General features: G+C 34.1%; 12 protein-coding genes and 1 long non-coding RNA gene across 20 annotated transcripts; 8 read left to right on the forward strand and 5 right to left on the reverse strand.

Annotated features, from left to right (window-relative positions):
- The first annotated feature begins 8,397 nt into the window (after positions 1–8,397).
- LOC129321073 (histone H3.2) lies at positions 8,398–8,994 on the forward strand. Its single transcript, XM_054966801.1, has one exon. The coding sequence runs from the start codon at positions 8,463–8,465 to the stop codon at positions 8,871–8,873; it is 411 nt and encodes a 136-aa protein (XP_054822776.1). The 5' UTR covers positions 8,398–8,462; the 3' UTR covers positions 8,874–8,994.
- An 11,833-nt stretch (positions 8,995–20,827) lies between these two features.
- Positions 20,828–23,192, forward strand: LOC129320783 (trihelix transcription factor DF1-like). The gene is made up of 2 exons (XM_054966381.1): positions 20,828–21,350; positions 21,633–23,192. Exons 1-2 carry the CDS (start codon positions 21,094–21,096, stop codon positions 22,852–22,854), a joined length of 1,479 nt encoding a protein of 492 aa, XP_054822356.1. The 5' UTR covers positions 20,828–21,093; the 3' UTR covers positions 22,855–23,192.
- Positions 23,193–26,882: 3,690 nt separating this feature from the next.
- On the forward strand, positions 26,883–27,752 carry LOC129320326 (uncharacterized). The gene has a single exon (XM_054965725.1). It carries the CDS (start codon positions 27,035–27,037, stop codon positions 27,605–27,607), a length of 573 nt encoding a protein of 190 aa, XP_054821700.1. The 5' UTR covers positions 26,883–27,034; the 3' UTR covers positions 27,608–27,752.
- A 313-nt stretch (positions 27,753–28,065) lies between these two features.
- On the reverse strand, positions 28,066–32,739 carry LOC129320325 (uncharacterized). 4 transcript variants are annotated; one of them, XM_054965724.1, is made up of 8 exons: positions 32,509–32,609; positions 31,803–31,832; positions 30,992–31,210; positions 30,810–30,908; positions 30,060–30,189; positions 29,440–29,773; positions 29,284–29,338; positions 28,066–28,494 (listed from the first exon to the last, which is right to left on the reverse strand). In XM_054965724.1, the coding sequence occupies exons 3-8, from the start codon at positions 31,037–31,039 to the stop codon at positions 28,420–28,422; spliced, it is 741 nt and encodes a 246-aa protein (XP_054821699.1). In that variant the 5' UTR covers positions 31,040–31,210; positions 31,803–31,832; positions 32,509–32,609; the 3' UTR covers positions 28,066–28,419. The 4 variants fall into 4 exon arrangements, with proteins under 4 accessions (XP_054821699.1, XP_054821696.1, XP_054821697.1 ...); XM_054965721.1 differs by lacking the exon at positions 30,992–31,210 and having other exon boundaries at positions 32,509–32,738; XM_054965722.1 differs by lacking the exon at positions 30,992–31,210 and having other exon boundaries at positions 29,440–29,758; positions 32,509–32,735.
- A 5,499-nt stretch (positions 32,740–38,238) lies between these two features.
- Positions 38,239–40,688, forward strand: LOC129320391 (uncharacterized). Its single transcript, XM_054965819.1, has 2 exons — positions 38,239–38,541; positions 39,414–40,688. Exons 1-2 carry the CDS (start codon positions 38,362–38,364, stop codon positions 40,476–40,478), a joined length of 1,245 nt encoding a protein of 414 aa, XP_054821794.1. The 5' UTR covers positions 38,239–38,361; the 3' UTR covers positions 40,479–40,688.
- A 612-nt stretch (positions 40,689–41,300) lies between these two features.
- Positions 41,301–45,934, reverse strand: LOC129320392 (WAT1-related protein At5g64700-like). The gene is made up of 8 exons (XM_054965820.1): positions 45,508–45,934; positions 45,330–45,392; positions 44,995–45,111; positions 42,905–43,154; positions 42,614–42,772; positions 42,358–42,509; positions 42,092–42,249; positions 41,301–41,650 (listed from the first exon to the last, which is right to left on the reverse strand). The coding sequence occupies exons 1-7, from the start codon at positions 45,678–45,680 to the stop codon at positions 42,138–42,140; spliced, it is 1,026 nt and encodes a 341-aa protein (XP_054821795.1). The 5' UTR covers positions 45,681–45,934; the 3' UTR covers positions 41,301–41,650; positions 42,092–42,137.
- Positions 45,935–51,556: 5,622 nt separating this feature from the next.
- On the reverse strand, positions 51,557–55,636 carry LOC129321057 (WAT1-related protein At5g64700-like). Of its 4 annotated transcripts, XM_054966782.1 has the most exons (8): positions 55,344–55,627; positions 55,158–55,220; positions 54,958–55,074; positions 54,493–54,745; positions 54,156–54,314; positions 53,874–54,025; positions 53,392–53,538; positions 51,557–52,913 (listed from the first exon to the last, which is right to left on the reverse strand). In XM_054966782.1, coding segments are annotated over exons 1-8 (1,065 nt in total). In that variant the 5' UTR covers positions 55,517–55,627; the 3' UTR covers positions 51,557–52,912. The 4 variants fall into 4 exon arrangements, with proteins under 4 accessions (XP_054822757.1, XP_054822758.1, XP_054822759.1 ...); XM_054966783.1 differs by lacking the exon at positions 53,392–53,538 and having other exon boundaries at positions 55,344–55,636; XM_054966784.1 differs by lacking the exon at positions 51,557–52,913 and having other exon boundaries at positions 52,974–53,435; positions 55,344–55,635.
- An 8,590-nt stretch (positions 55,637–64,226) lies between these two features.
- LOC129320867 (probable mediator of RNA polymerase II transcription subunit 26c) lies at positions 64,227–67,053 on the reverse strand. 2 transcript variants are annotated; one of them, XM_054966524.1, is made up of 9 exons: positions 66,119–67,049; positions 65,938–66,006; positions 65,772–65,854; positions 65,569–65,636; positions 65,421–65,473; positions 65,287–65,320; positions 65,070–65,197; positions 64,690–64,783; positions 64,227–64,577 (listed from the first exon to the last, which is right to left on the reverse strand). In XM_054966524.1, exons 1-9 carry the CDS (start codon positions 66,518–66,520, stop codon positions 64,459–64,461), a joined length of 1,050 nt encoding a protein of 349 aa, XP_054822499.1. In that variant the 5' UTR covers positions 66,521–67,049; the 3' UTR covers positions 64,227–64,458. The 2 variants fall into 2 exon arrangements, with proteins under 2 accessions (XP_054822499.1, XP_054822500.1); XM_054966525.1 differs by lacking the exon at positions 64,227–64,577 and having other exon boundaries at positions 64,690–64,869; positions 66,119–67,053.
- Positions 67,054–77,776: 10,723 nt separating this feature from the next.
- On the forward strand, positions 77,777–82,302 carry LOC129320582 (probable mannitol dehydrogenase). The gene is given in 6 exon segments (XM_054966105.1): positions 77,777–77,828; positions 77,831–77,888; positions 78,452–78,565; positions 80,338–80,851; positions 81,331–81,484; positions 81,861–82,302. Coding segments are annotated over 6 exon segments (1,086 nt in total). The 5' UTR covers positions 77,777–77,791; the 3' UTR covers positions 82,070–82,302.
- Positions 82,303–90,003: 7,701 nt separating this feature from the next.
- On the forward strand, positions 90,004–97,057 carry LOC129319947 (cellulose synthase A catalytic subunit 6 [UDP-forming]-like). The gene is made up of 14 exons (XM_054965059.1): positions 90,004–90,804; positions 91,670–91,865; positions 91,948–92,171; positions 92,268–92,370; positions 92,462–92,642; positions 92,987–93,253; positions 93,402–93,747; positions 93,857–93,994; positions 94,368–94,493; positions 94,583–94,795; positions 94,884–95,157; positions 95,248–95,444; positions 95,532–95,882; positions 96,021–97,057. Exons 1-14 carry the CDS (start codon positions 90,724–90,726, stop codon positions 96,606–96,608), a joined length of 3,285 nt encoding a protein of 1,094 aa, XP_054821034.1. The 5' UTR covers positions 90,004–90,723; the 3' UTR covers positions 96,609–97,057.
- Positions 97,058–97,727: 670 nt separating this feature from the next.
- On the forward strand, positions 97,728–100,966 carry LOC129319948 (uncharacterized). The gene is made up of 8 exons (XM_054965060.1): positions 97,728–98,068; positions 98,551–98,653; positions 98,751–98,858; positions 98,973–99,082; positions 99,254–99,361; positions 99,438–99,483; positions 99,793–99,924; positions 100,482–100,966. Exons 1-8 carry the CDS (start codon positions 97,860–97,862, stop codon positions 100,563–100,565), a joined length of 900 nt encoding a protein of 299 aa, XP_054821035.1. The 5' UTR covers positions 97,728–97,859; the 3' UTR covers positions 100,566–100,966.
- A 5,854-nt stretch (positions 100,967–106,820) lies between these two features.
- LOC129319951 (uncharacterized) lies at positions 106,821–107,270 on the reverse strand. The gene is made up of 2 exons (XR_008595566.1): positions 107,130–107,270; positions 106,821–107,014 (listed from the first exon to the last, which is right to left on the reverse strand). It is a non-coding gene; the product is annotated as an uncharacterized LOC129319951 (long non-coding RNA).
- Positions 107,271–107,546: 276 nt separating this feature from the next.
- LOC129319950 (cellulose synthase A catalytic subunit 6 [UDP-forming]-like) lies at positions 107,547–114,715 on the forward strand. The gene is given in 15 exon segments (XM_054965061.1): positions 107,547–108,150; positions 108,941–109,136; positions 109,218–109,349; positions 109,352–109,428; positions 109,543–109,645; positions 109,742–109,922; positions 110,707–110,973; positions 111,125–111,470; positions 111,581–111,718; positions 112,036–112,161; positions 112,247–112,459; positions 112,548–112,824; positions 112,922–113,121; positions 113,210–113,560; positions 113,694–114,715. Coding segments are annotated over 15 exon segments (3,276 nt in total). The 5' UTR covers positions 107,547–108,069; the 3' UTR covers positions 114,282–114,715.
- The last annotated feature ends 9,367 nt before the right edge of the window (positions 114,716–124,082 follow it).

Consider the following 124,082-nt stretch of genomic DNA (forward strand, 5'->3'; position numbering starts at 1 on the left):
GAACAAATTACCCCCACCATTTATGTATAAAATGTTGACTATTATATAATCAAATTATCCTCAACATGGTTCGCTGTGGTGAATACATCGTTGGTCGTAGTGGACAACCAATAAATTTGTAAAATGATATTTTTTGCCCCTTGTTTTGTAATGTTTTTCAAACGATTAGTATCTGATACTTCCGTAAACTTTATAACTTTAATTTAATATTATTTTGAATAATATTGTTTTATTTAATGGTAAAAACTTGAGATCCTATTTGAAATTAAGTTTAAATATTTGATAAATTTGATTAGCCAATTAATTTAAGTTTTAAATTCATTAATGAAACCATCGACTTTTGCATCCATTTTCTGTAAAATTCGATGATACTTAAACTTCTTCTCAAATGGGATTCCAAATTTTCAATATTAAATAAATAAATATTATTTAAAATAAGGCTAAATTAGAATTATAAAGTATACAGAAGCATGAGATACCAATTATTTGAAAAACATTGTAAAAAAAGAGGCAAAAAATGTCATTTCACAAAATTATAGGTCATTCATTACGGCCAATGATAATTCATCACAGCGAACTATGTTGAGGCTAATTTAATTTACATAATAGTCAACATTCTGTATATAGATGGTGGGGATAATTTACCTAAAATTTTAAAGTTTAGATTCTAAAACACTGCTAACATAATAGTTCAGGGTTCATAATGCTACTAACATAATAGTTTAGGATCTATGGCACTAATTCATAATGACATATCAACATTAACCAAGGCCCACGTGAGCAGTGCCCTACATGAACAGTAATATTGTTAAAAAAGTTAACGGTTAGGATTTATTTTGTTACGAATTTAAAAGTTGATGGTTTATTTTGTACATTTTAAAAGTTTAAGGTTTATGATGATGTATGAGCAAAAATTCAGAATCCTATTCATTCATTAATCCTATTCATAATTTATGTATTTTTATAAACATTACTTATTCAAAATATAAAAACTTTAGTAGTTCTAATTGTTTTCTTTAACTATATCCTTACTTTATTTATTTTCACTTTAAAAAAATTATTAAAAAAAATATAAAGCATTTAATAAGGGTGATAAAATTAAAAAATATATACAATTTCTTAAGATATTACATCCTCAACTAACTTTATGTTTAAAATCATGAATTTGAAATAATTATCAATATCCTATAAGTGTCGGAGGGGGTGTAAAATAAGTTATTTAAAAAACCTTGAATAAGTTTATTTTTTATTATTTAAATTGCTTATAGTATTGATCAATGTATTTTTAAGTATAATAAAATTTAAATTAATGTTTTATAATATTTTTTTAAATGATTAATTTACAAAAAAATATAAAAATACACTATATAAATATAAATTGCTCATATATTATTTATATTTTTAAAGCTAATATGTTACTTGCTCCCTTAGCTAAGATATTGAAGGGTTAAAGGTCAAAAGATGTAAGACATTTTTAGTATTTTAATGTATAATTAATTTTATTTTTCTATTTTTAAAATATTTTAATTTTTTAATATTTAATTGAGCTTAATTTAAATTATAATACTTTAATTGAGTCTTTGGCCATTTTGTGAAAAAAACTATAATCGTACGAAAAAATTAACTTGAAGATATTTTATGAGATATAAGATTTATTTTGGACATAATCTATATTAATGGGTGCATTTTTTTTTTTTTTTTTGAGGATTTGAAAATCAAATTAATGAAACTCAATGGTAAAAATTAAATTTTAATAATTTAAAGAGCATCAAAGGGTTGTGAAGAAACAATACAAGGAAGGAATTATTAATATTTATTAAGGGTATAATGAATTTTTTTAACCAAAAAAATTAAAAGAACTTTCACACCTTTCTCGTTTTCTTATTAACTCTTTTTAAATTTAATGGTTGAGATTTTTCTTAAATTTTCTAGGGGCTTTAGAAAATTTAGCCAACATCATATGGCTAAATAAAACTAATAACTCTCTTTTTTTAAATTAAAATAATGGTCGTTTTCTAATTTACCTTTAATGTAAAAAACAAAACTATTCTTAAATATCACAATACTCTGATTCTTTTTTTTTACATTGGTTTTGCTTTCACCCACCCGGAGATGTGGAGATGACACTGCACTCTCAATCACAACAGTGAATAAACCAACAGTAGATAGTGAAACAGCTCACGCTGATAGATAAATGGAGTTAGAAATTCAGCCAGGAGATCACAAAAACGCGAGGTGAGGTAGACTAGAAGCTACAGATTCAGGTTGAAAAATCATGAATGTGAGGTGAGGAAGTTCAAAATTACAGTTTCTACACAAAGCCACACTAAAGCTACTGATTCAAGGTGAAGAATTTCAGTCAGACTCTATTACAAGAACCAGAGTTCAAGCGAGGATTTTCTGAGATTTTGTCTGATTTGTTTTGGAAAAATAATTATGTATTTTTTGTATTACTGATATGTGATACTATATCATTAATATACGACTGTATATCAATTTTAAACAAGTTTATATCTGATTATTTAATTATGTTGATCTACGATATTATATCAGTAATATATTATTATATATCACTCATATATAAGTCATATCAGTGAAAACTTATCAATTTATTTATCATTGATATATAGTCATATATTAATGATATAGTATCGCAGATTAGTAATGGAGTTTCTTTTTCAATGTTAAATGTTCTCTTCGTAATGTCTGGGAAAAACAGAGAGGGAGAAAGAGAAAAAGCTTTGTGATAAAAATGATGATCCAGGCAAATGAGGTTAAAAATTCTAATGAAGAAAAATACTATATGAGAGATAAATATGATGATCCAAGAAAATCAAATCTAAAAATTTGATGAAGAAAATATTCAAAAATGATAAATCAAAGAGGGAGCACACACAATATAATTTTTAATAATAAAAATAAAAGATCCAATCAGTTAAAGATTAGTTAAATCAAATATATTCTATTTTAATAATAAATATATTCTAAGGATAAAAAAAACATATTTAATTGATTTTATGAATGAGCTATATTCCAAAATATTTAAAAACTTCATCCATAATTTTTAAGAGTTGTATTTTTTGAGGCCATTGAGTTAATTTTCTCAATTTTCTATCCTTTTTTTAATTATTAAATTATAAATTTTTAATTCTTCACTCTCAGCCACCACCTGCATTTTGCTGGGGGCTCTCTGGTTTTTTTGATTTCGGCGGAAGCTTCATGTCCAGTATCACCATCTCCAGCGTCTCTCTTTCTCCAATTTCAATCAGCGTCACATCTACGCTTTCTTCTCCATCCAACTCAGCCGCACACAAACGGCCGTTTCCTCATTTAACTTTTAACTAATTCCAACATCTCATCTCTCCTCTTTCTCCAGGGATTGAGATTGCAGGGGCTGTCTTCTCGTTCATTCTCCTTTCCATTTTCACATGCCAACCCCACCTCTTCATCACCCAGCAACTACTCTCCATATCCATTAATTATTTACCATGGTCGTGATTTGATTGGAGTTTGGAGGAAGAGCTTCGTCCATGAGAACTTGAGTTAATTTGAGAGACAATTTAGAACAAACATGGAAAATTAAAGCTTAAAATTTACACTTAAAGATTATAAGGAAGTAATTATTTATTTATTTTTTAATTCAAAAGCTTAAAATTATTTAATTTTAAATGATTTTAAGTTGTAATATTTAAGTGCAATCTAATTTTAGATTATAGATATTTTAAATTTTGGGTTTGATTGATATGTGGAATGATTTTGTGTTGCGTGAATTTATAAAATTTATGTTTATATGCCCTTGTTTCGTCAATTAAATTAACAATTGAATTCTCACTATTAATTTAACTGTTATTGTGGTGTTTCTTGTAAATTTGGGTAATTCCTTTTACTTCTTAATTGTTTAATTGAGTTGGTAACCTATCTAGTTGTTCAATTAGATAATTTAAACATATTTTTTAAAATTATTTTGAATTAACCATCATTGATTTTAATGAATTTAATTTGCCCAATCCATAGTTGTAGCATTTGGTTCACTTTGAGTTATTTATGAATTAAGTATTAGACTTTATGCCTATAGGGTTCCTTTGCTTTAATTAAGTAATTGAATTTATTAATTTTACTCTTCTTTCATTTCCCTTTGGTCTAGCTGATTGAATCAAGTTAAAAAAGTTAAATTCATGTAAAGTCTTAAGTTGTCTCATTTACTGAAATTGAATCAAACTTTTTTTAATTTTTGGCGAATAAATCCTTTTTGCCATTTAATTAATTTCTTTAGTTTACATGGCATTCTTCTTGTCTCAAAACCCTCCCGATCATAATTTAAGACACATGTATTGCATAATAGCATTTTAGGCGATGCAAGCATTAAGATCCATTTAGGTAGCTTTAGTTGCATAAATTACATTTTCTCATTTACATTTTAGTTTAAAAATCTAACATTTAGTTTTAGATCCTTTTATATTAGTTTTTAAATAGCTAAAAAATTTAAGATAATATCTAAATTGTTCCTTGAAAATAATGACATAGGGTTGACCTATAATATATTAAGTTAATTTTAAATTAATTGAGTGCCAATATGATTAAGGCATCCATCAGTATTCTTGTTAATAAGTAACTATTTGAAAAATAGTAAGTCTCAATTATATTTTAACAAGCAACAATTCCATTATGACAATACTCACATATTTATTTATTTCGGACAAAATGATAACAACAATTGTGAGTGGCAAGTTTTGTTGGGAAAAAAAAGGAAGAAATTAACTTGTCAAATTCCACATGTGTGTTAACCACAACACTTAAGCAGGACGACATGCATCTATATTGAATACTTCTACATGTGCATCCATTATTGTTTAAGTTAAAATATGAAACATCACTCAAATAGGTCACAGGGCTAGTTGAGCTAAGTAACTGAAAAGTTGGCCTCAATGGGAATAAAAGGGCTGGCCTCAAAACTCAATAAAGGCCACGATAAAGTAAACATACCGGAATTTTACCAGTTACAAAAAATGGACCGTTGGCACATAAAGACACGATCCTGAGTAATTTCAAAATTCATGGACATCGTGCTCAAGTATCTCGGTGAGACATGCTGATTACAAAAAAAAAATACAGAATAAAGACCATGCCATGAGTTTCACATGATCCCTGATTCTTTAGCAAAATGTTCTATATCTTAAGGAAGAGGCTACTACTACTATGACACTATAAATAAAAGATGAAGACACGAAAGAAAGACAATCAATATTCAATCAAAAACTCACATTTTGCACCTTTAACCTTTAGTTTTATTAGTTTAGTTTTACTTTCAATCTAAACTTATAACACTTCGTATTTCAATAAAAATCAAACACTTATTTTATCAAAGCCTTGTGTATTTTTTACATCCAAAAGGACTAAGATAAGGGAGCTCAGGACCTTTTTTGTTGTCAATTGAAATTTAATATCTCTAATACGCCTGGTATTTGTTGTTCGTACCATGAAAAATTAAATTTGTAAATTTATTGTTTACATTGACTTGTTGACAAATGTCATTATCCATTGAACCAGTCATAATTTAAAAAGGGGGAGTCACTATTCCATTTTAGCAAACATCTACCTCGTGATTATGAGGTCTATAAAATAATTACCTTATTTGAGAAAAACAAGTGTTGTGATATATTATTTTATGAATTTGTTAATTATAGAATCGATGCTCGTTCAGGTTGAGATTGGAGACAAGTATTTCTGAGAATCAATTTGGTTTTATGCCAGGTAGATCAACTACAGAGGCGATTTATCTACTAAGGGGATTAATGGAAAAGTATCGTTGTAAAGATAAAGATCTACACATGGTTTTTATTGATTTGGAAAAAGCTTATGACCGTATACCAAGAGAAGTGCTTTGGAAAGCGTTGGAAAAAAAGGGAGTACGGATTGCTTATATTAAAGCCATACAAGATATGTATGAGGGGGTAAAAACTAGTATAAGAACGCCTAGTGGTCAAACAAAGGATTTTCCTATAAAGATTGGGCTACATCAGGGATCATCTCTGAGTCCTTATTTGTTCAACTTGATTTTAAATGTTTTGACGGAACATATTCAAGAGGAAATCCCGAAATGTATGCTCTTCGCGGATGATATAGTTCTTATAGCAGAGACAAGAGAAGAGGTTAATTGCAAACTTGAGTTATGGAGGAGGACATTGGAGTCGAAAGGTTTTCGTCTGAGTAGAAGTAAGACGGAATATTTATATTGTAAATTTGATAAAGGACTATTCGAAAATAATTTGGAAGTGAAATTGGGAGATCAAATTATACCACAAGTGGAAAAGTTTAGATATTTGGGAGCCATTATCCAAAATGATGGCGAAATCAGTGGAGATATTTCACATAGAATTCAAGCTGGGTGGTTTAATTGGAGAAAAGCTAAAAGAGTTATTTGTGACCGTAAGGTGCCTAATAAACTTAAAGGAAAGTTTTATCGTACTGCTATCAGACCGGCAATGTTATATAGTAGTGAATGCTGGGCTCTAACGGGACAGCAAGAGCATAAAGTTGGAGTAGCAGAGATGAGAATGTTACGATGGATGTGCGGACATACACGTAAAGATAAAATTCGAAATGAGCACATACGTGAAAAAGTGAGGGTGGCACCTATTGAGGAAAAAATGGTAGAAAATCGGTTGAGATGGTTTGGGCATGTACAAAGAAGACCAAGGGAGGCACCAGTGAGAAGAGTGGAACATATAACTTTGAGTCCGATTAAGAGAGGTAGAGGAAGGCCTAAGAGAACACTCTTGGAAGTTGTTGAACGTGATCTCTTAATTAATAATATTTCTAAAAGCTTAATAAATGATAGAGCACAATGACGTCTTGCAATCCATGTAGCCGACCCCACCTAGTGGGATAAAGGCTTGTTGTTGTTGTTGTTGTATAGAATCGATGCTCGTTAAAATGGAATGGGGAACTTGCCTTTTTCCAAACGATGGCACCTTCACCAAATTTTATCACTAGTTTATCTCAAGCAAAATTATAATTTTATAAACTTGTTAATTATAAAATTGATACTTGTTATTTGCTAAAATGAAACGAGGATCCCTTAATGATGACTTATTCATCAAGTTTATTTTATGGACTTATTATTAATTATGAAATTGATGCTTATTAAAATTAAATGATGGTTTATTTTTTTTCTTCAAACAATAACTTGTTCTTTAGAACACGTCACATGTAATTGACCTATTATTAAATCTATTACACACACCATTTTTTGGCACACTATAATTAAAGTATATTGATGGCTCAAAAGTCATTATTTTGTTGGGTGGCCAAGGGGTATAGGATTCAAACCCCCCGACCACCTTTAATGATTTAATTGATCATTAGAGCTCTAGTACCTGATGAATAGATATAATTTTAACACCAATTGTATACACTTATTATATAAGTAATCTATAATTATAATTTTATATATTTAATAGTTAAATTGATTATGCATTATTAGCAAACTCAACACAAAATTGTTTACAACTAGCCCATTAATAATTTAAAATTATCATTACAATTTTTTATAATTGTAGTGTCACAGATTTAATAGTTAAACTGATAATGTATTTTTAATAATTATAGGATCACTCAAGCATTAGATATGTGATCAGTTTGTTATAAAATAATCAATATTGAACTTTTTAAATAACACATGATTGATTTAACTATTATATATATAAAGTTATAATTGTAAGATATTGAAATGATAGTTGTGAATTACTAATGAGATTGTCGTAAATAATTAGTGATAAATTTTACTAATAACACACTAAATGCATGTAAAGTTATAACTATAAAATGTTAAAGTGATCATTCTAATTTTTTTATAAAATAGTTATATATATTTAATATTAAACTTGTATTGTACTTTAATTTTAACTATTGAATATATAAAATTATAATTGTAAAACATTAAATTGACAATTATAAATTATTGACAAAATGGTTATGAATTATTTAATTAATATAATATATTTTTTAATAAAGATATTATTATTTTTATATCTTAATTTTAAATTACACTTAAATTTCAATAAACTTGTGATATTTAAATTTTAAAATTTATTTATAAATAAAATTTTTTGGGCGGAAATTTGTAAATAAGTCTACCGTGTAAAACTGTATCCAATTTTTTCAAGGAAAAAAGAGTTAGCGGTGCTGCCGGGGGGCACGGCTCCTCGGGCAGCCCGTAGAGCTCGAAAGGGCAAAGTTAAGAAAGCTGCAATCCGCGTGCTCCTGTCACAATCGAATCCTGGCCGTCCATCTAGTCCTAATCCGTGGCTCTTATTCAAATTTCGAAAACCCAAGTCGTCGCTACCGCCAAACTTTCAATCTCCAGGCCCTCTAAAACCTCAACCATAAAAACGCCGACTCAACCCCCCATTCTCGCTACCAATCAGTTCTAGCATCTCCTATCTGATTTTCAAATTTCAACAATGGCACGAACTAAGCAAACTGCCCGCAAGTCTACTGGTGGCAAGGCCCCCCGCAAGCAGCTGGCCACCAAAGCTGCTCGGAAGTCGGCTCCAGCCACCGGCGGCGTCAAGAAACCCCACCGATTCAGGCCTGGAACCGTGGCTTTGAGAGAGATTCGAAAGTACCAAAAGAGCACTGAGCTCTTGATCCGCAAGCTCCCATTTCAGCGTTTGGTTCGAGAAATTGCTCAGGATTTTAAGACCGATCTAAGGTTCCAGAGCAGTGCCGTGGCCGCGCTTCAGGAGGCTGCCGAAGCCTACCTCGTGGGGTTGTTTGAAGACACCAATTTGTGTGCGATCCATGCCAAGAGGGTGACCATTATGCCTAAGGACATTCAACTCGCTCGGAGAATTAGAGGCGAGCGGGCTTAGAGGACGCTGTCATCTGACCGTCTTTCTCATTTTATTTGTATATTTCCGTATCCTAAGGTGATTGTTGTCTTATGTACTTGTTAGGTTTTTCTGAATCAATTAGTTCGGCATTCAAGTTTGACATCTGTGTTTTAAAGGGTACCAACCCCTGACTGTCATTGGATTGAGTGCCAGATTGCAAAGATTAGATTTAGATATTCGATGCTATTTCATGATTTCACTATTTTTTAAAGAAAATCAGAAAGACTGATCTAAATACGAAATTGTACTGCTGGGACAATGGAGGGAAACTTTACTTTCTGTCATTTCAATTGTTGATGATGTGGAGGATGTCTAATTTCTTCAATTTTGAACTTTTTTTTGGTTGGAAAAGGCCATGTTTTTGCAATTTAAGGGCTTATCGGGAAGTATCTTTTTTATAAGCTCATTTCTTCCCGATAAGAGTCTCCAATTCAAGTTCATTTTTGATTAAGGACCCTGTACGTGTGTCATGTGGGCTGGAAGGTAGGGGAGGGGGAACAAATATTATTGGTTCGATAAATGGTGTTCCTTTCTTGAATTCCTTATAAAGTATGCATTTTCTAAGGTAGATTTTATTTCATATGCGAAAGTTTTTGATTTTTGCTTTGAGACAAGAAAATAGAATATTGATCAATTGTGTAGATATTTGTATCTGAATGTTATTAACTATATCATTGTTGTTCAACTTCCAAAATCTAATGTAGATGACGATATTTTATGTTGGAGGTTTTGTAATGATGGCAGCTTTATCATTAAATTTACATATAAGACTATTGAAAATCATTGCGACAGTAACAACTTTAAGATATAGTCTAAGATATGAAAATAGCCTATTTAGGAGAAAGTTAAATCCTTCTTCGAGAAAGCGGCTTGGGATTATCTTTAATCCAAATTCACATGTTCTAATAAGGGCAATGTTTGTATCAAGATATGCCCATTTGGATATAACTCTTTAAATTTTACCATTCATATATTAAGAGATTGTAAAAAATTTAGAGAGGTTTGGGTAAAAATAGTTGTACAATCTAAACTTAATACTTTCTTTTTTCTTCCTTTATGAGATTGAATAATTTGAAATATGGAGAATGATGTGTGCAATGTATGTGCAAGGAAAACCTCTCAATAGAGACTCTATGTTCATGTGTGTTGGAACATATGAAAGGAAAAGTGGAAAAATATATAGGGAGAATTATAGTTAGGTCCCATACAATAAAATTAATTATTGTAAGGTCCATTGACAATTGACTAAATTGCATTGACAACTGGTTGTGTTGTGTTGTCAATGCAGTTTAGTCCAATTGTCAATGGATCTTGCAGTAATTAATTTCTTTGTGCGAGACTTTAACATCATTTTCCCAAATATATATTCTAGAGAAGACATTGAAGACAAAAACATTACTTTCACTAACATTCAAAATATACTCAAAGACTAATACCTTCAAACTAAAATTAACTTCTTATCCCAAAAGAGCGATAGAACAATAGTTAGATGGTTTACCCTTGAAGAAGGATGGGTTAGGCTGGATACTGATAACTTTAATAACATTCATGATGCAGTTAATTGTAGAGGTTTTATCTGGAACTAGAGTTGGGAAATGAGTTTCCCATTTTTTACTCCTTTTTTTAAACCCGACCTTTATTTGAAAGGCTTAAAGTTAAGACCACAGCTCCTATTTTAAAAAAAATTAAAATAAAATTAAGTATTATAAATTAATTAAAATATTTTGAAATTAAAAAAATTTAAAATCCTCATAATCTTTTAGAAATTAAATAACACACATTTAGAAGTCTTATAATAAAATTTAAATCTTAGTTAAAAATAGTTCATTTTTTATAAACACACAAACACAATAATTATAGAAAAATAAAAAATATTAAAAAATTTATACCATACACTATTATTTCTTAAATTATATTAAAAATGATAAATGAAAATTTTATATATCTTTATCCTTTTAATTTATACTTTTAAATATTTATTTGAGGTTAATTGAATTTAATTAAATATTATTTAATTTTATTAGCCAATATTCAGTTTTAAAATTTTAACTATCTAAATCTTTAATTTTAAAATATAAATAATATCCTTAATAGTTCTGCACAATTGCTATTTAATTTTATTCCATTTGTGCTCTAGATTCAATTTAAAAGATATTGATGAAGATTATTTTAGATAAGAAAAATATAGATATACTTGAAGATCAAATCAATAATTAAATTTTTAAAATTTTGTTTAAATTTATTTTAAGTTATTTAGTGTAGTTTTTAGTTGGGATTATCTAAAATAGTTTTATTATTTTATTAAATTATTAGCAATTTTGCTTTAAAAGCACATACAGGGCGCATCATTCTTTTTATTTAAAAAGAAAAGCCTCACACGCTGTGATTTGAATTGAAAGAGAGACACAGAACAGTATGCAAAATCATCACTCATATATATAGCAAACACACAGCACGAAGGAGGAGGACTTGGACAAAAAAAAAATAATGAGAGGCGACTTTGCTGTTTTATTTTTAATTTTATGGAGAGCTACTTTTTTTTAATATGATTAGTCACAAACTATAATCCTAAATTTTAATTACAGTCTTTAATATTCAGAAAAAATTTTATTTTAGCTTTATTCTAATTTTCTTGTCTTCTCTCTACCTTTGATTTTATGTTTTAACTGCTATTGTTATTAGAGTAACTTTATTATATAATTTTTGGGTTATAAATTTTATTTAAAGTTTTATTTGCTATAATCAATTGATATATTAATTTAAGAGTAATTTGACTTGACTTGAGTGATTGCTCATACTTTATTTTTAGTGTGACTAATATGAAACAGTTGTTAGGTTGTGGGTTAAAGGAGATTTCAATTAATCTATAACTTAATTTCTTATTTAATTCTTGAATGATAATTTAAAAAATATATAATAAAATTAAAATAATAAAGTTAAATAAAATTAATTTAATTTGTGGATGAGTAAGATTAAGTTTAAGTGATTGAGTTGTGATTGATTGTGCTACTTATTCTTGATAATTTTTTCAGTTAAATTTTCTTTATTTATCTAATTTTAATTTAGATTTTTTAATTAATTTTATTATAAAAAACCCCATCATTTACCTTTTCATAACCATAATTTAAATAGTTACTCTATTGACTCTTAAGGAAACGACTTAGGTTGCGTTTTACTGCAAAATTTAATTTTTATTAATTTTGGTACTATTTGACAGTAGTGTCAAAATTTTGGCGCCATTGTCGGAGAGTCAGAGGTGTTAATTGTTTGAGTTTGATTGTTAATTTTTATTTTAATTTTTTTTCTCATTCATTAGAATTTTCTATGTGATTTTTTTTGTGCTCTTTCTATTTTTTTTTCTTCAAATTTTAAGTTATTTTTCATTTTTTTTTCTAGATTTAATTTTTTCATTTTTTTCCTTACTTTCATTCTAGGGAGTTTCTTTTATTTTATTTTTTTATTTTAGTGAGGACAGGGTCTACCTAAATTTTTTTTATTATTTTGATCATATACTTGAGAGGATTTTATATTTCTTTTTTTTTTAATTTGAGTGATTCTATTTTGGCTGTAGAGATAGCTTGGAATGATTATCACCTTGATACTGATTTTTCTCCATCTATGCTTTATCATGATATTCATAGTTTTAAAAGAAAAATTGATGAGTTGACCTATATTGTCAAACAAATACTTGCTGAATAGGTAATGATACAACCATTTGAATTGGCCCCTTATCATTCTCACTATTACCCCTTTGGAAGTTCCCCGACATATAATAAGCAATGATCACACTACCATCCACCCCATCACTTCCACACCTATTCTTATGAGAGTACCCTAGCTCTTATCCAAAAATATCCTTATATGCAGGTTAATGATTTGCTTGAGATTGCAAAGCCTCTATAACTTGTAAGTCAACCCATCCTAACAATTGAGTCTAGTAAGGGGAGTAGTTTCGAAGTTATGAAGAAGCAGATATTGGAAAGTAACATACAATTTCAGCATCCTCAACAAAGCAGTCAACAATTTCAACATCAATCAACTTTTAAAAAAATTAAAATCAATACTAATATAATGTGTGTAGAATTAGGGCTTCAGGCGAGCAAATCCTTAACTTTAAATGCGTGTTTTACAAAAAAAAAAGATTAATAATAATATAACAAGACTTGAAGGGCTGTCCAGGTCTGAATCTTTTTTTACAGGGCTTATCGAGACTAGGCCTTCAATCCCAATTACTTTAAAAAAATTATTTTTAAAGCTTGAACCTTTATTTAAATAGGGCTTCTAGGCTCAGTCATTATTCCCACCTCTACAAGTAGAGCTGAGAAAGGGGCGACCTTGGCCCATAAGGGCTTGAGCTCTTAAGCTTGATTTTTAATTTTTCACTATTTTTTTAAAACTCGACCCTTATTTGAAGGGTTTAAGATTGGGCTCGCAAGTCTTGTTCTGAAAAAAAATAAAATTAAGCATTACAAATTAATTAAAATATTTTGAAATTAAAAAATTAAAATTCTCATAATTTTTTAGAAATTAAACTACACACATTTAGAAGTCTAGTAATGAAATTTAAATCTTGATTAAAAAATCATTTATTTTTTATAAATATACAAACATAATAATTATAAAAAAATAAAAAATATCAAAAATTTTATATTATACACTGATATTTATTAAATTATATTAAATTAATTTTAAAATAAATTAAAATTAATAATAATATAACGGGTGTATGATTAGGGTTTCAAACGAACAAGTTCTTGATTTCAAACATATGTTTCACTAAAGAAAAAAGATTAATAATAATATAACTTGGTTTAAAAGACCCTTTGGGCTGGAGGCCTTTTTTACAAAATTTATCAGGACGAAACCTTTAAGCTCAGTTACATTTTAAAAAAATTATTTTTAAAATTTAAATTCTTATTTAAATAGGGCATTTAAATCCTATCTTTTAGATTCAATCCTTATTCCCTACTCCACTAGCAAGGTCCTTCACTTACGAGATCAAATCTGCAGATGTGAAGGAGCCGTTATTTCCACCTCATTGAAATGTTCTCACGGCCTTAAACGCTCGTACATGTGAAGTAGTTCTTCATCTACTGGAACTGTCAGTGCTTCCATATTGCCTTAATCTGCGTGTGATTGCTCGGGTCAACTTCGTCTCTTCCATCAGGAAGTAACCCCAAAGTCAGAAGGAAAACATGAAGTTATGAACATAGCAAGGCTCTTCTCAAAATAACTCATGCATTGCTACACAAGAAAACCTTCAAATTCTCATATTATTGACAAGAGAGGGATAGTAATTATCCGGTATGCCAAGTGAAGCTCAACCAACGAAAACTGTTTCCAGGGCACCAGAATGTAAACCTGATGCTCGAACATCTAATTAGTTGGCAAGCAGAGAAGCATTGTGCTGATTCTTCGTCATCTTGCAGGTGGTGCATCAAACAGTATTTAAACGGATTTCTAGGACCAAGCGCTTCAGGGAATTAGGATACCGACATTTTTTTTTTTTTTTTTACCAAGGGATACCAACATTTCAGCATAACCGAAATTAAGGCGCGTATTGCCAGCATGTGGATCTGTAAGTGTTCCTCCAACCTTGCACATCATCATTTTCATTCAATGCGAGCCAAAAGGTGAGGAGTCCTTCGGAAACAAGGCCAAAGAATCTCATCCGCTCCATGATGAATGAATTAAACACAACTCGGGTTTCAGGGGCAGCGCCAAATGACTGCTTTCCAAAATGAACCATCTTGTAGTACGAGCATAGCATTTTAATTTTTCCATGCCCTTTCTTCCTTGCAGCCTTACCTTACCTGTGTTGATGTTCCCCGAGGTTCTATCAACCTTTTTCATTCCTTTTTTTTTTTTTGCTTGTCCTTTTGTTTTTTCTTTCTATCTTCTGATACTTTATTTAATCAATAATCAATTAATCATACATTCCCCCCAAAAGAAAAAGAATCAATATGCAGGCACATCCATCTATTTAAAACCTTTATTGTTTAAGATAAACTGTGCTAAATGTATTTTTCCTTAAAAAAAAAACCTCCCAAGATATTGCTTGTTCTATATTAGGACGGAATTTAAAGAGACTTGAAGTTAAGTTTGGCATTATCTGTATTTTTTTTTTTTTTTTTGTGTTTGACGTTTGAACTTTGAACCTTAAGCTCCTATCATATTTCATTCAACTTAATTAATTACGCTAGTCATAGATAATATACGTTTCCATATGTTTTGATATACTTATTGAATATTATCGAACTTCTCTATTTTATATCATAAGGTATTTTTACCTGATGCACATCTACGAATAAAAATAATTAGTTAAAAGCCTTTTTTTAACTTTGTTCTTTTTAATATCAATCATTAATTATGTTTTTTTGGTTATAATCATCATGTCTCTAACGACTACTTTTTTTAAGACAAGTAATTTTGACATTCTTCTAAAAATATTTTGGATAAAAATTTCTTAATTATTTGAAATGTTTTACAAATTAAAATGCAAATTATTTAAAAATGTCTTGCAAATTCAATCTTCACTCTTCATCTGAAGTTGGGCTGATGACCGATTAGCTTGATAAACTGATAAGGGATGTTGACAAAAGACAAAAACCCAAAAACAAAAGAAGGACTGATGAGAGATGACCAGATTCGAAGCTTGCAAAGCCCATATCCAATTTCAGCAAATATAACCAATGGGTATTGGATCTAATTGAGAGGGTTAGTCTCTTATAATATAGTAAATCAACATGTGAATTCACGTTAATAAAAATGTATACATTTGTGTTTAACAAAAATTTAAATAAGACTACTTTCAAATATATTTAAGAAACCAAAAAGAAAAAAAAATTCTGCTCATGTCTCTCTCTCTCTCACGCACACACATATTTATTCCGCATGCACATCTATTTTCTCTCATTCAAGTTAAATTTAAATTGTTTTGACCTTATTATGTTATCTTCATATCTTTAAGTTAAAATATTAATTTTTTAATAAATTAAGCGCTGTAAAATTAATATTATGTTACATTATACGCAATTTAAGATAAAAAATAAAAAATGTTATAAAAATTCAATCGACAAAGCAATGAAATTGACACTTCAAAATTCAAATGTTTGCCGGAACGCACGCCAAATTGGCAATGGGAACTAGCTAAGCCACCTCTCGAGCAACGAAGTCAAAGGAAATTGGAATATTTTTTCCCCGAGAAAGAGGAAACTAGAATGTTGAATAACCCGAAACTAATTTCGATTACAAGTAGCATGTGACATTATGCATTGGGTGAAATTGAAAAATTGAGTCTCTACACATTTGATATATAAAAACAGTAAGAAAAAATTGGCAAAAAAGACCTACTTAGAAACAAAATTGGTTCTAGGGACCAAATATACTTGAAAGATCGGGGCTAATATTTTATTTATTAAATAATTTAAACAAATAACTGAAATATCCCTTTGTGTCAATTATTTTTTTTTAAGGCACAAAATTCAATTGCCAGGAGCTCCGACAAGTGACAGTGTTCCTATCAGAGCTTTGGTCAGTAGGTGAAATGTTGTTAAAAAAAATCAATACCTCTTGATTACATGTAATCAATAAGGAGTACGTGTAAACTCAACAATTAAAAGGTACAAGAATTTTAACTTAAGGTGTAAGGGATTTAGCTTGGGTGTATGGTTTCTGACTTGAGATACAAGAGTTATGACTTAGATGTAAGACTTCTGACTTGAGGTGCAAGGCTTCTAGTTTGAGGTGTAAGTGTTATAGTATGGGTGTAAGGCTCTCTGACTTGGGTGTAAGGGATCTAGCTTGGGTGCAAGGCTTCTGACTTGAATTATTACATGTAATATCTTGTGGATGATATATAAATCAAATACACAAAAAGCACACTCCTGTCAATTCTCCAAATTTACATGAAAATGACTTTGGATTGCATGTAAGTCAAGATAGGAAAAAATTGTGAGTATGCCTGAGAAATAATTTATATATAATCTTTAATGGATTACATGAAAAGTAAACATACAGAGACCACACTCTTGTGAATCCCCCAAAATTACATGAAAATTACTATGGATTGCATGTAAATCAATATGGAAAAAAATTCACGAGCATGCTTGATGTAACATCCTAAAAATCTAAACTTGGTTAATCAAGCTTAATGAGGGTAATTAAGTGAATTAATGTGATATGTGGCTAGAGGGGTTTAATAAGTGTGTTTGATTATGATTTCAACCCTAAATGTGGGTTCAAAGTGAAGTCAAGCCAACCAAACATCAAAAGTGGAGGAAAAAGTGAAGAAGAGTTCTTTATACCACATGCCATGGTATGAGAAATGTCCGCCATGGCTCACAGAGGTAATGCAATGAAGGAATGACTTCTTTGTGCCATGCACCGCAGCATGTGCTATATGGCCAACTTTTTTATACACTGGTCGTGAAACAAATGAAAAAATATAGGAGAGAAAAAGGAGACAATGAAAAGCAAGATATTGCTCTACTCATAATGCCTAAACAAGAAGGATCAACAAAGAATATTCACTTAAAATGAAGTCATATTTTAAAGAAAAGCTTACTTAGTTCAAGGATCAAAATCATAATTCATATCACATCTAAATTGGTAATTTCATTTGAATTCATAAATGAACTAAAAAGGAATGCAACAATTGAGGTGAATATTATATATATGACAAAACAATTTAAAAACCTACCTGATTGATTTTCAACAATCCCACCTCAAGAAGATGAGCATCTATTAGTATTATATCTTCAAGTTTAATATTGATTATATTACTTAAAACTAGGATTGAGGCATCTTGCTCATTCCACCTACCATCTCGAAGAACCATAACACCATAGAAATTAGAAATGCAACTGTGAGGAAACTGATTTCATGGAGAAAAGAAAAGCAAATTAGAAAGGGAAAACTAGACTGCGTTGATAATTAAGCTAAATTAGAGCTAGCAGCCATTAATGTGAAACGAATTAAATGCTAAATATGACACCTTTGCTTTTAGAGCATGACGAGTTATGAGATCTGCTGCAACATTACTTGCATTATTTTCCTCGATGAAACTAATTATTAAATTGATGAGAAGCAAAGTGATGATACCCATAAAGCATTGCCAATTAAGGGGCTTCCCTTATATACAAAAGTTTAAGGAACAATTAAAATCCTCAATAACAAAAGTATCAAAGCCTTGAAGAAGTTTTTCTAAAAAGTTTAGCAACAAGAACTTTAAAAGCTGAACATACGAGCACAATTGCTATTATAGCAACAGCCTCCATAACCTATAATAAAGGATTTCATATGAAACCCAAAAACTTCAAAAATTTTCTCTCCTAAAATATAATTTACAAAACAAATACTTTTTTATTTTTTTTACTTGGCTTTAATTAAAAAACAACACCAAGAGAAGGGAAAGGTATAGGATAAGACGAGTTTTGAACATTTTTCTCTTCAAGCTTGTTATGCTCGAAAATGGTAAGGCTCTCCTTTGCTTTACATTCAGGGGAAGACGATAGTTGAAAACCAAATGAAACGAAAACAAAAGCAATGGAATTGAAAGAAGAGGAATAGGAGAACAAAATTGATGGTGAGAGTTGTGGGAATCACTCGGTAGTGAGAAAGTGAAAAAATATTTTGCCAGCGTCGGAGCTGCCTCGTTGAAGCTTAGCTTAATGGAGGGGCACAACTATAGGGAGACACAGAAACAGTGAAAATGGATAGGGCACAAGGGTTATTTAGTCAGATGAGGAAGTAGTAAGTGAATAAAATAATAACCATGGTCCTCCAATGATTTTTGGTCCTTGAGACCAATTTTCATTTCAACTAAGTTATTTTTACTAATTTTCCCAAATAGTGAAGCTAGTCAAAGATATTTAGATCTAACTGGTTTCTGTTCCTTTTTTTAAGATCTTTTTTTGTAATATAATTTTTAGAATTGTTTTCAAAACAAAAAAAAATAAAAATTCATTTGGCTATATTAATTAAAAAATAATTTTTGAATTAAAAAATAGAATGATGGTAATGATTACAAGCGGTTAATGGTAATGATTTATCATAGAATTTGATCAAGATGACAGTAATTTCTAATAGTTAAATGCATGCATTTAGAAAATAGGAAAAATAAAACAAAAAACTTGAAGTTGTTTATATTTTTTTAAAAAATAATTTTTTTAAAATAATTAAATTGAAAACAATTATCTAAATAAGTTTTTATTTCTTTGTTTTAAAAAATAAAAAATAGTTTTTAAAAACATAAAATAAATAAGTCCTTATATTCTATGAAGGTGAATGTGAATGCAAATCTAAAGTAAAATTATAAGCATGTGGTTGATATTTCTTGAAAGTGAAACTTAATTAGCAGGCTTTAGGAACGGGAGCACATCCTGTGCTTATCACAGCACTTGGTGCTTATCACCTATGATATAATATAGGCTGTCTAGATTTTAGATTTAAATATTTTTTATTTAGTAAACTAAGAATTTTGGAATATATAAACATGTTCTTCATTATTAATCTGGATTGTTTAGATTGTCTAAATTTAATATTAATTTTTTTATAAATTTTATAATTTTTTGTTTTATTAAACACAATATTAAAAATAAAGATAATATGCTAACTGAATCTTCCCAATTTTTTTTAAAATCATAATTTAAAAGTTTTGATTTTGAATAGAATCTTTATGGTTAATTTATAAAACCTATAAAAATTAATATTAAATTTGGAATAACTTATTAAATATGAACTACACAGATCAATAATTAATAGATTTATTAAAAATTTTACAAAATTTTATTTTAATAAAAATAAAATAAAAAATTAAAAAGAAAAGTATTCAAATCCGGATCATTCACTCTTGATAAGCAATGAATGTACTCGCCTCCAGGAAAGAGTGAGCGTGGCTCTCCAACAGGTCCAATTAATCGGCCTATGTGTGGGGCGTACTCTTAAATTAACATCGACATTGGCAGAAACTCAAAGTTGTAATTAGAAAAAAAAAAAAAACTATTTTTATTTTTCACTGTGGAAAACGACTTCCATAATATGATACTCATCTATCTACGCCGATCTCAGTTACGTGAACCATTCTTCTAAATCTAACACCTGTCAAGCCCGCTTCACTCTTGTCCTTTTCCTTCAGCACGCCCGTCTTTCATCTCTTCTCTTTCTTTACCTGTTTTAATCATTCTTTGTTTTCATCTCCGGCCCCCTGAAAGCTACTTGTCGCTTTATTATAAAATAAAATTGACTTCAATTTTTGAGATATTTGCCCCGTGGCTGCCCAACTTGTTAGAATCGTTGTTGTATTGTTAATTAGGGTGACGTCCTGATTGCCATAATTTGCGCAATAAAATTACTCACAGCCGAGGATGACATGTATCCATGGCGTCGGAGACACGTGGCTAAATCGCGTTAGGCTGGCACAACTTGCAACTAAAGGGCTGAGGCGGTGCACGATGTGAGCTCTGTGGGGCTGACACTTCACTTTTTCATTCGCTTCCACACGTTCGTCTCCTTATCTTTCACGCCTCTTCTTCCCCCCATTTGTTTACTCATAAATAATCTTCATACTTTTAAATACAATTCTTTTAACTTTTTTAAATGTCAGTATAATTGAAGTGTTAAGTTTTGTGATTCAGTAAGCGATGGCTACATGGTTTAACATTTTTAAAATATTTTATATTAATTTTCTGGTGTAATGTAGAAACATGACCGTTAATCCTGATTATTTAAGATTCCCCATTTTTGCTTCCGTCTTCTTGTTTCTTTTCGTTTCGTTTCGTTTTTCTTTTTTTTTTTTTTTTCCTTCTTTGATGAAAATTTTGCCTTCCTTCTCAAATTCCCACCAAGCAACGAAAGCCCGCTAAGATTGACCCAAAGTCAAATTTGTTATCTCAAATTTGGCTCCACTCTCACTTAACTTTAAGGTCAAAAAATTAACGATCTAATGTTAATCCTCCACGATTCAATCACGCGCCTCCGTCTGCACAGATGTTGCCAGATGGGGTCTATATGATCATTCTTTTCGGAATTTTCTTTTTCAACCTAAATTCACCTTTCTTTTCACATTGTAACTCGTTCCCTTACCTTCATATATTCGTACTAATTATTGAAGAATAGAGAACTCTTCTCTATTCTCAACATCGAATTTACCACTTTCCATTTTTACATATTTCACCGTTCTTTTTGCACCCCCCACGCCATGCTGGAAAACTCTTCATCGGCTAATACTGCGGATCCCGTTCAGAACCGCCCAGTTGAGGACGGAGACGGGAGCGGGCCTGACTCCAATGGCCTCCAAGACCAAAGAGGGCTCGCAGGCCCGGCAGCTGACCTGAATTCCGCCGGTCAGCGGTGGCCTCGGGAAGAGACGCTGGCTTTGCTCAAAATAAGGTCTGAGATGGACATTGCTTTCAGGGACATAAGCCCCAAAGGTCCTCTCTGGCAACAGGTTTCGAGGTCAGTTCATTCTCTCAGTGATGCGAAATTAATTTCTGGCATGTTTTCTTTTTTTTTAGCCAACAACCTCAACCTTATTCCGGTTTAAACATTACTGAGAGCTGTGCTGTTTACATGATTCCGTAGAGTGATTTCCCTTTTTTGGGTCATCTTGTCCATGAAAAAGCGGGGTCCAATTCGGGTAAAGGGGGAAGATAGGGTGGGTATATTTGGTTAGTACTAGTCTTATCAAATTAGTACATACAGTGAGAAGTGTGATGATTGAATTTGGGAACTGTGCAGGAGGTTGGAAGAGCTAGGATACCACAGGAGTGCAAAGAAATGTAAGGAGAAGTTCGAGAACGTTTACAAGTACCACAGAAGGACCAAGGAAGGCCGTTATGGCCAACCCAGCCGCAAGACTTATCGTTTCTTTGAGCAGCTAGAAGCTCTTGATGCCCACCTGCTCCTTCCACCTCCAAGTTCAACAGAAAAGGATCACATGCCACATACGACGACCCCACTGGATGTTGTTCACCATGCCGTGCCCTGCTCTACTCGATTCCCTGGTGCAAATAGCAATTCCATCACTTCCTCTTCCAATGAAGAATGTGGGGAAGCTACGCCCAGAAAGAAGAGTAGGCTGACCAAGTTTTTCCGGGGCTTGATGAAGGAAGTAATAGAGAAGCAGGAGACTCTACAGATGAAATTGATGAAGGTGTTGGAAAAATGTGAGCAGGATCGAATAGCGAGGGAGGAAGCGTGGAGGACGCAAGAATTAGCTCGGCTTAACAGAGAGCACGAGCTTTTGGCTCAAGAAAGATCTGTAGCGGCAGCCAAGGATGCCGCCTTGCTTGCGTTTCTCAAGAAGATAACAGAACAATCAGCATGCCCGGTGCAACTGCCGGAGGATATTCCGTTTGATCGGATCCTGATTCCAGACGATGTGGACAACGACAAACAAGAAATTGTCAATGGAGGTTGTACTGTTAGCTTCACGGATAAGCAAGAATTGGCGAGTGTTGGGAATTTCATACAGATGAGCTCCTCCCGCTGGCCCAAAGAAGAAGTGGAAGCTCTGATTAGATTGAGGACAAACCTGGATGTGGAATATGAAGGAAATAATGGGCCTAAGGGACCCCTGTGGGAAGAAATATCCGTGGAAATGAAAAGGCTCGGGTACGATCGCAGTGCCAAGAGATGCAAAGAGAAATGGGAGAACATAAACAAATACTTTAAGAGGATGAAGCAGAAAAATAAGAGAAAGCCTGAGGATTCAAAGACGTGCCCATATTTTCACCAGCTAGATGCTCTATATAGTAAGAAACCTAGGAAGGCCCAAGGATCAGCTGCTTCTGGGAACGAGTCGAGGCCGGAGGAGCTATTGATGCATATTATGAGCAGTCAAGAAGAGCGACAATCATCTGAAGATGCCGACAGCAAGAAGACGAATCAGATTGAAGGAGATAAGGAACGTGTGGATCAGATGGTAGACAATAGTACTTCAACCGCAATCATGGGTTGAAAAGGCCCTCTGCATAATTTTAAACCAATTCTCCTGTCAGGGCCATCGTGGGTTCTTATAGATTTCAAGTGATTATCAGACGTGGGTCATCATGATCATGAACTAGGCTAACTAGACCTGAACAAGGGTTATATTCTGGCTTCAGAGCGTCCTCCGTCTAGATATACGTCATCTTTTTGTTAGAGTATATACGAGTCAATCTCATCGGTGCTGCCTAGGCTCGTCAAATTTTCTTCGTCATTTTTGTTCCATGAATACAGTGCACATAACACATACATGCAGAGAGTTTTGTCTAAGCGCCCAAAATTAAAAAAAAAAAAAATCATCGGGTTTGTTAATTTATTATAGTTTAATGGTTTTTTTGTCCCTTTGAAGTTTGTTAACCCCATGTGAGCTATAAAGTAGGAAAACGGTTGGATCTGTTTGTTCGTGACAATAAACAAAGGCATAGTGAAATGTAATGATAATGATAGTGCATTTTTTTGAAAAAGTAGGGAAAATGATGATCGCATCACGCGTTTTACTATCAATTTCCCGCATGTAATCAGTAGCCAGGGCATTGTTACATTTCAAGGCATAGAAATACGAAGCTTGCCAACCAGTACAAAATTCAAATGACGTATGATATGCCTATCGCAGAATTAATCATTCCAAACCCAAACGAAAACTAAGAGAAGTCAAAGTTCAGGTGGTTGTTTAACGATTCCGAGTCAGTGAGCCTCTCTGAATCATAGATTGCTGTATGGCCTCCAATAGCTATCAAATAAGAAATATTTGATTAGCCTATGAGCTTGCTGATGCTCTCATCAAATTACTTTTGTTTTGCCGTTGATCTATCACCTGTTCAATGTTTTTTTTTTTTTGACAAGCAAAATTCAAGACTGAAATCTTTCATAATATATATGTTATATTGTTTTGGCTGTTAAACTGGATCATAATTTGAGACTGAGTTTTTACTGCTTACATCAATATGAGTTTGTCTAAGAATAATTACTCCATAGTCATTTATATTGCACATGCATTTTCTTTATTTCAATTTTTGGACCAGTTTAATTTCATAAACCATTGCCTTTGGGATCAGTATCTTGTTAATAGAGAACAGCCTTCAATTCTTCACTCGATGGAAACTCATGCGTTGGCGCAGATTCGGGGCCGAATAGCTAGTCCTTCTCAAAAGAAACTTGGCCACATTCCCAATGATGTGAGACTGTCATTTGATGAAATTGAAAGGGGATGGAGAAAATTAAAAAAAGAAAAAAAGAGAGAGAGAAAGTGAAAGTAAAAGCAATAACGCGTGGATTCAATTATTATTGCATACTTGCTTAGCATCTTGCTTGATCGATAAACCAAAGACAATAATTTAAGTTGGGTTGGTGGCCAATTATCAAGGATCTAGAATTGTTCAGTAGGGCCTCCCCGTTCATTGTTGTGCAAATTAGTCAGTAATCAAATCATGTGAGTTGATGAGGACAAAACAAGGTCCCAGTACTTGCCTCAAAAATAATATCTAACATTAATGCTCATCTATGTTGTTTTGTTTTCTTATGAGTTCTTAGCTTCCTCTGAAAGGTAAGACACGGATACGTCTAAGCTGTGATAAGATGTGAATCATTTAAATTTTAATTTAAATTGCCTAGATTTAATGAATTATCTTACATTTATTAAAATAAAAAATTATAAAAACAAATTGTAACAAACCCTTTTATCATCAATTGGGTTTAGATTTAATTTAAAAGATCCAATTTAATATTAAAATTTTTATATATTAACTACCTGGATGTAATATGCATAGTTTAAATTTAAAAATTTTAACTTGTAATTTTCTTAAAATATATTTTTAAAAATATTTTATATTTTTAGTAAATCTAAACTATGTAGAGTACATCTGAATAATTAAAATATAAAATTATAAAAATATTAATATTAAATTAAATTTAAACCTAATTGATGAAAAAAATATTTACTTTACAATTTTTATTAAATCTGGATTATCTAGCTACATCTGATTACCTTGTAAGCACAACCGGACGAGATTCGCACCTGCGCGTACTTTTTGTTTACTCCTACTCATCTTCCTCGGGTCTATAATCTACATTTTAGTTAGTTAAGACATAAATTTATTCAGCACATATTTTCTCATGTATTGCATGGAATTTGGAACAATGCATACACGTAGTGTTTTTAAAAAATTGCACTATTTAAAACGTAATAAAATATGAAGTTAAACTAAACGTGCCGGATTGAGAGGCAAAAGTATTTCGTCAAGGAGATGATGGAGCCTGACTGTGGTCAATTTTTTGTCAATGAAGAAGAAATTTCCATTTTTTTGGGTTAAAAATGGCTTATGTCTTCTTGAAATGACTTACTTATAGATTGAATTCAATGAACTTTAAAAGGCAATTGCTGAGTTGTTTTTGTCCTTTCCATGCTCACTTCTAGACTCTAGTTCATTGTAATCCAAAAATGGATTTCCCAACCTTTTATTTATTTCTCCTTTGTCCAAAAAAAAAACCTTTTATTTATTTCTCTGATCGAGAAGGAAAATATTCAAAAATGAGCAGGAAAAAATTATTTTTGAAGGATGATAAAACTTTTCATTTCTTGAAATTTGACTCACTTATTAATTTGATTGCTTAAATTTAATTTTTATCAATTTAATCTCTTATGATTTTTAAATTATCATACTAGTCTTTTATGTTTTGAAACACAAAATTGATTCTCAAATTAATTTAACATGTAAAATATGTTAATGATTTGACATATATAATTATATAAAGAAAAATTAATTTAATTTTTATCAATCTAGTCCTTTATGCTTGATTTTATTCTTTTATTTTTTTAAAATTTTTAGTATAATTTTCTTATCTAAATAATTATACATCTGTTTATTAATCTACGTGTCTATAATCAATATCTTTTTCTACACATGTCAGCATATTTTAAATGCGTCACCTTTTCTTCTAAACAATAAAAATTAAATCAATAACAAAGGAATACTTTAGGGATCTGATTAAAAAATAAATTTTAGGGATCGAATTAATAACTAACATAAATGGACTAAAAATTTCATTATTTTTTTAACAGTAGTTTAAAGTCATGGTTGAATGATTGTGATTGTGTGGATTCATTTGGTTGGTCCTCGCTCTTTATAGCCTTAATTGCGTTGCCCCAAACGGAAAAGCTCCCCAGAAGAGTCCAATTTTAGCTCAGGCTCATTCTATGCTGCAGTTCTGATCACCAATTTTTTCTTAATATCTTATTTCAAATTTGAATTTCAGTTTACAACTAGATATTAAATAAATACATCATTAATATATGATTAATGATTCCATTATCTGTTTCCCCCTGGCCATTACTTGCTTTGGCTATCTATGGTAATTTTTTTTACTAATCACCACTTTATTGTTAGGCTTGCAACTTTGAAACGGACGTTCTCCTTCACTAATTCTAGCCTCTCCATAACTTAAACCGAAAGCACATTGAAATTTGAGCAGGGAGAAATATAAAGATTCAAGAGTAAATATGCTTTTTTTATTTTCTTTCGCACCCGATATCTTGAAATGTTTGGGTATGTTGGGTTCGTTGCTCACTTAACTCACTTCAGACTAATCCGAACCTCTGCTAAGTTGGCCTTTTTTGAGGTGATACTTGCAGGTACCACTAGCAAAACATGCTTTGTATACTTAGCTACACTGTTGTATATCTTGAAATTCAAATTTGAGACCTTAAGTTAAACTATCCAAATCCCTATCATTAGGAAAGGCGTCTTTGGTAGAGTAAATTAGCTTTGTTGACTCTCTAGATGATCAATTATTCAATTTTTGCGTGTTATATTTGACCCCTCACTAGTTAATTTGTAGAACATGCTACCTGCCACTTTTTCTAACAAGAGATTTAAAAAAATGTTTAATGATGAAATGGCATTGGTGAAGTAATTCGTCAGTAGCAAATTGTACGATAATGAGACATCAAAGATTAACTTCTAGTTTAAAGCTCATGTTTTGTTTAAAATTGGAGTCATATTATTATTGATTTATGAACAGGAAAACTGAGTCGAAGCCTAACAGTACGTATATTTCATTTGTCACTACCAGCATCTCAAAGCCCAGTGGGGCTTGGCAGAACTAACTCAGTAAGGCTCTTTCTCGTGGCTGGGAGGAGCAAAGCGCTTGTGTTGTCCATGGCGGACTACGGCACTCAGCAGCAACAGCGTCAATACCAGGCAGGGCCAGGCGTCCCCAAAGAGACGGCTCTGCGAGCACTGAACACCATAATCCAGCTCCATTTCGAGAAGACCCTTGAGAAGAAGCGAGCCATCGACCTTCAAAAGAGGCAGCTTCACAAACTCTTTCAGATATTCTTCATCTTATTGACACTGGTGCTCCTGGTCCACACTCTGTCCACTCGTCTCCAATGCCGCCATTGCTGGATCCCCATCACCCTCCTCTCCCTGGCCCACCTCATCTTCTACGTCTCCGTGGCCCAGACCCTGAGATGCATCAATGGCTTCAAGTACCAGAGGCGCTGCCACAAGCTCACTCTCGGATTGGCCACGGATAAGCTCAGGGAGATCAAGACCAAGATGAGCGCTGCGGACGCTGATGAGTGCGAGGATGAGCTTGAGATTCAGTACCAGGAACCCCCGGAAAGTTATTTCGGTAAGTTCAAGAGGAATTGGGCTCTTCATTTCGGCTTTTTAATCTTCACCTACGCCTTCATGGTTTCTTCCTGTGTTGTTCTCCTGTGTTTTTGAGAATTCCATGGAGACATTTCAAATTATCGGGTATCAGGCATCTAATTCTGTTGTTAGGTGTAAACATAAATACACTGTAAGATTCCACTAACGAACTCTGGAATCAATCCGATGATGATGATGATGATTATTATTATTATTATTATTCCCAGTTCTTGGTGATGTTCTCTCCCTTCCCCCCCACCTTTCTTCATGGGAGGAATCATACGTGTCACTGATTTTTCAAACAGCTTAAAGTATAAGCGAATCCCGTAATCATGGGAGTGCATGTTCCTGTATCATTTTCTCAAGCGCATGCTAATCTCTTGCTCCCTTGTCTTCAAATTAAACACCACCTTTTCCATGTAAGTGAAAATTCAGTATAGACTACGGGAAATAACTTGGTTCATGTTCATGCATTGACCAGGCATTTTCAAGACATGGTCATGTGAAGTGAGAATTCCATGACACCCTTGTACTCAATTCAATTGCAAGTACCATAAACTGAAATAACCAAAATGTAACATACTGGACATATTAAACATTACACGTGAGTGGCTCAGAGGCTCCAAATGGTCAATTATAGGCCTTGAATCTGCAGTAACCAGAATGATTATAACTTTGTCTATGAAAATAAAAATTTCTCCCTTCATTTTTCTCGCACATCACGGAGACACTCAATTCTTCCTTCAGCAATTCGAATTTAAGATCTTGATTTAATTATCAACAAAAAACAAAATGTAAATAATTAAATATGTTCGTCCACCTCTGACGGACATCATTATTGAATTGGAAACTGTCAGTTTCAGAACCAGAACGTGCCCAACTGCCACTTAAGCTGGGGAAAGGGCACGGCATAATGACTTGTAAGCATTGAGACAGAGTTTGAATTTTTCTTCCGCCACTGCCTGCAATCATCAAAAGTTAATGAGCCAGAATGTGATCAGATGCCGCAGGTTTCCATACCAAAGAAACGGATAAACAGAACAAAAGGTTGAAAAGAACAAAATTAAATTAACTCGTCACATGGGTGGGTGACAATTGTTCAATCATGATTTAGATGGTTCATAGTTCATATCTTGCGATGCCAACCAAACATCCTTTTCCCATCTGATGATAGTATAACTCGAAATTTTTTTTTAAGACCATCCTTCTAACATTAATATAAAATATAAACGATAAAATAAGCCACAGAATGTGATTCGCATAAGACTACGTACAAATACGCGAGATCTACTCTAATTTAAACTTTATCGAAATATCTGGATAGATATTGAAGGAATAAAAACAAATTATCACGAAAACCAATAAATGTGCAGAAAAAGATTGGAAAATAAAAATAAAAATAAAAATTTACACAGCTTTAAAAGAGCGAATCCTTCCTGCACTTCGTATAAATTTCATATTTATATTAATTAATAATATTGAAATATTGATTGATTTCAAGTAGTTGGCAACGATTGATTCCTACACGAATGGCAGCTCAGAATGCCATACAAAATTTCAACTGCTCCCATAATTGACAGTTTTAGGCTATAATACCAGTTTAACCCAGGTGGTCTCACACTAGCTAAACTAACAACCTAACACATCACTGTATGCTAGTGTCGTAACCTAGCACATGTTATCAGATACAACAGGTTGAGTGTCTTGAAGAGTCTATCAAACAGATATGCTTGAAAATACTCCAAACTCACCTGAGAAGGGCCTTGATGCTTATCAGGATGCCATTTCAAAGCTGATAGCCGGAAACTGCAAGGCCAAAAAATGATATCAGATATTTGTAGCACACATGTGTTGCATGACCTAGCCTCTAGTTTAATTTCATCGGGACAAAACATTAGACCACTTACGCATTTTTAACATTCTCAAGCTTTAGAGGACCTGTTGAAGGCAGACCAAGAACTGTTCTCTCTGACAGTGATCCTACATAACACAAATCGTCGTCGTTGTCGTCAGACTCAGCATCACTTGTGCGTTTCCAATTTCTAGTTCTACCATTTGTCCAATTTGTATGTTCCCTCCATTCAAAGCCAGATGTTGAATACTCACTGGACGACCCCTGCCAGTTTCTAAAGGACCATGTGTAGCATCGGTTACCAAATGTAGCTTGGAAAGTTGTCTCAGAATCATAATCAGACTCCTCAGAGAAAGTCTCTCTTCTGATTTTTCCTGAATATGTAATGGCTATCAACCGTGATGTAAGTGAACAGACGTTAAATTTTAAGAACAAGATATCTTTTTGGGGCCTTTGGGAGAATTACTCCCATCAAAGGCCCAATACTTAAATATGACCTGGTAGTACCAAATATCAGATACTTTATCAAAAAGAAAAAAGGATTTTTTTTCCAAAGGCCACATTGTTTACTTGTGTGTAATCTACTTGTTATTTGTTTGTAGTAATTACGTAACAAAACTTCAGAAAAGTTGCAGCTATGCGGACTAATCTCTGAATGGACACAAAAGAACTCACGCTTTACTTTCTTTTTTGGTTTTCCAGACTGCTGATGAGACGTTGCTTGGCGTTTATTGTAACAGCTTTCTGAATCATCATCTTTATCTCCATAGAAATTGCGGTCCCCAAACTTCCAAGTTTCTTGACTCTTGGTAGAAGTGCAAAACAACACATGTAAAAGACATGTATAATTTATAGTACATATAAGTGTGAAGACATGTAAGGCAATAAGATCCTTCATAAGACAATATTCAAATGAATGAAAAAGAAGACACATGCATTTCAACATCAGAGAATGGAGAGATCGCTAACATCTGTACGTGGCCAGTGAAAAAAGACGATTTCACAGCAACTGTTTATGGCTTATCAGGAAGAAAGGTCTTACTCTATTGCTAAATCAGATGTGCTTTGATTAATGAGCCTTGCTCAGCATAAAGCTGGTATACAAAGCAATTATCAATTATAAATTTTAGTCTCACGATCTACTCTTGGCAAAAAGATTCAATATACAACGCAAGCATCGCATTTATATTCCTATCTTTTCTTATTTTCCATCCTATGAACCACTAGTCATGATTAAGAATTAAGATTCGAAGTTCCACCTAATTTAAAATGTTTTCTTCAAATCAGCTCTTCCTTGCATTTGTACACCATTCCTCTTCCATCAAGGATGGCCGACGGCATAACAAAAGGAAACAATATAAGAGAAGGTTTTCTGAACATTGAATGGCAAGGGCTCTATCCATAACTAATATATGAACAACATACCTCAAATGAAAATTTAGAAGACCCACTTCTATAAAGGAGATCTTTCAAAGCTTTCTTTGCATCAGCCCGCTTTTGGCGTATGACATATTTGACATAACTCTGAAGTCAACATTTGAAGCATCATAAATAGCTTGCATAAATATATATCATGGTCAAACCTTTAAAAAGCCACAAAGTTATGCCTGTCGATAAATTAGCGACAAGATCAAATGGAGCCTATATCCAATCATTGCTGCACTTGTTAGTGACTAATGCCAGAACTCAATGATCACAGGGAAGTCAGAAGAAGAAGAAGAAGAAGAAGAAGAAGTTTTCCCGATAGACAGATGCATGGGTGACAACACCATATCAGCACAAAGAGAGACGTTTTTTTTTTTTCTCCTCTCTCTTAAGTACTGACCCTGCATGATCGCAAGAAAAAGCAAACAAGGAGAAATTAGAGCTTGGAACCCTTCAACTGTAAATGCTGCACTCTGTGAACTCGTTCGTACCTCAGTGATGAAAAAAACCATATACTTTCACTAATTTTCTACAAAAATCTCAATGACTACTGAGAGGATTTTAAAAAAGGTACAAAGGAAAGCTGGAAAAGCACAGCTATGGGGACAGAGTAACTACCAGAACCATAACATCTGGAATGAGGTAAGGGATATATATCATTATATCAATTGATTGAATCTGGTTTAGTACTAAGAACAATGAATTGGTTTTACATAATTTTGTGTGTTCCATTGTTGTAGAAATCATAAAAAGGTACACCTTCTAGAATGGGATTTCATGGTAAATGGTATATATAAAAAGTTATCATAACAGCATCATACAATTCATGTAATCCGCAAACAAGGTTTGTTGTTGTTATTGTTGATAAAGCTAAAATAATTAAGCAAGGACACCCTCCAATAACAGATACATAAAACCACAGCTCGCAACAAGAAATGTAAAAATGAATAAATAATCATGAGGATTCCCAAAGGTATATGCTGAAAAGCATACCTTGGATGGTTGTGGTCCCCCTCTTAATGCCTGCAGAAACTTTGTAATTGTCAAACTTTCTCATAACTGGTAAAGGGTTGAAGCTATTCATAAACAATTTCCAACAATATATTTACAGGAAGTGGAAAAACAAGACGAAAACAATGAAGCCAGTGGGTTCAATTACAGAAGCCAGCCCTAGCAGCAAGCCGTTGTCCAAGAATATATGAGCAGCTAAACAATACAGACTATAAAAGCAGGATGGACAGACAATCATTTTCAAAGTTGAAATTAACTTTTAGTCTTTTGAGAACACAAAGGTTGCATTCTAAAGCGAAAGCCAGTACCTGGTGGCTTATGAACTAGTTTACTATAGCTCATACGAAGGACCTCGGCCTACTTCAAGTTCAATACACATCTCAATCCCCTTTGAGATGATCAGGGAAACCGAGAATACGTATTTTATATGAAAGTACTCCCATTTTAGCATTTTTATTGTGATGATCTACTCCAACTCTACCTACATCTCAATCCCCTTTGGCTCTAGCTGGAGAAGCAAAAAGATGCATCGCAGACAAGGGGACAGGCCATCGACACTATCGAGAATAAGACCAGTTGGCCTTAACAAATAGAATCAAAGAAAGTTCCCTTGTAAAATGAAGATCCACAATACGGACATTCGAGGAAAGGATTCCCTTTAGCGTGGGCAAAAGAGATAGAAACTCACGGTGTTCCATTTATTTTTCCACTTCTCATAGGAACAAGAGGTGGAGTGGAATGGAGCGAGATGGGTAGATGCAGTGATTGACGGAACCGCATATGTCTTCCGGCACAAGACATTGCGCCAACGGGAGATTTGCATATCGGAGGATACGCGGGGCCTTTCTTCGGGGAAACCTTGTCATGTGCACAACAATACCGCACATCGGTTCAGGCAAGTGATCGAGCATTTGACGACGTCGTTTATGGAAGATACATGGCTGTCCGGCGTAGTGACTTAAATTAGTTGTTAGATTGAATTGTATCGTGTTAAAATTTAAAAATTCCTTACAATTGAATTAAAAATATAATGATGTTAACTTTTTTTATTTTTTAAAAAATAGAAGCATGCAAGTTGCAACTTGAAACGATGTGGTTAATGGAAGATAATATAAGTCAATTTTTTATAACTCGTTGTTGAAGTTATTGAGCCGATTAAGTTTTTTTTTCCCCATAAAAATTACGATGCTATTTAAATTTTAAAAATAATTAGAATATGAACCATAAAGGATTTTTAATTATATTTTGAAACTAATTTGAACAATTCCTGGCAATAAATAATAAAAAATGTTAATAAAAATATGAAAGGCTGAAACTACACGAGCATGTGTTAATTTTAAAACTCATGAAACCATGAATGAATTTTAAAATATATAAATAATAATTTTTTTGGTTATAATCAGACCTAAAATATTTGTGATTTTTATAAAATTCAAGCTAATAAATGCTCTAAAAACTATTCATATTTTAAATTTAAATCAAGACAAATGATATTTAAAATCTTTTCAAGAAAATTTATCATGATGATAACTTATCAATTTTGCATGGAATATTATCTTGTGAAAATACATATATGTTGTTGTTAAAAGTTAAATCTTAACTTGTTAAAGTTTTCTTTGAAGTTTAATAAATTAAGATTCAATTTTTAATAATAATATATATATATGCATATAATTAATGAGTTCTTATTATAATAAATTTATTTTGAGAGGCCTTTTTTTTTTAAATGAGAAGTGATATAATGAAATCAAAACAATTTACATTGAAACAAGATTCAGAGAAGACTTTCTTTCATCATCCACCACCTTAATATAGCAAGGTGAGGGTTGATTAAAAATACTCCAAACATTTAGATGATATTGGGCATCACCAACTGCGTAATGTACACAAAAATTGACCTCCATAAACATAAAATTAACAAAAACAAACCAATATCTGCATAACATCATATTAATCTCGTTAATAACATCCTAAAATGGGTGTTGAATAGTACTTCTATGATGAGGGAGGTCAAAAGGCTCAGCAAAATCAGTGAAAACTTAAATGTTGTGGTGCCTTTTATCCCAACATAGCAGTTCGGGTGTTAAATGTTTTCCTCCCTTTAAAAAAGTTTTCGGGGTGTACAAGGTGAAAACTCGAAAGCCAAGGCCAACATGAGAAAACGGGCTCTGGATTAAGTTCTGGGCCATCAACACCCGACGCCGAACCCTCTAGTTTTGAGTGGGACGGACGCATGGCATGGAGCACGCGTGAAAAGACATTGACTGGACCATGATGTTCGGGTCATGAAGAAATCTCGGATGAGAGGAGGATAATTTTTTGTTTCTCGATTTCTTTATCATTCTAACCCAGCCGAGATGAGCTTAAGTAATGCATATTTCAAATCAGATTTTTCATAAAAGACTAATGTGTGTAGGGCAGTTTCTATTTGGGTTGGGTTAATTCCAACTGTATATCCAAACTTATTAAAAAACTTATATATTCAAATCTAACTCAAATACCTTCAATTTATTTAAAGCGACTGAATATTCACAACTTTTTAAACTCATTTTTTTAATATTTTTTACTATTTTTAATTTTAAATTTTTCAAGCAGTATAAGTACAACAAAACATTCTAAAATACAAATCATAAAAAATTACATTTTCATCATTACTTTTTCCAGGCCATTTGAAAACTTATCAGCGTCCTCAGCTATGACGGCAGGTAGCCAATACTGGAACAATTTTCACCATCTTCCTCTTCTTCCTTCATTTAAACTCATCACCACCATAATAATGTTATTCTTTCTCATATACCCTTACGTTTCTAGTTTCTTCGCCACCACAACAGTATTATTCTTTCACAAACTTCTCTTCCCATCTCTTCTCATCAATTCACCAAACAAGACCTTCAATTTGGAGATGGCATCACGTTTAATTCACTGCAGCCTTTAAGAACATCAGAGAGCAACAAAAAATAATCAGGATTTATTGCCAATAGCAAAAATTGTTAATTTCCTTAATCAACAGATCTAAGATCGAGGGAAAGAAGAACGAAGCTGAGCAAAGAACCATGCTGGATTTGAATCTGAATCTTGCTTCTTTATCAGATCTGAAGTCTGAACCAAGCTGGGCTGCATTGATTATATTGAAGAAGAAAGAAGAAGAACGAAGCTGAGCTAAGAAGATCAGTCTTGAGCTCTCCGGTTTGTCGAGCGAAGAACGTTGCCATCGGCCGAGCAAAGAAGAACGAAGGTCGCCGTTTGTCGATTAGAGATGGTCGTCGTTTGCTCGGCTACTTGCTGTTGCTGAAGAACGGAGAAGCTGCTGAACATGGTCGCCATTTCCTTTTGCTGGGTGCTTGCTCGCTACCGCAGTTCTGCTGGTAAATTCATTTTCCCCAAAAAAAAAAAAAAAAAATTTTCCGGGCGTTGGCGCTCGAAATTTCTTGGTTTTATTTAGGCAAATTTTTAAAGAGAAAAAATTAATCATTTAATCCTTTCACTTTTAATTTATTTATTATTCATTTTTTTAACCATAATTCGGTGTGATTCAGTTTCTCAACTTTTGATTCACTTATAATTCAGTCTTTATTTTTTATTTTTTTTAATTTTTTATCAAATAAGAGAGATAAAAAAATGTTCATATGTTATTTCAAAATACCCTCCTCTTGCTCATTAATGTGAAATATAAGCTAACATAAAAAAAATTAACAAAAGTTAAAAGACTAATTTGTAAATGATTCAAAAATTGATGGATTGAGTTATGGGCGAGTTATAATTGAGGGATTAAGTCACAGCGAGTCATAGTTAAAGGATTGAATTACAAATGACTTAAAAGTTAAAAAATTAAAAGATTAATTTTTTTTAAAAAATTGCTAAACTCAATTTTAAAATTTTTCAAACTTAATTGAGCTGATTTGAATTACTTGCTATACTAATGTGAAATGTCTAACATCATATTACTCTCTTCCAGCCACAACATTAATTAGTCACTTTTTAAAAGCATCTCTGTTTTAAAATATATTATATTGAGTAAATTTTATTTTTTTATTTATACTTTTGTCTTTTTTAATTTCTTGTTTTTAGATGTTTCATATTTAAAAATTATGCACATGGTATTAAAAAATTTAATAACATAAATGAAAAGATGTGAATATTTTTTAAAAAACAAGACTTCAATTGACATTTTTTATAAATTGTAAGTTGGTTAACAATGACAAATACTTTGATCTAGAAAGAGTAACAAACAGTGTAATTCAAGGAGAAAAAATAAAAATAATCTTTCAATGACAATTAAAAAAGAAACCACCCTGATAAATATATATATATATATATATTGATTTTAAAATTTCAATGTGCCATTTATTCATGGTCCAACCATGCGGTGTTGTGTTTAAAGTAGCGTTCAGATTACAGCTGGAGAGCTGGAGAACAGGTAATGACCCCAAAGCATGACATTCAATTAGTATATATGATTAAAGAAAAATCATTCACCGTCTGTGAGTTGTGATGACTTTTAGTTAGATAATGAATGTGTGATGTAATAATTAATATTGAAGTTATGCAGTACATGAGAAAATGTTTTGGTTAAGAGAAGCAGGGGATGAGAAGCGAAGTGTTGAAGCTGAGAGGAAGTAATAGGTAATTGAACCATGAAAACTGGGTTCGGATCCTCTCATCATCCCTTCTGTCCTTTTCTTCTCCTCATCCTCATCTCCACGTTTAAACAACAAAATAAATGGTTCATATTTATTTATTTATAAAATAATTATCATATAAAAATAAAAATAAATTTTAACTGTTAAAATTTAACCTGGACAGTTTACAATTGTATACTGTTATTAAAAAAATTTTATTTATTTTATTACAGTTACAAACCATGCAAATTAAATTTTAACAATTCAAAATTATTTATTTTATTTTTAATATAATATTATGATTATTGTTTTATAAAATAATTAAATCTGGGCCATCCATTTTTTAATCAAAGGTGGAGATGGGAATGAGGAGAAGAAAAGGAGAGGAAGGACGAGGAGAGGGATCTACTTCCTAATCAGCATGTACAGGGGCACGCAAATAAAACTAAATTCACAGACCAATGAATGAGTTGATAAATGATAATGGTTGGTTTTTAATAGCGATGATAGGAATATTCTGTACGAGGGTCAGCGAAAACCTTACACAAGTGACCGAAATAATTGAGCGGGATCGACCGCAAGGGAGCCTCTTCAATTAGCTAAAGTGAACAAGCTGGGTTTTGTTCTGTTGATGTTGAATATTATGATGATGGGAGCACCTAAGTCGTACCCGCCACACACATGAATAGACGGCCTACTCTCCGTGGCAGGTGGCCACAATGATGGTCCACATGTATTTATCAACGAGTACAAGTACTCTCCATGAAATCGTATTGTTGATAAATGGGTGGACGTGCAGAATGTTGTTGAAAAATGAACGAAATACAGGAAGGAATCGTATATGGATCAGTATTGCATACAAGATAATGGGGAACACGTCGTGAGAATAAGCACGGTACGGCTGGGAAGGCGGGGATTGCTGGCCTTTCCTCGTCTTGAGACGACTCTCGCGACCTCATTCGCTCTTCCTCCTTTTGCACTTGTCGTTTTAGTGTTGCCCGTTCAAGTCTAATTTATGGGGAACTTCAAAATTCGATGAAATCTGGGGACAAATATCCCATCACTCGGCCATGAAATTCCGTAATTTGCGGACATAAAAGCTTTAAGTCAGTTCCATTTTTTTTTTAAAAAAAAAAAAGTGGTGCCAGAGCACTGATGGACTGTTACATTCACTTGTTTCTTTCTCTCTTTCTTTCTTTCTTTTTTGTTTAGATTCCCTCTCTGAATTCATGAGAATGACTAATGAAGTGAAAATTGTGTAAATCTCGCGTGAATACAAATAATCGATTGATAATAAGTCCACATGTATTATGGAAGATCTCGGGAGAGAGGGGGCCGTGTCTTTTTTATTGTCGTCCCTGCGAGGCTGCCGTCCTGGCTCCCTACTTGCCACCGTGTAATCATCGAATCTGCGAGCTAATCCCGCACGCAGGGTCCCACCTCCACCCTGTATCCTCAGCCCCCCATGTCTTCCCCGCTCAGCTCTACTAGGATTCTATTTCTTTTTCTTTTTCTTTTTCGCTAGACTTTCATTTAGTTAAGAAACTAGAGAAGTATTACTCTGTGAGGGATGACCGAATGATCGCCTCAGTGCTCGGACGGATCCATCTTTTTCCTTCTACAAACAGGAAAAAAAATATTATTATATCATCAATAACGACTAACGAGTGGGTATGTGTGGCCCAGGGAGAGTGAGAGGCACGCGCACTGGCACAAAAACACGCGCTGCAGGAACCCCAAAACGGAAAGCACATTAACTAATTAATTAATTATTTTAAAGAGAGTGATCGATCGAGACTGCTCTGTTATGTTCACCCCCACAAACAGCGCAAGTAGCGGGAGGAGCTTCAACTGTTGATGTAAATTCTCTCTTCTCCTATCACCCTTTCTCTTGTTCCCTGTTGGAGAATTCCGAGAAGCAGATGGGAGGCTGTGCCACCAAGCCCAGGGTGCTGAAGGGTGATGATGCTGCGGCAAAAGCACCCGAACCTCCCCAGGACGAGTCACTCCTCGACAAAGCTCAACAACTCCAGCTTCCCCACTTTGCAGGCGACGATTCTTCCAACAAACGCCATTCTCTCAGCTCCCTGTTCACCCAGCAGGTCTTTTATCCTTTTTCTTTCGCCATTACTTACTTTTCTCTTTTCTTCTCCCTTTGTACAACTCAGGCAGATCATCAAACTGGGATCCAGATCCCTTCCTAAACTCTGCATGAATCCCAAAGCCGAAACATTCTCTTGTTCTACTGCTTTTTGGTTTTTCACATCTTTTCCTAGAAAAAGAGTTATGCCATCCTAGATGAACAAGGTACTGTGTTCCTCACTTTTTTTTTTTTAAATAACTCTCTCTCTCTCTCTCTCTCTCTCTCTGTTTTGTTTTTTTTTTACAAAAAAGGACTGATCAGTCCGAGGCACAATTAGGCGCGCGTATATATAGTTATATTAATCCAGGCATCTTAAGTTGAAAACTCTGCTGCGTTGTGTGTTTTTAAAGCCGAAAGTTTTGCGTGTGCGGTTCATTCTTCTGTCGGAGTGGGAATAAATCGATGAGAGCTCAGGTGTGACGGTGGGAGAAGATTCCGTGGGAGGCATCATGAGCATTACGTCAAAGGCGAAACAGGCCATTGATGAGAAACCAGAGCCTGTGATTATTGGGAGGGCCCCTTACGTTATCACACCGTCTTTCCCGTTTAAATTTCAAGCGCATGTGCTTCATGAATGAGCTTTTTCGCGCGTTTTCTCCGAATCAGTGTGTCGACTCGTAGAGCTAGCAACATTCATGATGATGGCATCCAAAAGGTCGTCAAACGGAGGTCTCAGATCACGACACCGTGTCCGGCTTTTTATTACTTTCTTGCAACATGTTTTGGGATGGGGTCACATTAATCATGGAAACCACGCTTACGAGGTTGATCCGTCTCGATTTCTGATTCTTTTTTTAATCCTTTTACATGGGTTGGTGTTTAATGTGTCAGAATGAAGACGGAACGGCGGCTGCAGAAAATGGGAAGGTCGCTGTCTCGGCGGAAGAGACAGCCACACAGGAAAAGCCGGGAGCTGAGAAGCCTTCATCAGAAGACAGTGAATGCCACGAGACCCTAACACGAGAGTTTGCAGAGAAAGCTTCAGAGGAACTTAAGAGCAAAGAGGAGTCTCGAGAGGTAGAGGAGGAGAAACCTTCAGGGGAATGTCAGAGTCAGAGCACCGAGGAAATCCAAGGAGAATCAGCAGACGTGGCGGCGGAGAAAACTTCAGAGGAAACTGGTAGCAATGAGGTCGTTATAGGAGAATGCGCCGAGGCGATGGTCCAGAAAATTTCAGGGGAAACTGAAACTGAAACCGAAAGAAACAACATTGTAATCAAAGGAGAATCCACGGACGTGGCAGTGGAGAAAATCTCAGATGAAACTGAGACTGAAAACAATAAGGTAATCCAAGGAGAATCTGCAGACGTGGCGATGGAGAAACCTTCAGAGGAAACTGAAAGCAATGAAGTAATTAAACAAGAATGCGCAGAGGGGATGGGGGAGAAAATTGGAGGGGAGACAGAAACTGAAAGCAATAAAGTAATTAAACAAGAAACGGCAGAGGTGATGGTGGAGAAAATCTCAGGGGAGACAGAAACTGAAAGCAATGAAGTAATTAAACAAGAATCCGCTGAGGTGATGGGGGAGAAAATTGCAGGGGAAACTAAAACTGAAAGCAATGAAGTAATTAAACAAGAAACGGCAGAGGTAATGGTGGAGAAAATCTCAGGGGAGACAGAAACTGAAAGCAATGAAATAATTAATGAAGAATCCGCAGAGGTGACGGGGGAGAAAATTTCAGGGGAAACTAAAACTGAAAGCAAGGAGGCAATGAAAGGAGAATGTTCAGAAGAAGAGAGAAAACAAGAAATATTGGAAGCTGAGGATCCTAGGAAGGAGGAGGTGGAGGAAAGCAAAGAGAAACGTGAAAGCAACGGGACAGGGAAACAAGAAGATGCGGGGATGGAGGTGGAGGAAACCGCTGGGAGCGTAGATGGAGTTGTGTTGAACTGACGGCCAAGGCGGACTAGAAGAGTTGGGGCCATGACTTTCAGCCAGGCCCACCATCCGCAAAAGCCTCCAGAATCCTAAGCTTCATGGGCCCCCCCTCTCTGCTCATTTGTTTCACCATTCCTTTGAACCCCCCCCCACCCCTTCATTTCCCCATTTTGGTTCTGTTTGAATTTCGTTTTTTTAAAGAAATAAATAAAACTTTGGTCGTGCTTTCGCGATTGGATTGGATTGTTAGGTCAGAAATCAAAAGGATTCAATCTATATCGATATTTTATAGGGCCTTGTTACGTATGTGTATGCCCATGTATTTTAGTATTTATTATAACATCACTGAAATTATAGCGAAAATCATTGAGGAATAGGGAATATGAATGAGTGTACCAAGTTAGTTAGCAGGATATTGTTTTTAAGGTTAGGGATCAATATGATAAAATATTTACAAAACGCATGACGTAGAACAAAAATCTAGAATTGACCGTTCGCTTGTGGTTGAGTGATGAGCCGGCCGGTGTTTGTATCTATTAGTTTATGATAATTGATATCGGGGAAAGCCAAGCCGGCGACTCGCGAGCACCCAATGCTGTGGCTGTAATATTCTGTGATATGAAGGGTCTAAATTCAACGTTACTTTGACCTCAGTGGTATGCTATAATGTTTCATGACATGTGCTTGTGGCGATGTCTCCATCATTGCTTTTTTATGAGAAGCTAGGTCGGGGCTTTGATTTCCATTTCATCTATTAATTCTGTGATTGCTCAGTCTTCCTACATTCTCAATACGTACACGAATTACAATTTATATATATGACATGCATAACCCGTGCTTCTTTTTTTTTTTTTGGAAGGAAACAAATAAAAGGATATATTAATAACCAAAATGTTTAAAAGTACAACGGAAATACTATCAGATAAACAAGGAGAAAAACCATGCCTTGAAAAGTAAAGATTACCCTCTAAGACAACAAGCTGAGTAAAAGTATTACAATATAGGGAGAGTTATGTCTTTTGATAAAAACATCGCACGAAGCTCTGAAAGCAGTGTAGATTCAGTTTTTGATTACTAAGTTCATGATCTTCTTGGCAACAAAGTGTCCACCATAATGCGAAGTCTGAGACAATTTCGACAACATGGACCAATTCCGCAATTCGACACCCCTTGATTTTCATTCACACCTGTATATAGAAGTACTTAAATATTTGGCAAAGCTGAACCATCTCGTCGCGCGCGCGCGCGTATATATATATATATATATATATTCTGTACATATTTGCTTATAATCCGATTAAGTTTTCCCGACCCTTTCAATCCACATACAACCAGAATGAAACAAAAAACATTAAGAATTCAACGACAAATTAACTATAAAGTATTATACAAATTAATTAAGGAGGAGAATTTGGAAGGCTTTCCGATCTTAAGATATGAATGCCTCAACACAAATGACTGCAAAATTAACGTTACTTTAATTTGCCTATACTTATACACTGACAGAACTTTGAAAATATTCCAAATTCGCACCATATACTTTTTCAATATATATATATGTATATGTATATGTATATATTCCGAATTTGCCTGTACTTTAATTTGCCAAAGTAGGGTTTTCAATTTACCTATATGTATATACACAGGTCCGGATGCCCCACCGTTCTAGCACGATCACACTCCTGATGCCACCTCTAAGTCACGTGAGGCTTTGGGCATTTGCTCTCTGCTCTTTCCCCACAGCACACTGTATAGTCCTATCACCAAGATCAATCCTCCTAATAGGCTACAAGAACAAAAGCAACCATCGTTATTGGCATATATATATATATATCTGCATTTCAAGAATTAAAAAAAAAACAAAGGAAAAAATCGTTACTTGGTTAATAATTACCTTCCTAAACTAATGATCTCGCCTAGCAGAATTGCTGATGAGAAGATGGTTATGATGAGAGCCAGTGGAGTCGACATGGCCAGAAACACCGGCCCTTTCTTCTCTATAACCCATGTTTGCAAGTAGAATGTCACCCCCGTTACCATTATTCCCTGTTGCACCAATGTGGATCAATATATAAAGATCAGTCACGATCGAGCAAAACAGATTAAGAGTTTAATTAGTGAGAGCACATAGAGAGGGGGAGGATAATTACGCAGTAAGCCACGGCAAGGAGTCTGACATTCCAACCCAACTTCCATTGCTGAATGTCCCTTTCCACGGCAAAGGCGATGGCAAAAGACTGAATAGAGCTTAAGAAACACTGTAGAGTTGTGAGAAGCAACTTTGAAGGGTACCCTTTTATGACAAAGGCCTGCTTTTGCCACCAAAAACCCCATTACAAAAGGTGATCTATATATCTTAATTTGTCATGTGTGAAATATGAGAAGATCAATCATTTATCACACAGGTAAAGTTAAAAGGAAAATAAATAATTAAAGATGACCTGCAGTACGAGCCATAGCCCCCAACAGGTGTTGGAGAGGAGCATGAAGAAGCAACCCTTTATCCAGGTGCCAGATGGAACACTATGAGCTCGTGCATTGGAATGAGAATACCCCAAAATGTGATGATGCCCCAAAAGTTGCCAGTGAGGTCCTTTGTAAAAGGCGAGGGTTGCCGCACCGCCCAAGCATGCCACTATTCCTACCATCTTTGCAATCCCAGGTGCTGTTTTCGCTTTCAGACTTTCAATCCTGTGCAAATAAAAAGAAAAGCAATTCAGCATTTCTCTTCAACAAATTAAACACAAGACATTCATACAATGTGTTCTCTTTTTAAGCAATTCCCGGACACGTGACCACAAATAATGTGTGGTGCCTGAGTGCTTCTTTTATTTGGGAAGACTTGCCGATTTTTACTTTATTAAGGATGCTAAATAATATATAAAATATATATTCACAACACGAACAAAACTCGATATTTTTTAAGATCTCGTATTGAGCGTATTGTCCAAAAGTACGTGACTGCTAATTTCAAAGAACATGGGTAACCTGAAATGAGCTAGGTTTTGTTTTATTCAGATGTACACATGAACCATGTTGGAGCGGATCGTACTGGTCCAAGCTGGAGGTCACCGGACACGGGATAAAACAATGTTGTGCCCTGGAGAGAATTTTTTACCTTATCGATCGGAAACAACATACCGGATTAGCTTTCCTCCCAGGCTAACATGAAATCTTGCTCTAATTAACTTACTTTAGAAATATTATTTTCCAAATTTGATTAAAATATAGATGCTTTTTGTTTGTTTGTTTGTTTGTTCCATATACACGTGTTCATATGAAATGTCACACAGCTAGAAAGCCAGTACATATGTGGAGTTGTTTTAGTTTCTTTCTTCAAAAAACAGAAAATTTGATTAAAAAAATAGTCGTTAGGGTAGCGACTTGTACATGGAAAATTAATGTTTCATTATGTGCAACCATGCATACGTACACACACACACACGGATCCAATCCGTTGTGGGAGATTAAAGAGTAGTTCGAACTAATGTTGCATTTTTTAGGTTTGGAAAGTCTAATTGCATGCATGCTTAATTATCGGAGTCTTATTAGAGTTGGCACAGGAATCTCAATTTATAAAAAAACACTTGCACAAATATTTAACAAAATTTTTCAGAATTCAACTCACGCTCTTGTAAAATATGAGTAGGATTCTTACTGATCAGACTAACATTCATTAGCTAATGTAATCTCCCTTTGAACATAATTTGTGCAAGAAACTGTCTCTAGTGTTTAGAATCTGACTGTACTCTAATGTAAGCTTAACGATTAACAAGCATGTTTTAATTGCAGCTGGCCGAGTATTTGGACGTTCGATTTTGTTGTGATTTACGTACTAGGTGATGAGAAGTCACGTCCCGAAATATTCATGAAAACCTCTACCGGTAGCTAGAATTACCAAGATATATAACTATATACGCGCGCCAGCATATATCCCCGTGCCTTTAAATTTCGCAACCCTTCGTTTATGATCTTATGAAGCACGGATATTTTAAAAAGTAAATGTATCCGTATTCGTTACATATCTTATGTGATATTTGTAGAATATTTCTGTATATATATATTCTAGCAGTTGCAATATAATTTTTTTAATAATTTTTTATTATATCACTTAAAACTTAATAAAACACTTAATATTTTGGTTGATTGTTATAAATATCCTTATATTACTTTAAAAATACTTGTTTAAAAATCAAAATACATATACCTATGTCATAAAATGTTGAAATACATATTATAAATGTCCTCGTACTTACATCCTAAAATTTTAAAAATTTATTGTATCGCCGTATCATGTTGTATCATATCAGATACTCATACTCGTATTTATACAACCTAATTACGATCCCTTATAATTGATCGGGGGATCGAGATATGGTCCTCAAGTCGAATTTGTTGGGGACATGACTTGTGAATGAATTGTCATGTAAGGAAAAGAGAGAAGATTAAATAAATATAATTTCATGAGATGGATGCCTGTGGAAGATATGTGTGTTAAGAAATGCGATCAAGTTTGAGGCAGGCGATGTACCTGAGCAGAAGGGCAAAGAAAAAAGTGATGACGGGAAGGCAGTTAGTAGTAGCAGCAGCCAAAGTTGCAGACGTGTAAACAAGCGCAATCCCATAAATGTCCAGGCTCATGGTTATCCTGAAATTGATCGGGATCACCGACACGGATTTGGAAACAAACAAAAACCTTGAATGAATAATGGCAATCAAATCACAGCAATAAATCAAGAATGTCACGAAAGACTCCGAAACCTATCTTCATCCATATGTCATATGAACAGCCCACCCTTAATAGTTTCAAAAATCAGACAGGCAAACCATCAATCGCACCAGAAATTAACACGAACGGGACATTACCCCAAGAAGGAAAGAAAGAATATCTTGCAGAAGGTCGCGAATGGCAAGGGCGGTGCATTTTTCCTGCAACCGAAGAAATAATTTGCATTGATTGCATAGAAATATACAAGCCGAACTCCATGACTGGCGAGGAATGAAAAGGAGGTGAAGTGATACAGTGGTGGAGAAAGACACGAACCGTTCGAAAAAGAAAGCGAGAGGGGCGAGGAAAATGGTGGCAGCGGCCTGTCGATAGAAGACGAAGATGAAATTGTTCATGCCGTGGTCGAAGGCAGCTTTAGAGAGCAGGAACATGGCAGCATAAATTGTTTGAACTATGAGGACGACCAGATAGGGCTTGTTTGGTTCCATGGATATGGGCTGTGAGGGTTCGAGTGATGGATGAGTGAGATATAGGGATAGAAGGGAGGGAGGTGTGGGATGGAGTGTTAAGAGAGCACACAAGTTCCGGCTTTTATGGGCAATCAAAGGGACAAGTTGGAGAAGGACATACGGTGGCGTGTGTGTGTGGTGATGAAGATGATGACCTGCTTTTCATGTTGGGGACCACCCTCACCTTCCTCTGAGCGCGTCTTCTTCATCTTCCCTTCTCTAATTACATATTTTTTCGTCTCTAACTCTCGGTTCCGGAACTCCCACTCATAATCAATCTGCAATTATGTATTTATGGGTGCGACATGATATGATTTGTGTCCACTCTGTTTAAAGACTCCTGGATATTTTCCTCTTCTTTCATGGAATTTCTTGCACTTCAATTTATATCTAATTAATTAATATCTAACTAACTAAAGTAATCTTTAAAGAGAGTCAAATATTACCCCTTGCTGCTTGCAGTGCATATCTTCGCTTGTGCTCCTACTTCCTCTAACTAATTAATTTAATTTCTTTTGCCCACGTTGTCCTTTGCTTTCCATCACGTGTCCCTCCGCTTCCTTCCAATTATTAATCTCTGGCCACGTGCAGGTCAAAGGGCCAAAAACAAGTCTTTATGGCCAGCACCGAAAATACTTTTTTTCCATCTCTGTTTATACTTGTAGTCTTACTTTATTTAAATGATTAAATTATATTTTTAATCCTTTTAATTTTATATAAAATTTTAATTTAATTTTTTAATTTTGTAAATTTTTTTGCTCCTTTATTCCTATTATTATCAATTTCAAATGATTATTTTTTTATTTCAATCATTATTATTTTAAAAAATTCAACTTAATATGTCAACATTTGAAAATATTTTATCAACATTTAAAAGTTTAATATAAAAATTTATTGAGATAAAACTAATAATATTAAAATTAAAAAAAATTAAAAATATACTTTATAAAATTAAAAGATTAAAATAAAATATTATATAAAATTAAAGATTAAATATATATTTTAGTCTATTTAAGTTTGTTTTTTTAATTTCATTTCAAAATTCTATAACCTCGAATTTGAAATAAAATTAACTTCTATATTTATTTTTTGATACGTTCAAGTTTTAGTTAAATTTTACCTCTTAATTTCGTGACCTCAAACTTTAATTTTTTTTCATTCCTTAATTTTATTTTTGATATTGTCGGACTTATTAATTTTATCTCATGTTAATTTTCGTCTCGTCTATGAATTCTACTTTAATTTGAATATATATAATTACTCTTCATTAAATTAATTTCAGATCTTATTAATCTGCACTCGTTAAGAAAAAAATCAAGAAACATACTAAAATTTCAAATAAAAAGTAGGGGGAACGTACTTTTATCATATCCTTTAATTTCATCAGAAGGCGACAAAAATCTTCACATTTGTTTATTATACTCTACTGTAATATTCCATCCATCTCAAATTATAAAATATTTATAAATAAAATTTGCCATTCTAAAATATAAGATATTTTAAAAAAATGAGTTTTATTAAATATACTTATTGATACTACTGTCGAATAGCATCAAAATTAATAAAAATTAAATTTTGCAGTAAAGTATAACCTATGTCGTCTTCCTAAAAGTTAATAGAGTAACTATTAATAATGGGAGGGGATTTTTTATGATGGAATTAATTTAATAAAACTAAATTAAAATTAAATAAATAAAAATAAATTCAACTGAAAAATTATCAAACAAAAATAGCGTAATCAATTACAACTCAATCACCTAAATTTAATCTTTCTTGTCTACAAAATAAATTAATTTTATTTAATTTTATTATTCTATTTTTATTATATATTTATCAAATTATCATTTAAGAATTAAATAATAAATTAAGTTATAGATTAATTAAAATCTCTCTTAACCCACAACCTAACAACTATTCTAAGTTAGTCACATCAAAAATAACGTATGAATAATCACTCAAGTCAAGCTAAATTACTTTTATGATGCTTTATTAATTGATTATAGAAAGTTAAACCTCAGATAAAATTTATAACTTAAAAATCGTGGAATAAAACTACTATAATCAACAATAGCAATTAAAGTATAAAATTCAGAAATAGAGAAGATAAAAGCAAATTGAAATAAAACTAAAATAAAATCTTTTTAAATATCAAAAACTCTGATTAAAATTTAGAATCATGGTTTATGATTGATCACACCAATAATTTAGCTCTCTATAAAATTAAAAATCAGACTGCACAGCATAAGAAATTTGAGGAGCCATCGATCAACGAAATTGAAAGAAAGAAGACGAAGGACGACCCGCGCCACCACTCTGTTTTCCAATTCTTCAGTAAAAGAGACAAAACTACCTAAATAATCCTGGTTGAAAATGACACTAAAAATCCTAAAATAAATATAAACAAAGTTTTAAAATTTAATTATTGATTTGACCTCCAAGCGGTCCTTATTTTTTTATCCAAAATACTTTCATCAATATTTTCAAATTAAATCTAGAAATCTTCACAAATAAAATAAAATTAAATAGTAACTGTATAAAAATATTAAAGATATCATTTACTCCCTCCGTTTAAAAATGTAAGGCATTTTTAATAAGTTTTACCCTCCAATGAAGTAGTTACTTACTTTTAAAAATCATATCTTTTTATATTTATCCTATTAAAGACCTTACAATAAATATAAAGTTATTATCAATAGGAGCACTTGTAAAAAAAAAAGATAATAATTACATCTCAAAAGACTAAAAATGTCTTATATTTTTCAACTTCCAACTTTTCAAAAAATGTTTTACATTTTTGAATGGAGGGAGTATATCTTAAAATTAAAGATTTAGATAGTTAAAATTCAAAAGTTGAAGATTGGCTAATGAAATCAATTAATATTAATTGAACTCAATTAGCCTCAAATAAACATTCAAAAGTCTAAATTAAAAGGATAAAAATATATAAAATTAACATTTATCACTTATCTTAATATTATCCTTTCTCTCTCTTTAGATTTAAGGTTAATAAATGAAAGATATTTTTAAAAGTTTATCTTTTTATTTTGAAAAAATAAGGTTATTAAGTATATTTAATAGGTTTATTGGTACTCACACAGTTTAAAGAGAAAAATACTGTATCACACAATTTGAGAAAGTTGGTTAATTATAATAATTATATTTAAAAATAAAAAATTAGACTAAAATGTCCTATGTTAATCAACATAAGCTTGTATTAATTATTTCTCATTAATATAAATTATGAGGAATGATTTAAAAAATATGTAATAAATGCTTATTAGAATAGGTGATTTTGCTTATATAAAAAAACAAGTAAAAAGTGATAGTTTTTTTTACGAATAAAAATGGAGAGAATATGTAAAATTTTGTTTAAAAATATTTTATAATTTAAAATGAAAGGAGTAGTATATAATAGGACAGGAGCACGGGGACTTCAATTCAACCAATTAATGAAGAAGCATTCGTTGAAAAGGATTATGGTCCTATTGAAACGATTCTGGTGCCTTCCCTGCCCACTGATTGCTTGCCAATTTTGGCTCCCCTGTTTTTTTCCTTTTCTTTGTTCAAGCCTAGCTTGCCTTTGTATCTCAGGAAAAAAAAAATCGTTGAAAAGGACAAAATGAAGAACACGTACAATAGAGGCTAAACAGCACATGCAATATTAAAGACATGCCCTTGGTTGGAACTTGGAAGCTTAATAATAAGGGAATAGATGGCTAGGAAGCCGCAAGGCGTACTCTCTCCATGAAACGTATAAATAATTTTTAAGATAAATTCGTATGTCATTAAAGTCATCATTTTTATAAAAATATATATTATTTATTTTTAGCCTTAATTTTCAATGCACTTCATAATAAATGAAAAAATAACTTTACAAAAGAATATATGTTAATGAATATAAGAGATAAAATGAAGAAAAAATTATTAAATATACTAGATTGTTTATATTTTAAACTAAAATTAATTAAAAAAATATTTATATTTTGAATCAAAGAGAGTATGTAGTTTTACTCATCGGTATTCTCACACACATCCCATGTTCTCGTATTCACCGGTCACTACGCTAGCTCCATGCATACGATAAACTAGACTATATAAAGAGACGTTTTCCGTCTAGTTCCCGGTTAAAATAATGTATTTTGCTGCTATAAAAGTCCTCCTTCATTTAATAATTTGATTGCTCAAGGCTTTGTTCATTTAATTTGTTGACCAATAACCATAACTTGTATAATAGGCGCTCATGTGTCTTTCATTATGTGATCGAAATACATTTATCTTTTGTTCAGGCCACCCTCTACACATATTACACACGTAGTATTTATCTTTATAATTAGGGTTAAATGGAAATTTAATTAAACCCTAAAAAATTCAGGGGTGATTTATATTTTTAACTTGAACATTAAATTTAAAGCAACTTCACTCATACTATTGATGTAAAATAAATGCCTGTTACGTTTTAAATTGTGTTTTAAATTGTGGGGCTGTCATTATCGTCTCTCTCCTTCCCTCTTCTCCACTCTCTCATTGTCTCTCCTGCCCTCGCTCTCTCTCCTGCTCTCGTGGTCCATCCACTCTCCAGTCATGGTCGGAATTCCATAACCCATCTGTACGTATTGTGGTGTACACAATATATATACAAACACACGTGAGGATTCAAGAAGAAGAAGAAGAAGAAGAAACTGTGTGTGTACATATATGCATGCGTGTGTAGCCAGAGATGATTGGTGGGGGTGATTTTGATGACAAGTCCAGGAAAAACATCATCAAGATCATGAACATGGGGTTTTTGTTCTACGGTGAACGGCATGCAGACTATGGGGTTTTAATTCTATTTAAGACCCTAAATATAAAAGGACAATCTGTGTAATTGGTACTATATTAAATGAATGCTAACTCAGGCATCTTGCGCCTTAAGCAAGTAAACGTACCTATTTAAGTTCGATGATACTTTCATATTCGAAGCAATTTAGTTAGAAAATATTTACTTTTTGCCCCCATGGCCCATACTCTAAGAGAGATTAATATAGAACTCTTAGTCCTATAAAAAAAAAACAACATATTAGAGTCATTAAATGACGTGATAATTATTTAAAAAATCAATTGCTATGATTTTGCTTTTTTATAAATCTTTTCTACAATGTGATGATGGTAAAATTATATTGAACAAAACAGGCCATATGATACTATAAAACCTTAATTATTCTGCATTTTGTTGAGAGACTGTTTCTGCAGCCCCATGACCACAAAGTCATCACTAAAATTCTAAGGGAACTAATCTAATTCATTCACATTACTTTTTGTTTGGTTTTTTTTTTTTTTTCCAATGTGGGATCCACTCTGATGATTTGCGCTTTATCATTTCTAAATATTTAGGTATTAGGTAATCGCTTGGGATGGGTTTGCTTTAACTTTTTGCCTCCATTTTGTCATATACTGGTATACTATAATATTAATGGGGCATCCCCAGAAACAAATTAAACACCTTTAAACTGTGGAATACGGATCAGTCAAGCGGTCATCCTTTTTAGGTAAGCATTCTTAATCTTTTAGCAAACCCGTCCACGTCCCTAAAACTTCCGAGAAATCATCATATGCTTAGCAATCATGCATGCGACGACTTTTTTTTTATGCATGAAAAGGTTTTTGCCCTCAATATCTGGACCGATCCTTTTGGACCAAAAAATAAATGGATGGATCATTTACCTTCTCCGTCCAAGTGCCAGTCTTTCTATAAGGAATCATCAACATAAAAATTGTGCTGAAAATTAGGGATGGAGCTAGAATTTAAGAATAAAAGAGTCGAGAATAAAAAAACATATATTATAAAATTTTTATAAATTTTAATGAGGTCGAAAGTATGTAATATTTATATAATATAAAAAAAATAAAAAAAATTGAAAAGGCCGCGACTCCTATTGGCCCCCTCCCTTCGCCACTGTTTGTGAAAATAATGTTATGATCATTGTCTTCTTTTCTTGCTTTCTGCCCAGTCTAATTTGGAGTGCTTTAGTCATTTTCTCATGATTACGATATGGCCTTCGCCCTTGAAAGCAAACCCAAAGAGAAGAGATGGCTGTGTCAAAAAGGCAATGCCCAGTTGCTTTCCATGCAGATTAGCCTCAAGATTATTGATTTCCCAATCCTTCAATCCAATGGGAGACGTTTTGAAGCAGAATTACCGTCAAACGAATCGCTGCCCTGGACCATGTCTCTTTCCGCGAACTTGGAAGTTCATTTTATTTCCCCTACTGCTCGTAATTAAAGCATGCATATCGCTATTTTGTTCCATCTACATGCATTGAAATAGTGTGTTTTGACCCCTAGAGGAAATTTAATTGTGTTCCTGCCTGGGGAGGGCACTTTTTCAAACTTGAAAATATTCGTCAAAAGGTTTCAGTTCATTGCATCCTATCATAATAATGATATAGCTGGGTTATATCCATAACTATTTCCTAGTCAAATGACGTTGAAAACCAGAACGGGGAATCCTTAACACATTTAAGGAATTTGTGTTCTCGAAAAGAATATCACAATGACACAAAAATGGCACTCTGAGCACATGACGGATCATGTGTCCACATTAGGAAGAAAACACCCCCTTAAAATCTTTCTTGTTTTAATTCTTCTACGGAAGTGCCTCTCAAACTATTGGTTTATAAAAATTGTTCACTGTTGCAGTATCACGAGTTCTCATACTTCGATGAAGCTGTCTATATCAACATTAACCAAGGATGAAAGAAAAAAGTAACAGGGAAGCTGCAATAATGATTTAATGAAGTGGGATGGCCAGTCACGTGTTGACATCGTATTGCAAAACTCTCTTATCTTGAGCAACGACAAAGCGCGTGATTAGAAAGCAAGAAATTCCATTAAGGCATTCTCAATCGACAATGCCCACTAACCATAACCTGATTATTTAATGCAAAGTTCACCCACCCTCCTCTGCTTATCCTTTTCATAAAAGCAGAGACAATACCTCATCTAGCAGAGACGAGATTTTGTCTTCAAGTTTACCTTTTTATATTTCCATGTGCAAATCAAGAAAATTATGTGATGGATCTGAATTTGAAGCCTCCAGGATGTACAAGAGAGAGGGACCCATCTTTCGTAATGGACCCCAAACGTAACCCGATCCAAAGATACTAAAACTTCCCCCGGTTGGCTATTACAGTTGCAGACAGATAGCTAATTCCAAACTCCCTCCAAAGGTATCTATCATAGAAGCCAATAATGCAAATATTAATATTAATATTAATAATAAAGAACGAGGCAAGGGAGAATTGTTCTTTTGTAGTTCATTATCTGCATAGCTCCTGATGCGCTCTTTACTAACATTACGTAGAATGTTGATATCTAATTAAGGTCGAGGTTTTCCTTCTTTCCATTTGTGGAAATTGGATGGGAAATTATCAAATTGCTCCCCCCCCCCTTCTATCTTACATATAAATATACATTTAGGTAAATACAGATCCTCTTAGAGTCCTGTTGTCAGAGCAGATAGTAAGAGAAATTAGATTAACCTCTACTGTATCAAAAGTTTCTCTCTTTCAGACTTGTTTTGTTAGTGCAACAGGTCTTCTGATTGATATAATTTGTTTCTGGCTCCACCAAGTGATTCGTGGTAGAATCCAAAGAAAGAAAAATCAGCGATTGGAATTTAAAAAAAGAGGTGGGGGAGATGGCGGCTCACTAAGGATTGCCAATGCTTCTTTCACCTTGATTTTCGCATTCTACCTGTGCTTGAATTGGTAAACAAAAGTCATCACTTATCCCTTCTTTGTTCTTTGCCCACAGAACACTGTACAGACTCAGAAGCAACAGAATCCCACCAAGAAAGCTGTAAAATAAAAGGCGTCACAGTAAAATAAATAGCAGACAGAGATCTCGTCGACTCATCCTATGCCTTTCCTAAGCCAATAATATCAATGACATCAAGGAATCATTCAACTAGTTGGAGGTCTAGGTGGATATTTAAATTTTTTAATCCCAAGCAGGCTTTCTTAAAGAATTAGTTGATTAAAACAGGATTACCTTAGCCGCCTCCATTTTCTTTAGGGCTTTGTTAAATTATACCTGATTCATCTTTTAAATTTACTTTTTCTCAATAATTCAGCTATAAATAAAATTTAATAGTGTTCCAACTGGACCTTTGAGATAAGTTGAGCAACATACCTTCCTAAATTGATCGACTCATTCAGCAGAAACATGGAACCAATAATTGTAATCATAAAATTGAGTGGGTTCCACAGTGCAGGGAAAAGTGGCCCTTTCTTCTCAATTGCCCAGGCTTGTAAATAGTAAGTAATCCCGGTCACCATTGTTCCCTATTACACCATTCATATATAATCAACTTATTCCATTACTGTAACAAATGCATGCCCTATTAACATTTTTTTTTATTTCTCAAAATCAAATCATGAGTAGTGGTTAGGAAAACATTGCTTTGATGCTTACACAGTAAAGAACAGCAAGTAGTCTCATGTTCCAACCTAGCTTCCACTCCTTCATGTCTCTTTCCGAAGCTATAGCAATACCAAATGACTGGACTGCACTCAGTAGGCACTGTAGGCTTGTGAATTTTAGTTTTGAAGGGTAGCTTATGAGGAATCGAGCCTGTTTAATGGATCGTTAGCTTCATCATCATGATAACATTTACATACACATGTAACTCATTGTAACAAGCGAAAAATCTAGAATGTATGCAGTCACACAGTATGCTGGATGTTCCTATATGTCATATTAGCTCAACATGGAATAACACAATGATGAGAGATCGATAAAGTAGGTCTACCTGAAGAACAAGCCAAATGCTCCAGGTGATGATGGCACAGAACAAGAGTAAAGAACCCAAATACCATCTTTTGGGAGAGGATGAATGATCATGATGAGGATGTTGAGTGCTGTGATCTGCAGACAGAACGGTGTGGAAGGGCCATACCTGGGGTCCCTTGTACAAAGCAAGGGTAGCTACCCCACACAAGCACACTACAAGACCTGCTATCTTTATAACTCCTAGTTTTGTCCTTACCTTCACCTTCTCCATCCTGCAGCGTCACTGGTCTCAGAGATATCTTTCATTTGTAAACATATATACATATATATATGTATATATATGCAAGGCAATTCAAATGACTAGGGATAACAAGAAGTTTTCTGTTTCTCTTTTCAGAATGCTTCATTTCTTTTTTTTCTTTTTTTCTTTTTTCTTTTTTTGTGTACTGATGTTGAAGAATGACAGTAATTTTGCATGAATTACCTGAGGAGCACAGCAAAGAAGAAAGTGAAAACAGGGAGGCTGCTAACAACTGCAGCACCCAATGTGGCAGATGTGTAAACAAGTGCAATGGCATACACATTCAGACACAGAGCAACCCTGAAAATCAAAATGCTTAATTCAGTACAAGTTTCGCTGAATTAGTTGTTGAGAAATGACGTGAATTAAAATAAGTTGCATACCCAAAAAATGAAAGTAAGAAGATCTTGCAGGAGATCGCAAAAGAGAGTGGCACTGCACTTTTTCTGGAATCCGCAATATAATATATTTCAATTCAATTCAATTATGTTATTAAAGACAGATTTAGAAGATTAAGAAAGCAAAAAAGTGAAGGCAAAAGAGGGGGGAGGGGGTAGATACGTGGTTACCGTTCAAATATGAAGGCTAAAGGGACCAAAATAATAGTTCCAACCAGTTGCCTATAAAAGATGAACACACTGCTATTCATGCCTTCATTGAATACTGCCTTGGATAACAATATCATCCCGGAATATATCAGTTGTATCAGAACCATTGCCAAATATGGCTTATATTCACCCATTTTCAGTGAAGATGATAAACGGGTGATTGCACCTTATGGTGAGTAATTATGAAGTTAAAACTCTACATATATATAGACATTATTGTCGAGTCTGGGGAAGGATCCCAAACAGAAAATGATGCATGGGAAATGAGGGGAAAATCTTGATGCCAATGCCTTCCGTAATGAACACTCCAATCCTATGGGGTTGGATTTTCAGTGTCAGTGGTGTATTTATTCTGTAAGCACTTGTATTTTTTAAATGAAGCATAATTAATAGCATCTCGTCTTTAGGCCTTTCTTCCCAATAAATTATCGTTAGCAGCTGGGCCTTGGTGATGTCGTTTAACATAACAATCTCCCCGTGTAAATTGAATATTTACTTCTTCTTTTTCTTTACCAGGGTGTAAAATGAATATTTAAACTACTAGCATATTTTTCTATGATATATACTTGACTCCTGTAAAAGCCAATTTATGTAGACAAGTTAAATGACTTTGTACAGGTTTTATAAATTTCTAGATATAGATACATATTGGGATAACAAAACTTTCAATCCTTCAATTTTGATTTAGTTATTGATTTGGTCCCTTGCATTTAATTTTAATCAATTTAATCATTTATATTTTCATAAATTATTATATCAGTCCTATAAGTTTTAAAACACAAATTAACTATTAAAGTAATCTAACTTGTAAAGTATATTGATGATTTGACATATATATATATATATGTATTTAAATGAGAATAAATTAGCTCTTAAATCAATTTATTTTTTTATCAATCTAATCCCTTATGTTGCGTTTTGTTCTTTTATTTTTTAAAATTTTTGAGTCTATTTTTTTCCTATAAAAATATTTACACTTCTTTTTATTAATATATATGGCTACCATTAATATTTTCTTATTCATGTTGGTAAATTTTAACTGTATTATCTCTTTTTAAAACAATAAAGACTAAATTGATAATTAAGATAAATTTAACAGATGAAATTGATAAAAATTAAATTTCAAGAACTGAATCAATAAATAAGCTAACTTGAAGGATTAAAAATTTCATTATCCTATACACACATACATACTTAATTACACAAATATTGTTAGATGGTATTTCATTTCTGACTAACGATATTTGCAAAATCAGGCACTCGAGTATTGCTTGCTTAATTCGAACAATTAACTTGTGAGTCCTTGAAATTTCACTTGTATTTTAATTAGGTATTTGTTGTTTTTTTAAAAAAATACAATAATAAATCTACATATTTTAATTACGTTTTATTTTTAACCCCTGTAATTTTATTTTGTTGTTCCCAGTTTAATTTGATTCGACTGTAACGACTGGTTTTTATGTATAATTTAAAAGATGCAATAAATTAATTCTGTTAATGTCATGTCATGATTTTTAATTGCAGACCAAAAAAGACCTAGGTCTCGGAGGTCAATAAAATCTGATTGGAAAATGACTAAATTGCGAGACAGTTACTTTGTTCAGCTAGATTAGATCTCAACTACTTGTATTTGCAATCGGCCTTTTGTGTGTGCATACATCAACATGGCAAGTGCAAATTTCTCATGTGCGTGCAACACTCCCTCGAACATATGCAAAACACAGTATCAGTTGCAGGTTTCTTCCATGGACACACTTTGAAATTTAGTATAGTGTATGCATGTTCTTCTGATCTATAAAAGACGGTTATTTTCTTTTCGTTTCCCTTTAATAGAGTATTTGGTACGGCTATATAAATAAAAATATAGTATAGTATTCCATCCAAAATACAATAAACTAAATAAAAAGTTAAATTATATTTATTTCTAAAAGCACTACTCGTGATTATAATAAAAACAATAACAATTGCATGGTCATTTTTATCATCCTTTCCATTATTTTCTCTTCCTTTAAGATTTCTTTTGATGTTGATATAAGACATACAATATTTTCTTATCATGCATTTTATTCAAAAGTTATAAAGATTACTTTTTATTTATAAAAAGCATATTTGCATTATCTTATTCTAATCAAGAGTCACACCACACCCTGAGACAAATTCCTTTACAGTTTAAAGTGATGCCATGAAATGAAATAAATATTAGTATCTTAAAAGTAGTGATCCTGCTGGTTCTGCAATGGTAATTTAATATTATTACTTTAATCGATCACTTGAATATTTTCACTGATGGGGTGACGTTTCAGTCAACTAAGCAGAGTACGAATATTATTTATACTTGTTTAGAAAAAATGAAAAGGGCAAAGAAATCATTTCACGTTGGGGTCTCGTTGGTTCCAGTTTGAGGATAGGAATAATGAAGATCCAAATCTCACTGGACGGAGAGAAGAGACGACATTCGTTAATCGCTATCAATTATCATGTCGACGGAATAAGTCTCAGCCTTTTTCTTAAAATAAGATGAGGAAGACTCGCATCTTCAAGTTCTTTTTCCGTTTCTTGGCACATCTTTGGTGTTCGGTTTTACTCGGTTAGAAGTTTAAGCTTTAAAACGACGAATTATCTGGTATTACTATTAAAAAATTGAATGATTTTTTTGAATTAAAATATTCCCCCAACAACCCCCCAATCACATCATCGTTTATGATTCCGGGAGAAAAACAAGTGACAGCACAACAACTCAAGAAAGAAATGAAGTTCTTATTTCTTCGTGTTTCTCTGAGAAGATGTTTTTTTAACATGTGATAACATAAAGTAATAAAACATGTTCAAATAATTTTCTCGAATTTGAATAAATAACAACTTTTCAGGATATTTTGCCTATATATATATATATATATAACTTAAGATTATAGACCAGAGAGTTCTCCCCGGCCCCATGTGTTGGATATCACCTATTTGAATTTGTTGCCTCCAATGTTCTTTCAGATCAATTTACCACAGTATATTGATTAGGCTAAAAATTATTGAATCATTTCTGGGATTCATGTAATAATTTTTTATGTTCGTGTGTAATTCGAAAGCGTCATTAAGTTTAATGATGTTTCATTTTTAGGTTGCATTTTGTATAACTTGCGTGCATGGTATAATTTTGTGAGTTGGTTGACCAGCTTCTCTGCAGATATGTCGTTTACATAATTGTTGATAAAAATAACGTTGCAGCTAAGGATTTTTTCCATTTGATCATTAATAGTTATGATTGAATAATCATTTGAAAAGGAAGTTCGCATATCACATCATTAGTGAAATTATTTTAAAAGAATGACAGTTAAATCTTAAAGGATAGAAAAAAGTTTAAAATATTGATCGATACATGCAATCTTCAATTTAGAAATTTCAATTTTTAATAAGATATTTAAGTTTTAAATGTAACTTTCATATTTAAAAATTATCTTTTTAAAAAACAATCCTTAAGAACCTAACCTAATTATCATTCTTGATTATTTTTTGAACTATCCTCACTGTATGGTGTTATGTTTTTTTTTTTTTGAAATATAGAGAGAGGGGGGGTCTCATAATATGTTAAATAAATTATTATGCTGTCATATTCGTTATCAATTCAACTCAATTTTGTGATATTTAATTAATAAGAGTGTTCGATTATGTCTAGTTAGAAGTACTAGGAACATGTTAAGTTTTGGTGAGCTTCCAAAATTTAACTCACCTAAATTTTAATAATAATAATAATAATAATAATAATAATAATAATAATAAAAGAAGTACCAATAATATGGAGGTACTGATTGACAAGTCATTGGGATAAAGAACACATTTTAAATCACTAAACTTCAGCAATAAATATTTTTTTCAAAATATTTTATATCATGAAATATCAAATTATCCAAAAAAAAAATACCTTACGGATCATTATAGGGTGGATAGAATATTTCTTTATTTGATAAAGGAGGGTTTTGATGAACCAAGTTTTTTGCCGATGTACAACTGTAGATTACAAATATTTGATTTAGTCACATGCATGATCATTATAGTCCTACGGATCATTAAACTGGGGATTTTTTTTTTTTTTTAAGCTGGCTCTACATTTATGAAGTGAGTTCTCACTTTTTTATGACATTGTTTGGAGAGGTTTGGATCATCTTTCAGGAAAGGCTTTTTATGTTGATTATTTTAAATTTTTTACATTCATTATTGAGAAGAAATAAAAAAGTTTAAAGTAATAAGTTGACTTTTCATATAGGTCATACAACCAATGCGGAAGGTAATAAACCTATTATTTACATTACTTTTGGGCCATTTAAACTTAAATATGCTAATTAATTATGATAAATTGAAGGAAAAATAATGTACGTAGCCTCACCAAAGTATTAGTCCTTCCATCCTCATATATAAGATATTTTTAATTAAATTATATAAATTAATAAAGTTACTTATCTAATTAAAAGCATAATAATATTTTAATTTTGCCCCTAATTATTATAAGTAAAAATGAATCTATTTTTTTAAAGTAAATTAATAAGGATACTTATATTTTTTTTGTTTTCAATTTAATAAAAGCATAATGATCCATTTATTAAAAAAATGTTAACAATCCCCCATAGCTAGGGATTAAAAAAGATTCTAAAAGACTTACTATATATGAAGATGAAGAGAGTATTTTTCAAAATGCAAGAAAGAAAGAAAAAAGATTCAAAATAAAGTTAAAATAGGAGATTTCATATCAAAGCCCATAAATAGGCCCAAAACCCTCCAACCAGAGGTGAATTGGATGAACCACCTAAAGACTCAACCATGACCAATAGGAGTTACTTTGAATGGTAAGCGACTTGATTTCATTTAAACAAAGTCTCAAGTTTGAGCCTTGTATATGCAAAAAATTTTCGTTGAGAGACTCAACCATCAAAGCTAGGCACGCAATGCAAGTTGAATTGGGATGTAATTGGGGCAAAAATCCGATGAATCAAGTAGGCAACTAAAAAAAAAAAGACTCAACCATGGATGAATGAGCAAAGAATTCAAATAAATCTCTCACCTTAGTTACACCCACGCCTCAACTCACGACCACAGTGCATTACTCACAACCATGCGTTGACGGAGGATTTGCACACATGGAAAGCCCTAATCTTCATAAAATAAATTGGACCGTTGGATTTAACTAAAATGAGACATAAAGCACAACGTTTAGGGTCCTTTAGGATGCAAAAATTTATAAATAAATACTAGAAACACATGAGAAGGACATTCATTAACCAAGAGGCAATTTTGAAGGCTGAGTGTGGAGCAGGAGGCCAATCTACTTCATGTAAGAGTGATTTTCTATGCTCATTTCTTCTTCCATGCTTATTAGTCTGATGGGTTTAGGGATTGTTATGGCTGAAATTATGTTTGGTTTCTAAATTCTAGTCAAGGTGGGAAGTAGCTTGATGGAGATGTTTATTCTATTTTCTTACTTTGATTTTATATCCTATTATGCTAGATTTATTGTTCTGTGACTCTGTGAGAGTACTTATTCAATATTATTTATTTTTTCCTTATTCTTCAATTTTAATTTTATATCTAGCCAATATATTATTCGTTTATCGACTTGCTTGATGAATTGAAATGAGAAGAGTGAACCAAAACCTGAGAAAGTAATCATAAATAACTAGATTAGGAATGATTTTGGAATTTATGGCAGTTGTAATTGTATCTTAATGGTTTAAGTAGAGGTGGAGCAAGCAAAAGCTAATTCAACTTTAACTAAATACAACATAATCCATTGAAAGGTAACTAAGTCAACTTCATAATGGTGATTGCTTTAATTGAACATGAATTTTCTGTAAATAAGAGTAGGACATCCCGATAGATAAATCTGATCCTTGGTGCTTTATCATTGAGTGAATTACCAGTTAATTAGTTTTATTGAATTATTTTCTTTAATTCTATTTTGTTTAAATTTACTTAATTTAATATTCTCTTTCAAAAAATCATTAATGGTTTTTATTGATGATAGAAGTTATTGCTTTTTTTTAAGCATGACCTGAATACTATGGACATTAAGCTACAATCGAACTCGCACACACTTCTGAGGCTGATAAAAAGCACTTTCCATGTTAGTTTTCTACAAAACCAATGTGCAAACTCCTTTCAACACCACTTTTCATAACCAAAGTTGCAAAGTGTATTTTTTTAAAAAACTGTTTTATTTGTTTTTCTCTATATCTAGAATGTATATCAATTAACTAGACATATATATATATATATATATAGCAAGTAAAATCAGCAAGCCAGCATGATCATTAATCAACGACTATACGATAAATTTAAAATATTTTTACAGTTTTATATTAGTTAAAAAATATATTGATTTTTAAAAAGCATAGTTTAGCGTGTTTTTCCTTTAGAGAATATTGAGGGAGGGGCCTTCTAAAAAAAAGAAAAGAAAAATGAAAAGGTGCACACGGGGTAAAGAAGGGAGGAGGCATGCATCTGGACTACATATTGTGGTGGGTGGGCAGAGATGAGATTACATTTTTTTAAAAAAATAATCATAAAAAAAAAAAGTTGAAAGAAGGCAACGCGGGGGTTCTTAATCTGACAACCCACATCACAATTCATTGTCTTCTTTTCCCATAATCTTGCCTCTGTTCCCTTGCTTTCTCAAATTTCATTTTTTTTTTAATGTCTCCGCGTTTGTTCAAAAACATTTTTCCCATTTCTTTATAACATTTCAAAATATTGTCTTGCTAAAAGGTAATAAACCATTAAATTCATTTATCTACTTGCACGACACGGCCATTGCTCTGTAACCTACATGAGATAGCCAAGTCCATTTCGCTGAGGAGCATGATATTAAAAAGCCGGAACACTGAGTGCTTGTCATTTGGTTGCGAAAAAACCATAATCACGTTAAATTAATGATGAAATCAAGTGGGGGAAACCCATAACGGTTCAATATCACTTGTTTTTTTTAATGTCGTGTTGTATTCAAATATCAAAACAAAGTCTCTAATCTTTCTCGGACTGTCTAACAGAAATAAGATAATGTCGCTGCAGACCTGGACTCGAAAGAGACGCGGGCTTTTGTTGGTGACCCGGTCAAACGAGAACAAATAGTTGGAACCGGCATATTTACTTAGATATCAGAAACTCGTTTAAGTTAAAGAACCCTATTAAAATTAGTTTAAATAATAAAATTATCCTTAATGAAATTCATTAAATAAAGGAGTTTGCATGGTTGGTCAAAAGTTGATTGATTAATTAAAAAAAAATATCGAAACAAAGTACATTTTGGGGAAGGGGGCAGTGCTTAACACAAAAAGCTTGTATCAGGAACGAGAGAATTTATTTTGATTAATGGGGACAGAAGGAGGGGTTCATTTTTTATGGGAAACTGGTTTTAATCAATTTGACTTTTTAAGGACAGGGAATCGGGGATTTGCCGACTTGGATGTATACATGGCCCTTGTGCTTGCAGATTGTCTGGTTGATTTGTTCGAGTCGTTCACCTGGTTTTAAAACGAATGGGTCAACATACTAGTCGACACGATAGTCAAATAAAAATAAATAAAATAAACTGATTTTTCTTCAATAGGATTCATATTTACTTATCATAAAAATAAAATAAAGCACATTATTCATAATTTATAAATTATACAAGTTTTATTAATTTTATATTATACATAAATATGAATGTGGAAAGAAAAAATTAATCTTTTAGTCCTTCAACTTTTAACTCACTTGTAACTCAGTCCCTCAACTATAACTCGCTGCGACTCAATCCTTCAACTGTAACTCGCTGCAACTCAATCTCTCAACTTTTGATTTACCTATGACTCGGTCCTTATTTTTTATTTTTTTTTAAATTTTTTATTAAATAAGAGGGATAAAAAAATGCTCATATATTATTTTAAAATATCCTCTTCTTATTCATTAATGTGATATAGAAGTTAACATGAAAAAAAAAATTAACAAAAGTTAAAGGACTAATTTGTAAGTGATTTAAAAGTTGAGGGATTGAGTCATAGGTAAATTATAGTTGAGAGACTGAATCACAACGAATCATAGTTGAAGGATTGAATTACAAGTGATTTAAAAGTTGGAGAACTAAAAGATTAATTTTTCCATGTGAAAATGTAGATTTAAAAAAAAAAAACCATTTTTCCATTTTTTCTAGCCATGATTAAAATACATATGCTAAAAGTACTACTAAAAAAGTAGTGCATAGAGAGATGCGAATTACACCGTCGCCAACTCTTTAACTAGTTTTGGTCATACTCTAATAGATAATTTTTATATCTTTAATCATAAGCCAACTTTCATTGAAGATGGAGAGTGATGAAAGAGTCTATTTTTTTCACTTGTCTTTGTATTTGCCCTGTTTTGGTAGTTTTCCTTGCTGTAGGGCTTCTAAGAAAATAAGGAAATATCAGGGTTAATAAAAAAACATGCTGACATTCTTTTTTTCATTTCTTACATTTCACATTTTTTTTAATTATTCTTCGTCACATTTCAGAAGTTATGAACCTATGATCAGAGGATCAAAGAATTCATTGCATTGCAAATATAAGCCCTCTTAACATTTGCATTTTTATTTTGATAATTGGGCCAACCTGGGATTCAGAAATTCCAGCCCAAGAAAAATAAGAGAGGAACGAGTAAGGCCTGACAACGACACACATCACAAGCGTGATCAGCCCAACACTCGAGGAAAGAAAGAGCATTCCTTTGTTGGGAAAACGCAGCCCTTGGCGCGACCACCACTTGGCGCGCGCACGACCAACAATAAATAACAACCGAACTGCCTCCCCGCCGCCTACTTCCATTTTACCCTCCAAATATTTCATGGAATTAAAAAAATAATAATTCATCTGAAATTAGACCTCTCTTGAAAAGAAGAGGAATATGGTGCTCGGAAAACTCATATCTAGTTTCTATGGTGCTTTTCGTTATTAATTAAATAAAAATCATAAAGAGGAAAACGAAAAGTTTTTGGCGACCAACTGAAAAGGTTTCAAGCCGGTTTGGTATTTTCCGGAATCACCCACGAAGCTGTTTACACGTAAGTCGTCAACTACATATATCACCAGTGCCTTCCCTGAGAACCGCCCGCGCCTTTGTTCTTCGCAAAGAAGGCATTCTTGGCTTTTGGTTTTGGGAGCTCGTGGATGTCCATCACCTGAATGGTTCTTTGCTTTTTGGCTATATACCACCGCACAAACACACAAAATTCACCCTGTCAGCATATAACTTACCAGAGGCATTCAATTGAGCTAGCAACATGAACAAAAACTGAAATATTAAAACGGTCCACCATTTTCCGCTTCCTTGTAGTTCTCTTGAAGCCGCCTTCTTGCCGAAGCAAGTCTCTCCGCGTCAAAACTGCTCTCCCTCTGTTCTCTCTGTCTCTGCAATCATTCAAGCACAATTGTCAGCACCACTTGCACTAGGCATGTTTAACTACAAGATCCTGCTCGCTGTTTTACTTCAGCTTCTGCATTTCCAAAAACTCTAATAAATAAATAAGCTCCACTCAACTGAGATAAACTCAACAGCTCGGCCATTTTTGTTCTTAAGTTCCTATATTTTGAGCGCATAAACCTCTCCAGATTTCTATTTTCATCCTCCGTACGTTTTTGAAGCCAAGATTTAGAATCAGACTCCAAAATGGTTACAATTTAATTTATATCGTACGTTTTGAGGCGGAGCAGAAGCGGATACAGAGACAGATGGCGCTGGTTTTGGTGGGGCTTCTTTCCGAGGAATTGGTTTTGGTTTTAGTTCTGCTTCTGAATTGTTCCAGTCCGACCCAGAACTACCATCTGTATGAGTAAGAAACACATCAAACCAACGGAACCAGCGGCATACAGAAGAAAAATGAGACAAACTTTGAATCAGATACTATACTCACTATGTGGATTTGGCGAGTATGCAAAATCAGGAATCTGCAAAAGGAATGGAATATTAAAAAGCCAAAGAAAGCATAATTTTCCATCGTCTTTCCCAGGTAAAAGCCCTGGATGGGACCTAAAAAGATTATTTCACCTGATGATAGCCGTTTTGGGCGGTGGTTTTGGGCTGAGGCGAGTCTCCATCAGCTGCTTACAACATGTCATCAATTACCATCTTAATTTAGCAACATCTCTCTAATTTCCAGTAACTATGAAATTTTGTGAAGGAAGCTTAAGATTACCCATGAGAGAGGCGTGCTCTGCCGGTGGATTTAACTTCACCCATTCATCGACAATATCTTTCCATTTCCTGGACACAAGCAGCTGCCGTAAAGACTCACGAAAACTAAAAGCATGTGCAGCGTTGACGAACTTAAGTTATGCACAGACAGATATCAACATATGTACATAATTTGTTTTCAATATTTTTTTCCTCTTCCAAAACCTGACAAGGAGCTTCACCAATCGCCGAACATCATTGGATGAATGCTTTCGCAAACGATTCACATGCCTCCCAATGTCAGTGTCCTGCAGAAGTCAGACCAGCTTGGTAAATCTATCGTTGAACTTCAAATCATACAAGAGGAAAATTATTGGCGAGAAGAAGCTACCTTCAGCGCTTGGAATGTGATATCCATGTCCGCGAGATTTTGCAGCAAGTCCACCAATGATTCTTCAGACTGATGAAACAAGACAAAAGAATCGACGCAACAAGAGAGGTTAGAGAATTGTCAAACAAAAAAATGAATATTTGAGAGCACGAATGGGACAAGAGAACGGACTAATGAAGACCTGGTTAGGGTCTTCAAGTTGCTCCTTAATCTCAAGAATCTTCTTGGGCTCATCATCGAACAAACCTCCGTAAGGATCTATCTCCTCGTCGTCTTCGTTGTCGTCTTTACCGGGGGATTGCGGCGTTGCAGGAGAGGCACGACTTCTGTCGGGGAGAGGACTGCTTTGCTTCTTGATTGGGGGGCTAATTCCGCGGCCGTTAGACGTGAGATGATTGGGCTCGCAATTCCGACAGGACGCGGGAGCGGAAGTAGCCCCGTAGAGGCGCTCAACGATTCCGTCCCGGCGATACTTCAAGTCATTGCCGTAATCCAAGGAAGCGACGGTAATTGCGGTGTCGATAAAAGTCCAAACGTCAACGCCCGCAGTCTCCAAGATGGATCGGAAATCGTCCAAATCCATGTCTAACAAAAGAAAAAAAAATCCAACCACCAATAATGAAACAGAGCGCGTGGAATACCGAGATCAAAAATCCGAGAGAAGTCGGTCCCCTGAAATGGCAAGGACGGGAACAATGATACCGACAATCATCAGAGGCCAAAGAAGAGAGAGAGGACAAGAAATCCAAATGGGAGGGGGGGGATAGATCTGGGAAATGGAGAGAGAGGCAGGAAAACACGCGCAGCGATCAGATTGGGAAGCGCAGAGAACATGAAAATTCACCGGAAAACAGTGGGGAAACAGGTGAGAGGAGGAGAAGGTTCGGGGAGGATAAGAACGAAGGTAAAAAAAGAAAAAAGAAAAAGGAAAATAAAATTTTATGGGGAATGTTGAGATCAGATTAGAGTTAAAAGGGATGACGCGTGGGGGAGCAGCGTGGTAAGGGGTTAGCAGAATAGAGATGGAGACGACCTATCTCTCTCGCTGTCTGTAGCTATCTGTGGCAGCGAGTGGGGTTTGATGGTTTTGATTGAAGGATTGCTGTGGGCAGAGGTGGGGGGGGGGGGGGGGGAGAGGAAGACGAATGGGAATAGAGGAGAGACGAGAAGCATATCCAGGTAGGATTTCGGGGTGTCCAATGGCACGTAAAACATGTCATTAACCATTTTAAGTATAACATATTCCTTTATTATAAATTGTAAATGGAATCACACCCTGTCCTCCACCTTCTCGGACCATTCCCTGCGCCTCCACCTCCCTTCTAAGTTCTAATCTTATACGCCCCTTTATTTCTACTGTTACTTTGTCTTCAAAGCTCCGTTTCTAGTTCTACCGCCACACTCACTGTATTTTGCCTTTGTGAATGTAACATTTAAAAACTAGAGCAAATTATTTATGTAATTAATGAAATAAATTTATCTAATAAAAATAAATATTGACCTTATGAGAAATAATTTGGGAAAAACATAATAAATATTTATTAAAATTTGTATTTCTTCTTATAACTAAAAACAAACAAAAATATAATAATTTCTCTTATACTTGAAAACGAAATAGTATTTCTTAAAATCTCATATTAAAAGATGTAAAGTATTTTAAATTTTTTAAGGTATTGATAATAATAATTTTTTTAATTACTTAATCATGGTTGCAATAAATAAGAATTTTTAATTGACACTTCTTATTAAATAAAAATAAATATGAAAAGAGTGTGTAATTTTAAAAATAATAAATTAACTCACAATTTGATTAAAAGTGCTTTATAAGGTAAGAGAAGGGATCGTATAAAACTAATAAAAATGTATATAGATATAAATATAAAGATTATTTTAGTTTGCTGTAACAAAAAAACGTATTATTCTAGTTTGCCATGTCCGCATTTCACTTCCTTTATTGTTGCTTTATTTTTAATTACGGCTAAATATTTGCTAATAAAGAAATTATATTTTACCTGAGATTTGAAATGAGTTGTGCTATTGAGATGTATGAATGTTTTATTATAAATCCTAGGTAATGTACGGAATATGGATTATAATGTGTCACTAATCTTGTGCATGCTTGAAAAATTACTGAAACTAATCTTGTATTATGAATTGTATAGATACATGAACACACACACATATTCTCTATCTGACTATAAGACTGAAATCTTCATTTTTGAGGAATTTGATTTAGTTTGGAAAATGATAATATGGTGAGTTCTTAATCGATTATTGTCTTGCATGTACCTGTAAATCTAATTAGCTGATTAAGCGCGAATCTGACTTGGACGAAGTCAATTGAATTGTCTAAATTGAGTTCTACATGTCTGCGTGGCGGGGTGCGCCCATGTCACTTCTTACCTTGCAAGTTCTATCCTGGAGTGTTCGTTCTAGGAAACCTATAAGAACATAAATTCATCGTGAGCGACAATGCAAAGTTGTGATTAAATTGGAAGATCTAAAACTAGAAAGTGCTTATGAATTACTATATCATCAGTCCATCAGTCCATCAAGAGACCAAAATGGCCCCAAGGCCGCAAGGTGAATGGATTTATTCTTACATCATAATTTACTGTAAATATTATAATTATGCTAGTGCATAAAGAAATTTTTGGTCAAGTCCAGTGCACCATGTCATATATGCTTCGTCCAACAAAATTGCAAAATTGCATTAATTTAAACCAATGAAATCCTATAAGTCATTATTTTTAATGATTTTATTTTTAGAATAAATTAAATACCTATTTAATTTCATATATGTTTTTTCTATATTATCATTAATATCATAATTAATTTATATTTACAATAATTTGAATGATATGTCTTTATTGAATTGAGTATGAATGATATAATGTATTATGTTCATGCAAAATTCTCTCTAATGTACGTGATCAAGGATGTTTATGAGCCATAGTGTTTGGTCCATAACATCTCCTTGGTCGAGTTTTTTTAATCAATGGCCGATCTTAAAATGGAATGTCCTATGAATTAAACTCAAAACTACTATTTTGATTAAGATATACTTATATATATTACCTCTCCTCAACTGCATGAAGTTGTAATTCATAAGAGAGGAAAATTACTCCAATCATTGATTTAATGAATGATGAAATTAGAAAGTAAAAAAAAAAAAAGTTCGAGGGCATTAGTTATCATTTCTTTTATGCCACAGTTAACTTTCATTTCTTATGAATCACAAAGTTACTTAATTTTATCATTTAATTGTGATAGGAGGGGATTTACTCTCCTCGTTTTAAATTTTGAGATTAAAAAAAGACAATTAACATCATTAAAAATGATATAACATTTTTAAACTAATTAAATAAATTTAAGATATTTAATTTTGAAATATAAAAATTGTGCCATACACACTCCCCTAATTGTAACACCATGGCAAAAAAAAAAATGCACCTCTTATTGATAAAGGTTAGTTCAATTGATAAAAACTTGACCCACAACTCACAAAGTTATAGAATCAAGTCTCGTTATTAATGTGATGACTTTATTGATAGGTGATCTGTAAGTATTTTTGTAAGTATACTTTGAGATTGAAGGCGTGCCTTAACTCTAACAAGCTTCGAAACCCATCTCACATAAACTTTCTCATAAAAAAAATGTACTCCCTAATGGCAATTAATTAACTTGTTTTAAAAAATAGCACTATAGTAAACACGTGCATAAAAAAAAAAAAGGATTATGCTTGTACGCTTAATTACAAGACAAAAAAAAATGGTAATTGATTTCGTTGAATCGCTTTCATGACCAAAAAAGATTACGTCGAATTGTTTATGGATACTAATTAATGATTTTTATTTTAAAGATCGCAATACATGGAGGGTAAATCAGTCTATCGTAATTTTAAATATAATCAAATACTTTTAAGTGCACCTCTTAAATTATGTGCTTCCCCCTACTTTTTGAACATATTTTAGTAAAATGTCGTTACAGTATTTTTTTTTTTTTTAACTTATGAAATGTAAGTTCTGTTAATAGCAGAGAATATATTTCATAAAATACTAAAAAAAATTAGTGAATCTTTTTTAATTAAATTATTACATACATAAGGATTGAGGTTTGAATTACTAGCTATTTGTTTGAATGGTAAAAGCTTCTATCATTCACTACAATATATCTTAATCTATCTTTTTAAAATATATATGAATGAATATTTATAGCGAAAAATATAAAGTTTGAAGATTTTAAAGTTTTATTCTTTACCACTGTTTGAACCAAACGTGTTACATGTGTAAGGCTTTGGAAATGGGCAAAATAATCAAAAAGACTAACATTTTAATTAAATTTGCTAGGGTTCATGGTCCTTATACGGAAGCAGAACCAGCTTGAAATTTCAAGAGAGGTTAAGGTTGGGTTGCACTATCCTGAACGAGTGACCGTATATATATTACGATGAACACAGAATCATAAAACTAGTGAGGACATAATTATAAAAATTTTAAAACAATAAAAATAATTTAATATATATAATTAATATTAAGTTTTATAATAATATTAGAAAAGACAAATTAAAATAATGCCTTTATACCAAAAATCTAAATCTAATGCATTTAAAATATAAAATCAACTAAGCTTAAGTAAAATATAAAAGACCCAACTTATTTTGAATTCAAATATATTCTAGTTTGGGTCTAGTGCATTCAAAATTATTGGGGCAATGAGGTAAAATTTTACTTACTTCTTGTAAATTTTTTCAATTTGAATGGGAGCACTTGTCCACCCTAATCACTGCTCGGGTCCATCACTATGCATGTATACACTTTGTCCATCTTATTTATAAAGCATATTTAACATGTTTTATTTGAATAAAAAAATTAAAACTCATTAACTTTTCATAAATGCTCCTTTTGCTTTTATTTATATGAAAAAATGTCACTTTTTGTTTTCTTTTTTAAATAAATAAAATCACATTCATTAATGAGCATTCATTACAAATTTTTTAAAGTATCCTTCATAATTTTATCATCCACAATCAAAAGAAATAATTAATGAAAAGTTGATAAATGCAATTAATAAAGAGTATTTTAGCCCAATTTTTTTTATTTTCAAACACAGTTGATATAGTTAATTAATTTTCTTAAACAATGTGTACTTTTTTCTCTTACAAATATAAATGAAGAGAATACTTAATGAGTTGTCCAACTTTACCTTTATTTAATATGCATGTTTTATTAATATATTTTCTCTCACCAACGTTTATCTTTAGTTTGGATGATAAGAAAAATATGAAGGAAACAAAACTATGAGAGAAAGCTTTAAAATTTTATAACTTCTGTAACACCCTAAATAATACTTTCAAGTTGACTAGCTTAATTGTGATAGAAAAGAGTTTATCATGTTAGACAAAAGATAATATGTCCTTCTTTAAAATAATTATTAGACTTGAAAGCACTACCACAGTAGAAAAAAGTGAAACATAAATTATATAATGTAATCTACCTTTTTAAAAATGACTACCACAATAAATAGAACTTAGCTTGTTAAACATACACTTTCAAAAGTTAGGATCCCAATTATTTATAAATAAAAATAAGCGTGAAGGGCTCGTATCAACTTGTACAATCTAAAACTTTATAAAACAAAATAAAACAAGAATTTAAAAGCTTTTATGCATTTTGAAAATCTTTGGAACATTTCATAAACATTTTTGACTCTAAATATGAATATAGATCGTGATATCCTGACATACAATGAACTATGGTTGGATTATAATTATCCAACACAATTTATATCAAGTACATTAATATAAAAATATCTAATATTTGGATTAAAACACAACATCTCAATAAAATTTATCCTCTCACGTGCTATTAGGCTAAAATAATATTTTACAACTTTTTACTCCCAACAAGTGTAAAACAAAAACAACAACCCAGATTAAACAAACTAATTACTTTCAAAATAAGCAGACATATGGCCCCGCAATTATACCATTTCGAACCTCCCAAAACAAATCCATGTTCACAGTTTATAGTCATCTTGCAAAATACTATGATTAATAACAATTTGAAGGGCACGATCACATGACAAACTCATATAACAATTAATAACAAAAGCTCTAACATTAACAATATTATATCATTAAAAATTATAAATTAAAATACCTAAAAAAAAGGCATTAGATCACACCACTAAAACCTAGAGGCTTCTTTTCATGCCTCTTCAGGCTCTTCTCTTGAAAATTAGTAACTACATTAATGAGACTCTAAAACCCCTATAACTAAATGCTTATTTGCAATAACGTATGCAAACAATTATATATAAGCTTGATAATAGGAGACAATTTAATAATAATTGTTTTAGACATATTATATTGATGTTATTTTACATGACAAACAATCACCTTCATCTCCTTCCAGTAATCCCGAGTCAAGGCCCTCATCTGGTGCTAAATTTCTTAATCAAAGATGAACTAGCTTGAGCCCTTATAGACCATTTATTGAGCCTTCAATTCAAGTGTATCACGTGGCACAAAATACAATAACAACAAGTCTCTTGACATTTTCCACGATTGTAAAGTAATTAACCATAACATTAAACAATCATGCAACATCACAATATTAATAGTTTTTCTCATTTTCAAAATAACATCCCACTTAATAGAAATATTTTAAAATACATATTAACAATTGCACCATTCCACAACAAACATACCAAAACAATTCCTCTATGGTATCTCAACAAATTTTTATAATAATCACACAAGTAACAATAGGCAACACTAATTGTAAATTAAAATATAATTATCTTATAACTTTAATAATAATTTACCCTTCACAACTTTTCTTCTATCCCAATCTTTACCGATAGTGCAATCTATTTATGGCATAGTACTATAATTTATTAATTCTAGTTATTGAAATTAATAAAACAAATCTATTATAGAGTCAGAGGATATAATTACACTTTGAATTTTATTATTCATATCACTTTTAATGTTAATATGACTAACCAAAATTATAACCTTCTTCTAATACATTGTGATCATCAACAAGCTATAATTAACATTTAATTGATTTTTAGTATCACTATTTTCTTTTTTTCTATTCCATAAATTCGCACAAAAATGCCCCATGAATAGTAAATTTAGTCTCATGCCATAAATAATCATTTTAGCACCTCACAATCATGTTTATAAACTCAAATAAATTCTTAATCATTATAGAAAAATCTCAATTTTCTCAAAACTTTATTTTTCTTTAAAATCTTAGTTCACTATCAGGAATTTCTCCATCCCAATTTTATTTTTATAATTCAATAACCTCATTTCATTATATTTATTAAATAACAATAATTTTCTAAAATCATCCTTATTCTCAAAATTCCAACATTCACAATACCCACAGAAATCACTAATATTCACATTCAATAATAAATCATAATTAATCTATTTAATCATCAACATATATAACCTTCATTAAACCAAAACAGATTATAAAATTTGAAAAGGATGACTCCCAAAATCATAAATTACAAATTTTTCATTAAACTCCAACCTCAACTCCTCAAATCAGTTATTTGAGAAAATATAAAATAATAAAATTTAAGTATTAATTTATCTCTAAAATCTTATACTTTCCATTGTAAAAACTCAATATTTAATCCAAGCCCTGATATTCAAATTTTCTCTGCTCGTTAAAATAATAGTTAACATTAAAAAGCTCCAAGCAAGTCAAAAGGCGTTTATAAATGGAATGAAGAAAAGAAGGGCCCTGCGTTTTAAATTGATTGTGGGAGCCATCTCCTTCCTTTATTTATTTAGTTTTTTAGTTTTACCCATTACATCTCCTCACCCCCCCTCCTCCTGCTACTATTAGTCTATTTCCATTTTCTTAAAAAAATCTAAACTTAAAATCATATCCTAACTTAAGCCCAGAAATCATCTCCCAATTAAATTAATCATTATGAAAAGTTTTTTTCCCTAATTTTTATTAACTCTATTTGACTTTTAAAATTTAATTGGGATGTTACAACTTCTCATAGTTTTCTCTTATTCTTATTTTCTTCTTATTTTTTCCTCCATCTTAGCAGGGGTGCAAGAGAAAATGTGATTAAAAATTAATGACAAGCCATACAAATAATACTAAAAGCGCCATTCTATTATCTACATTATCCTCATGGCTTCTTTTATACCAATTTGCTCTCTCTCTCTCTCTCTATATATATATATATTGATAATTTGTTGATGCCATCATTTTCTCTTTCACCTCCCTCTCTACATTCTTAAATCCAGATTTAGACGAAACATTCTCTTTTTAGAACTGAATTCATCTTCTCAAAGCTTTGCTGAACCCGCCAAACCCGCAAAAATCGTTGCAAAAACATCCAAAAATGTTTTCACCTAAACCCAAAAACCTTCTTGAATGGAGTCATGATTGAGAGATGGGCAAATCATAATTTTATATATTTTATCACAGCTTTTACATGAATTTTAATAATAGTTTTGGGTTAATTTGTTAAAATTTTATTTTTATTTTTAACATAGTTTAAATTTATCAATATTTAATTGAACTTAATTTAAATTTGTACATTATTCAAATTTTTTAACATTTTGTGAGAAAATTGTAATTGTTAAAAAAATAATTTTGAAATATTTCATGAAAAATGAGATTTATTTTAAACATATTCAAAATTTGAAAGACATTGTTGAAGTTTATTAAATATATTGTAAGTAAATCACAGCAAGAAAGAATTAAGAAAATTTATTTTTTCCTTTTTATCTTTTTATTATTGGCCCTTTTAGCTTGAGAGACAAATTGAATGGACATAGAAGAAATTAGAGCTTAGGATTCACACTTGAAAACTATGAGGTGATCTTCCATTTAATTTATTAGTGAAAGAGCTTAGAATTATTTAATTTTAAGTGATTATGAGTTGTAATCTAATTTTAGGTTGAAATACTTTGAATCTTAGATTGAATTGATATTTGGATTAAATTCTTGTGCAATGAGTTTTTAAAATTTATGTTTATATAACCCTACATTGCCAATTAGATTGAATTATTATCAATAATTTATTGTCACTGTGAAGTGCTGCTGCAAATTTGGTTTTTTTTTTTTTACATCTTGATTGTTTAATTGAGTTGTTAATTTATTTAATTGTTTAGTTAGATAATCTAAATATATTTTTTACATTTATTTTGAATTAATTATCTGGTATATTTAGTTGGCCTAATTCATAGTGATATCACTTACTTTACTACAAGTTATCTGGTAGATTAAGTGTTAGAGTTTTGTGCTTAAAGGTTCCTTTAACTCTAATTAGATGATTACATTCATTAATTCTGTTCTCTTATAATTTCCCTTTGATCTAATTAATTAAATTATGCTATGAAAATTAACTTCATATGAAGTTTTAAGTTGTTCTATTTACCACTTTTCAAATCACACCTTTCTTAATTTGTTTTTAGTTATTTAACTTACTTTGTCACTTTATTAATTTTTTAGTTAGCATTTTAATTCTCTTGAAACAAAGCCCCCAGTCATAATTTAGAATTCATAAATTGCATAATAGCATTTAGGTAACATAAGCATTAACATCTATTTAAATAGTTTTAATCGCATAATTTGCATTTTTTTCATTTATAGTCTAGTGTAGAAATCTTGCATTTGGTTTTAGACTTTTTTTTTTGCATTAGTAATTTAATACCTATAATTAATTTAAGATAACTCTTAATTTGTTCTTTGGAGAGAATAACTTAGAATTGACCTCTATTATATTAAGTAAATTTTAATTTAATTGAATGCCTAAATGACTAAAATATCATTGAGACACATGCTATAAATATGGAACCAATGACTCCTTGGAAAAAATATAAAAGTTGGGGTCCCTGCACGTATGGCCTCCGCCATCTTCTGTCTTTAGAGGAATATTTATTTTCATTAAAAGGCTAAACTGTCATTAATACTAGTCCTAAGACAAGAAAAACTTGAGAACGTGCCGGAAAGATCATGGCATGAGAAATTTGGCCTTCAAAGAGATTTGAAACTTTATTTTGAAAATACGACCAAGGTTATATGAATTTTTAGAGTCGGACATTAAGTCTTTAAGAAGAAAGTAACAACATTGAGCATTGAAGAAAATTGAAAATTGCTGAAGATTCAAAAATGTTAAAGATTATTGAAGAAATTTCGAATACAATTAAGGTAGCATTTATATTGATGAATTTGGATTTAATTTTCAGATTTAAAATCTTGCATTTTAAATCTTATATTCAAAACTCATATATTTAAAATTTTTTTCAGGGTAATTTAAAAAAAAAGATTCAAATGAAAAATATAGATGAGTTGAGACTTTAAATAAAAAAAGAAAATTAAAAATGATGAATTTATCTTTATTTTTTAGTTGATTAGAGACAACAATGAAAGATAAGAAAAAATAAAAGAGTCATAAAAGTATTAATAATAAAATATGAAGAACTAAATGTTCAAAGTAATTAAAATTTTAAATAATTAGAGCGTGTAAAAAATTTAAAATTATAATAAAAAATAAATTTAGATTTAAATCAAATTCAAATCTAAATTTTCATTAATTTAGATGCAGCATAAAGGCAGTTGCAAATAATTTCCGTCCTCTATTCCAACGATTTTCAAGACACATAAAAGGCTTTTGAAGATTTGTGTATACTCTTGAAACTGGAGACTTTCAAAATCTGTTGAAGATGCATGTGGAATGTTAAAGTTGTGTTTTGGAAATTATTGAAGAAAATGGAAAACATTTGAAGTTGAATGCAATTATATTCCCTCCGTCAACTCCCAGTCTCCTCCAAAGTCCAAACCCCTTCAAGCACTTCTTCAAGGCTTAGAAAAGTTGCAAAGTTTCGAAGCAGTTTGGATGCTTTTTGAAGATTCATGGTATATTCTTTGATCCAACACTTGGTTCAGTTTCTCGAACAAAAGAGTCGTATTTTCTTGGAACATTTTTGTTTATTCTATCCTGAACGTTCGTGTCACCAAGGTTGGATTTTCAAATAAGTGATAGGAATTGTGTGGTTTTGTTATATATATTTTTTAAATTACTATGTAAAACAATTTTTAAAAATAAAATAAAATAAAAATTTGTTTGATTATATTAATTTAAAAATAATCGTCAGATTAGAAAAATGCCAATAATAGTGATCTCCAATAATTAATAATAATATCTTATGATAGTAGTGACTAATGGCCATAACTAAATGTAATTTATAATGGTCAAAATTTAAATATAGTGTGTTTTAAAAATAAGAAAATAAAATGAAAATAGCTCTAAAGTGTCTTTATTTTATTTTTTTTGAAAAAATAGAATAGTTTTAAAAGATATTTAAACCTAACATACTTATTCAAACAATTTTTTATTTTTAAAAATAGTAGATAATTTTTAAAAGTACAGAAATCGGAGATGCGCTTAAATTTTCTTGAAAACTAGCGCGCCACACTCTTTTTGTTATACTCCTATCCATGTCTCACTATTTTCTTCTTCTTCTTCTTTTTTATTAAAGGCATTTTAGTCTTTTTATTGCAATATACATATTTCCCCTCCGAGATCACAATCCGAGGAATGATTACAAGTTGGACGATTGTACTTTTATCAAATATTTGGGTCCTTTTGGCCAATTTCTCTTAAAAATTTGGGATCTGAACCATTAAATGTGCCGTTGAATGCCTCCCCACCCATTAAGCAAAAAATAAATGCACTTGCTTTTTCGATCTATGGTCATTGCCTTTGGTTACTTACTCGAGGTCGGTGGAACTATTTCATTTAAACTTGATAAAATAGAAATTAAAGGGAGCCAGAAAGCAGAGTGTAGAGAAAAGTGAGGATGGCGAAATCACTTGAATGTGAGTATCCGCAGAAGGCATTGGTTGGGCTGCCAGGGATAATTCTGGCCATCTTTCTCCCTTTACCTTCTCGAGAAGGTCAATCCTCCCCTTCATTTTCTGTTTTGCCTTGCTCTCTCAGTCTCTTTTCGATCTTGTTCTATCTTAGAGATAACAATCGGGAAATTCAGCACCTATCTTATTCACTATCTCTTAGCAAAGAATTTCGATCATTCAGTTCTTTTTTTAAAAAAAAAAAATTAGACGACAACGGTGTTTTCCATTCTTGCCTGGCATTTTTTTCAAAACAGTTTTGCCTCAGCACGCCAATGGCAATTTGATTAATCGTTGATAAGCATTATATGTTTTAGCTTAACACCATCCCGCCTTAGTTTCTTTCTTCCCCGGGGATTTTGAGCATTCTGATTATTCTATAAGTAGATATCGTTGCAACCCGATTTCAAGCGCATAGAGTATTGTGTTCTAGTGGGTGCTGGCTTCTTCATTGAAACCTTGCCATTTCTTTTTAATCGTCGGCGTAACAAGCCCCCATGGTTGGAGTGGAGAACTTGAGAACGAAACTTCGATTGAGTACTCTTCTTGGATTCCTCTACTGAGTTGCTCGAGCAATCTTTAACATAATTGCATTTGTATTTTGGCAGGGAAGTTGGGGACGATGATGTTGCTTTGAAAATTTTGTTTTGTGGGGTTTGCCATTCGGATCTGCATACTGTTAAGAACGAGTGGGGTTTCACAACGTACCCCGTTGTTCCTGGGTATGATCCCTTTTCTTGTACTTCCTGATTGAAGTCCCTGCTCTGGCCAACAAATGAAGGCTTTTAAGTTTTAATATAGCAATCTCAAATTATTGGTAGGGGGGGACACATTGCTATTGTCTCCAACTTTTCACGCAGACGTGTATTTCTAATGTGGCCGAGGGCTGAACTTATTGGTATTCGATCTCGATATGTTATAGATATACTTTCTAAGTCATGCGATTCTTTCATTGAGCAGAGGTTATTATTTTTTAATGCAAAAGGTGCCAGTCTTAGAGCTGTCAACTCCTTGCATTTTTTAATCAAAGATAATAGGAGACAAAGTTAAAACATCCCTACAGGTCCATATAAGATCACGGAAAAAATGTGTGAAGGAGTATCAAAATCAAGTTACGTTAGATTTTATAAAAGACTGATATTTAGCATAATAATCTCTTAAAGTTTAAATACTATTTCATTGATCAAAGTTTGAATTCAACTTCACAAAAGATCCTTTCTTAATTCTACTAGCGCAAACTGCCGCCCTTAGCAATATTTGATAAAAACATTAACTTGGCTGCATTTTTTTTTTTTTTGCTTGCAAATCTGTCTCTTTGAACAGTTGACCAAAAAAAGGAACGAACAATCCAATTGCCCAAGAGACATTAATACAATGAGCTTAGAGGAAGGGGCCTTTTAACTATAAATTGTCTAACAATAAGATCCAAGGATTCTGTTGTCCGCTTGTCAACTTCTTGCCATTGGGAGTGTATTTTATACTTCTAGAGTTGCCAGCTGATGTATTTATACTAAAAGGAACAAGCGGGATTTCCTCGTTCATGTTCACTTGTGAATTTTGAAATTATCATAGGGAAGATCTCATGTCTTTAGATGAAATCTTTGGCCTCCTATTTATTAATTTTATCGAAGTTTTTTTTTTGTTATTCTTTTCTTCTTATATCACCATATATTTCCCAGGACTCATAAGTTCCGTAGCATTTTAGTTTTGCCATGTGATATGGTCCGTTGAAATGCACTGTGAAGTATTGTACATTGATTAACTTCAAGGGCCTGCTGAACCTTGGTTTTCTGGTTTGAGGCTACAATTTGTATAACGCGGTATCCATCTCTGGTTGTCTTGACTGCAGGAACATTTTTTTCTTTTTTCTTTTTTTTTTAAGTGAATTGAGGGTGTATGACCATGAAATACTTATATGTTAGTTTGCGTTTGCACTGGAAGGTTGAGATGGGGACATAGGATATTCTGGCGTTTAAAATACACCTGGATTCAAAGATAACTTGAACTTGATTATTTATTTAGGTTTTTCTCGGGCATACTGGGACGGTATTCTGTATTTTACCGTTCTGCTCGCGCAGCACCTTAGAAGTCTGTGCTTCTTCAATCCTTCCACAACAAATGATTTGGATTGTGGCCCTTCATGATTCCTTACTTACTCCTGGAAATTTTCATGTCGCTAGTTGGTCCGTCTCTGTTGATATGTTCTGTTACCTTCAAAGTGTGGTCTTTCAACTTTAATGGCAAAGGGGTTTCTGTTTATAATGTGCCCCGGCTTTTATATTATTATATATTTTACCTTTCTTGTGCTTCGTCAGTATTTAATCAATGGTTTTTTCTTGATTTTTGTTCTGGAAACTTGATCAATTAGCTTTTATTCATTTATAATCTCTCATCCTTAATATATCATAAATAGCTTTGCTAATGGAGATAGAACTTTATCAGGATGCCATGGAATTTTGCCCCGCACTGAATTTCTATAATTTGTGTTTTACAGACATGAAATTACTGGCGTTGTGACACAAGCTGGGAATAATGTGAAAAAATTCGAAGTGGGTGACAAAGTCGGAGTTGGTGTCATTGTGGACTCCTGCAAGGCATGTGATGCTTGCCAGCAGAACCTGGAGAACTACTGTCCTCGACCAGTATTTACCTACAACTCTCTCGGCTTTGATGGGATAAGAACCTATGGTGGCTATTCTGATTTTGTGGTTGTTCACGAGCGATTTGTAGTGAAATTTCCTGAGAACTTACCCCTTGACAGTGGTGCTCCACTTCTCTGTGCTGGGATTACTGCGTACAGTCCAATGAAATATTATGGAATGACAGAGCCAGGTAAACATTTGGGAGTGGCAGGGCTTGGTGGGTTAGGTCATGTTGCAGTGAAAATTGGCAAGGCCTTTGGGCTGAAAGTTACTGTCATTAGCACCTCCCAGAAAAAGGAAGTCGAGGCTATCAACAACCTTGGGGCTGATTCCTTCCTTGTTTCGACCGACCCTGAGAAAATGAAGGTAAGATGTAGCCCTAGAAAAAAGTTAGTTTTGACAAATTAACTTTTGCTTGTCTCTGCATTGTCTTTTGGATTTTTTTCTATGAATACAAAATAGTACAAGAGATTGAACTTAAAACTTCCAGCAAACATTTCAAATTTCTCCCCATTGGAGCACACCTAGGGGCTAGGGACTTGTTTCATGTTGCCCTTAACACGGGAGCAAGTGAACTAGAGAAAAAATGGCTTGCATAGAACTAAATATCTATGAGAGACTCTGAAGCTATTGTTAAAATACTGCCCATGGGATGTGTCTCAGCATGATAGACGTCACTTCCTCTATCAGCCGAAACCGCACAATGGGTTGCTATGTTCTAACATTGAAGTACGAGAAACCAACCATGTTCTCCACGATAATCAGCAACATAATAATGCAATCTGTGGCTACTTGATTCTATCTTTCAAATCCCTGCTGAATCTTCTGGTATATGTTATGTGCAGGCAGCTATGAACAGCATGGACTTCATCATAGACACAATTTCCGCAGTCCATTCCCTCGTTCCTCTGCTTGGTCTGCTGAAGTTAAATGGGAAGCTGATCACCGTTGGGTTGCCTGTGAAGCCCTTAGAGCTTCCGATCTTCCCTCTAGTTGCAGGTAAGCCGCCTTGGTATCTTGATATTTGGGAGACATCTTTGGTGAGATCAGATCTATTCAAATTAAATGAGTGCTTTTTCTTTTTCATCGTGATGTTTACAACTAAGAAGTCTTTTTTTTGTTTGGATGAGTTTTGATGGTTTTTTTTCCCCTTTTCAAGTAGAAAGAATGGAATTTTCAAATTTGCAAGGCAATTCAATCGAGCAGAATAGAAGAATTTAAAATTTCACTTTATGGATAGAATTTCAGACTTTACGTAACATGCATGCATTTAACACATATGCGATGAGCGCGCGCGCGCGCTCTAGAACATATAGATGTGCATGTAAGCAAGTCTTCAATAAAAATCCGAGATCGTCTCATGTAATGCGTGCAGGACGGAAGCTCGTGGGGGGAAGTGACTTTGGAGGAATAAAAGAGACGCAGGAGATGCTTGACTTTTGTGGAAAGCACAACATCAGTGCAGATATTGAGCTGATTAGGATGGACCAAATCAACACTGCCATGGAAAGGCTGGCCAAGTCTGACGTGAAGTACCGCTTTGTGATTGACGTGGCAAACTCCTTAAGAGGGGTGGTGGAGTAGTTCTAATGCTAGCTTCGATGTTGTTGTCTCTTAATTAATGAAGGCCGCGATGCCAGAGTATTTTAGGTATGAGATGTGAACTTCTATGCAGAAGAGGACAAAATAATTTTTTTTTTTTTTTTGGCCAAACAGAATAATTAGTTTTCTGAACTGTTCTTGCATCCTTTTATTGCACTGGACTGAGCATATGGTTGTGTTCCGAAATATTTTGTTACCTACCCCCACCCACGTGACACTTACCTCAATCATATCCTTATTTTTTTTCTTTGAGAGAAAAGAAAAGAAGTCTGACTTAAATTTCTTTTGTTAATGAGAAATTTCAGAAATATAAGTTAATGACACGAGAGTAAAAGAAGATCGAAATGTGCTGAATATTCAATGAAATCTGTCGAAAATATTATGATATATACATATACATACATACATACATAAAGGAAAAAGGGTAGCAGAGATAAGTTGACAGAGCAGGCAATAACAAAGAATATACAACCCCAGGAAGGAGGATGACTCGCTAAACAGGTAATGGAGGGTAGAAGCACGTGATGAATAATCAGGCCAAGGAAGGGGCGGAAGCAGCGTCACAGTAGCCTCGCAAGATATAGACTTGGTGGTCAGTAAAACCGAGGGAAGTAAGAACAGCCAGCCAGCAGTTATGGGTTATGACGGTAATGGCACGACAACAATCAGATCCGATGTCGGCCTCTCCGTTGATGAAGAAGTGCACTATCTCACTCGTGCACCACCTTAATTCCATGACAGACCCCCAGCAGTCCCCCGTCTTTGTCCCTAACTCCCTCGCTGCTGCTCCATACACTGTCAGGCAATTCATTGCTATCACCATGATCAACACCGTTTCACGGCCATCCCTACTCGCTTCAATCTCGTCCCTTGATTGATGCAGGCTGACCCGGCCCTACTCATACCGACTCCTCCCCTACTCATGCTTCGTCATTCCATAGCGCTTCAAGTCTTCCTCAAAACGTCTACCAGTGAGGGAAAGTCATGAGTTCTTCTAACGCCCCCTTTTCTATTACCATCAATTAATCCGTGCACATGGAATCTGGAAAGCCGCGCGTTCACATTCCAGAGACGGTTCGGGCAACACTCCCCATTTGTATGATCCGCGCAGTCAATGGGCTGGGTTCCGCCCATGGGCCTTCAATGACATATCTGATTTAACTCTCAGTACTCAACAATTATCGGGTTTAACAGCTTCCCTTCCTGTGAACTCTAGGGATGTATCTCATGACTTGGGCCAAACCTGTCCTCTAATTTTCACTTTTCAGTGTAAACAGTTGTGGCAATTGAAAGGCGTCCACTCGCTTGGATTCAACTCCACGCCTCTAGGACGGGAAGGAAGGAAACCCATAATTGGTGTTTGCTTTTACTAATTGTAACGTTCTTTCTTGTGATGGGTAGACGTGTCAGGTACTGCTACAGGAAGCTGTGTGGGCTATTCACAGGCCTCATTGATATCTGTCTTTGGCTCTTTGCGCAGTGTAATGCTCCCCGGGAGCATTGTCCATTCAAGGATGCCATTGAAGAGCTAGGTAGACGTGTTCCTCGAATCAGTGTTGGACTCCGGCAAAATTTGTATGGAAACCAGCTAACGACTGTCCAACAACATATGAATGTCAACTTCGTCACTCGATAGTATAGCTTATAATCTGTTTGATTTTATTAAATTATCACCGACTCGCCGTTTTGTTAGCTAAGAAAATCCAGTCCAGATCCATGAAAAGATTGTTGGATATAAATAAAAAATGTTTAAATTTTAGTATTTGGTTGCTTTAAATCGTCAAAATAGTCGCTTTACGAGTGTACGTCGTGATTATGATTACTTAGGTGTGGCAGCCTCCCTCTTTGGCCAACAAGATAAGAGGCTTGTTTGGATATCCTTTTAAAATTAATTTTAAGTTTAAAATTATGATTTTAAAAGTTTTTATCCAAACACTCTAATTTTTTTAAACTTTATTTGATTTTCAAAACTACATTTGAGATAAGTTAAAATTTATTCCATTTTAACAAATCAATTTTGAATATTATTAACTTGTCATTGTAAATAGTAGAATTACCCATTCAAAATTGATTTTAAAAAAATTATCCAAACATCATCACATTTTAATAATCAATTTTTTTTATAATTAATTTTTTTTAATTGAAATCCAAACACACCCAAGATCTCCTCTGTAAAGATGGGTTCCAATTATAAACACAAGAATAATACACGGTAGTGGTGGTTGTGAATTTGTGATTATCATCATCATGATTGTATTTTGCGAACATTATTGTTTGCACCTAAATTATGAATATAGAGGTTAATTTTAAAATAATTATATAAAAAAAAATATTTATGAAGTCTTAATCATTAAGTCAAGACCATCACCCATGATGAGTGAACATAATGGAGGAAGTGCTTCATAAATTCAAGAAAAGTGGCAATCATGGGGTCTGGGCATTAAGTCAAGATCATCTATAAATAGAACAACTCTCTCTTAACAGTCATCATCAACATCAACAAACTATTAGTCTCAATTTCTGCGTCTGTTACTTTATTTTCCTGTCTATCATGTAATTTTAGTCTTTATTTTTTATTGTGCAGCCGACATAGCCTACCACCTTTTTTCTTTAATTAATGCATATATGCTTTTCTTCATTTACATTAGTATTCTTCACTTTGCATTCTCACATTTGAGTGAACTGTGATAAGAGAGCTCGGGTTCCCCGCATTTGATTATAAGTTTGGTTCTTTCATCCTTGTGAAACTTTGCGTCTCTAGCATGTCTCGCGACACCACGCTTTAATTGATTGTTTTTTACGAATAATTTTTGACACGCCTGGTGAGACTCATGTGAAAGAAATGCCTAGGATACATAAGGTTAATATATTATTGAAAAGAACATATTTGAGTCTTAGGATTCAGAGAACATGGCTACACACGCAGAACGTGAAGTACGAGCTAACGAGAGGCAAAGAGCTCTGTTGCGAACTTTGAAGGAGACGCTAAAGAACATCTCTATTATGCTGTCTAGACCACCACAGGAAGAAGTCTCGATTGACCCGCACCTTTAGAGAACAGATGGATTTTGAGGGTAGTCTCCTAAAGTGCCCTTCGAAAGCAACTGGATTCATCATAGACGATATTTCCTCTCAACACAATTTTGTCTTTGGAGTGATATTTCGTTTCAACATAGGCACTGTTAAATGTGGAAATAATAGAAAGGGAGATTTGGAGGAGAAATAAGTTTCCACTATGGGGCAGCCGTCATGTATATGTTGTTGTTGAGAATATTAATCCTTTAATTCTTTTAATTGTGACTCAATTTTTAAACTTTGAATTATTATAACTCAATTCCTAAAATTTTGACTCAGTTGTAAACCGGTCCTTAAATTTTACCTCTTACAATTTAATCCTCAAAGTTTTATCTCTTAAATATTTATTCCTGTACTTTAAAAAATAATACTCTCTTTATTAAAATATGTAAGGCATTTTTTGAGGAGTTGAGTGTTAAAAAATGTGAGGCATTTTTATTCTTTTAAGATACAATCAGTGCTTTTTTTTTAAAGTGCTCATATTAATAATGAATTTATATTTATTATAAGGTATTTAATAGGGGTAAATGTGGAAAGATAATGTTAGTTAAAAAGTAGATAATTATTTTATTGGGATGAGATTCAGTTAAAAATGTCTTATATTTTTGAACAGATGGAGTATTATAAATATTAAAAATATTTTAAATATTTAATATTTATAAAAATTAAATGAATTTAATAATTTAAAATATAAGTAATGAATTTTAAATTATTTAAATATTTAATATTTTATTTTTTAAAATATAAAAATTAATATTTAAGAGGTTAAAATTTTAAAAATTAAATTATAAATGACAAAGTTTAGGATTTGAATTATAATGAATTAAATTTTAAATATTGCATTACGGTTGAATTAAAATTGAACAAATTAAAAATTAAATAATTAATTTTTATTACTATTAAAAGGAAAAAAAGGAAAGGGGCAATAAATACTTGAATAGCACACCACACGGCATCAAAAGAAAAGCAAGGCAACTCAAAGTCACATATTTCATGAAGCATAAAAAGACTTGGCAAGAAAGAAAAGAGAAGAAAAGAAAAGAAACATAAAAAGACAAAAAAGATGGGCGACAAGACACCAATACGGAGCTCACACCCGGCCACCGACACTTTCTTTCACCTTTTAAACCGAACCACCCCTACAAAAGAAAGAAATAATAATAATAATAATAATAAAATGTTTTACTCATATTTTTCTTCGTCAATTCACCAAGTATATAAACGAGCGAGTGTGTGTATATTCAATATATAATTATATATGACGCTGGAGCTATTCTGTGCATCGTGCCATCAAAATAAAAATGTTGATGAATCTAAAATAATTTGAATTTAGTTGTTATGCCTTGAAAGATACAAGGCCGAGCATACACAACAAAGTACTGGTGTGCTCGTATATATCATGTGCAGGCCATGCCATTATTAGAAAATAGATGAAGCGAATAGGAGTCATATGTGAAGTGTTGGAGGGAAACAGATTGCAGGGCCATTAAAAATAGAAAGTGAGCGGAATGAAGAGCGTTAAAAAAACAAAAAAAAAAGGCGGGAGTGAACTGGCAAAAGCTGGCAGGGAAGTGGGGGCAGCCTCGCCATTCAACTCTGTCTTTTTCTCAAAGTCTTCCATCTCAGCTCCTCCCTGTCACCATCACATCACTTCTCTTTCCTCTCCTCTCCTCCCTCCATCTGCCCTCACCGATTCCCATCAATTGCCACTACTTCCTCCCCCTTTTTCCCCCCATGAATCACATTCTAAATTTTATTATTTTTATAATCTTTTGATATAAAATGTCTAAACTGCCATTCACCAAATCCTAAAAAAATACCATGTTTTAATTTTCAAGATCTCAAATTATTTTTTATTAAATCCAGTAATAAAATGATACGATTTTAAGATAATTTTATTATTCTAACTAATTTATATTAATAATTTTAATAAATTAATTAGAAATAACTTATAAAAAAAGTGAAAAATATATTGTCGCGGAAACTAGTAAATTCATATCACTTGAACCCATCATGCGGGGCTCCTACAATTTACATTTTTAATTACATTTTTTCATGATACCAAGGCTGACCGACAAAGGAACCCGACTTGCTGATGGGACGCCTTTTGAAGCCCTTCCGGCGGTAATTTTAATTTTAAAATACGAAGGGCCGTGTAATGATCTCATGAATGCCAACATGAGCGAATCTTTTAAAATGCTTACTAGTTTGGGCTGAGACTTTAGCAAAGGGAGGTTACTCTTACAAGTACGTGCCAGATGGCATATCGCTGAGGCTCAATTTTGGATGCAGGTTGGAGCTTGTCCTTCCGGACCCATCATTCACCAACATCCCACTAACAAGCACAGCATTTTCGCGTCCTTGGCCTTCCATTCATTTACTTTTCTCATTTTGCCTTCTGCTTTCTTTTTTTCAATTCTCTTTCCTTTGCTTCCCCACAGTTGTCTAATCCCGTGTTGGACTCGGACAGGGCCAGTCCAGTCAAGCACCACGTCTCATCAACCAATACGCGCTGTCCATCATGTTTCAGTTGAAGGCCGTACCACATTGCACATTTACTGCACTTTTCCTTTTCTTTTTTTTTTTTTACTCCCTTCGTTTCTAGAAAAGAACTACTCCCTCTCGTCGTGCCTTTTAGATTTTTTTTTTTTTGGTAGTCCAAATCACAAGGCACATGTGAGGATAACAATATATAATGATCTCTCATTTTGCCTCCACTCTTAATAGTGATCTCCGAAATTGTAAAATAAGGTTTTGTAATTTATCCTCCGTACATCGTCATAATTAATGGAGTTGAAATTAGATTCTTATAAATTTTTTTCCGACAAACGTAATGATGTGATAACTTTTTAAAAGATGTGCGAAAATGTTGAAAACATCGCATAACAAGATTTGGAGAGCACATTTTTTAGTTATCTCAGTTGAATAGACGGCGCGTGAAAATATTTATATGCAATGCCTGACTCTGCTATTTTAATTGGAAAAAAAGTCGGTAATTATTGGATAATTATAGGATGCAATCAAAGGCAAATCACGATGACAGTTGTTTCCCAGGCGCAATGGACACCTTTCACAAAATAGCAAAAAACGACCCCCTTCGTTCCGGCAAAAAAGAAGAAAAAAAGAAAGGGAAAAAAATTGTTGCAAATTGCAGGAAAAAAAGTTGAATCCAGTATTGCCACCGACAGCGGGGTGCCCATGTGGCGCGAAATTCACATGCATTATTCTATTAATAAAAAAACCCAGAAATCTATGGTCCACAAAAAGTAGCAGCACATTCATTATTGGTTCTGCCAACTATTTATAACGATTAAACATTTTTGGTCCGAATAACAGCATGTGAATGTGAGATTTTTATCTTCCTCCCCTCCATGCTTCGCTCCAGACTCGAAGACAAACAGGGACTCTTACTTAAATTCACCCAAAAAAAAAAAACAACGTAAAGAAACAGGAGAGTGCTGCGATCAGACTGGCATACCATGTCTTGAAAAAAAAAAAAAAACAAGAGGAGCAAGCCACAGTGAGAATGAGTGATGTAACAATTTATGGAGAGGTTGGCCAGCTCACGCCGTTTGGTTAAGCAATAACTCGGCTCATAACCAACAAAGAGTGGACCCGAGCTCCTCGATATTCTTTCCCACTCCCAAATATTGGTCAAGTTAAACAGCGCGGATACTAAATTGTGTCATGCCAATTTCTTCTGCCACTTATAATTATAAATTCCTATTTTGCTTAAAGTTTTTTAATTTTGAGCATCTTATACTGTGGGTTGAAGCATTCATGACATTTCCTCCTGCACGAGTTAGATTCTTTTATGTTTTTTCTTTTTTGGTGGGCGGACGGTACAAGTATCTCTTTCAAGTTATTCCAATCCAAGCGTCCGAGTTTGAGTATATACTCTTGTCTCACCGTGTGCAGCTGGTGCCTGGTATTATGCCCCCTTACAGTTTTGTCCCCTATTCCTAATTTAATTCCTGATAAAAAATTTTAAATACACTTTACAATTTTATTTTTTTAAATAAAAATATAAACATTTAAAAATTTTTTCGTTTAATATTCAATTCATAAAAGATTATTAAAAAAAATATAATAAAAATGATGATATTAAAATAGCATAATTAATAAAATTTTATTTTTATCAAAGTGTATTATATTTTGAAATGTCAAATTTTATCAAAAATATAACTTATAATTTCAAATGGATGGATACTTGTTTTGATTTTTGCTAAAAAAAACTTCAAGTGTACACTCTATTGTATTGATATGGATAATACCGATTACATGTAAAAAATTGTGGCTAATGTGCATAACATCAACAGGCTCTTTTTTTTTTTTTTATAAATTGTCGGAATGTGTATAACGTCTCTGGGACTCTGAATTTTATAGGTAAACAAAGTTACAAATAAATAAATGTCAGATCGGTAATGGCAACTTAAGATAAATCACAAAATGCGATAATGCACTCAATTTCTTATAACCAGCACCTAGTAAAAATTATTATTCCCTGCTAAAACATCACTAATCAAACAAAGGATTCGTGGCAAACAAGAAAACAACAGGCACTAATTAATGAATTTTATTTGATTGATGGCGGAAAAAAAAATGAAAGGAACACATGTTGAGTGTAAATGTGTAATACCCACAAATACTTGACACATGGGCATTCATTCAGCACAGCGTGCAGAGAGAAAATAATGAAAGAGTTAAAAGAAACAAAGAATAATCTCCGCCACGCGAGCAGATCCAATCCAACTCCTCAGTCCTCACTTCATATCTTCCCTCTCTATCGTACCTCTCCGATTCGGCGGAGTCTTAAGAGGCGAGTGACAGAGTTTCTTGAGTAGATAAGACAAGGTTTTCTTTATTTTCAAGCAAATCAAGAAGACGGTATAAATGCTACTGTCCGGATTATGCCGACGAAAGTTCACATTTTCCGGGCTTAGAAAAGTGCCCCAAGTTTCTTTCTTCAAGATTTAATGCCCGAGCGCTGAAAGTTTTATTAGTTCTTGTCACCGGCATCCGGTGGGTGCACAGCTCAGCGCCACCGCCATCCCCTGGGCCCCACCACCTCAGTTAAGAAATTCGCTGATTTTTTTTTTTTTAAATCTCTCTCATTATTTCTCGATCTCTCTGTCTTTGTCCCCTCCTTTCTTCGCATCTCCTCTCTTACGCGTCTTCATCTCCACACACGCCCCCAACCCTCATCTCTTTGTACTTACTGCCTCCCTTCCCCCTTCTCTTTCTCTCTCTCAATTTCGCCGTAGATTAGGAGTTAGGACCAGCCTGGTCACAGCGGAGACTTAGCTTCTGAAAGAATCAAAATAGCAGCGCGCCTCCAGACTTTTTTCTGCTATCTCTTCAATGCTAAAGTCATTTTCGATCCTGTTGCTTTTCTTTACGAGAGGTTTGGCTTTCTTGTGATGCTTGCTGTTCTGGGCCTTCTTCTCCAATGCGAAAGCGGATCTGAGTGACTAGTCGTAGCAGTCTCAGAAGAACATTTGTTTTGAGCTGGGGCTTCTTGATTTGGGGACTTGGGACTTGTTTACTCTGACTCGTTTGTGATGCATACCGGAGGACGACTCATCGCTGGTTCTCACAACAGGAATGAGTTCGTCCTGATCAATGCAGATGAGAATGGGCGGGTAAGTTGTCTTGGAACCCTTCATTGTGATTTCTCTGCCGATGTTGGGATGCCCATTTGCATCCAAGAATTGTACCTTTAGTTTGTTGGAAAACATTATATTAGGGTTTTAAGGGTTTTCACCCCCTCCCAATTGTTGTGTGTTTATTCGTCTGATGTCTTCACCAAGGAAAATTTTTTACCTTCTGATTTTATTTCTGGGTTCAGTACTGTTCCATGGTCATCTTGTCTTCTCTTTGGTGCCTTTTTGCCTTTTATTACTTTTAAATTAAAACGTCATCCCGGCAATAATGTTGTCTTATGATCAAGTTTTCTGCTTACCTTGTTCACGTTATAGTTGACAAGGGTTGCTTCTTTTTAATGCCCAGGGGCCACCTTATTCAATTCAAGTCTGTTTTGTATTTGAAGTTTTCTTAATGGCTCATTGTGGATAGCTTCGGGGCCATCTTTTACCTGACTGTAGTGCGGTTTTGGCCCATCTTGATTATGTGGTCGAGCATGATGGAACATTTACGCGATGATGTTTATTGCCCCTGCGTATATGAAAGATTAGTTAATTGATAAGCTTGGATAATTACTGTTGTTTTGCCAGGAATTCGGAAGACTTGACGGTCATGTATGATTTGATTTTTATTCCATTGAAATCACTGCTGAGTATGGAGTTGTTTTTGTCTTCCAGTCTTCCTACCATGCTCAACTATGCAACTGATGAAGCCTTTAGATTCATAATTTTTATGATGGCCATATATTGTTTTTAATTTAGCATTCCTTTGTCGTGTTATTTCATTGAACATAATTGAATTTGTGCTTTTGAATATCAGGTGCCTGTAACGTTGACCTTTTTCATTTTTTTTTTAACTTTGCAGATTAGGTCTGTCCAAGAATTAAGTGGACAAATATGTCAGATTTGCGGGGATGAGATAGAAATTACGGTTGATGGGGAACCGTTTGTTGCTTGCAATGAATGTGCTTTCCCTGTTTGTCGTCCTTGCTATGAGTATGAGAGAAGGGAGGGAAATCAGGCATGTCCACAGTGTAAAACCAGATACAAACGCATCAAAGGTGAGATTGTATTTGCCTTATTTCTCTGACTTTTCTAGCTGCTTCTGTTATGAATTTTCTTTTACTCATGAATGCACTGCAGGTAGTCCAAGGGTTGAGGGTGATGAGGATGAGGATGACATTGATGACTTGGACAACGAATTTGATTATGGGGACCCTGATTCCTTGGGCCCACACCTAATGTCAGATGGATGCCTTCACACTGGTCGTGGTTGTAATTCTAATAATGCCTCTGGAATCCCAGCAAATTTGGATCATGCATCCTCCCTCAATTCTGAATTTCCTCTCTTGACGTATGGGGAAGAGGTAAATCTGCAAGTTGAGTTGAAATATTTTGTTTTTCCATGTATGTCCTTATGCACACTGGTAATGACAAATGCTACATGGATCATTTTTCGGTAGGTTTCTGAGATATCTTCTGATCAGCATGCTCTAATTGTTCCACCATACATGAATCATGGAAATAGAGTCCATCCCATGCCCTATAATGATCCATCCGTTCCTTGTAAGTCTTAAAGATTGTTTGATTTTGCATATCTACATTTCATGTTGTCTGTTTATATCATTACTTGGTGACCTTGTTGTTTCTGTTATAGTGCAACCCAGGCCTTTGGCTCCCAACAAGGACCTTGCAGTGTATGGGTATGGAAGTGTACATTGGAAAGACCGGATGGAAGAGTGGAAGAAAAGGCAGGGTGACAAACTTCAGGTGGTGAAGCATGAAGGGCATAATGGTGGAAACTTTGGTGATGCCTTGGATGACTCTGATCTGCCTATGTATGGTTCTGCATCAACATTCTGTTTTCCTCAACTTTATTTTTATACATTATATTGAAACTGATGTTCGCCTCTCTATCGTAAAAAAAGCCTGACCATTTTACCTCAAGATATTTTTTATGTGTTGACTATCTCTTTACAGCCTATCTTAAGTTGTTGCTTGCCAGTGTTTTAGCTCTCAAATTTGTTATTACTTTTGTGAGAGATTAGGTCATTGTGTTTTGTTGGATCATGTAAATGTTCATTAGAATTAGAATTATGTTATTTTTCTAATTCCCTGCTATCTGTTCCTGTCATTTTGTTTATTTGTCTGTTAAGAAGATTTTCACAATGTATTTTATCAGGATGGATGAAGGCAGGCAGCCACTGTCACGGAAGCTTCCAATCCCTTCAAGCAAGATAAATCCATACAGAATGATCATAATAACCCGCCTTATAATTCTTGGGCTTTTTTTCCATTATAGAATTCTCCATCCAGTTAACGACGCATATGCCCTGTGGTTGACATCCGTCATATGTGAAATATGGTTTGCTGTATCCTGGATTATGGATCAGTTTCCAAAGTGGTACCCAATAAAGCGAGAAACATACCTTGATCGGCTATCACTTAGGTAATTGCTTTGACCATGGCTAGTGCATTCTGTTTCCTCATCTGTATCTACATCTTGTCACTAGCATGCCTTGCGTAAGCCGTTCTTTTTCATGCTCAATCGGAGCTCTCTCTCTCTCTCTGTGCATTGACTTCTCATATGGGTGCAGGTATGAAAAAGAAGGGAAGCCTTCTGAGTTATCCAGTGTGGATGTGTTCGTCAGTACCGTCGATCCCTCAAAAGAACCTCCACTAATAACCGCAAACACTGTGCTTTCCATCCTTGCTGTTGATTATCCAGTCGATAAAGTTGCTTGCTATGTCTCTGATGATGGTGCTGCCATGCTCACTTTTGAAGCACTTTCCGAGACATCTGAATTTGCTAGAAAATGGGTCCCCTTTTGTAAGAAATACAATATTGAGCCCCGGGCCCCAGAATGGTATTTTAGTCAGAAGATTGACTATCTGAAAAACAAAGTACATCCAGCATTTGTCAGGGAAAGGAGGGCAATGAAGGTGTGAAACTTTCTACTCTTATTTTTAAATAAACAGCTTCTTACGCTTAATTTTTTCCAAATAATATGAAACATTTCGACTCATGATTGTGTTTTTCCATGTGTTGTAGAGGGATTATGAAGAATTCAAGGTGAGGATTAACAGCTTGGTGGCAACAGCGCAGAAGGTTCCTGAGGATGGATGGACCATGCAGGATGGGACTCCATGGCCTGGAAACAACGTTAGAGATCATCCTGGCATGATTCAGGTGATGCTATGTATCGCTTTAACTAATGTAATCTTGTTTATTTAATATAATGGTTTTTTTTTAAATTTTTGGCCCCTGGCAATTTGTTGATCACCGTTTTGTTTCATGGATTATGCTGCATCTAGTAGTTATTGTAGTTTTTGTCTTCATGTATATTGTAAGGGAGTTCTAGTAATCAGTAGGGTCCGTGTTTTCCTAATGAAATCACTTGCTTAGAAGTGCTTACTCACTTCCAATTTTTTATTCAGCAAGGATGACTTGCAATCAGACTTGCATAAGAAATCTTCACACTGAGTATTTGAATTCTCATTGCCATGCTGTATCAGAAGCTAGACGTGAAACTAACGTTATATTTTTATTTTCTTCTTAACAGGTATTCCTTGGTCAGGATGGTGTTCCTGATGTTGAAGGAAATGAGTTGCCTCGCTTAATTTATGTATCTCGAGAAAAGAGACCAGGATTTGATCACCACAAAAAGGCTGGGGCTATGAATGCTTTGGTATGTATCAAACTGTTTTCATTTTTGACTAGATGCTGCTGAGATCTAGTACCTTGGATGACATGCTTTTGTAATTACAATATGTGAAGGTACGAGTGTCAGCGATTCTCTCAAATGCACCTTATCTTCTGAATGTCGATTGTGATCACTACATTAACAATAGCAAGGCGCTTAGAGAAGCTATGTGTTTTATGATGGATCCTCAATCTGGGAAAAAAGTATGCTATGTGCAATTCCCTCAAAGATTTGATGGAATTGATCGCCATGATAGATACTCAAATAGAAATGTTGTATTTTTTGATGTAAGTTGTTGCATTGCTTGTTTCATTATTTATTTGTTTATTTTTACCTATTTATTAAGGAAATAACTAATTTTTGAATTGAAAACAGATCAACATGAAAGGATTGGATGGCTTGCAAGGACCAATTTATGTTGGAACTGGGTGTGTTTTCAGGAGGCAAGCACTTTATGGATATGATGCACCTGCCAAGAAGAAGCGCCCTAGCAAAACCTGCAACTGTTGGCCAAAGTGGTGCTGCTGCCTTTGCTTCTGTTTTAGAAAGAAAAAGAACGGAAAGTCCAAAACGAAGACAAAGAAGAGGGTGAAGCTTGGGGATGCATCAAAGCAGATTCATGCGCTCGAAAATATTGAGGGAACTGAAGGTTAATATTTATCATTATGAGGGCTGTCCTTGCAATCAAAACATGCATGTGGTACAAAATTCTGAGATGCTAATGGAGTTTCTTTTGCAGGGGTTAAGGAGGAGAGGTCATCCGATCTCACTCAAATGAAGTTGGAGAAGAGATTTGGGCAGTCTCCTGTGTTTGTGGCTTCGACACTTCTGGAACACGGTGGACTTCCACCAAATTTGAGTCATGCATCTCTTTTAAAAGAAGCTATCCAAGTCATCAGCTGTGGTTATGAAGACAAAACTGAGTGGGGGAAAGAGGTATGCTCAAAAGAGAGAGAGTGTGTGTGCGTGCTATTTTTACTCAGCCAACTTTCTAGTTCCTAAAATTTTCTGATGCATCATCAGGTTGGTTGGATATACGGTTCTGTTACAGAGGATATATTGACTGGATTTAAAATGCATTGCCATGGTTGGAGATCTGTTTATTGCATCCCTAAGCGGCCTGCATTTAAGGGATCAGCTCCAATCAACCTTTCAGATCGTCTACACCAGGTTCTTCGATGGGCTCTTGGTTCAGTTGAGATATTCTTGAGCAAACATTGCCCAATCTGGTATGGCTACGGTGGTGGGTTAAACTGGTTGGAGCGATTTTCTTATATTAATTCTGTCGTATATCCATGGACTTCCCTTCCATTGCTGGTTTACTGTACCCTACCAGCTATATGCCTTTTGACCGGAAAATTTATAGTGCCTGAGGTGTGCTTCATATTCATTATTTCCTATTTTTCAATTCTGTCGTAAAATTTATCAAATGCTTTCAAGCTTTTATGGCCTAAGAAGCTAAAGGGGTGCACATGGTTACTAATTGCTGTTTTTATCTCTCTTAACCTGCAGATTAGCAACTACGCCAGTCTTATCTTCATGGCCCTCTTCATATCCATTGCAGCAACTGGTATTCTTGAGATGCAGTGGGGTGGTGTCGGTATAGATGATTGGTGGAGAAATGAGCAATTCTGGGTTATTGGAGGTGTTTCTTCTCATCTTTTTGCCCTTTTCCAGGGTTTACTGAAGGTTTTGGCTGGTGTGGACACAAATTTCACTGTCACCTCGAAAGCTGCTGATGATGGAGAGTTTTCAGAGCTCTACATCTTCAAGTGGACTTCACTATTAATTCCTCCAACTACCTTATTGATCATCAACATTGTTGGGGTTGTGGTCGGTGTCTCAGATGCCATAAACAATGGGTATGACTCATGGGGTCCTCTCTTTGGTAGGTTATTCTTTGCCCTCTGGGTCATCATCCATCTTTACCCGTTCCTGAAGGGGTTACTTGGAAAGCAAGATCGTATGCCGACCATCGTATTGGTCTGGTCAATCCTGCTGGCTTCCATCTTAACTCTCATGTGGGTTCGAATCAACCCTTTTGTTTCGAAAGATGGACCTGTGTTAGAAATTTGTGGTTTGAATTGTGACCAGTCATGAATAAACGGCTGAAATTGTGGTTCAGCTAGACTACTCCTGGTTGCCTTGCTTGGTGGAAGAAGGAATTTCACCAGATACAGCACGCGTGGTGATGTTGCACGAATTTTTGGATGCAAGTATTTTTGTGGTTTGTAGATAAAGAGGAAGGGGATTGAAGGCTGACACATTGTTACCTACAATTGCGGGTTTTCCATTTATTCTTTGATTACATTTCCGTTGGGGGGTGGGGGTTAAGTGTCATTCTTTTCTTTTCTTTTTTCCCGGTTTCTTTGTATTTTTATAAGATCATTGAATGATAAATATTTCCCCTCCTTGAAGTGAGGGATCTTAAGAATCTCAAGCGAGTAGTCCTGTGTTGAAGTATGGTTCTTGTCCAAAACCCTGGAGACTGGGAGTATGTGCTCCTCGTCTGTTTTGTCAACATCTATTGATATTCTGTTCTGTTTCCACTGACGGTTTCGACTGGGTATTCCTCATAGGGAAGGCTCGTGGCTACACCATCAAGTGCGTAGATTTGTAAATCTGAATAAGCAGTATTATCATTGGCTAAGACTGCGGCTTGTGAAAGCATCAAAATTGTTGGTAATTGGTTTAGTGCTTTTTACGAGGTGTGAAAACGATATGCCTGGGCGAGCTGTAGACGGGATTTGCGTAGTTTGTATATGACGACGTTTTCGAGAGTGAGGAGAATGAGAACAGAGGACCGCGAGTGAAGCGATGCGAGGCACTAAATGCGCAGATCGCTGAGGTCATTTATAAGGGTTGCCCATAACCTTACAATGTAGAGAAACTTAGTTTTAAACTCTGCAAATCGACCTTCTAAAATATTCTCCATTGATAAAATCCCTTGTCAATCATTGAAGACACACAATAGATCGCACGATATGCTGAATTAGTTGTCTACTGCCCCGCTTGGCAGGGAAAATCCATTTGTTTGTTTCGGAAAAATCAGCACCCAAAAATATTAATAAAATTAAAGAAAGAGTATGGCAAAATTTTGCAAAGCCTAATTCAATAATTTTATGCAGCGTAATATATATATTTTTTTCTGGTAAAAAAAATATATTTTGTTATTATTATTATTTTTTAAATTTCACCCGGAGACCTGAGAAGAGTCTGCATTCAGTGGGAAGAGACAGACGGCGAGGAAGAATGTGGTTCGTTCGTCAGATCTAACGGGCGAAAGCTTTTCACTTCAGGACACTTCAGCCTTTAACCCTTCCTGCGCTTGGTCCTTTAACGGAGCGAAAAATGGGTGTTGCGGATCTGCCGCGGAAGGAGGTTAATGTACTGAAAGGGCATGAGGGCGCCGTACTGGCTGCGAGATTCAACAGCGACGGTAATTATTGCCTAAGTTGCGGCAAAGACCGTACCATCCGTCTCTGGAATCCTCACCGTGGTATTCATATCAAGACCTACAAATCCCACGGCCGTGAAGTCCGCGATGTCCACGTCACCTTGTACTGTCTTCTTCCCGTTCTCCCTTTATATCTGCTCTAGGATGAATCTGTTCTCTTCTCTCTGATAGTCGAATTGGTAGTATTGGGTACCTTAACTGGCCTGAAAACCAGCCCTATCATTGAATACAGCAGTTTGGAACAGAAAATCTTTTGAATAAGCACAGGGGAGTTATGAATGTTAGGATTTAGGATCTATACACGGGTATGTTCAAATCGAAGAAATGAAATGATCCTTTAAATTTTGCTTTTCTTGGGAGTGCTTGTCATAGAGGTTCGCTAGTGCAATACCCGGGGAGCCCTGGTCCTGCTGTCATACTTTTATGCATTCTAAAGATTTTCCTAAAGGTCATGTATGTATATAGCTCTTCATTAGGTGAGACGGGAGAAAATTGAAAGCGTAAATGCAGATTGCATGCGATCGATTTTTCGTTACTTGTCGCTCCATTGTCTGGGTCGGGTTCTTACATCGTCATTTACCACAGGGACAACTCCAAGTTATGTTCCTGCGGTGGAGATCGACAGATCTTTTACTGGGATGTGGCAACTGGACGTGTAATTCGAAAATTTCGGGGTCATGATGGTGAGGTATGGTTGTTCCTTTTTCTTATGTGACCCAGGCGTTTTCTACTCACGCTCACCACTTTGTCACTTTGTTTCTGATTGATCATTTATTATTATTTAGGTAAATGCTGTAAGGTTCAATGAGCATGCATCTGTTGTAGTTTCGGCTGGCTATGATCAATCATTGCGTGCTTGGGACTGCAGATCCCACAGCACTGAGCCAATTCAGGTGCACTTGCCAGTTTCTTTCTTATCCCTTTTACCTTAACATGATGACCAATATGGTCCAAGTCACTCATTTCCTTTGTACTTGCGTCAATCAAGAATTACTGTTGCTGGGCAGATTATCGACACATTTTCAGATAGTGTTATGTCTGTTTGTTTGACAAAAACTGAAATTATCGGTGGTAGTGTTGATGGAACTGTTCGAACATTTGACATCCGTGTTGGCAGGTATGTGGTTAGACCAGATCACAACACGATAGATTATGCTTATAAGTTGTTTTCAGAAACTCATTGAGTAATGCTCATTTGATGATATTCTAAATTTAAGCACATGCTTATTGTTGCGCTATGATATGTTCAACTTATGAAACTACTAATGCTTTCCTTCATGTTAACTAGAGAAACATCTGATGATTTGGGGCAACCTGTCAACTGTATTTCAATGTCAAATGATGGTAATTGCATACTAGCCAGTTGTTTAGATTCCACTCTTCGACTTTTGGACAGGTATTAATCTATCATGGACAGAAACTTACGATAGTTTTTTTACTTTTATTAATTTTACTGTCCTTTCTTATGATAGAACGACAGGTGAACTATTGCAACAATACAAAGGCCATACTTGTAAGGTATGTCTTTAGTCACCCTTTTGCACTTTCTGATGTTCTGTATAGCATTGCCCAACCACATGCAATTTAGTTTGTTCAGATAAATACATTCTCATATTTGTGGACTACAAGTCAAGGATCACTGTCATATATGTGCATCAGTGGAGTACAATCCAATGACTTGTACAATCTTAAAGCTTTTTCCTGTTTGATTGTCCACCCAAAAAAAGAAAATAAGTTATTTTCTGTGTGTTTTGACTTGTGAGTATTCTGTGTCCTTGGTCTGAATCATTTTATGGAATATTGTCATTTATGTTGAATTGTTCTCAGTCTTATAAATTGGATTGCTGCCTTACCAATACGGATGCCCATGTGACCGGTGGCTCTGAGGATGGCTTCATCTATTTTTGGGATCTTGTAGATGCATCAGTTGTGTCAAGATTCAGAGCTCACACCTCAGTGGTAAAGTCTTCGACTGCCTTTTGCGTGCCTGAAGAAAATTGTGTTGAGATAATGCTTAGAGGATAAGTATGGCCTTTTGAAAGAATTAATTCCTCCTTTTGTTCCAATAGTAATAAACATTCCATTTCCTCTTGCTGGTGGTTCGATAAGCTGTTGTCCTGTTGTTCTATGTTTGTCCATAATAATTGTTTGATTTACCATGCAGTATGGGGTTTAAGCCAACTTTTCTACATGGTGCTGTAGCCACTGCATCAAAACTGTTATCCAACATTTGATTTAATAATTGAAATAATAAGATGGTTCTTAGTCCAAGATCTCCTGCAAGAGTAATTGATGATTGGATTTAGATTTATCTTTTGACTGGATATTGGACAACAGCATGTGTGTATAAAAATCGGCTATGGATTATCAAACTAAACAGTTTATAATCTTGTTAGATGTATCGAAGAATATCGGCTTTAGATGTGTCTTGGCTAGTCACTTCAGTTCATAATTTTTTTTATTGCATCTTAAGAAGATCGGTCTGTGATGGTAGCTCTGTCTGTATCTTCTGGCAGGTAACAAGCGTGAGTTATCACCCAAAAGAAAACTGTATGATAAGTTCTTCTGTGGATGGCTACATACGTGTTTGGAAGTCATGAGGACAAAATACAAGTTGTGTCCACGCGGTTCTCATTGTGAGCGAGGGAATGGCTAATCCACGTCCAATCCTTTTCGAAGTCCGCAGATACTCTGTTGCTTATTTTTTTCTTACAAATGGATTGGGCAAGTGAGGATTATCTGGGTATTCAGGAAATGAAAAATGACAACCCATAAGCTGCAATCCCGTGTCGTAGATTCGTTAAGGCTGCAAAGCATTTGACTGGACTAGCAGCCATGGGTCATGATCTTGTCTTTTTTATTTTTGTTTTATTTTCTGGGTGGAGAGCGCCTGGTTGGTTTGTTTCTAAATTAATTTTTTTTAGCGTTGCCCCCTTTTTCTACTTATTTTTAGTTTGAAGTTTACTTCATTCACTTCTATATATAAAAGACAATAACTGTATGACTGTATTTTACAATTTAAGAAAATCTATTAATATAATATTTATGTTGGAAAATAAAAAAATAGATTAAATGGTCCTCGTATTTAATTAAAATAAGATTACATTAATTATTTCTTGTGAATAAAAATTATAAGTTTATGAGACGTAATTTAAAATTTTTTTAATAAATGTTCATTGAGATATATGATTTTAGTTATAAATAAAAACAAAATAAGTGATTAGATATGTAATTGCACTTCTCTTGTTTAAAATATTCATAATAAACATGTTACATATTCTTCCTGTTTTTTTTAATATTATTTTTACTAACCTTATCAATATTAATATAAAAAAATAAAAAGAATAAAAGTGTATAAAATTTTAAATATGTTCTTATATAATAAATGTAAAAAATAATATTATGTTATTTTTTTTTAAAGGATAATTTTAAAAATATATTTTTAATATTATTTAAAAAGTTATATCATGATTTATAAATATAATGAAATAAATTTTTTAAAATATATTTTATAAATGAGATCGAAGGAAGTATTTCCTTTGATCATGAAAAAAACTATATCATACTCCTTTTATTTTTTATTGTTAGAGAAATTAACATTTTTGACTTGTATTTTTTTATAAGTAAAGTCACCTATTTCAAAATGCATCACTCAATATAATTTATATTAATAAAAAATAATTTATTTATACTTATATTGATTAATATAAGACATTTTAATTCACATTTTTATTTTTTAAATATAATTATTATAATTAATCAATTTTTTTAAGTTTTGTGACATAGTTTTTTTTTCCTTGCATATAGAAATGGAGGGAGTACAGTTTAAGAAAGTCAATTAACTATAATAATTATATTTAAAAATAAAAAATTAGATTAAAATATTGTGTTAGTTAGCATAAATATAGATTAATTATTTATTATTAATATAAATTATGAGAATAATTTAAAAATATTTAATAAATTTTTATTAGAATGGATAATTTTACTTTAAAAAAAGATATAAGTTAAAAAAGTGTCATTTGCTCAAACGATTAAAAACCAAGGGAGTACATCAGTATAATGATTACTTAAGGATTACGTGGTCACTTTCGCCCCGAAAGATCCATAGAATGCTTTCATGCTTTTTACTGATTGATTGGCTGATTGCAATTATGCATATGTAACCATAATAATAGTGGTAGTTGTTGTCAGCATCATTGTATCTGGCGAATATTACTAGGTTATTAATTAAACCATCTTAGTAAGCAGTAAATGCATCAATTTCTTCAAGCGTGGTTATATGGCTTGACATCAGTGCACTGTCTCGCCATCCAGTTGTGTCAATCCAGAAATGACAACTTGCTGCCGCATGTAAGATGTTAGATATTTTTAATTAAATTATGTTTCAATAAAAATTTATTATTTAATTAAAATTATATAAAATTACAATATTTTTTTAATTTTATCCTTAATGATGCCACAATTAGTATTATGATAATGGTGGATAGAATATGCAATTAATATTTTATTAATTTTTTAAGACGAGATAAAATTATTTAATTACTTTAAAATATCATGATACTCTTTATATTCAAAAACAAAATAGATTTTTAAAAAATACATTATATATAAAGATGGAAAGAGCAAAGGTTACTGTTTAAAGTTTTGTTAAAAATTTTAAATACATTAGAAGATATTGAATTTTTTTTATTATATTTGAAGACAATAACTGAAAAGGCTTACAAGAAAAAAACTTAAGAAGAAATTTTCTTGTCATCATTCACTACCTTCAAACAAAAAGGTGGTGGTCGATCAAAAGATTGAAACATACCTATTCTATTTAAAGTAAACTTAGTCAAAAAATGAGCACAATAATTGACTATTCTAAATATACAGTTAACTTAAATATTTCATTTTTCATAAAGAAGTGATTGTGCCTGATTAATAATATTCACAAACAGGTAATAGTCTTGATTGAAACTAGGGAGGAGGTTCATTGTACCTGCACAATTAGTAAATACTTTAACCTCGTGCATAATTTATTAAATTTTTAGTAACCTTGAATTGCAATTTTTATTTCATAATTTGAAGTTTCTATTCAAAATATTTAAACTAATTTTAATTTTAAAATTAATTAATAATTGATGATATAAAATACAGAATTTAAAATGTACGTGAAGCGGTGCCATTTTAGAGATATACTAAATATTATTCCTCAAATTCAATAGAATGCATGAGAAGCTCGGAACTAATAAATTTTATCAATGATTTGTATAATTTTGATTGTGCGCGGGACGCCTAGTCGCTGCCGGCAAGGGTGCCTATCTCGTGTCGGTATGTCATCCGTATGCGGTACATCGTATATTGCTACATAATTTCCCGTAACTCTGAAGCGGATGCGTCATCATCTTTTTTCTTTCTTTCTTTCTTTCTTTCTTTGTTTTTTTTTTTTTTGGCCTGAGAATGCTTCATCATCATTCATAAGTGTCAGTGATGCTCCCATCGCCCATTTCAAGAACTGTTGGCATTTGAGCATGAGGAATATTTACAGGGTCAAGTCAATCTCGTAAGATGTCCGAATCAAATAAGAAAAAGATCTGAGCTGTATCCTTTCTTTTTTATAAATTAATGTGAAGGGGAGGACGTAAAATAAGGAAGGGATCAAGGGAATGGTGTTAACATGCAGCGAGAGGGGGCCTGTTTTAGAGGAATCAGAATTTATCCGATTATATGCCAGTCTCGGGTCTATTAATAAGAAACAATTCAAATATATATATATATGTATATATTTTATAAATAGGTCCAAATTATGACGGGATGGAGCATCCTATGAGGGCGGAGGACATATGCTAATGCCATCGTGCTTTCTTTCCCACATGACACAACAGGCAAGACGCCCAAATTCAGATATTCAGATATTTTATGAAACCTGAAAAGACAAGAGACAAGAGAGAGTCGTAAGTGACACCGAGCCACCGACACTTTCTTCCAAGTTCTAAACGTGATAATAATAACAATAATGCTGCTAAAAAACAATAATTAATGTGAAGTTGGTTGGCACATTGTGTCATTGGAGAATTTGTAAAAATTACTAATAAATCTTAACGTGACCATGCCTTGTAATAACTTATTTTCTTAAATTCTATTTATAAATCAATTTCAATATCATTTTTTTAAAATTGATGAAAACCTTAAAATCTATTGATTATATATAAAAATTTAATATATAATTTCAATACTACGAAAATATACATTTTTTAAAAATATTTTTCTTACAAATTTTAATGGAATGAGAAGGAAAAATTAATGGTATACTCTCCCCATTTTTATGCATAAAAGAAATTACTGTTTGTTGTTTTGTTTCTATTTATGAGTTAAATTATATATCTCAATAAGTATTTATTATGATTTTTTTTTGAATTACCTCTCATAGAATCATAATTTTCATTCACAAAAACAATTGATGCAGTCTTGTTCTAATTAAATAGGAGGATATTTTAGTTTAATTATTTTTAAATATAATTATTATAATTAATTAATTTTTTAAAATTATGTGATACAATTATTTATTATATGTATATAAAAATGGGAGGAATACATTAGAGGTAAAATAGAACATTTCTCTATCTACCTAGTACCTCTATCATCTCATCTCTATGTATGAGAAGAGTCATGATATTTTTAAATAATCAAATAGTTTTGTTTTATTTTAAAAAAATGAAAGAGATATTAATTGTGTATTTTATTAAATTTATAATATTATTAAGAGTAAGATTGAAAAATCAGTATAATTTTTATTAAATAATAAATTTTTATTAATATTTAAAAATTAGAATAAAAATATTTTATATACAGAATAATTAATTATAAGTGAAGGGATTGGCGAAGGGGTAAGGATTGGTGGAATGTGAGAGAGAGGGAACAGAGACAGCTGGAGCTGAGCTGGGGAGGAAGTAAAGCAAAAGCGGAGTTTGTCGTTTATTGGTCAACTTGGGTGGCGGCCCCTCCCCCTGCTTCCCATGTGTTGGACGTGTCATGTTCCCATTCCCTCCATTCCTCTCACTCCCTCTTAATTCTCATTCTTCACACATTAACCCGCTCCCACTCTTCCTCCTGTGGAAAAAGGCATTTAATTTAGCCAGGCCATCAAAATAATTCTTACCCATTTCAGTGCTCCTTCGTGTTCTGTCACCAGCTTCTTTCAAAGCATCCTTATCATTATATTCGCCTTTCACCTCCACGCTTGAATCTGTTTCAATTATTATTCTGTAATGTAATATAACTGTGATCCATTGTCACCCGCTTATTTCTTCGTTTCGGAATATATCACGTTCCTCTGCTTCCCCATGCCCGAGTTGGTTTGTTTTAGCCAATACTTCGTTGCTAATGCTATAGACATGGTCTATATTGCATTACAGCATTCTCATATGATGTTGGGTGTCCGTACGAGTGTCTTGCGGGAGGCGCGAGCTTTCATAAAATTACGAAAACGACTTCGCTCCAATGGCCACAAAATTATATTGAAAGTGGTGAATTCTAGAGAACGCCACCGACAGCGGGATGCCCATGTGGCACCAGAGTCGCCCCGCATTATTCCGTGCTAATATTAATTATTTACTCCATGAAACAAGCACAAATCTGAAGTCCACAAAATGCAGCACCGCATTCACTGCTGTTTCGGCCAAATAAATATATTATTCAATCTTATTCATATTTTCACATTAATGTAATTCTTACACTGTTTGAACTAACAAATGCATGTCATGTTTTATTTCCCTCCCCCTTCTCAGTTCTCAACCCAAAAAAATTAGCGGCTTTATTTTAATGATGTCACCGGAAATGAATTTCTTTTTTCCTTTAAAACAGAAGCTGGAATAGAAAAAGGTAGTGATAATTATGGAGAGGTTGGCCAGGTCATGTCATTTGGTTAAACATTGCGAATAGGATAATTCAGAGATCATAATCAACAACAGTGGACCCGAACTGTTCAATACTTTCAGCAAAATAATAATTCCAGATCTAACCACTCTATTCTCTTCCTAGCGTCCAAATCTCCCCTCCCAAATTGAATACCGTGTATAATGTAAGCGATGTTGAATTATGCCCATTTTTCATTTTTCTTCTCTTATTCAAAGTACCCCATAGCCACCAAGCGTAGGATCAACTCCCCAATAAATTTGAATACCATTCACGAAGTCATCCTCTATTAAAATATGTTTTATATATATATGTGTGTATGTATATCTTCAGAAATCAAATTCTAAAATGATATATACTGTTAATGCCACAGTCTGGCATCATTTTTCTTGTTCAACATACACTTTCTTCTACAGTTCACTTTCTTTGAAAATTGACCGGGCTTTAGCGCCATCTATTGTCGGTTGAAGCGTTCCTATCGCCTTAATACATAACCCCCCAGAAAATAAACTGACTTTTTGTACACTCTCGTCTTATCGGACGACATAGCCCACTCGCACTGTTATAATACTTGTTCATCTTCCAAAGCCGGTTTTGCCCTTCATGTTAGCTGTTTTATCAAACTGTAACAACTAGTTCTTTTATCACTCGCTCCCAAAATAATAATAATAATAATAATAAAGAAGAAGAAAAAAGAGAGAACAAAAGCTCTCCTTAATTACTAGTACTTTGTCAAACAACATCAACCATCCTTAGCATGTGCGAACCAAATTCTACCGTTGACAAATAAACATAATGACACATTTTCATTTTCAATATTCTTCTAGTCCCGTTTATTGGATCACGAAAAAAAGATTGATTTGAATTTTATTTACAGAATGCGTCATTATTTTTTACATTCTTGCGACTTTTACCCCAAAAAAAATACTACATTCTCAGTCTCACGACACAAAATATGACTATGCGTTCAATTTCTCAGTAAATATAAAAGAGTCATTAAGCAGACGATATGGTTGGCCAAAAAAATTAAGCAGACGATACAAAAAGGAGGGGAAAGGATCAAAAGCAAGAAAGAATGAGGGGAGGAAACAGTTAATTACCGTTGACTTTTATTTGATGGTGAGAACTGAGATCAGGCGACAAACAGCAACTGAACAGAATGAGGGGAGCAAAACGTTTTTAGGGGAGCAAAACGTTAAGCGTCTAATAAGAAAAAAAATTGTTTTACCAACACAAAAAAAAAAAAGAAAGATGAAAGCATATACCGAATCCGCATCAGAGTATGAAATTGAGCAATTACTGATCTGTATTCGCCCACTGCAGTGTAGAGAGACAAAATAGCGAAAGCTGAAAGACATGATATACGCCGCGTGAGCGGGTCCAACTTCGCGCTTACTATCTTCTCTCTCTTCGTATCTTTGCAATTCCACCGTAGTTCCAGTTTCTCTGCTAATCAGCGGAAAACAGAGTTACTCGACGCTCGCTATTCAGTTTTCTACATTTCCAGTCAGTTCGAGAAGACGACAGGAAAGCTACTATTTAGAGTTTGCCGCCGACAGTTTCAATTTTCTGGGCATCGAAACATTATCCCCAATTTTCGTTTTGCAAGTTTTAATACTGAGCAGGGAAAAGTAACTTCTCACTAAACTCCGATGGGTGCATAGCCCAGCGCCACCACCGTCATCTGGGCCCCACCCACCTCAATTGAGAAAAATTTCTGTATTTTGTTTATTCTATGCCCCTTTTTAATCCCTCTCATTATTTCTCGATCTCTCTGTCTCTGTCCCCTACTTTTTTTGTTTCTCCTTCTCTCTTACGCGTCTTCGTTTCCAAACACTCAACCCTCATCTCTTTGTACAGACTGCCCCCTCCGCCCCCCTCTCTATTTCTCAATTTCGCCATAGATTAGGACCAGTCCGGTAACAAAGGAGACTGGAGACCTGGCTTGTGAATGAATCCTAAATAGCAGCGTAGTTCCTGAGTTTTTTTCCTGTATCTCTTCAATGATAAACTGTTATTTTCGATCCTGTAGCTTTTCTTTATGAGAGGTTTGGCTTTCTTGTGATGCTTGCTCTATTGGGCCTTCCCCTCCAATGCAAAAGCGGATCTGAGTTACAGGCGGGAGTAGTCTCAGAAGAATACTGGTTTCCAATTCTGGCGCCTTGATTTGACGACTTGAGACTTGTTGACTCTGAGCTGTCAGTGATGCACACCGGAGGTCGACTCATCGCTGGTTCTCACAACAGGAATGAGTTCGTCCTGATCAATGCAGATGAGAATGGACGGGTAAGCTGCCTTGGAGCCTTTTGTTGTAATTTCTCTGCGGATGTGGGATTTCCATTTGCATTTCAGTCTTTGATCTTTTTTTTTTGGTTGGAAAGCAGCATGTCAGGTTTCCATGTCTTTTCCCCTTGCGATTGTTGATTAATTTTCTTCTGATCCTAGTCATGAACGATAATTATTTGCCTTTTTTCCTTGGTTCATTCAGTAACGGTTCATGGTGATTTCGGGCTCTGCTTCGTACTCCTTATACCTATCACTACTTTTCAAAGAAAATGGCATCCCAAAAATGATTTTATATTTTGATGAAGCTTTTTGGTTACCTTCTGATTCATGTCATAGTTGGGAACGGGTGCCCCCTTTTAGCAGCTAGGATATCCAGTCAACTGTGTTTTAAGATTTTCTTTTAATATGACATTGTGGATAGCTTACGTCCATCTCTTTTAACTGATTCTGTTACGGTTTTGACCCTTCTGAGTTATGTGGTCGACAATGATCGAACCTTTATGGTATTATGTTTATTTTCCTAAAACATTAATTGATTGATAAGCGTTGAAGAATTGACTTTATTTTTCTACGAATCGGGAAGATTTCATGGTCATGTATGGTTTACTTTTGATTCATATTGAAATTACTAATGAGCGCATCTGTGCAATTGACGGAGTACTTAGATTCATAAATTTTTCAATAGGTATATTTTCTCAATGCTGTATCCTCTGGGAACGTTATACTTGAATTTGTGCATTTGAATGTCAGGTGACCGTAACATTTTCCTTTATTGGTGTCTTCTGTTCAGATTAAGTCCGTCCAAGAATTAAGTGGACAAATATGTCAGATTTGTGGGGATGAGATAGAGATTACAGTGGATGGGGAGCCCTTTGTTGCTTGTAATGAATGTGCTTTCCCTGTTTGTCGGCCCTGCTATGAGTATGAAAGAAGAGAGGGTAATCAGGCTTGTCCACAGTGTAAAACCAGATACAAGCGCATCAAAGGTGGAACCGTAGTTGTTGTTTTTCTCATTGCTTTTGTGTACTTCCATTGTAAATGTTCTTTAACCAATGGATGAATTGCAGGTAGTCCAAGGGTTGAAGGTGATGAAGATGAGGATGACATCGATGACTTGGACAATGAATTTGATTATGGGAACCCTGATTTTCTGGGCCCACATCCAGTGTCCGAATATGCAGGTCGTGGTTCTAATTCAGCGCGTCTGGAATCCCTGGGAATTTGCAACATGAATCCACTTTTAATTCTGAAATTCCTCTCTTGACATATGGGGAGGAGGTAAATTTGCAAGTTCTCCTTTTGGAACATTGTCATTTTCTTCCAAGTGTGTGTTCTTGCACACCAGTAATAACAATTGCTACTTGACACTATTTTTTTGCTGATAATTAATAGGGCTCTGAGATATCTTCTGATCGACATGCTCTAATTGTTCCCCCATTTATGAATCATGGAAATAGAGTCCATCCCATGCCCTATAATGATCCATCTATTCCTTGTAAGTCTTATAAAATTGTTTTCTTTTGCATTTCCACCTTTCATGTTGTATGTTTTATACCGTGAGTTTGTGACCCTCATGTTTCTGTTTTTATAGTGCAACCCAGGCCTATGGCTCCAAACAAAGATCTTGCAGTATACGGGTATGGAAGTGTGCGTTGGAAAGACCGGATGGAAGAGTGGAAGAAAAGGCAGGGTGACAAACTACAGGTAGTGAAGCATGAAGGAAACAACGGAGGAAACTTTGGAGATGAGTTGGATGACTCTGATTTGCCAATGTATGTATCTGAATCTACGTTCTGTAACTCTTGCCATTATTTTGACAAGCTCTACAGCATATTGCTCCATCATTGAAGTAGGAAGAGATAATTATTTATGCAAGAGAAGCCTAACCATTTTACTTTGTGAAGTCATCTGTGAATTGAATAACCATTTATATCAAATCTTTATTTGTTGCACCCCAGTGTTTCAGCTTGCTAAGTTGTTGTTACTTTGTTGATGGTTATGTTTTGTGGTTGGATCATGTAAATGTTGATTAGAATATGATGGGTATCTAAGTGAGATAGGGAACTCTATCTCAAAAGCTAATTGTTGAAGTGGGAGAACCAACCTTCTTATATATCCCATTGAGCATCCCATACTACTTAATGTGAGACTTGACTTGATATCCCAGACTATCAAGTCTCTATCAATTGGCCCCCTATGGAAAGCCGATGTCTCGACGGCTACACTTCACAGCACTTAACTCGGTCTCCTTCTGGTCAAAATCTTCTGTGGGCAGCCCCTTCTGAAACTGCCGACAATGAGGCTTTGATACCAATTGATGGTATCTAAGTGGGATAAGGAACCCTACCCCAAAAGTTAGCTGTTGAAGTGGAAGAACCAGATACGATTGAGTATCCCATGCTACTTGATGTGGGACTTGGTATCCTATAGTACTAAGTCTCCATCAGAATATGATTTATATGCTATTTCTCTGATTGTTCTAATTCTCTGCTGCATGTTTCTCTTCAATTATTTTTATTTGTCTGTTAATAAGATTTTTGCAATGTATTTTATCAGGATGGATGAAGGCAGGCAGCCACTGTCACGGAAGCTTCCAATCCCTTCAAGCAAGATAAATCCATACAGAATGATCATAATAACCCGCCTTGTAATTCTTGGGCTTTTTTTCCATTATAGAATTCTCCATCCAGTTAACGACGCGTATGCCCTGTGGTTGACATCCGTCATATGTGAAATATGGTTTGCTGTATCCTGGATTATGGATCAGTTTCCAAAGTGGTACCCAATAAAGCGAGAAACATACCTTGATCGGCTATCACTTAGGTAATTGCTTTGACCATGGCTAGTGCATTCTGTTTCCTCATCTGTATCTACATCTTGTCACTAGCATGCCTTGCGTAAGCCGTTCTACTTTTTCATGCTCAATCGGAGCTCTCTCTCTCTCTCTGTGCATTGACTTCTCATATGGGTGCAGGTATGAAAAAGAAGGGAAGCCTTCTGAGTTATCCAGCGTGGACGTGTTTGTCAGTACTGTTGATCCCTCAAAAGAACCTCCACTAATAACCGCAAACACGGTGCTTTCCATCCTTGCTGTTGATTATCCAGTCGATAAAGTTGCTTGCTATGTCTCTGATGATGGTGCTGCCATGCTCACTTTTGAAGCACTTTCCGAGACATCTGAATTTGCTAGAAAATGGGTCCCCTTTTGTAAGAAATACAATATTGAGCCCCGGGCCCCAGAATGGTATTTTAGTCAGAAGATTGACTATCTGAAAAATAAAGTACATCCAGCATTTGTCAGGGAAAGGAGAGCAATGAAGGTATGAAACTTTCTACTCTTATTTTTAAATAAACAGCATCTTATGCTTAACTTATTCCGAATAATATGAAACATTTCAACTCATGATTGTTTTTTTCCTTGGGTATCAAGAGGGACTATGAAGAATTCAAGGTGAGGGTAAACAGTTTGGTGGCAACAGCACAGAAGGTTCCTGAGGATGGATGGACCATGCAGGATGGGACTCCTTGGCCTGGAAACAATGTGAGAGATCATCCTGGCATGATTCAGGTAATATGCTTTGTCTTTTAAACTGACTATCCTGTTTATTTAATGTAATGGTTGGTTGAAATTGTTGGCCCCTGCAGAGTCATTGATTACCTTTCAGTTTCGATTATGTTTTCTCACTAGTTTTTTGAGTTGACATTGAAAGAGATGTCTGGTAGTTGTTGAAGCCTCTTGCTTAGTGCTGACCTGCTCGCAATTTTTTATTCAGCATGGGTTTATGATTAGACAAGCGTTATGAGTGGACATGAATTCCTGATATGATGCTGCATCTGAAGCAGGAAATAAAAGTTACATTATATTTTCTTCCTATTATTTTACAGGTATTCCTTGGTCAGGATGGTGTTCTTGATGTTGAAGGCAATGAGCTGCCTCGCTTGATTTATGTTTCTCGAGAAAAGAGACCTGGATTTGATCACCACAAAAAGGCTGGGGCTATGAATTCTCTTGTAAGTATCTTTTTTGCCCCCATTTTTGGCCTGGTGCATTTGATGATCTAGTACCTTGGATGACATGTTTTTTGTTTACTATAAGGTACGAGTGTCAGCAATCCTCTCAAATGCACCTTATCTTCTGAATGTCGATTGTGATCACTACATTAACAATAGCAAGGCGCTTAGAGAAGCTATGTGTTTTATGATGGATCCTCAATCGGGGAAAAAAGTATGCTATGTGCAATTCCCTCAAAGATTTGATGGAATTGATCGCCATGATAGATACTCAAATAGAAATGTTGTATTTTTTGATGTAAGTTGTTGCATTGCTTGTTTCATTATTTATTTGTTTATTTTTACCTATTTATTAAGGAAATAACTAATTTTTGAATTGAAAACAGATCAACATGAAAGGATTGGATGGCTTGCAAGGACCAATTTATGTTGGAACTGGGTGTGTTTTCAGGAGGCAAGCACTTTATGGATATGATGCACCTGCCAAGAAGAAGCGCCCTAGCAAAACCTGCAACTGTTGGCCAAAGTGGTGCTGCTGTCTCTGCTGCTTCTTTAGAAAGAAAAAGAATGGGAAGTCCAAAAAGGAGACAAAGAAGAAGGTGAAGCTTGGGGATGCTTCAAAGCAGATACATGCACTCGAAAATATTGAGGAGGGAATTGAAGGTGAATCTTATGAATCACAATGCTTTTCTTACAGTCAAAACATTTGTGTACTTTGAAAATTCCTACATAGTGATGGAGCTTTTCTTTTGGAGAGCAGGAGTTAAGGATAATAATAACTCATCCAATTTGACTCAAATGAAGTTGGAGAAGAGATTTGGGCAGTCTCCTGTGTTTGTAGCATCCACCCTTCTGGAAAATGGGGGACTTGCACCAAATGTAAGTCGTTCATCTCTTTTAAAAGAAGCTATCCAGGTCATCAGCTGTGGTTATGAAGACAAAACTGAATGGGGAAAAGAGGTATGTGCCGAAGAGTAATGAAAAGAGATAAATGCATTTTCTTGCCAGCTATCTTTCTTGTTCCTAAAATTTTTTGATGGGTCATCAGGTTGGGTGGATATATGGTTCTGTGACGGAGGACATCTTAACTGGATTTAAAATGCACTGCCATGGTTGGAGATCTGTTTATTGCATCCCTAAGCGGCCTGCATTTAAGGGGTCAGCTCCCATAAACCTTTCAGATCGTCTACATCAGGTTCTTCGGTGGGCACTTGGTTCTGTTGAGATTTTCTTGAGCAGACATTGTCCAATCTGGTATGGCTATGGAGGCGGGTTAAACTGGTTGGAGCGATTTTCTTACATCAACTCAGTTGTATATCCATGGACTTCCCTCCCACTGCTTGTTTACTGTACTCTGCCAGCCATATGCCTCCTAACTGGAAAATTTATAGTTCCTGAGGTATTACTTGCAATATTTAATGTCTGTTGTTGATAAATAAAGAAATTACTTGACCTTTTGGGTTTTACTTCAAATAATTAGCCAAAAGGGCACATACAGTTAGTAACATGCAGTTATCTATCTTAACCTGCAGATTAGCAACTACGCCAGTCTTATCTTCATGGCCCTCTTCATATCCATTGCAGCAACTGGTATTCTTGAGATGCAGTGGGGTGGTGTCGGTATAGATGATTGGTGGAGAAATGAACAATTCTGGGTTATTGGAGGTGTTTCTTCTCATCTTTTTGCCCTTTTCCAGGGTTTACTGAAGGTTTTGGCTGGTGTGGACACAAATTTCACTGTCACCTCGAAAGCTGCTGATGATGGAGAGTTTTCAGAGCTCTACATCTTCAAGTGGACTTCACTATTAATTCCTCCAACTACCTTATTGATCATCAACATTGTTGGGGTTGTGGTCGGTGTCTCAGATGCCATAAACAATGGGTATGACTCATGGGGTCCTCTCTTTGGTAGGTTATTCTTTGCCCTCTGGGTCATCATCCATCTTTACCCGTTCCTGAAGGGGTTACTTGGAAAGCAAGATCGAATGCCGACTATCGTATTGGTCTGGTCAATCCTGCTGGCTTCCATCTTAACTCTCATGTGGGTTCGAATCAATCCATTTGTTTCGAGAGATGGGCCTGTGTTAGAAATTTGCGGATTGAATTGTGACAATTCATGAATGAAAGGCTGAAGCTGGTTTGGCTAGACTAAGCTTGGTTGTCTTTGCTTGGAAGAAGCAGCAGTTTCACTTGATACGACACTCGTGGTAATATTGCACAAATTGTTGGATTGAAGTTGTATTTTTGGGGTGTGTAGATAAGGAGGAAGGGGAAGGGAAGCCGACGCATTGTTACCTATAATAGGAGGTTTTTCCGTTTATTCTTTGATTACATTTCTGTGTTTTTGTATTTTTGGGGCGTCATTCTTTGTCCAGCTTCTATGTATTCTTGTAAAAGAGCATTGAATGATAAATTATTCCCTCCTCAAAGTGAGGGATCTTTAGTCTTAAATTAGTTGTCCTGTTTTGAGGCATGGTCCTTGTTTGAAACCTTGAAGACTTCGGTCATGTATCTTTCTCATATGTAATACCAACACGTATGGATCTTCTTGTTCTTCACAGTTTGCACCTTTTATTCTTCGTCGGAATCTCGATGCTGCACTTTTTATGCTTCACAGTTTACACGTGTGGACGTATATTTGCGAGCTCGTGGTATTCTTTGACAAGTTGGTAATTAGTTGTTTGATTTTCTGATCTTGGGAGGCGTGGGGACGCCAATGCACATCACAGGGGACTGTAAGTAGGACCTTATTTGAGGAGCATGCTGGGTTTGGTATTCATGGGATAGGACACTTGAGAGCGAGAAGCGAGTAGAAGGCGAGAAGGAAGTGATCTGTGCAGAACGAGGCGATTAGTGATCAAACATTGCTTTGCTCTTCTCTTTTGAGGAGAAGGCGAGCGGGAAACACCCGTGCATCCTCCATTCAATTGTGGGTTTGAACTTTGAAGGTTGTACCGTTGTGGTCTAATAACTTGTAAGAAGCTTGGGAAATTGTGAGTGAAGTCTCCTAGTTGACATAATTTTGTCTTTGCCCTGTTTCAAGTCATCATTCATCATTTCAAAGCACTTCTAGTTTATCGAAGGGAGATGCATGAATTACAGTATTGACCAGTCAAAGTCTCTTTGCCTTACTCTAAATGTGTGGAACGCGGTAAAATATGTGTACGACTGCTGTTACGCTATTCGTTGACGTCAGGAAAAGCGCGTGTCAGGATCAAATAACCGCGAAAAAAGATAAAATTCCTTTTACAGAAATGAACCAATCCAGTGAAAGCCTTGCCCCCAACAGGGAAAAGAAAAGAAAAGAAAATACAAACAAGTGAAGTTGAAGGATTCTACTTCTCCACTTCCTTTTCTTTATTTAGCACTTCTGCAATCGAATTATTTTTCAAGGCTCCAAAAATGAGGACAAAAATATTTTAGACTCAATCTGGCCCGAAACTAGATTGGCTCGGGGTTGAACTTGGATGGATTTCAAGCCACATAATCTGATTCATTAAGCCTTTTCATTTCTTATTTCCCTAAAGATATAATAAGTTTTCTTCGTTTCTTGTCACTAATACTTCGTTCCCATTGTTGATTTGATTGTATGGTAGTCCCTCCTTATCTTACCACTCCCATAAGCATAACCCCCCAAAGTGGGCCCTCTTGATCAAATCCCGAAAGATTTTGAAAGCAGTCGAACCTTTACTTTTTTTTTAATTTTAAACATACACACAGTATTTTTGGCACAATTCCTATGACTTTATTCTTACTTTGATGCTGTAATGTAATGTATCAATAATTAAATAAGAAGAATACATTATTAATGCAATGTATCAATAATTAAATTAAGAATACATTATTCTTAATTTTGTAGTGCAAATATTTTTCCCATAAAAAGCCTTTTATATAAAAGCTAATTTTATATATGCAATGGTGCACTAACTACGGTCGAGCCTCTTTTTCGTCAGCATTATATTCAATGTTGAAAAAGTTTTTTATATGACGTCAGAAATTTCACCAAAACAGGCCAACGAAAAAACCGTTATGATCGAATAGAAACATGTTTAGGTTCATATGTAAAATAAGATATTAAGATATGAACTAAAATTTATCCTTTTCTTTCGATTGAAAAAAAAAAATCCTTTTCTCGCATTTAAGATGAATTACTAATTATTCTTTCCTTTTAACATTCATAAGATCATTTTTTTAATATTCTAACAAGTCTGCTGTGTACTTGGTGCACCAAGGGAAGATTTTGTAATTTGATTATATGGGTCCCACTGGTCAATGATACGTATCGGATGAATCTAACGGTTATGGATCAAATTAGGAAAGTACAAGAGGGGAAAACTGAAACGTCCATTCAGGCGCTTTCGGGCCAAGTTCATAGAACCAACGGAGCAGTTTCTCATCTCGTCTATTTCTCTCTCATTCTCTGATTAGGCTCCCCCGAAATCAAACTCGTACATCACGTAGCTTCAAAACGCGCTTTACATGCCCAATAACATGCCGCTCAAACCAGTCATACAGTAGGTTGGCAAGAGCCCTTTCATAGAAACAAAGAAAAAAGGCTCCAGAGATCCAAGAGCAATGGCGGAAGAATCCAACCTCGGACACTTAGAACCTGAAATTTTGGCGGCACAGCAGCTTATTCAGCTCAGCGACGAAGATAACAGCGTTAGTGTTGGCAATGTCAGGAGCAGCAACAGCAAGAGAAACACCAAGGAATGTGAACAAGAGGTCGAACAAACCGTTATTGGCAATACGACCTTGGCCAAAATCCAAGAGATATTTGGCAAAGAAGAGATTTATCGGCCGAAGAAGAAGCGCAAATATCGGTCTCTTGCGAACATCTACAAGGCTACGTCGCCAATTCATGAGGAGGGAGGCTTCAGCAGAAGAAAATCTTCAGATAAAAAACCCTAATGTGGGATTAGTGTGTGCCAGTCGTGTCAATCAAGGCGTAGGAGCGAGTAGGGACCAAGGGGGGCTGGCTGAGTTTGCTATATCTATCAAATTCCAAGAGGCGTTAAATTTCGGAAACTCTCCTTAATGCATGTTTGTATATAGTGAAGCTTAATTAGCATTTATAGTACTGAGGCTTTAAGTTGTCAAATCGACGCCTTTCATTTCTTTGAGTGGTTCATGATTCTCTCTTTAGTTGATTCTCCAACTTCCTCTAGTTCTGATTCCACTGCGATCATTGATCATGCAATCCCGAGCGAGTAGAATGTGTGTAGTGCTTTACTAATCCATACACTAAGATGTATCTGCACTTTAGCTGACTGTCTTATTGATTTGTGAATCTTAGAAACCATATCTAAGAAGGAACAGCATCCATGCAATATCAAGCTAGCTAGTTATTGAGCCGAAGAGAGATGTATTATGACTTTTGGTTTGGATTTCAATGCTTATCACGTGCTAATATGAGCAATAAATATCAACAGCGCCATGCTGACCAGTACTGACCGCACCGGGGCAATTGAAAACCGTCTAAACTTGCACTTCGAGAACTTTCAGACCATAGAATAAATAAACAAGGAATTTCATTGGTAGTCAAGGGTAAGCATGTTAAAATACCTGTGAAGCAAGGAAGCAGATGAACAAATAAGAGAAATCAAAATCATATATCCACTCGCAAGTTCACTCGTGTTTTCTTTACAACAGCTTCATTATTTTTTGAAGTTACACTTGGGGGTTTAAAACTTAGCCCCAAATTAATGATTTCTGGTACCTGGCTGAGACGAAGATTGAGAATACCAGCAGCGCCCCATATGCTATAAACACTAACACTGGACACCGGTAAAGGGCATAAATATACGGAAAATTAAAGGAAGGATAGAGGATCGCTATAATTAAAAGAAATATCTAAACTTTGAACATGAATTTTTCTCCCTTTGAAGCCAGAGTTTATGATCTGTTTTCAGAGGCAGCGCATATTTTCAGATATCTCCATTGCTTCTGGTTTCTAGCTATATTAATCATACTATATGTCACATACGTCTATTCGAATAAGCATAAATTAACTATGTTTGTTTAAAAAGCTCAACTTAGACGGTTGGAGAAGATTGGGAGTTAAGAAGTTCAGGATGACGTAGTTCTTTACCTAAGAATAGCCAAATAGTACTCGTTTATCTTGATCAATTTTGCTTTGATCAGTACGTGTGTAGCAAGCAAAAGGACTAGCAGCCGAGGAAAAGAAAAAGGAGCTTGTTGATGAAAACAAGTTTGTCTCTAACAAACTTGAAGCTTTTCATGAAGGGGAAGCGTGTACTGGATTATCCCTTGAACAATTCTACGAGAAAAATCTGACGGCTGGGATGCAGTCTAAAAAATGATGTGGACCCGGCGATTAATCAGTCATTCAAGGCAAGAAAGACAGTAAGAATGGCTGATTCTTGATTTCAAGGAGACTCGCCAAAACTTGGTCCATTCTCATATTCAGTCTCCTACAATTACAAGAAAAAGCGAAGTCAGTGTTGGAAACACGCATGCCGTCGGATCAATTCAAGGGTTCTCACTTATTCTGGAATAGACGCAATAAATAATAGAATAATAAAATAATATAAAGAAATAGGTTGTCATCTTCATAGAAGTATCCTTCCGGCCAGTTTCTCTCCCCCCATCTCCTCTTCTCTCTCTTATCAATCTGAAGCCAAATAAAAACGCAAGAGCCAAAACCTTCCCAAAGAAGCACAGAGATAAGACCCCCCCCCCGGGCGGGTCTTTAACGGTGTGCCTCCTGGGATTCTAATGGCAGAATCAGAAGCATCTTCTTCACATGATAACACCCGCAATGACCTGACCGAGTCGGACTTAGCTGCGGCTCACCAGCTTATGCTGCTCGGCTACGAAGATAACAATTACAGCATTATCGGTAAGGGGAACAGAAGCTTTGTTGAAGAAGAAGAGGTTGATCAAACCCTATGCGATCTAATCCACAACACGAAAATCAAGAAGATATTTTGGAAAGATGAGGTTTTTGGGACAAAGAAACAGCGGAGATATCGATCTCTCGAGCACATATATATGGCAACGACACCGATTAATGCTTGAAACCAGACACAAAGAGGAAGAAAATTGAAACCTATGACAGGTTTATTCAAACAAACTGAGGCTGAAGGCTAATTGTAACTAGGTCAGTGCGTGATTTTGATGAATCTGCTTTTATTAGTTAGCTAAGGTGATGATCGGTTCCTTTGGTGCAGGTTTGAAAGTTGGAATATTCACAAAATAATAGTTGTATTTATGTGGTCAAATGAAATATTGTTTTCTGAATTTAGCTCCTCTTAAACAACTCAACATTCTGAGCTACTTCTTCATAGATATGGGGACACAATTAATGGAATGGCATTATACCAGACGACTGAAGCAATTTATAAAGTTGACGGTATACCATGTCGGTCTCACGAAATGTGAATCATACTAAGCAAGGCACTGTGGCTTTTGAACCCCAAACCAGTTCCGCGGCTTTTGTTTCACATTTGATCCGCTCACCCAAATTTTTATATTCGTAAACTTGACATCCGCGTTCAAATAATCAAGTGTGTGTAATTAATAATCTTACTTTCAAATGTATCATGTTTCAAGAAATCCTAAATATGGATAGAGTGATTCTAATTCATGAGCGCATAAAACTGCAAAAGTTACCATTCAGTATAATCTAATTAATGATCAAAAGTGTTAAACTCACTTTTAGTACCTAAGGTATAATTAACTCACGTTTTAATTTGTTTAACTCCAAAAGCTTACTTTGGGTCAGCAATTCAAAACCGATGATATCATTTATCAATATTAGCCTATTTACTCACATTTTCAACTTTTGCTTGCTAAGTTTGATGAAGTGATTCTAGTGCGTTGGTTTTAATTTTATGATACTCGGAATTTGTTCCTGGATCATTGAAAAGAAATTGAAAGAGATGAATTTTTCATCGGTGACATGATAGGAGGGAGAAAAATCGTGTTGTATAAATCCAAGTCGTCATGTCAGACTCTTCAGCCAATCTATTAACTCACTTGTGATGACACATTCGCTTCTGTTAATAAAAGGTTAACAATATCTTCTGTTAAGTAAAACCTATTATTCATGTTTATCAATAATATTATTCATGGACACTTGATTCAACTTGTTGAGAGAATTGAATTAACTTACCCTGAAATCTTGAGTATGAATGTTAAGATATGTAGTTTGGTTAAATAAATATATTAAAAGCATTTTTAAGATAACTATGAGACTGCTATTAGTAATAATGGTTCCATACAATGGGAATACAAATTAGTCTAGGTGGGTAATGGTAACATTCGAAGTTTCCCGGAATATCAAGGGATAGGATAAAAAATCGTATTATTCATAATTTATCAAAAATAATGTAGCCTATGATATATTTTATAATTGTTGAGCTTAAAATAACTGGGAAAAATTTAAGTAATTTTTAAGCACTTAATACTGATTTAAATAACTATTTCTAACCAAATCAAAATAAGTGGTTTCAAAATTTAAAATTAATTTTAATAAGACGAATTAGTAATCGGGTGAATTATTTTTTTTTTCACCCTTAAACATATATTGAATATATAAACTTAAGTGACTAACTTTGTTCCTGAAAAAGAAGAGCTTGAACTTAAACAAAGTCACTCAAGTGAGTTTGGGATGCAGGCTAAGGCTTTCTTTTTACTTGGGAATGCATGGCCATAAATAAACGTGCAGGAAAAGAAAATCAAGACATGTCTTATCTCAAAAGGATTACCATGGAGATCTGGATCATCAAAAATCAAAATAACAAGGTTGTCATTTGGTCCCTGATGAGCAAGCCAATCTATATATTTATTAGCTTCTTTAAATATATAGTTGAAGTTGATTACTCAATTTTCCATAGTCAGATATTTGATTTTCTTTATAGCTTTGATAAGGAGATGGTTCAAGATAATGCCATCTCTATAAGCATCAGAGCTTAAAAAAAATCAAAATAGATCCGTGAGCTTGTTTCTCTCGAGCTAAGGCTTTTGACACTAAAGGAAACTTGAGTACCACAACTTTCCAAGGCTTTATGGAGGAAAAACATATACTTTAGGATAAAATGACTCATTGGCCAAAAAAAAATTTATGCCCAAAAAATATGGATTAAATTTTTAAAATTTTGAGAGTATGGCTTATTCATTTTAATATATTGGAGTTTATCAATAAAAAATTTTAAAAATTAAAATGAATTTATCATTGATATACATCAATATATCATTGACAAATATAATATGTTATCTAGAATATGTTATCACCCTGGGGTTTCTCGCCTCCTGCACCTTCTTTTGACAATAAAACTCCTACTTCCTCTCCCTCCCCATCTCCATCCCTGACTCCGTCTCTAACGCCAGAGCTGACTGATGGTGATGTAGTTAGCCACACTAATGTAAGTGATGAAGAAGGTTTAACAAATAGTTCTTCTGGAGGAATGAATGCTGGCAAGAAGGCTGTGGGAGCACTTAGAGTGATCCCATAGTTGGTGTGGTTGTGTTGGCAGCTTTGGTTTATAGGAAATGCTAGCAAAATATTCAATGATCTCAGTACGGATACACGATGAGGAGAAAGATTCTATAGGGTGCTATACACAATTCTATCCTCCCGATTATAGTCTTTTAAAAGTCTTTACTTGCATTTGTTTTGTTCTTTTTTCATCTCACGAGACAAACAAACTTCATGCTCATTCTCATGTCTATTATTTTCTTGAATATGATTCTAAGCATAAGGGTTATCATTGTTGGAATCCTCTCTCTCATAGTATTCATATTTCTAGGCATGTCCTCTTTATGAAAAATATCAAGTTTTTGTCTTTAACCGGTCTCTCATCATTCTCATCTTCTTCACCTTCCATTTTTATATGTATTTCTATTGATCTTTTTCCTAGTGACTCAAGTATATTTCTTTTTATTGAGCTCGTTTCCACGACCAACATTGCACTTGCTTCATATGTGCATATTGTCACACTTATTGCTCCTCCAGCACAAGTCACGCTTATTGAGCCCATATCGTCCACAGACTCTTAGCCCAATCGTGTAAGAAATCATTCCTCCTACCTCAGTGATAACCATTGTTTTTCCACCATTCTCCAGTTTTAGAAACCTAAATCCTTTAACGAAGCCTCTCGTGATCCCCTTTAGCAGCAAGCTATAGATGATGAATTGCAAGTTCTAAAGAAAATGAATACTTGGGATCTTATTGATCTTCCTCTTAGTAAAACTCTGGTTGGGTGTCGATAAGTCTACAAGAACAAGACTCATTTTAATTACTCTTTAAAGCAATGTAAGGCCCACTTGATGGCCCAAGAATTCACTCAGGAATATTGTGTTGATTTTAAGGAGACTTTTGTACTTGTTACCTGTATGACTTCTGTTCACACTTGATGGCCCAAGAATTCACTCAGGAATATTGTGTTGATTTTAAGGAGACTTTTGTACCTGTTACCTGTATGACTTCTGTTCACAACCTTCTAACCATTGTTGCTATTAAGCACTGGCTTCTTCATTAAATGGATGTTAAAAATGTCTTTCTAAATGGAGATATAAAAGAAGTGTATATAAAGGCTTTACTCGGGTATCAACATCTAAAAAACAAGGTCTGTCGTCTTTGTCAAGCTCTATATAAGCTTAAGTAGGCTCCATGTGCATGGTTTACTAAGTTTAGTAACACTATGAATCAATTGGATTTTACTTATAGTCCTTATGACTCAGCTCTTTTGTTCGTTCCACTCTTATAGTATTGTTTTGTTGTTTTTGTATGTTGATGACATGATTATTACAGGCAATGATGATAAGGGAGTTAAGGAGCTCAAGACATATTTGGGCCAACAATTCGAAATGAAGGATTTTGGCATATTGAACTATTTTCTTGGGCTTGAGATCCATCATAAGAGTAATGGTATATCTCTCTCAAGTTAAGCATGCCACCAATTTTATATCCCAATATCACCTTTCTGACGAGAAGGTTGAAACTACTTGTATTAAACCAAATGTTCACTATACTTTTACTTAGAGCCAGGAATAAGGGCTGAGCTTGGAGGGCCGGGCTTAGAGGCCCTGTTTAATAAGGGTTCGGGCTTTGAAATAATTTTTTTTAAAGTAATCGGGCTTGAAGGCTTGGCCCTAATAAGCCATGTAAAAAAGGGCTCGGGCTCGGGCAACCCTTCAAGCCCTGTTATATTATTATTATTATTATTATTATTATTATTATTATTATTATTATTATTATTATTTTCTTTGGTGAAACATGTGTTTGAAGCTAATGACATGCTCACTTGATCCTACACACATTATATTATTATTAATTTTAATTTATTCTAAAATTAATTTAATATAATTTAATAAATATCAGTGTATAGTATAAAATTCCTGATATTTTTTATTTTTCTATAATTATTATGTTTGTGTATTTATAAAAAATAAATTATTCTAAGATTTAAATTTTATTACTAGATTTCTAAATGTGTGTTGTTTAATTTTTAAAAAATTATGAGAATTTTATTTTTTTAATTTCAGAATATTTTAATTAATTTATAATGTTTAATTTTAATTTTATTATTTTTATTTTTTTGAAAAAAGGCTTATGGGCTCGGCCCTAAGCCCTTTATATAAGGGCCGAACTTGAGAAATGGGGTTCAAAATAGGGAACCGAGCTTTAGGGCTCAGGCTCTTAAGGGCCGAATGTAACATCCCAATTTAAATTTTAATAGTTAATGTGGATTAATAGAAATTTTAAAAAATATTTAGAGTTAAGTAAATTGTAGAAAATGATTATTAAATCTAACTTAGGATATAATTCTAAATTAATTTTTTTAAAAAAATTATTAATTAATTAATTAAAAAATATTATTAAATTATTATTATTATTATTATTATTAAAAAAAAAGAGAAAAGAAGAAAAGGTATGAGAAAAAAAAAAAGAAGAA

This window comes from Prosopis cineraria, unplaced genomic scaffold (assembly GCF_029017545.1).
Source record: "Prosopis cineraria cultivar Desert tree isolate PC_DT_omini unplaced genomic scaffold, ASM2901754v1 PC9, whole genome shotgun sequence".
NCBI lineage: Eukaryota > Viridiplantae > Streptophyta > Magnoliopsida > Fabales > Fabaceae > Prosopis > Prosopis cineraria.

Coding starts and splice junctions, on each gene's coding strand:
- LOC129321073 (XM_054966801.1), top strand. CDS start 8,463: ATGGCACGAACTAAGCAAACTGCCCGCAAGTCTACTGGTGGCAAGGCC.
- LOC129320783 (XM_054966381.1), top strand. CDS start 21,094: ATGCTGGAAAACTCTTCATCGGCTAATACTGCGGATCCCGTTCAGAAC. Junction 21,351..21,632: donor CTCTGGCAACAGGTTTCGAG/GTCAGTTCATTC, acceptor GGAACTGTGCAG/GAGGTTGGAAGAGCTAGGAT.
- LOC129320326 (XM_054965725.1), top strand. CDS start 27,035: ATGGCGGACTACGGCACTCAGCAGCAACAGCGTCAATACCAGGCAGGG.
- LOC129320325 (XM_054965721.1), bottom strand. CDS start 32,643: ATGCAAATCTCCCGTTGGCGCAATGTCTTGTGCCGGAAGACATATGCG. Junction 31,833..32,508: donor GGAAAAATAAATGGAACACC/GTGAGTTTCTAT, acceptor AAGTTTCTGCAG/GCATTAAGAGGGGGACCACA. Junction 28,495..29,283: donor AGCATCAAGGCCCTTCTCAG/GTGAGTTTGGAG, acceptor TGATGATTGCAG/GCAGTGGCGGAAGAAAAATT.
- LOC129320391 (XM_054965819.1), top strand. CDS start 38,362: ATGGGAGGCTGTGCCACCAAGCCCAGGGTGCTGAAGGGTGATGATGCT. Junction 38,542..39,413: donor GCTCCCTGTTCACCCAGCAG/GTCTTTTATCCT, acceptor TTAATGTGTCAG/AATGAAGACGGAACGGCGGC.
- LOC129320392 (XM_054965820.1), bottom strand. CDS start 45,680: ATGGAACCAAACAAGCCCTATCTGGTCGTCCTCATAGTTCAAACAATT. Junction 43,155..44,994: donor TTCTTTGCCCTTCTGCTCAG/GTACATCGCCTG, acceptor TTATTTGCACAG/GATTGAAAGTCTGAAAGCGA. Junction 42,250..42,357: donor GAGATCATTAGTTTAGGAAG/GTAATTATTAAC, acceptor TTGTTCTTGTAG/CCTATTAGGAGGATTGATCT.
- LOC129321057 (XM_054966782.1), bottom strand. CDS start 55,516: ATGGGTGAATATAAGCCATATTTGGCAATGGTTCTGATACAACTGATA. Junction 55,075..55,157: donor TTCTTACTTTCATTTTTTGG/GTATGCAACTTA, acceptor TTTGATTTTCAG/GGTTGCTCTGTGTCTGAATG. Junction 54,315..54,492: donor GCATTTGGCTTGTTCTTCAG/GTAGACCTACTT, acceptor TCCATTAAACAG/GCTCGATTCCTCATAAGCTA.
- LOC129320867 (XM_054966524.1), bottom strand. CDS start 66,520: ATGGATTTGGACGATTTCCGATCCATCTTGGAGACTGCGGGCGTTGAC. Junction 66,007..66,118: donor AACTTGAAGACCCTAACCAG/GTCTTCATTAGT, acceptor TTGTTTCATCAG/TCTGAAGAATCATTGGTGGA. Junction 65,474..65,568: donor AGAGCACGCCTCTCTCATGG/GTAATCTTAAGC, acceptor TGTTGTAAGCAG/CTGATGGAGACTCGCCTCAG.
- LOC129319947 (XM_054965059.1), top strand. CDS start 90,724: ATGCATACCGGAGGACGACTCATCGCTGGTTCTCACAACAGGAATGAG. Junction 91,866..91,947: donor CAGATACAAACGCATCAAAG/GTGAGATTGTAT, acceptor AATGCACTGCAG/GTAGTCCAAGGGTTGAGGGT. Junction 94,796..94,883: donor GAAATGTTGTATTTTTTGAT/GTAAGTTGTTGC, acceptor AATTGAAAACAG/ATCAACATGAAAGGATTGGA.
- LOC129319948 (XM_054965060.1), top strand. CDS start 97,860: ATGGGTGTTGCGGATCTGCCGCGGAAGGAGGTTAATGTACTGAAAGGG. Junction 98,069..98,550: donor CGCGATGTCCACGTCACCTT/GTACTGTCTTCT, acceptor CATTTACCACAG/GGACAACTCCAAGTTATGTT. Junction 99,484..99,792: donor ACAAAGGCCATACTTGTAAG/GTATGTCTTTAG, acceptor AATTGTTCTCAG/TCTTATAAATTGGATTGCTG.